We start from the raw sequence: 144,179 nt of genomic DNA, 5'->3' as shown, positions 1-144,179 counted from the left end.
AAGAAAGTGCTCAACATCCTTAGCCATCAGGGAAATGTAAATCAAAACAACTCTGAGATACCATCTTGCTCCTATCAGAATGGCTAAAATAAAAAAAACACCAAGGACAGTTTATGTTGGAGAGGATGTGGAGAAAGTGGAACTCTCCTCCACTGCTGGTGGGAGTGCAAACTTGTACAGCCACTTTAGTAATCAGTATGGTGACTCCTCAAGAAAATGGGAATGAGTCTACCACAAGATCCAGCAATTCCACTCTTATGCATATACCCAAAGAATGCACATTCATACAACAAGGACATCTGTTCAACTATGTTCGTAACAGCATTATTTGTAATAGCCAGAAACTGGAAGCAGCCTAGATGCCCCTCAACGGAAGAATGGACACAGAAAATGTGGCACATTTACACAATGGAAATGTACCAGTGGGGGGAAAAAAAACAATGGGATCTTGAAATTTGCAGGCAAATGGATGGAACTAGAAGAAACCATCCTGAGGGAGGTAACTCAGTCACAAAAAAACAAACATGGTACGTACTCACTTGTATATGGATTTTAGACATAGAGCAAAGGATTACCAGCCTACAATCCACACTGCCAGAGAAGCTAGGAAAGAAGGAGGACCCTAAGAGAGACATACATGGAACCCCCAAGAGAAGGGGAAAGGGACAAGAGCTCCTGAACAAATTGGGAGCATGGGGTAGATGGGAGAGGGAGTTAGGAGAAAGAGAAGGGGAGAAGAGGGGGAAGAGGAGGACATGAGGGAGCAGGATGATTGAGTCAGGGGAAGAATAAAGGAGAGCAAGAAAACAGATATCATAATATATGGAGCCATTATAGGTTTAAAGAGAAATCAGGCACTAGGGAAATGTCCAGAGATCTACAAGGATGACCCCAACTAACTATTGGAGCAATAGTTGAAAGGCTACCTTAAATGCCCTTCTCCAATAATGAGATTGGTGACTACCTTATATGGCATCCTAAAGTCTTCATCTAGTAGCTGATGGAAGCAGAAGCAGACACCCACAACTAAACACTGAGCCAAATTCCTGTAGTCCAGTTTCAGAGAGGGAGGAGTGATAAGCAAAGGGGCCAAGACCATACTGGAGAAACCCATAGAAACAGCTGACCTGAACATGGACCCCAGACTGATAGCTGGGAAACCAGCACAGGACTGTTCCAGACCTCCTGAATGAGGATGTCAGTTTGAAGGTCTGGTTAATCTATGGGGCCTCTGGTAGTGGATCAGTATTTATCCTTAGTACACGAATGGACTTTGGGAGCCCACTACACATAGAGGGAAACTCTCTCAGCCTAGACACACATGGGAGGGTCTAGGCCCTACTCCAAATGATATGACAGACTTTTAAGATGCCCCTGGGGAGTTGAAAGAGGATGAGACAGGGGATTGGTGGGGGGCAGGGGAGGAGGGGAGGGAGAGGGAACTGGGATTGACGTGTAAAGCAAGCTTGTTTCTAATTTAAATAAAAAAAACTAAGAACCTCTAACTTTGCAGGTCCTAGAAAGGAAAAGACCCTATTCAGTGGATAGTAGAATTTGCTGGTCCCAATTTACTTATAAGGGAAATAATATGGTGGCTTTAACAAATTTTTGAACATTTTCAGACTGTCTAAAGGCTTAGGAGGTGTGTGTTTGTGTGTGTGTGTGTGTGTGTGTGTGTGTGTGAGTGTGTGTGTGTGTGTGTATGTGTGATATATCTCATCTAAGTGCTGCCCTTTTGTCAACATCTAGTAAATGCATTAGCATAGAAGATACCTGCTGGCCAATGTGGGTCTCACCCACTCTGCAGGAAAGGGAAGACTTCCATGACTGAACTGTTTCTGTTTAGACCACAGCCTTCCATTGTGGATATCAGTATCTCAGGAAGCATTCTCCCAACTCTGTCCTTTTTAGTACAGATACACACGTGAGTAATTACAGCTAGGCATGCGAAACATGTCTCAGAGTAGAGGTAGCTGTCTATAGCACCATGCACAATGCTACCTGCAATTGTCTCCAAACTGCAGTGGCTGTTCACACGTGTGTGTACATATGTGCATACAGGAAAAAGACAAGGTCATTTTTACAGAGACGTCTGTGATAAGAGAGATTTACACGTGTCTGTATGTCAAAAAATAAAACAAAAAACAAAATGTAAAATCCCCAACCAATACTACTTTGTATCAATACAGAACCTACTGTGTTCTCTTCAGGGTCTTCCCATAAATCCACCTTCTTAGGACACTTTTAGGCCCATCTCCCACCCTTCACATCCAAAGCATTCACTCTCTTCACTAAGCCCCTCATCATCTGTCATCAGGAAGTCCAACCGACTGCTAATTTTTTGGAGTCCTAGCTGCCAGTCACAGCCCAACTAATCTGTCATTTACTCAGATGAATACTATTTCCCATCATTTTCTCCCCTGCACACAATCTCCTATTTTGTGGCTTCATATTACAAACAGAGCTCTGGCACAAGCTTGCTGCCCTGGTCAGCTGGGATGCTTTGTAGAAATACATAGTACACATTTCCCATCCCTAGGAGCCCTGGCTGTGTTTTGTGATTGTAACACAGAAATATGAGAAGTGCGGGTTAACCAAACTGTTAAGTGTTGAAATGTTCTCCAGCTTGGGTGCCATCCTGGCCTCCCAAGGACAACTCCTTGCCAGTACCTCCTCCTCCACACATCACTCTGCCCTCTCAACATGCTGACTTGCCCCAGCTTCTGGATCCCGTCTTGCTAGCCAAGATTTCATGTCTTTGCTCTGTCCATATAAAATGCTACTTTTTTTCTCATTTGACTGTTTTTTGAACACCCATATATATTTGTCTTGAATATATATATATATATATATATATATATATATATATATATATAATATCTCTATAATCCTGAGGTAGAATCAACTGTTCCATCCTTTCTGTTTTCATTTTTATCCTCATGATCTCCTTTCATTACTCCTATAATACCCAATCCCACCTCTTTGTTTTCTGAAAAGATTAGAAGTTCCTTGAATTCAGTGATGATATCTTATCCCTGGTGTTTCCAGGCATCCAGAATTGTTCCTGGTGCACAACCGGTGCCCAGTAAATGTGTGTGTTGAAAAATGAATGTGAAATTGGTGCCATTTAAGAAATGTCTGCATTCTTTCACACTGGATTAAAGCAGGTAATGAATTTCCCCCAGACAATATATTATCCAGAAAAACAAATACTTAGTTTTACAACATGGTTATGTTTACTCCCCTTTCCACAACTGGGCACAACTAAGTTCAGGGAGCTTGTCAAATCCAGGTTGTTGAACCATTCTCTTGGAGCCAAAGTCTGAATTTCTGTAATGGGGTTGAAGAAAGCTACATTTAATCAAGTGGCTCCAGTGATTCACACAGAACTCAAGAGGGTCGCCACCTAGGGTTACTTCTCTGCTGGAATTAAAAGTTACAGTGCCTTATACATGTCTTAAATCCTGCAGCCCACACCCCAGGGCCTGTTGCTGTAAACTAACATATGCTTCGCCATAGCAAACACCACTCATGGCTTTTGGAGTTTGCAAACACTGCACAGAGCTTTCAAGTCAAAGTTGGGAGAAGAGCATTGTTGATAAGATTCTAGTCACTGACTGCAACCTGGACATTATAAACACTTCAGGAATGAATTGCCTGCTTTAGCTCTATGCTCAGGGCCATCTTAAGGCACTGGTTGTTGGGGTGGACAAGTTTCATTCTGCTCTTCCAAAGAGGGGGAGCCTGGGGCCAAGTCCTGGGTCTGAATTTAGTCTGAAGCTCTTCCCTATCCTATAGCCCATCTTCCATGACCTATGGAAGCAATAAGTCTTAACAGAGCAAATCTGCTGGGAGATCTGCCATGCTATTGCTAATCACAATAGGAAACTGTACAGGCCCAACCCGTGCTGACATTATCTCAGACCTTCTGCTTCCGGCCTCCACATTAAAAAGTAATCTAATCAAACCAGGCACATGGAAGAAGAAAGCAGGAAGGCCTCTGGGAGGTGCCAATGCAGGAAGTAAGGTGAGGTAAGGTGAGGTAAAGGGGTCTTCAGGTCCAATTGGGCCCAAGGCTCATGCACTGGACTCTCCTCAGAAGCCCCGGTCAAACATGTTTGCACTTTCCCCAAGCCTAAGAAATATCTGATCTTCGTTCAACACGTTGGAACTTGCCTAGCTGCCTTATGCAGAAACGAGATGGGTTTGCTGGGGAGGGAGTAAAAATTTACACTCTCCTTTTAGAATACATTCTGCTAATTTTTACTCATATTTACACACACACACACACACACACACACACATACACACACACACAAATTAGCTGCTATTTATGGGGCATATTTTGTGTGGTACACTTTACGGTTTGTTGTTCCCTTCAAAAAAATGTAGATGCTTTTTAAAACATTTTATACCTAAAGAAATGGAGGCTCTAGAGTAACGGGCTGCTTAATTATGTTTCAGATCATGCTTGCCTGTGTCAGTCTGGGGAATAAAGAGACACAAATGTCTGAAAGTCTGTAATACAAACAGCATGGAACTCCGATTATAACAAAATTTGTTTTCAGAAACGAACGGGCCACATGAGAGGCAAAGTTGGAAATACTGTTAAATTCAGAAGGAGAACCACGGTTAGAGGACTCACAGGAAAGGCCTACTTGGTCTGGCACTTGAAGAATGGGCAGAGTCAGGTGTAGTTTAGAAGAGAGTTGGTGGCATTGGAGTGGGCAGGGATGATGGATGGCAGCAGAGGAGCAGGGCTCTGGGGCCCAAGGAGCTGCTGGGGATGCCAAATACAGTTTGCATTAAAAACATTGTGGGAAAATCTACAGGAGTTAGTGTGTTTAGTTTAAAAAGACAGAGCTTTTGAGTGTTAGGCTAAAATTCTTGGATTTTCTTCTTAAAAATTGTAAATCTTCAAGGTTTTCTTTTAATTTTGTGTACATGAGTGTTTTGCCTGTGTATGTGCATGCCTGATGCCCTCAGGGGCCAGAAGAGGACACTGAATTCTCAGAACTGTTTGTAAGCCACCATGTAGGTTCTTCCAGTCAAACACAGGTCCTCTAGAAGAGAAGCAAGAGCTCTTAACTGCTGAGCCTACTCGCCCACTCCCACTTTAAGTTTTTCTAAGGAAAGCTTACATTAGGAATGGGGTACCACTGAATTAAATACTGGAATCTACTTAGAAAGCCACTTGGATGGCTCAGAGAGAAGAATATTTATGGATCAGAGGAGAGAAAAGCATGAGTAAGAAAAGTCACAACTCTAAGGAAGACCTGGCCTTGCTCTTGGGTTGAAGAAGGTCTAGCTTGGAATCTACCTTCTATTATTCACTTGGACATTACTAATAATAGCCATACCTGTTGAGTACATGTCACGTAAAATGTATAGTACAAATAATCCATGAATGATCCAGCTGCTTATGGAGTATTACATCCCCAGCAATCATTACAGGTACTAGAGATAGAGCTAAATAAGACCATCTTAATATTTTAAGATATATATGATCTTCATCTACCTTTTACATTTGAGAAAACCAAGTTTTAAGAAATTGAATAACTACTCATGGGCATGTAAGTGGCAACGGGTAGACCCATGTCTCTGGATTCCAAAATCTATGAATCAAATCACTTGGTTCATGTAGTAGTTTGTAAACAAGTAATCTTTCTTGAGATTCAGCTGTCTCTTCTGTCAAATGTGGCTATTGAGCCATCTCTTAAGACAAGTTATCTGTGTGTACTTAATTTGTTGATACATATTGATGGATTTCTTGACAAGAGACCCTTGAAATGCTTTACAACATTTCTTTAAATACATTGTGCCCCTGAGCTGTTGTTGGAGGAGAACAGAGCCTCACTTACATTCCAAATGAGTTAATCTCTTGTGTTTATCAAGCAAAAACCAGGTAAACAAACCCACTTCTATTCCAAATTCAAAACCCCCTGGATTTCCCCAGGGGTTCAAAGAAAAGGTATTTTTGTTCTTTGCATTTGTTTTATTCTGAAATTTTGAAAACAGGGCCAATGGATTCAAGGAAATTTGCTATATAATTGAGGGGTTTAAAGTTTAGAAGAAGCAGTTTTCTTCAGCTAAAGTCTAGGAAAAAAATAGGTAAGTGGTTTCTTGTCTTGGTGGAGCACATTGAAGTTGGCATCCTGTGTGGGTAATACTACCTTCTTAGTCAGATTATATTCATCTGAGGGCGGCAGCAAAGGGTCCGGAAATGGCAGAACCCTTACACAGGGCTTGCTGCTGGGCCACCTTTTGTTAGAGAAAATATATTAAGAAAGGAAAGACACGTCAATATGTCACGTTGTTGAGAATACCACCCACCATGTCTTTCCACCAGAGAGAGTTGCTAGAATACTGAAACCAGCTTCTCTTTATTTTTAAACTCAAAAGAAGAAATATGCTGGATGTAAAAGGAAACACCTTATAAGTAATACATCAATCAATGAGATGGGTGACAGGTGTCTATCTGGAGCAAAGGTGAGCAATGCTTCATGTTGTTTTCATTGTTTAATTCTAAATTATGAAACAGTTTTAAATGTACTGGTTTTAATGTTAAAAAATCTAAGGATGGAGACTACACCTCCCTTCTCTGCACTCCACACTAGGGTCCACAGTCCCAGTAAGACCTGAACAATCCAAAACAGCTAAAGCACCTAAAAATGACTTTATGAGAAGTTAGTGGTCCTTAAAGGGGATATGGAAAAATCCCCTAAAGTAATTTTGGAAAAGACAAAAAAATGGAAGAAAACAATAACCACCACCACCCAAAAAAAAAAAAAAAAATGCCAAGAAAGCTAAGAAAAAAATAAGTAAACTGTTCAAGACCTGAAAATGGAAATAGAAGCAATAAAGAAAACACAAATGGAAGGAATTCTGGAAATGGAAAATCTGGGTGAGCTAACAGGAACTCTAGGTGCAAGCATCCCCGACAGAATACAGGAGATGGGAGAGAAATCTCAGGCATTAAAGATACAATGAGGAAATAGATTGATTAGTCAAAATGCTAAATCTAAAAAATTCCTAACACAAAACATCCAGGAAACCTGGGACACAATGGAAAGACCACACATAAGAATGATAAGAACAGAAGAAGGAAAAGAAACCCAGATCAAAATCCCAGACCATATTTTTTTTTTTACGAAATTATAGAAAAAAATTTTACAACCTAAAGAAGGACATACCTATAAAGGTACAGGAAGTTTATAGAACACAGAATAGATTGGATTAGGAAAGAAAATCCCCATGCCATGTAAGAATCAAAACACTAAACATACAGAAAAGAGAAAGAATATTAAAAATGGAAAGGGAAAAATGTCAAGTATCATATATAGGTAGACCAATTAGAATCATGCCATCTTTTCAAAGATAGACATTACCTCAAAGTAAAGGGTTAGAAAAAGATTTTCTAATCAAATGAACCTAAAAACAAAGCTGGCATAGCTATCCTATTATCTAGCAAAATCAAACTTCCAGCCAGGCGGTGGTGGTGTATGCCTTTAATCCCAGCACTCGGGAGGCAAAGGTAGAAGCAGAGGCAGGCGGATCTCTGTGAGTTCAAGACCAGCCTGGTCTACAAAACAACCTCCAAAGCCACAGAGAAACCCTGTCTCAACCCCTCCAAAACAAAACAAAACAAAATAAACTTCCAACCAAAATTAACCAAAAGAGACAGAGAAGGGTACTTCATACTCATCAAAGCAATAATACACCATAATGATACAATTGTCAACATCTACGCTCCAACTATAAAGGAACCCTCATTTGTAAAAGAAACATTGTTAAAGCTTAACTCACTCATAGAACCCCACACAATAAGAGTGGGAAACTTTAACACCCGACTCTCACCAATGGACAGGTCATCCAGACAGAAACTAAACAGAGAAACAATGGAACTAACAGATGTTATGACTCAACTGGGCCTAACAGACATCTATAGAACATTTCACCCCAACACAAAAGAATATACCTTCTTTTCAGCACCTTATGGAACCTACTCCAATGCTGATCTTATACTTGGCCACAAAGAAAGTCTCAACAGATACAAAACAATTGAAATAAACCCCACTATCTTGTCAGACAATAGTGGATTAAAGCTGGATTTCAACAACAAAAAAGCCTACAAAGTCATGGAAACTGAGCAACTCTACTGAGTTACCAATGGGTCAAGGAACCAAATAAATTAAAATTTTTAAATTAAAATTAGTTAAAAAATGAGGTACACATCTAAATAGAAAATTCTCAAGAGAAAAATCTCAAATGTCCAAGAAACACTTAAGGAGATGTTCAACACCCTTAGCCATCAGGAAAATGAAAATAAAAATGATTCTGAGAGTCCATCTTACACCTGTCAGTATAGCTAAGATCAAAAACACAAGTAAGGGCTTATGATGGAGAGGATACAGAGCAAGGGGAACACTCCTTCATTGATAGTGGGGCTGCAAACTTGTACAGCCACTTTGGAAGTCAGTGTGGCAGTTTCTGCCATAAAACCCCAGCAATACCACTCTCAGACTTATATCCAAAGGATACTCAATCATTCCACAAGGACATTTGCTTAACTATGTTCATAGCAGCTTTATTTGTAATAGCCAGAAACTAGAAACAACCTTAATGTCCCTCTACCAAGGGATGGAGAAAAAAATGTGGTACATTTACACAATGGAGTATTGCTCAGCTGTTAGAAATAAGGACACCAGGGAATTTGAAGGCAAATGTATGAAAATAGAAAAAAATCATCCCAAGTGAGGTAACCCAGACTAAAGAAGACAAGCACGGTATGTACTCATTCATAAATGGATATTAGCTGTAAAATAAAAGGTAACAATGCTACATTCCATAGACCCAGAGAAACTAGGTAACAAGGAGGATTCAAGGGGGACATCTGGATCTGCCTGGAAAGGAGGAATAGAAGAGATTTTGTTAGTGGTCTGAGGGTGGGTGGGGATGGGAATAAGAGTGATTTGGTTGTAGTGGGGGCAGAGGGGCAGAATACTGAAAAAGAGTACTGGAAAGGGGGGCATTTGGAGGTCAGGTAAAAACCTGCTGCAAGGAAAACTCAAGTATAACCCTAGGTAAGTCTCCTGTCCCACGCAATCGCCTCGCCAGCAAGGACCACACAGGACATTCGGATCCTTCTGCAGTAAAGCTTTTAATGCGTCTTGAGAGGAGAGCATAAGCTTACCAGAGCGGAGACCCCGAGCCAAGAATCCCGTCCCCTAATAAAGGCTGGCAACCGCCGCCTCGGACGTGTCACCCCATGATTGGCTGCAGCTCATCGGCCATATGACGCCACGGAATAGGCAGAGATCAAGGAATGGAAAATTACCCAGCGCCTGCGCAATAATCTTGTTTACATTCGGTGCCTGCCGGATGCAGGCGCCATCTTGTAATGGAGAATGCAGGGACGGCTCCCTACAGTCTCCTAGCAATAGCAGATGGGTAGCCTGAACTGGCCATCTCCTGTGACTAGGCAAGACCAGTAGAGAGTTTGGGACACCAACCCAACTACATAACTTTTGACCTGTCTGTCCTGCCTATGGGATGTGCTGACAAGGATGGTCTAGAGATTGAGGAAGTAGTCAACCAGGAGCAGGTCTGGCCTGAAACCCATGCCAAAAGAGTAAGCCCTGGTACTGTGTAGAGTCCAGGACCCACAGATTGGATAACCCAGAGACCTAGGATAGAACCAAACATGGTTGGAGGAAAAACATGTCAGTGTTCTGTTGTTCACACAGATTGGTGCCTAGCCCAACTGTCATCAGACAGGTTTCATCCAGCAACTGATGGAAACAGATACAGACCCACAGCCAAACATTAGGCAGAACTTGGTGAATCCTGCAGAAGAAAGAGAGAAAGAATGGTAGGAGCCAGAGGGGTCAAGGATAGCTCAAGAAAACTCATAGAATCAACTGGTTCATTGGTATTCACTGAACCAAAAACCAGGGAGCCTACATGGAACTGACCTAGGCCCTCTGCATAAATGTTACAGTTGTGTAGCTTGATCCTCTTACAGGACTCCTAGCAGTGGGAACAGGGCTGTCTCCAAGTCCTTTTCTAGTTTTTAGGACCATACTGGGTCATCTTGCCCACCCTTAATACATAGGGAGGTACCTGGTCTTACTGCAACTTGATATGCCATATTTTGTTGATACTCATGTGAGACCTGCCTTTTCCTGAACAGAAACAGAGGAGGAGTGGATTCTGGGTGGAAAGAGAGGGGGAGAGGGGAAGGGTGTTGGTGAATATTTTTATCCCACCTGGTCCTACCATCCTTTAGTCTCAAATAAACACAGAGAGGCTACTATATATTATAAACTGCTTGGCTGATGGACTCAGGCTTTCATTTGGCTGCATCTCTCAATTATTACCCATTACTATTAATCTATATCTCCACTTCGTCTTGGCTTACTGGTAATGTCTGGCCCTCTTGCTCCCTCAGCAGCTACATGGCTTTTTCATGGAAGCTCCTTTCTGCCTTCCTCTCCCCAGAATTCTCCTAGTCTGGTAGCTCCACCTATACTTCCTGCCTGGCTACTGGCCAGTCAGAATTTTATTAAACCAATAAGAGAAACATATATTCACAGCATACAGAAGAACATCCCCATCATGAAGGACTGGGAGGAGACTGCAGCTAGGATGCTAGACAGACAGACAGACAGACAGACAGGGGCTGAACACTTTTTTTTGTTAGCTGGTGTTTTTAGAGGAATGGTTCTGACTTCAAATTCAACCATCTTGACCCCAACTTTCTCATTTACAGTGTGTGAGTAAGGGCTGTTATGAGACCAAATTAAGTAATCTATGCTGCCCCACAGTCAAGGTGGCTGGCAGACAGTAAGTGGTGAGTAAACAATGCTGCTCTTTCTGGTTGGGCAGAGTGATACATCACACTCACAAACTTAAAAATCTGTCAGGTTAGCTAATTTCCCAAAGAAGGTACAGCATGTATATCACCAAAGGGAACACACTGATTATTTGAGAACCCAAAAAGCCTTCATGAGAGAGGCAGAGTGTGACAGGGGTCAATGAAAATGTGAAAGAGTATTTCAGGGAGGTGATTTGTGTGTGAAAGAGCATATATAAGGCCTGTTTAGGGTAGGGTAGCTCTCACTCCCGAGTCAGAGCACAGGGATGTAGGGTAGGGTAACTCTCACTCCAAGTCAGAGCACAGGGTGTAGGGTAGGGATGTAGGGTAGGGTAGCCCTCACTCCAAGTCAGAGCACAGGGATGTAGGGTAGGGTAACTCTCACTCCTAGTCAGAGCACAGGGATGGAGGCTGCAAAGGTAGAAGAGGTGGATAGGAGCCAATCCCAGAGAATTTTGATGTTGTTTAGTTCTTGCTACTGTTTGGCATGTGTTCTTCTAAAAGTTCATTGCTGAAACCTCATCACCAAGATTATGATAACAGAATATGGAGCCTTTGGGAAGCCTCTAGGTCATGAAGGAGTCACCTTTATTAATGCCTTACAAAAAGCGGCTGGAAAGAGCTAGCTATGTCCTTGGCCTTCCTGCCATCTGTCAAATAAGGACATACCAACTATGAGTCAATGTAAAAGCACATAGTAGCCCTCACTACACACCAAACCCACTGGCCACTTGACCTTGGACTTCTGAACATTCAGAACTGTGAGAAATAAGCATCTACCATTTACAAAGCTCCTAGTCTATTCTCTTTTGTTGTAACAACATGAACAGACAGAGGCAGTCCTTTAATAAATGTTGTTAGGTGCATGCCACCTGCTACATTTTACCTGAAGCACTGTAGGAGAGAAAAAAATGAGGAGCTCCTGACTGAAAAGCCTTTTGCAAATAACTCTCACCCAGAGTGCAGAGGTCTTAAAGCATTTCGACAAAAAAAAAAAAAAAAAAAAAAAAAAAAAAAAAAACTACGAAGTACCCTGCTTCTGTCTCAGACTCTCACTGCAAGTCAGTTGACGGATTAATTTCCTCATCTGTGGACAAAGAACAATGGTTTTTACATGGTTACCTCACTTGAGAACAAGGGTCAAGGGTCAGAGAAAATAATGAGGAGAGGCTCAGTGGGAACTTCGTAGCACCCACAATGTGTGAGAGACGGTGAGAAGATGAGGGTGATGCTGACTGATGTCAGTAGCACAGAGAAGATGGCTGTGATGACCGAAATGGAAAACATCATGGTAATGTGTGGCAAATGCAAGGAAAACAATAAGGATCACTGTGACTCACTCAGTCATTCAACAAGTGCGGTTTTATACCGGATACTATTTCAGCTCCTAGCATGCAGAACTAAGCAAAAGAATGTACTTGTCTTGCTTTTTCACTGGGTAACAAGTATAAATACAAGGATGCTCAGCTGACTACTTTTTTAAGAAAAAAGAAAAACAGGAGTGTAAAGAGCTGGGTGATGGGGTATGCAATGATAGCAGTGAAGATGGCCCTGCTAAGCCAAAATTCCTCAGCAGAGTTTAAGAAACAGAGATTGTCTCGTGAATCCACGGATCTTGGAGGGGAGTCTACAATCACCACTTTACCCCACCACCATAATTCCTAACTACATTTTAAATATTTCTTATACCCACAGATATTTGCAGTACTCACCTCCCAACGAAGAGACTTCTCTTTAAAACAGAAGCCAATACGGGAAACCCCAACCAATCAAAATGCAGAGTTCTGTGGGTCCCAGTCCTAATGGATACATCTACAAAGCAACGAAACAACTCCCCCTGCAATAAGGCTTGAGGAACATTGCAGAAGAGGGCCTAGAAATACTGCAAGAGCCAGAGGATCTATGAGACTGAGTCTCCTCTTAATGTCCCATAAAGCCTCACTAATGTAACCACCTAAGCATTAGCTAAATAAGGACACCAAAAGACATGCCAAAGTGGACAAGGGGAAAGCCTATGAGGCCTCAACCCTACACAACCCTACAGACAACTTGGAATGCCAAGGGGGAGAAATAGTCTTTCCCAAGGAAGAACACACCAATTGGTTATCCAATACCAAATGATCAACCTTGAAAACATATAGATGTAAGTAACATTATGCAGACTAAGCAGGTTATGGTGGTGGTGGTGGTGGTGGTGGTAGTGGTGGTGGTGGTGTGTGTGTGTGTGTGTGTGTAACAACAATTAATGAAAAAAACCATGAATTTGAAAGAGAACAAGGAGGGATGTATTTGGGGGTTTGGAAGGAGGAGAAAGAAAGAGGGAAATGATGTAATTATAATCTCAAAAATAAAAGAAATGAAAAACAGAGCTCTCTAGTCAGGATGATGGATCCTGATGGGTTCTGGCTCCACTTTCATTCTCTGGGCTCTGTAGGGTACACGGTGGGAGGTATCCGGTGCTATGGTGTTGGTGTGGACTGAAGCTGGTGTAAGCTGGTCAAGATGTAGGGGGAAGAAAGCTTAAAGGTGAAATTTCAAGAGGTTTATTCTGAGCCCAAATGACCAAGCAGTCCAGGAGATACACTCTGGTTATGTCTTTCACAAAACCAAACCAAACACAACCAAAAGGCAGCACTCAGGCTTTTGAAGTTTGTGCCCTGTCCAGGAAGGACTTCTGGGTGAGTTCCAGGAGCCTGGCATATTTTGAGGGTTAGCCACACCAATTTTCCTGGTAAGAAATAACAACCTGATCCTAATTGACTTTGGCTTTAAGTTTGTGTTTTTGTCCTTCAGGAAACAAGGTTGAGGCTGGGTGGAGAGAGGCCATTAAAACCCTGGGTTCTCTCTGCACAGACAAAGAACACACAGTGACTTCACCCATCTTAGTGTTGGCAGCTAGTATACAAGTCAGCTTGGGCAAACCCTGAGGTAAACACCTAAATACCTCAGGAGCTGAGAAAGACAAGCTAGTGGCCAGCAGGGAGCCTGGATACAATTAGCACACTCTGCAAAACGTTTAAATTTGGTGTAAGTAGAAGAAAAAGGCCACAGGGGTCTCTGGAGGACCACCAAAAGCAGGGTCCATTGAATTCATGTTTCTTACTTCTCATCTTTTAGGACTGTGTTTAGTTGATTGAATTTAGGACCAAATGAAAGAGGAAATGAGTAGGTGAGCAGAAGCACAAATTAGCATACTGATGTGGAACAGAAAAGGAAACAGGTGTGGACCTAAGCTAGGCTTTCTTGCCATCCGAAACCCCGGGCAGGGGGCCGGCCTTGAGCTCTGGTTTCTTTAATCTGTGAAATGAAGATAACGAGCACATATACATCAAAGAGCAGCGGCAAGGATTATGAAAGCATACATGGTTTACAATGTCCTAAAGCAGTGCCTGGTGTCCCAGTGTGCTCAACAAATCACACACACACATACACACACACACACACACACACACACAAGGTTATTGGCAAGAAGAGATGCCATTTCTCGGGGCTAGAAGACTAAGACACACGAGCATATTTTCATCAGACAGCTAGTCACATCATTGCTTAGGAAAGCCTTGGTCCCTGAACTTTTGTTTCTGCCTCACTACACCCCAAACAGAAAGCAATACACATTCATTTATCAGTTACTTAATAGACTTGCGGTATTAGTTGCTATGGACGCCACACACACAAATGTAAAACACGGGTCCACCTTTCAGAGTTTTTCTTATTTAATGAAGTGGACGCATACAAAGCAAACAAGGGCCGGAGTGATGGCTCTGTGTTAAGAGGGTTACTGCATGGCGGCGCATAACTATTAAAAGCTGTAAACAATTGTAATGTCAGGGGTGCAAGGGGTGGAAACAGGAAGATCACCAAGGCTTGATGATGCTGACCAGACAGCCTAGAGTCAAAGTAGCAAGCTCCTCGGGGTTCAGTAAGATGGTCTGACTCAAGGAGAGAAGGAGAAGAGCGGTGTAACAGGACACACGTGTCCTCCTCTGGTACGTCCACTGCATACATACATCCTCAGACCTCCATACCTACACCGTGGCCAGCAGCCCACCTCCACATACATGGACATGCACACACATGAATAAATTTTAAAAACAAACAAATGGGAGTGAAATGAATGAAGTAGAAAGAATGAATAAAAGAAAGAAAGAAAGAAAGAAAGAAAGATTATTAGTAAGCCAAAGAGGTGTTTCTGTGCAACAGCTAGACATTTAGGGTTAATGTGTACATCTTGGGGATTAAAAATCATTTGAGTGTGGCTTTAAGTAAACTCAACTTTTACTTATAGTAAAATTTTAAAAAAAAGAATCCATGAGGTCAAAGTGTCTAAAACTATTTTAAAATTACATCTAGACCTGATGAAAGCTGTAATTTCTCTCAGAAGATGTAAATAATCGAAATTGCCTCCAGAACTAGACAGTGTGATTTTGACAGTAGTCAAGGCTTCCATCTCCCTGTTTCCATCCCAGGTGGGACATGAGCGCTGTTGTGCTGAATGAGATCAACTGAGTACTTTCTCCACAAGACCAATCATGAGCCTGGATCCATTCAGCGAGGGAAGCGCTACAGAGACAAAGGAGATCCCAAAGCCCCTCCCACAGAGATCTACATGGTGAGCAGTTGCTGGGTGGACAAGATCCCTTAGCGCTGTGGCTGACTGCAGACTGCCTAGGTTGCTATAGGTGACCCTTGCTGTTGCTTTTGTATGTAATCCAGTAGTCATTTGTTCACCAAACTAGACTCAGGTGGAACCATTCCTGTGGTCTTCCTGCCTAGATTACATAGAAACAGATTTCCTAGACAAGCCATGAAACAAAACAATTTTAAAAGCAGTGTTTATAGTGCCAGATGAACTTTACTCATGAACTCTACAGGCAGTAGAAAATACCTATACTGTTTTAACTCTTCCGTGAAAATACTGAAAAATGTCCAATTTGATTTTGAAGCACACATAAGCCTGAAAAACAAAAATCTGATAAATGTAACACAAAAAATCTCAAGCATGCTATTTCTATTACTTCTCTATCCAATAATAAATCCAATTTAGTTAGCTCTCCTGGCATCTGGGCAGTCTGATTTGGTCACCACAACTTCTGGAAGACGTGAGATAATGGGGGGGGGGGCACAGACCAAGAATCAAGGTTTTTGTGAAACAAGAATGTGGGTTAGGCACCTTGCTTCCTTCCACCTGTCTTATCTAATGGGAGAATTCAAGAGAACAAATAAGGCTGTAGGAAACTCATTATCAGAAAGCAAACACACACACAAAACTATTAATTTTTCTAACCAATTAAAGAGCATAATAGAAGAAATTCCAAATAAAAACATGAAATATCTGAGAAAAATGAAGAATTTGTGGAACCTGTGTGAGAGAGACTATAAATTTTTTCAAAGGGCATGGAAAAATGCTTGAATACATGAAAATTTACCTTAGTTCTTTAGTAAGAAGACTAAATATTAGCATGTAAATTGTACATGGTAATTAGTTAATTCTAATGCATTTCTATCAAAATCCATATGGGGTAGTTTTGAATTAACAGAATGATCATAGATTTAATCTGGAAAATGCTAAAAATTTAAAATGGCAAGCAAACTTTGCCATTTGCTACATTTAAAATGACAATGTAGCATTTGAATTGTTGATTTTAACATAATGATTTTAATTGTATTGCATTGGCATATAAATATACAGAATCTTAAAGACAGAAGATGCTGCAAATGCCTGGAAAAATATGAAATAGACATAGTAACTAAAGCTGTTATAACTAAAGGTTGAGGAAGCCAATTGCTTTTGTATTCTTCTCTATGTTTTCTCTATAGCTTCTGAACTTTTGATAACACGTGTATCATTCTCAGGAGAACAAAAGTGGTATAACTTTAGAACTACTTACAGGATACCGATGGGCATTTCAACTCCACAAAGAAGCAAGTGGGATACAATAAATATTGGCTTTATAATCTCCCATGTTCTGTGTATGTCTATGAGAAAAGGGGGGGGGTGGAGAACTTTGTGATTGAGACAAGACACAGTTGTCATGAGGTGAAGAGCTAACTCCAGGGAACTGTTCACCATAGCAACAGCTAACTTGAAGGTGGATGAAGGGCTGGACTTGGGCTCTAGAGATATCTGCCTGTCAATTACTTACTGATGCTCTATTTGAAAGGTCTTGAATCTTGTGGCAAGCTAGATTAGCCCTATCTCCCCTTGTTGCAAAAAAAAGGACTTTGTATTTCCTTAGGAACTGAAGACTCTGAGATCTACAGACTCATTAGTATTTCAGTGTTATTCGTTTAAGAAACCAGGAAAACGAAAACAGACAAATAGGAGTTTATGCTTTCCCCTGGTACAGATGGTCACCTGCAACCCTGGCTGCAAGGTCATGTGGCCTAAGTCTGAATGGTAGGATTGAAAAGCCACATTGAAGAGTTCATGCCCTATAAAATCATCAGGGAACAAATTTAATTAATAACAAATCTAATAAAAATAGCAGACCTGCTGTGTAAACTTTAAACCTAATTCTTCATCTTCTTTCCAACCAGATTAGTATCCTAAGCCTGCTCATGTAGACATTCTGGGTCTGATGACATGTATCATTTTATTTTCTCAATATAGAAAATTTCTACATGTAATAAATATGAATATGTTACTAAGTATAACCATAAAGATAGCATGTAATAATATATATATATATATATATATATATATATATATATATGTCACTGACTCTATTATTGTAGCACTTTCTTAGTACTATATATAGAACCATATTATAAAGTACTGTGTAGTACTTCATTTTGCATTTTTATTATGTATCATCCCTAAGAAGTTCTCTAAACCTTTTCAGAAGTTAGTTTTTTAAGACTTATTGTATTTTCAATTGTGTGTCTGTGGATACGTGTCTGTGTGTAGGTCTATGGAAGTGAATGCTAGTACCAATGCAGGCCAGAGACATCAGGTACCTGTGGAACTAAAGTTACAGGTTGTAAGCCACCTTCCACGGGTGCTGGGAATTGAACTTGGGTTCTATGTAAAAGCGGTGCATGCCTTTAACTGCTGAGCCATTTCTTCAGTGCCAAAGAAGTTGTTTCAATGGGACTATTTAAAGGCTTATTCTGTCGAAGTTAACAATCCAACTCTAACAGATACAGGAGGCAAACCATTTGGTCTAATAGACCTTTCAGTAATAAAAGTATAAAGTAATGTTTAAATGTTAATACTGAAAGTAGGGTGGGTTTGGTATGTAAAAGACCCTTAAGAAATGAGAATGCCACTGGAGCCATGTTCCTCACTGCTGCTTCCCCTGGTGTCTCAGTCTGCTCTTAGTCTGATGCTTTACCAGTGACTCGATATATATATATATATAATATATATATATATATATATATATATTTTCTCCCTCTTGTGAGAAGTTTTATTTATACACAGAGCAGGCCAAATTTGTTGAGCCCTCTCCGTGTACCATTCCCTAATAAGTAAAAATTCTGTTCTGGAGACGTTCTTTGAACAAAGATTTATCCATCCATGTTCAGGTTGATTTTCCTCCAAGGTTTCTGGTACCATCTATTGGATCAGGACTGACCTTTCTCTAGCTCAACCTGGACCACTTTGATGAGAAGAGTTTATGAATGACAACCCGAAGTCTTCTTTTGGAATGCCACCACCGCCGGGTGAGCAGTCCTCATATAAATAAGCAGTCTGCCCCTCTGCATTGAAGAACCTCCTAACTTCAATGTCTTTTCCACTTTTCCATCTTTGGTTGAGTCTTCTTACCCTGCTTTGTCTCACTACTCAGGACTCTTCTGAATAATGTGGGAACAATACTCCAGAGTCTAGTTTGCTCTCCTATTAGCATCAGACCAACTACTTTTTAATTTAATTTCAGTGAAGTGACCCCTCTGGAGAATTTGGGCTAGATAAAAAGCTCAACTCATGATACATACAACTGAGTGGCTTAAAGTTTCCACATAAGGATTGTGTATTTTGTTCTGTGGGTATGAATGAGAACCCACAAGACATGAAAATCTGAAATGACTTCAGCCAAGACTAAGAAAAAGTACAGAGTTTTAAGGACCCAGTGCTACCTATGGTCTAACTACTAGGGAGGTTGAAGTGGGAGGATTAGAAGTTCAAGGACAACCTGAGCAACTTACTAAGGCATCTCTCAAACCGAAACAGAAAGCAGAGCAAAGAGGGTTGAGAGAATATCTCACTGGCAGAGCCTTTTCCCAAGCCCAGGAAATAAAAAGGGAAAAAGAATCATAGTCCAAGAAATCTAAACGTACTTAGAGTTTTCCTTCTGGTCTGGCCCAAGTACAGGCTAGACTCCCACCTGTCACTCTGATACCAGACCCTCATCTCCCCCTTTCTGAGCCTTTAATTATTGTAGAATCCTCAACACCATTCCCACTGGTAATATACACTCATACTATTTATTTTCAAATGTTGGTCGCTATGAAGAACCAGCCTTTTTTTTACTCTTACAGCCTTTAACATTGATTAAGGTCAGACTTGCAAAGCACATTCAGGGGAGTCTCCAAACTAAACAAAAAACAAGTTTAATGAAGAATTTGGAAATGTCTGATTTTCTTATAATCCTACACTCTCTGAATTCTGCCAGTTGTTACATTTCTATGGATGACCTAAAGATACTAAAGCTTGATGAGAAAGTACTTTCTGTGTTAATTGTAGAGGGATTGGTGGCTTTCCCCTGAGTTCTTTCCTGAAAATCCTGACTGCTCAATACTCCAGTCTTCTTAACAGAGTGGAAAAATCAATCACCAATTTTAGAAACTGTATAGGGGTCAGCTAACAGGACTAGTGCAGGCTCCATAAAAGCAAAGGCATCACTATTTCTTTGTCACTTTGTTCGATCATGTTCTTAAATTAGAGGCAGCATACTTAATTAGAGAGCAGAAGGCCAGATAGAAAACCCCTCCCTCATGAATTAATAGGGCTTGCTGAACAATTCCATAAGACACGGACTCAGGGAAAACAAAAATTATGGGCCAAAGCAAATGTTGTTTAGAACAAGCATATACTTAAAGCCAATAACCAGAGCACCTGTCTGGTAGAGACCAAGACCCAGGTCAACAGCCAAAGGAAAGGAAGTATCAGTGGGGCAATTGGCCTTCCTTAACTTGAAAGATGAGTACATCAAAACTCGGGTGTGGGGAGATAGCTCAGGGTATCCTGAGTATGTTAGTTCAAATCCTCAGCACACATGTAGCAGCCACAAAACTAGGTGTGTAAGACGAAGCCCTTGTACGCACTGACAGGGTAGAGACAAGTTCATCCTGGGACCTCCCCAGTGAGCCAGTCTGCTGAAATAGTGAGCTTCAGCTTCTTTCCAGGGCCATGTCTCAAAAGTGAGAGAGAAACAGACATGCTAATGTGGACCATGGAAAACTCATGAGACCTCAATCCTACACAAAGAGCTACAGGCCAGGAAGGAATTCTGAGAGCAGGAGAAACAGTTTTCCCCAGAGAAGAACACACCAACTGATTATCGAATACCAAATGATGGACCTGGAAAACATCCATACAAGTAACATCATACAGACTGAGCAGTTGTACTTATGGAATTAGGAAATCAATATATCGCATTTATCTGTAGCAACAATTAATGAAAAAGCAGGTCATGAATTTGAAAGAGAGCATGGAGGGGTATGTGGAAGAGTTGGAGGGTGGAAATGGAAGAAGAAAATTCTGATTATAGTCTCAAAATAATTTTACAAAATGAAAACCTAACAGGGCAAGTATTAGAGGAAGACATCTGAGGGTAGCCTCGGGGCTCCACACACTCATGCACAGACAAGTGTACCCATACAAAAATGACCACACCTACATATATCATTCATAAAAACAAACAAAAGTCTTGAAACTGATGGAACAACAAGCCTTTGACAGGTGGACTATGTACAATCACACAAAACATAGGAGTGGTGAACCAAGCTTTTTTCCTCTTCCTTCCTTCCTTCCTTCCTTCCTTCCTTCCTTCCTTCCTTCCTTCCTTCCTTCCTTTCTTCCTCCCTTTATCCCCCCCACCACCTTTCATGCTCAGCCTAGCTTACACACATTTCTGGCTAGCTTTTTAATTTAAATTAAACTCTTTCTCCTTATCTACCTTTGGCCTTGGGGCTTTTTACCTTTCTTTATTTTCTTGCTGTCTCTATGTCTGTCTGACTGATGGCTGCCTGGCTTCCAGCCCTGGACTTGTCTCTCCTTCTCCCCTCCTTCCTCTCTCACGACCCTCTCATTCTTCTTTTTCACCTTTCAGCCCACATTTCTCCCTCTATTTATTGTCTCTCCCTGCCAGTCATGCCTCTCCTTTCTCCTGCCTACCTATCGGCCATTTAGCTTTTAATTAGACCAATCAGGAGGCAAGCAAGGTGAAACAAATGTAACATATCTTTACATAATTAAATATACATCCTTACATTGTTAATCAAATGCAACATAAACAAAATCCACACACCTTTACATAATTAAAGTAATAGTCGGCAGCACAAACAGATGTAATACATCTCACATAAATAAAATAATATTCTACAACAGAGTGGATTTCTATGTAATTGTAAGCACAGAAATTTCATTTATTGTTCGTTCGAAAAATAAAAACTTCCTAACATTTGTCATTTTAAAAAATCAGAATAGCAAAAATATTTCGATGATTAGAATCTCAAGAACAGACAACCACCTTTGTCCCAACCACTGTATTCCTCTGCCCCGTCTTTTCCCACTCAACCAAACGTGTTGCTTAGTGATGGTACTCCCGTGAGTCAACTGAAAATAGACCCACTTTCTAAATGGGATGCCATTATTAAATGTGAGCCAGAGCCTCTTTCTGGAATACGGAGGAATAGGATGATACTCAACACACAATTTAAGCATTGTGCAAATTGATTAGTGTAGTTGTCCCAACCCTCGGGACAGCAACCTAGGGCAAGATATCCAGGGAGGGGAATGGGGACAACATACATGAGAGAATGACCACAAGACAGGATTCTGACCAAGTGGCAAATTTTATTTTTTCCAGCCTAGCTTATATAGTCAGTAGTATGGGGTAAAGGGGTAGGGGAGAAGAGGCCAAGAGCCAGGTGTTGCTTTAAGCAGGATGTTAGAAAACTATAGAAAGAGGATATTGGCAGGGTAAAAGTTCCTGGGTGGTGGGATGAGGAAGGGTTGCTTAGGTAAGTGGGCCTGTGGTTGGAACAAAGGATTGACATCTGGGTCATGTTGTTCCTTCTGGGTGCTCATGCTTCTAGAAGCCATTTATAATCAAAAGACAGTTCTATAACAGTGGGGCTTGCCAAGTTTGGCCTAAAGTTTCATGCCAAGCTGTATGGCTCCCAACATATTGCCCCCTCCTTGTATTAAAGGAAAAGGCCAAGTTTTGCAGCAGAGTGGGAGAGAGGCCTGGTCCCCTAGCAGATTGGGCAGGGTAGACTCTTGTGCCCCTTAGGACAGATACTTGGATCCATCCTGGGGGCTTGATAGCCCGATATTCTTTTGTGGGGGTGGGGAGATGGAACATCGACCCGTTGCACGCAGGCATTTTCCTCGAAAGCTGTGATCTTAATCTTTCTGCAGTACCATCCGGGTCTGCACCTCTGAAGCTAGCCATGGGGGTCATGAGGCTAGTTCCATTTGGGGGGGGGGCAGCCCAAGGCGAGTGGTGTTGGGATAGCCAAGGTCATCCTCCTTGGAGGAGAGTTTATGGTAATTAACTTGAATAGGCCTAGTGGCAGACTCTATCTGCTGTTTCTTAAAGGCCACTAGTCAGTTGAAGGCCCAAGGGCCAAAGAAAACCAAAAGCAGAAGTCCCACAAGGGGTCCAAGGAGGGAAGGTAGGAGGGTGCTAAGCCATGGGGAAGTGGAGAACCAGTTTTGGTACCAGGCTTCCTATTGTTCTCTTGCCTTTTGGCGTTTTTTCTAAGCCCTCTCTGACTCTAGCCATGCTATCTTTAATGACTCCTGAACGGTTAACCGGATTAACAGTTAACGTAAAAACAACATTCCTCTCTAAGGGCAGTGCAGAGGCCCCCTTGTTGGAGGAAGAGTAGATCTAGGCTTCTTCTGTTTTGTAGGCTTCTTCTAAGAAGGCTATCTTCTTCTAAGTAGACATTCTTCTAAGTAGGCTATCTGGTTTTGGAGTTCCTTAACATCTCTGTCTATAGTGGCACTGAGCTCAGTATAGCTACTAATAATCGGGACAGGGAACAAGATGCACAAGAATGCAGAAAAGGCAGGGACTGAGGCCATCAAGGCAGGCCCACCAGGCATTAGGAGGACCATATGGAGTCCAGAAGCCAAGAGCTGGCTAAGGGTGAGTTTGGAGGTGGGGTTTTCAGGAGGAGGAGAGGGGTGGCTTTTTTATCTCAGCATGCCAGTTTTCCTCTTCTCCATTCATATCTCCAAACAGTCCAGTAGCCATCTTGTTTTATTGTTTTCCTGTAAAAAGCACAAACATTTCCTCCAACCCAAATTGGGTCTTTTTTACTGTTTAGTGTATAGGTTGTTTTTATTACTTTTGGAATTCCCATGTAAGGAAAACATTATTAAATAGTTACTTGTCACATGTTTAGAAACTTAAATATCTATCAATTGTCGTGTGTATATATTTTAGTATGTCAACTTTTGTAATATGAGTAACATCCATTTGCCATGTATGATTAGGAAGTGGACCTCTAGGGTTTATTTCTAAATTAGTTACAGATAAACGCTGTGGGTATACCTTATTGTTTGGCAATTTTGACAAGCAGTCTCTCTAGTTAAACCAAATTGTTTTCTTAGAGCTTTTGTTATTTTAGTGATGAAACTGATGAGACTGTAGAGTTCTATCTAAGACAAATCAACCAATTTTATTAATTGGTCTGTTGATTCGTTCCCTTTAGCCAGTAGGTAGGGAAAGGCCTGAATGGGCTCCTAATGTGACTCTCGAAACATGGCAATTTTTGTAGGTGAATAGTATTTGAATTTGTTTAAATAACCTTTTTAACCTGATTATTATAGTTTTATGTATAGAATTGTCTATATTACTTAAAGAGCCTCAAAAATATGATTATTAGTATACAAATTAAATGAATCATTTTATTAGATGCTGAAAGACCATTGCAACAGCTTGTAACTTGATGACCTGAGCTATGGTTGGAGCAATCTGTTCTCTCTCTCTCTCTATATATATATATATTTACAATATAAGCTGTTCTCATATTAGAAGAACCATCAGTAAAAATTGACATAGTATTTTATGAGATTGTTTCTTTCTATTTTGGGGGAAAATGTATTAGTATAAACTGTAACAGCCTATGAACTGTAATTGGTTATCAATGTTCCCTGAAAATTTAGCAAAAACAATTGCCCAATGAATCACTATTTAGAAATAACCAACTTGTTGCTTGATATGAGTAACATAATTTTTTATCTTTAAGCCTTAAATTCTTTAGAACTTAGCATATGTCCCAAACAATTTTTGAAAATTTACTTAAAGGTTCTTGAGAAGCCTTTTTCTAATCCATCCTGTTAAACTTTTCATTAGCTGACATTAAAAATTTAGGAGGACTTTTGTATCCTCTCCTCTGCCAAATTTCATAGAATTGTCCATTTAGATCCCTCTTTGCCTCTAAGTCAATGGGGATGATTGGATGCTCTTTTTAATTATATTTAAGGCAATTTAGGTAGCTTTTTAAACTATATCTGAAGTAATTTAAGTATAGATATATACACATACATACATACACACATATATATGTACACATATATACACATTTGTAAATCATATCCAAGGCAATTTAAGCAGTTTTTTTGTGTGTGAGAGCATTCATGCATTCACAATCACATATCATGCATTCAGGTGTGGCCACACCATACACATAGAACAAGCACACGTTTTTCACTTCTCCTTTTGCCCAGGTTATGACCAGTCTGTTGAAATGAAAACTCCCTGATTGAAATCTCTTGTAACATAGCAGTTATAGCCAATTCTTGAATTATGAGCATCCAAAATTTGAACAGATCTAAATTTTTCTATGCTGTCTTTCTTTTTCCATAAGGTCTTAAAACAGTTTTCTGACTGGCTGCATTAATAGTAACTTCTATATATTTGATCAGGCGTCAGTGAGACAGAGAAGGGAGCAGCTCCCAAAGGCTGCAAGTGTTTTGGTTTTGGCCCTGGCCTCCCTTGCCTTTTGCCCTCTGGGCTTGGGCTGACCTGTTGAAAATGATCTCTGGCTGTAAATTTCTTATCTTCTGTGAGAGTGATTTGGCTAAATCCTTAAAGTCTCCTGGCCCTTGCTGAACTCCACATTAGCTCATTGCCTCTCTGTATTCCCAGTTAAAAATGAGGGAGGTGTGTAGTTTAATCTGTGGGGTTAGCATCTGTTGATGGTGTAGTTTGACCACAGATACATATATGGTTTAGCAGTTTGAATTTGATAAGGTATTATTTGGAGCTCTTTTTGAGTTAGGCTGGAAGTTAAATCTTGCAATCACAGGGAAAGCTGCTTGTGCTGGGCAGTAGCCAAAGAATGTAAACAGAAGGCCACTTTTTTTCTAGTAGGACTAACAGCAACAAATTTTTAGCATAAGGTGGGGCTGTTGGCCATGCCCTGAAGGCAAAACCTTCCACTGGTATTGAGGCATAGAGCCCTAGAAATTAACCTGGGGGCCAGTAAAGGCAAAGTGAGGCTTATCCTCAGGGTGTACAGGAATGGTGAAACAGGTGAAAAAGCAGTCTTGAAGATCTTGGGGCCCAGGGCTGGCTCCATTGGAGGTTTCCCTGCTGTCGTGGGGATAAGGGTTAGTTTTAGATCTGCATTGTGCAGCCTAATGTTTGCCATTATGGCAACACAGGCATGCAGTAGGGGGAGGCAGCGACCAAAGCTGTAATTGTAGTTTAGGGAACAGGGCATTCTCTAAAGAAGTGAACAGGTTATTTGTAATTAAAGTAAGTTTTTGGTTGTTGATAAAGCATGGTGCCGTTAAAGGCCAAATGTTTAACAAATGGACACGTTTTAGAAGACACTTTCTTTTGATTGCAGTGAGCAAGTCCTCATTTATGAGCTCAGATAAAGTCATTTAGTTTTACCACTGAGTAGAATGCCATACACTGCTTTTTAATAGTGACAAGAGTTTCGCTGTGACATTCCCATCGCCTACGACGCACTTGATCATATTCTCTCCCCTTGGTCCCTCTTTCTTGTCCTTGTTCTCCCCCTTTTCTTAGCTGATGACTTCAGAAGAACCCAGTACATGGTTCTGTGCTGCCTTCACCACCATTCTGGTGACGCACGTGACATGAGGAAGCAGATTTCCTACTCTGCTTCTCCATGCAGGAAGAGATGTGGGAGATGCTTGGCCTGGGGAGAACCCGCAGTTGCCTATTTCCTAGCAGTGAGTTTTAGAGTGTGAGTTTCAGAACATTCATCTGCAACTTGTCCTGGGTGTTTCTTGTGCTGTCTTCCTCTGGCTGATGATGTCTAGCAGTCCGTTGTCAGCTAATGCATTCCTATGTGGGCAGGTGAGAGGATGCCATGTGGAGCCCCAAGCCCCAGGTTAGGACTGTCAGAATGCTAAGCTCCAGAGAAATGGCATTTGAAGAACACCAAAGGCATCTGCGTATTAAGCAGGGAAAATGCTGTAACCAGTGAAGCCAGTCCTTGCTGAAAGACTTAGCCTTCTCTCTCTTCATGTACTTTGAATGACATATCAATTTCTTCCATGTTAAAAGATAGAGAACTAGTTTGTCTAAATAAGCTAAGCAGAAGAGAAGCTGATGTTGGATGTGTACAGAGAAAAGGAAAGGGAGATGGGTATTTTATCTTGGATGATGGATGCAAGTGATCTAACATGACAGGTTAGATAGGTCTCTATAAATAATACTGGAGAGCCTTCCTTAGATAGCCAAGGATTTTAACAACCCATGGCCCACAGAGTGCTGTGGCTCTACTAGGTTTTGACATATACAAGAGGTGCAATTGTAATCAAAGTTTTCCAATGATTGAAGGCCATCACATAAAAGAATTAGATTTTTTCTGAAGCATTCAAAAGGCAGATTGGAAATAGATGGCTAAACTTAACAGTCCATGTAGAAAAGCAGCAAGTATGCAGTGCTGCTTAAAAGTTCTGCAAAAGGAATTTAAACAACATGATAGAAAGAGTGACATTCCTTCTGGGACTAGATATTCACTCCTAGAGCACATAGCAGTGGGAAATTCCTCCATGAGTTTCAGACCCAAACAAACTTTGCATAAGGTTCCTTCAAATTCTGATGTTGTAGGATTCCAGAAAACACCAGCTTGGTGCCTCTACCTTACTGTAAGCAGAAGACTTGAGGTTAAGGCTCAGTTCTTCTAGTAACTAGCTATGCTGGCTTGAATGAATTCCACTGGTTATTGGCTATAGTACTCTTATCTGTAGAAAAGTATAGTTACTCTTACCTGTAACTATTGTTTAAGCTTTTGATGTTGCCTAAAAGTCTGAGATTGAAATGAAGACTTGGAGAAACCAAAGCACTTAGAGTAGCGGTGTGTCCAGTTGGCATAGATGAAGACTTCTCAGAGTGTAGAGCATTGTTATATTGTAGACTCTGCTAACATGGATCAGAAAAGTCAGTGAAGAATGATCTTCACATTCTGCTGTTCAGGGAGGTCAGAGCAGAATCATGGGAATATTTAGGCTATGGACCGAAACAAAGACTTCATCACATCTTCAAGTTTTTGTCTCAAGTGTACATTGATCATGCAAGCATAGTTTTTATTGGAATCAATCTCAGGTCTCTGAGATACTGTTGGGATGTCTGTTTCTCCAACCTCACAAAAGACAAGCACATCATTACCTTCCCAATTCTTACTAGAAGCATTGCTTTAGTGTGCAGAAATCTACAGGGCTCTAAACAAACGTACCTGTTTGAAATCCCAGTATTGATCCTGAGCAAGTGGATGACTACTGACTTTGAGATCAATCGCTTTGCAAGACAGACAGTTTCTAGTGTGTTTTCAATATAGTGAAAGGCAACTCAATCTAAGCTGTCAATAAACAAACCATTAACAATAATTTATATGATAAACCACTGATACAATTTTCTGCATGTAGAATTTGGAAGCATTTTTGTAACAGATGTTCACTATGTTCTGTTATTAATTAGCATTTAAAGAAAATAAACAGAAGTAGAGTTGATGTTAAATTCTGAACTGATGTCCTTTGAAAAATTAATTTAACAGGAGCAACAAAAAATATTTCCCATATATTTTTATTTTTAGTTATGTAATTTAGTTAAATTACATTTTAAATATATTTCTTTTTATACTAATATATAAGATAATTATTTAGTGACAATAAATCTAATGTTCATAGTTAATTCTCACAGACATTGAAAAATTAAATATCACTTTTTATATTCCATTTTGATGCAGAGAAATATACTTGGTCTTTCTGAGAAATAGTCTCACATACAAAATTAATTACAGTAGGATAAACATCTATGTGGGAAAAGAATATGACTTTATGTTCAAAGATTAAAAAAAACTTATGAGAAATTTCTTACCATTAAAGAATCGTGTGTGTGTGTGTGTGTGTGTGTGTGTGTGTGTATGCGTGCGCACATGTATATTTACAATGAGAGTAATGGCTATCAAATTCCTATATTATTTTGATGCCTCTGTAGATACTTAAACCCTAGTTGTGTTTGTGATATACATTTCTCATACACTGTACAATGTAGTGAGTGAAATGGGGTGTGTATGCTTTCTTGTTCCCCTCACTGAAAGTAGGCATGTACGTCTTGCTCCAGAGGAGCCTCTCAAATCCTGGATTGATTGATCAATTTAGCTAAGGACCAGAGATGATGTCCTTAATTCAATGAACAATCAGAATAGTCAGTGGCTGAAGCCAAAAATTTATGTCAAGAAACTAAGGAGGTCTTGTCTTCATTCTGTACTGAAACATAACAGGAGAAGAGCCAAACAATCTCTAAAACAGAAAATTGGATGGTTTTAAGTTCAAGAAAGCTTCAACCCAAGAGCCTGACAGCACAAGAAGCTTGGAGCAGCTATGGCTACTCAGCCAGCCCAAATGATTTTACTCTGGGGACCTAGGACAAGACACATGGGTCTTTCAAAGTGAATTTTATTGAATAGGGAGTGGGTTTAGATGTTGAGATGAGGAAACATCCTTGGCTTTATTCTCTCTGTTCTCACTCCCTTCTCTAAAAACAGATGAGATTGTGGACAGGAAAGAGTGATTTCTTAGTTTATCTTTATCTCTTCTTTATTTTGGAAAAAAAAAAGAGTACTATTCTCTCCTTTCTGTCTATAACTTTTGGGAAAAGTCACATGAGAAGATGACTGTGCTTGGGCAGTACAGTTTGTGACCCATCAGAAACTGAAGCTAGATGTCCAATATCATTAGCCTGTGTAACTGCAAATTTAGAACCTATCTTCCAACACAGCTTTATTGACAATATATGCCTATTCGACCTCTTAATCTCACAGGGAGAATGGTAGGAGTATCTCTAAACTTTCAAATGAAAATTAATCTGTGGGATTGAGCAAAGTGGTAATTATTGCTGGAGAGGACACAACACACATAAACAACATACAAACACACACACACACACACACACACACACACACACATACACTCAGCACACACACACACACCACACATACACATACACATACTCACACATACACATCATATGCACACAGACACACACACACACACACACACACACACACACACACACACACACACAAACACACACACCATACTATTGTGCAATATTCCTTTACACTGTGTGAAGATATGTCACTGTGATTATTTCAAAAAAAAGCTAAATTGCCAATAGCTAGGCAGGATTTTCAGGGCAGAGAGAACTCTGGAAAGAAGAAGGTGGAGTTTTGAGGAGATGCAGAGGAGCATGACATGGATGGCTTGTAGGGCCTGCTAATGACTTCCTGCCAGATTCCAGTTTTCCCAACCTGAAAAACACATGGCCTCTGTTCAGCTAGTACAAAAGAGTAGGAAAGACATAATGTACAGCTTACAGGAGGAACTCTTAATATCTTTGTTCAGAGTTGGCACATTAGGTGTTGGCACATGGGGAATTTTCCACTTGACACCCGTGTCTTAGCTGGAGAATAAAGTTTTTAAAGTGTGTCTGACAGAGACAGAGAAATACCCTGTGGAGAAAGAAAGAAAGATGCTGCAGAGATCATGAGAACCATGGTTCAGAATAGCTTTTAACCAAAGTTTATTTCCTAGTTCCATGGCATGAAGGATTTCAACTGATTGCTAATTCTCTACCACTTCTTTCCTTGGTGCTCAGGCTTCCTTATGAAGTCTGTGACCACAGATTTTTTTTTTTAGTTCAAATTAGGAACAAGCTTGTTTCACATGTCAATCCCTTCTCCCTCTCCCTCCCCACACCCTTACCCCTCCTACCCCACCCTGACCTACCCCCCACCCCATCCACCCTCCACTCCCCAGGCAGGGTGGGACCCTCCACAGGGGCTCCCCAAAGTCCACCACATCATCCTGGGCTGTGACCACAGATTTAATGGGAAGGTTTTAAAAGGAAGGAAAGGTATACAGGAAAAACAGAAGTACAATTTAGGAGCATGAGATGGCCTGTCCATTCTACAGTTCAGTGTGGGAGAGCCTGTTAGATAGTTCTACAGTGAGCATGAAAGAGCCTCTCAGATAGTTCTACAATGAGTGTCAGATCACCTACCAGACTTTTCCCTTGTTAAGAACAATGAAAGAGGGCAAGAGAGAGAGAGAGAGAGAGAGAGAGAGAGAGAGAGAGAGAGAGAGAGAGAGGAAACTTATTCTGGAAAAGCAAAAACAATATGTATTAGGGACAGCAGAGACGCTCAGTGGCTAGGGTTGCTGCTATTCCAGAGAACTCAGTTCAGTTTCCAGCGCCCACATGGCATGGCTCATGGCTCCTCAACTCTCATCTTCAGAGGCCCCAATTCCTTATTCTGACCTCCTTAAGTGCCAACACACATGGCAAGTATTTACATGATTTGCTCCTTTATTATTTATTACATGGTAATAAAAATAAATCTTTAAATGAATCTTAGATAACCAACATGTGTGCTCTTCCCTGGTGAAGACCCTTTCTCCTACTCGAAGCAATCCTTAATTGTCTGTAATTCTTTATACAGAGTTGAGGCTCTGTGAGTTTTTTCCCATTAACGACTTGTCTATTCACACAAGTAACATTATACAGACTGAATAGGTTATATTTATGTAGTTAGAAATATACATAGACATATACACATACACATATATGTAACAACAATGAAAGCAAAAAGGTGCCATGAATCTGAAGGACAGCAAGAGGTGAGGTATATGGAAGGGTCTGAAGGAAGCAAAAGGAAAAGGAAATTTGTATAATTATATTATAATCTCAAAAAATAAAAATAATAAAAAGAGTATCCAAAGTAATTGTGTCAGCATAATAGAATACAAATCAAAGGTTACTCAGTACATCAATACTTTTGTGTACCTTTAATAAAAAGACAGAATCAGATGAAATAGTGATGGAAAATACCAGAAAAACAACATCAAATATGTGTATTGATACATTATATGAAATGAAAACCTTAGTAGAATCAACCGTTGGGCTTTTAAGATCTTTGCTGAAGAGTAGAACTAATTTAAAATAAAATTTGTCATGATAAGAAGGAAGGAAATAGTGAGGGAGGAAAGGAGGGAAAGGAAAGGAAGGAACAAAGAGAATGAAAGAGAAGAAATAAGAAGGTAAGAGAACACAACAACCAAAGACAGAAGTGTTAAGTGTATAGTAAAATTATACAGATAACAAACAAAACAAAGAAAGTCACCTTCGTGCAAACTATAAGGTGTATTGGAGACAAACTGTAGCACCTTTCTGGGCTGGAAGATCTATGTGTGTTAGCACATGGGGATGCTCTGGAGGGATGCTTGTGTTTCAATGCTGCTATCATCTCCAACTTTTTATTCCTGTCCATTTATAAATGTCCAGAGCTTATTCTAGAGAAGAAAAACAGTACTATTTTTACTATTTGTTGGTAGGTTCTTTTTCCTAATGTTATTTAGAGTTAAGTTTGCATTATTTTTAGAGGTTAAAATTTCATTTGGCATTGAGATAGACTCTGGCTGTCTTAGTCATTAGTTGGGAAGGCCTGCCAGATTCAATTTATTTTTTCAAAACAAGTCATTCCTGTCAATGTGAGAATCCAAACACAAACGAGGCACAGATTCTAATCTTACTGGGAAATCTTTTAAAACTGCCCTAGGGTTTTGGCTGAGATATGCTGCCAGATGGAATTTGCACAAGGAAATAACCTGAGAATAGGTAAAATGCTTCTTCCTGCAGTTAGTTTTGAAGGCTCGGAGAGGACTCGGGAACTCAGCAGAGAAGTAAGAAACAGTTGGTTGGAGGTTGGCAGCAGCTGAGAGGTGAGGCTAACCCTAAGCCAGCTGCTGGCCTGGAGACCCCCACACCATCACCAGCAGGAACTGCTCTCTAATCCAAGCGCTCAGGAAGAAAACCACAGAACATGCATTGAAGGTGAGCCAGTCTTCTCTAAGGGTGCCGTTTCATGTGGCCACATGGCGCTTCCCCTTAGGTGATACTGCTCCACACTAGCACAAGTGTCCACATGGTGGTTTTCTCTGCCAAGATATTATTTATACTGGCCACTTGTTTGTCCAGGACTATTTAGTGACCGCATTTGCTGTTAGGTTCATAAAACCACCATCACCATGCCAACTTCCAAATGAGCTAACAGCATCCCCTCTCTCTATATTCACTACATTTTGATTATCTGTTGTCCAAAATAAAGGAGATGGCTGGCCCAGGAGGGTTTGGAGACTATAGAATCTATTAAAGAGCCCTAGGAAGAGGCTGTGCTGGAAGGTTCTAAAGTGGCCAGCCCCCAAACATATGGAAGGTTTTGTCTGGAGAAATGTACCAGCTACTCACTTCAAAGAGAACTATTTTCTCAACTGCAAAATAGGAAAACTAATGGCCACCATCCATGGGATTTTTGTAATGTAAATATGAGAGAGAGGATAGATGTGCAAATCTCTCCAGTATTCAGCACACTGTGGACAAAAATCTCCAACTTTGCAGTTGCACGCCTCAGTTTAGGGAAGTGAGCTGGGTTCCCCACGCTCGTGTGGCTAGTGAGAGTTTGCCTCCAGCTGGAATCAAGTTGTCTGAGCTCATCTCCCTCTCCCCTCAGTCTTATTGCCTCCATCGAGCTGAAAAGAGGAACCACCAGACATGTTCAGTGTGCTTGCTCGCTCTCATTTGTGACTAGACATAGAAACGAGGTCATTTGCAGTCCATGGGTTTTCAAGGGGACGATCCATCCAAATGTTCTCTAATGAGAGGAACTGAGATGGGGTCCAGTGCAGAGGGGACAAGGACAAGGTCCAGGGTTTGACTTGTGGACTCAGAGTCTCTACCAGTTAGCTATGGGATAACAGTTGACGTCTCTACGGCTCATCTTTAAAATGCCTTTCGGTAAAGCAGGGGTGATAACAAAGTACGTGATTTATGGGTTTGAAGACTGGAGTCTGTGTGGGGCACTTAGCAAAATGCCTGGTATTTAGGACTAGCTCAGTGGATGCTATTTTCCTCTTAGTGTTTGAGAGCTTCATACATGCCTGTCATGCGTTTTGATCACATCCCCCCCCTTTTCCTTCCCTTCCCTATCATTTTCCTATCACTATTGCCTCCAAACCTCGTGTGCTCTTATTTTAAACCAACAACGTTCACTGTATGTTCATGTGAGCCTACTAGAGCATAGGTAATAGGAGCCACCTTCCCTGCAAAGAGAAAAATAAAAAAAAAAAAAACTGATTCCCATCCACAAGCCGTTATCTGGTGCCAATATTTCCTCAGCTAGCAGTGGACATCCATGGGCCCCTACACCATCGATGCTGAGATCTGGGGCAGGCTTGCCTTGTGCAAGCAGTCACAGCTGCTGTGAGTTCATGTGTGCAATGGAGCTGCCGTGTCTGGATAATAACGATTCTCTGCCTACATGCCCTGACTCCAGCTATTCCAGTCTTCCTGTCATTTCTCCTGTTACGATTCCTCTCCTCAGGACAGGATGAACGATAGAGCGGTCCCATTTGCATTCAGGAATTCCACAGTCTCTGTTTTTTGCACACTGAGCAGTTGTGGGTCTGTGCACCATCCACAGTAAAAAGAAGCTTCTCTGACGAGGGTTGAGAAATGCGTTAGTCTATGTGCACGAAGTCAAGAACTCAGGGATGGTTTATTACTATGTCTATTTAGTAGAGTAATAGCATTATACCCTGCCCTAGGATCTAGGACCTAACCAGCCTGTTTTATGTTTTTCTTTTTCTGTAACATTATCAGGTATGAAGTTTATTTTTGGAGTAGGCTGGGTTTTAAATCCAACCAGAAAGTGATTTATTTACCCTCATGATATGTGTTCCACTAATAGAGTGGTGACCGAGTAGACTTATCTTGCCAGAACCCTCATAATTATAGCTAACAGAGTCCACAGATGGGTAAGAGCATCGATTCCTTCTCTTCTCAGGATTGCACATAGCTCTTCCCAGAACTGTGAAGGTCGACTAGCAGAGATGGAGCTTCCAGGCAGAGCTAGTCTGATTTCACTATGTCTGGGATTCAGATGTGTGGTTTCTTTGGAAATAGGGTTTACCATCATGTTCTAGTGAGTAACCAAAGCAATGGCAACGCCCCATAATATTTGGGGTGTCTACTGGCTCTGGAGTTTATGTCTGGATGCCCATGGTGTCAGGGGAGACACTGCCTGCCTGTTCTGAAGCAGCTCCATCTAACCCCATCTGTAGAGGTGGCTGCTTTAGGGAGCTTCTGTGGCACTAGGTTTCCACGCACATCTCCAGAGGTCTTCAGTGTCCATCCACACATCGTTTCCCCTTCCTTTCCCTTCCACCCCAACTCACTTAACCCTTTCTGTTCCATTCTCCCTTTCCCCCCTCATCCCACCTGTGTTCTATGCCCCCTCACTTGAAATCTCTCCCATCACCCTTTACTAGTCTCCTGCTTTCCACGGATGGATACTCCAATTTAAACCCATATCTAAAGATCCAAATGTACAATCCACATATGAAAGAAAACACGTAGACTTTGTCTTCCTGGGTCTCAGTTACCTCACTCAGAATGCTTCAACATACAGGCACAGGGAGAGACCTTGTGGTAATACAGACATTATGACCAACAGCTGCTACCTGGTACCTTGCCAAACTAAAAGGCTTCTGTTCAGCAAAGGATGCTGTTATTCAAGTGAGGGTTCAGGGTACAGAATAGGAAAAATATTTGCTGGCATACCTCTGACAGAGGGTTGGTTCTGGAATATATAAACAACAACAACAACCATAAAACCCTAAACATTAAGAAAACAGGCATTCCAATTAAAAATTGTAATTAAATGGGGCATGTAATTAAATGGAATTCGCAAAAGAAGAAATACAAATGGCTAAGGAGTTTTTTAAATGTTAATACTTTAGTCATCAAAAAATGCAAATTAAATTACTTGGAGATTTCATCTTACCTTAGTCACAAAATTTGTAGCTAAAATCTACAAAACATGTTCTGATAAATGCCAGCCCTAATGTGGAGAAATGGGAACACTTAGTGCATTGTAGGTAGGGTTACAAACTGATGCACCCACTATCGAAGTTAGTGTGGTAGTTCATCAAAAAGCTAGAAAATGATCTGCCAGATGATTCAGGTAAACCACTTCTAGGCATGTACCCAAAAGATTCTACTCCAGTGATACTTGGTCATCAAGTTCATCACTGCTCTATTCACAATTTACAGAACACAGAAACAACTTAGATGCCCATCAACTGATGGATGGATAATGAAAGTGTGGTAATATACACAATGGAGTATTATTCAGCTATGAAAAATGAAATTAAGAAGATTTTGTGTAAATGCGTGGAGCTAGAAGTAATCATTCCGAATGAGGTAGCCCAGAGCCAGGATGCTCTTCTGTTTATGTCAATGTTCTAGTTCTGGAATGAGTCTGGTGTTTGAACTCAATCATAAGAGAAAAACCAAGGTTTGGGATTTGGAGCCGCCTTATGTCTGTGTGCCAGCCCTCCATTTAGGCCATATTCATGATTGCTTCTGATTAATTAAACCAATTTCCAATCCCAGGACTATCTCCACTCATCTCTGTGACTGAGGAGAATAGGTGAAGGACAGCTCTATTGTCTGGAAGTCCTGCTGGCGCTTCTCTACCCACACACAGAGGGAAAGGATGTAAGCAGATGTCTGAGTGAGGGGACACAGCAGGTCCTGGCAGGAGTCCTGGAAGAAGGAGGAATCATCACAACTGCGGTGTCTTGAATGAGAATGGCCCCATACTTGAATGCTTTGTCCCTGGGTGATGGAGCTGTTAGGGAAGGATTAGCAGGTGTTGTTACTTGGAGGAGGCAAAAATTGAGATTTTAAAGCCCAGCCCACTCCCAATTAGTCCTCATCTACCTTCTGCCATGGTTCCGTCATAACGGGATTTAACCCTCGGGAACTGTAAGCCCCAAATAAACTTTTTCTTCTAAAAGTTTCTTTGGTCATGGTGTTTTGTCACAGAGTATAAAAGTAACAAGCACACACAAACAGACACACACACACACACATAAACACACACACACAAACACACACACACACAAACACACACACACACACACACACACACACACACACACACACTGAAATATAAACCACAGACACAGACACATGCACACACAGGAGCCTGTCTCCACACAAACACATATATACATTCATACACACATTTAAACATGCATACACACTCATACACTAACATGCACACACACATAAGCACACATTCAGACACATGTGCAAATACACTCATATGCATATGAACGCTCATGCAAAAACAATAACTATGCATATATATATATATATGTGTATATATATATATATATACAAGTTCACATATAATACAGTCACACACATACAATCACCTTTACAAAATGAACACCTAAAATTGAATGCACACACTCACTCTAGCATATACTCACACTCATACAGACGTGCATCCTTGTGAGCACACTCAAACACTCTCACATGCATACACATTCACACACTTGCACGTACACATACAATCACCACCACATACGCAATTCACAAACATAGCAACACTCATAAAACAGTAACGTACAAATACACACAATACACTGTGCACACATATACACACAAAGTCAAACACATACACATATGTTTATATACCCATATGCATATTCACATACTCATACATAACCAGAAAAACACACACTCCTACATATACATACTACAGAGCATGCACTCCATAAATACAAAGAATTGTATACACACATAAACACATTTACAAACTAACACACACACACACATGCTTCCACACATGCTGAACCATACTTACAAATACACATTCACACACTCAAGGACATTTCCAAACACAAATGCACAAATTCACACACAACTACACAAAATGTACATATAAATCCAGATACACACATGAACACGTAAAACTTCATGCTCATGCTCACACAAATACAAATAAACATACATGAATACAGAAGCACAGTAACTCACATGTAACACACACGCACACACTGACATAGTTACACATATGCACAACTTCACACACATACAGATATGCTCGCATGCAACTCTACACATATGTGCATGCTTCCATTAACACATAAATACACATATGCACATGAACACTCACACACACACACACACTTGTATGCAAATGCATTAAACATTTGTTCAGGCATATATATTATTACACAGAGATATACATATACATACATGTGCACACTCTCACAAAATGCAGAGACATGCTAGCATACACGTGCAAAAAGTCACACACATACAAACATGCATGCACATTTCCACATGAATAAATTTATATACACAAATACACTCCCATACACAACACTTGTATGCACATTCATGAACACAAATATTTATAGAGGCACAGTTCCACCTGAAGATACCCAGTTACACATATACACACAAAATAACATGCATGCACACTCTCACACATGCTTTTCACACATATTCACACATGTAAACACACATGTGCATATTCTTGCCCACTTATACATATATGTACACACATGTGCCCACTTTAATGCATTCGTGCATCCACACACAAACTTGTATGCCCACATACATACGTGCATACATTTACACATATGCCTGAGAAGAGCATGGTCTGACAAGGCAAAGAACTGTGGGAACCAAGGTGAGAATCAATTGTGATACACAGCCAAGGGTGGAGCACGCTCTGCGTGTGCTCCAGCTCTCATCCCATATGTACCTATCTCCATCTGTTCCTCATAGCCAACATTCTCAAAAACCCTGACTATATTCACTGAATTTCTTCTGTCCTCTCCAGACACCCATTCCACTCGGTCCTGGCATGTATCCCCACGACTCCCCAAACAGCTCCTCTGGTGAGACTTTTTCACAGCTATTATATTTGGCCATTTGACACACCCTTCACAGTTAACTTCTTCCTCCTCATCAGCTTTTCTTCTTGTTTTCATGGCATCTTGGTCTCCTGAGTTACCCAAGACTTTCTCACTTCCTTGTTGTCTCCTTTGAAAATGTTTCAATCTTTGGAATTATCAAATATTTAAGCTCCATCCTTTAGAGTCAGTTCCTTAAGATTCAATCCTAGACTCTCTTCCCTCACTTTGCATTCTCACCCTGGTAATCTTATTTTATGGTCTTAATTATCATCTCTGCCCACTGACCCTCACAACTGTTTCTGATACAGCCTTCTCTTCTAAGACATACATACACACATACGTACATATTAAACATTTTCATTTCAGACTCAAAAGTGCTCACAATTTTAAAATGGCTTGAAAATTATTTTCATGACAACATCTGCTATTCCCCGTGCCATTAAATGCCTTGGAATTAAGCCAACTATGCAAACAGAAACTGGAAACTGGTCTACACCATCCCATCATCAACCGCTACTGGACTCATTTCCTAATATCTGTTGAATCAATCATTTTGCCTCTATCTCTGCTATTAATAATCTAGTGTCAGTCATTTTGCCTAAACATGTCCAAATAGCTGCTGCATTAATTTCTCTGCTTTCTCTTGCTCTTTGTATTAATCTGCTCCCGACACATTCAGCTAAAATACTCCTTTTCAGATTATAACCTGATTGCATGAGATCTACAGCCTTTCTCCCTCTACTTGTCCACTGTCTGTGCCATGTGGATCCAGAAGACTCTGCACTATAGTGTACAAGTTCATAGCTTCATATTTTACCTATTTGTGATTCCTACAGCTTCTTATCCATTGTGTCCCATGCCATTCCCTTTGTCTGAAACAGTTCACTGTTCATCGATTTTCATCCAACCTTCCATAGCCAGTTCTGTACATTTTACAACAGCAAAAACAAGGTGCTCCTGCAAAATGCTTTCAAACAATCACCACACACAACTTCTTCAGAGCACTCACACACTTTAGCGTCCTATGTTTTCAACAGTTATTAACTCTATCTGCCCCCCCCCCCAGGAACTGAGACTATATTTGCTTTAACTACTGCTTTAGCCCCAGTCTGTGGCCCATGATTTGGCACATGACAGAGACGGAAATGAATGCTGTTGAGTGAAAATAATTCAAAAGAGAGTGACCAGAAGCCCTGTGACTAGAGCTAAGCCAGTCAGCTTGGTGTGCTGTGGTGGAGTCCCAGACACCCCCACGATTAACTGGACAGTTAGTAAAGAATATAATCCTCTCTGAGATGTGGATCAAAGCAGTAGTGCTGCCCGTGTTTCCAGAGAGCAAGCCGGCTATCCTTGCTGACATAGCCAGGAAAGATGGCTAAGCATCTGGTGGGGAATTCGGAAGAGGGATTAGAAGGCAATTCAGGCAGAAATGCAGACAGACGGATGAAGCACAGGACAAAAGCAAGAAGCAATAGACACAGCATCTGGGGAATCTCTCCCCAGAAGGCTTTCCCACTGGGATGCTTTCCTCCTCATAGATAACAAATGCAACACCCTCAACTGTCCTGTCTGACCTTGTCTGTGCCGGTTCCAGAATCCTAAGATGTAGCTCCCTGCAGTATATCAGGCCCAGTGTCTTTGTCTTACTTTGATTTTTTTTGGGGGGGGGTTTCATACAGATGAAGCCTCACTCTTAAAGAAAGGAGATAATTGAAAATAGCCTAAGAGCTCTTGTGTCCTTTCCCTGCCTGGAGATGCAGAGAACAAGAAGTACACTGTCTTGTGATTCACAAATCACAGTTTTTGCTTCTGGCACAGTAGCTCCTGGGGAAGGAGGCACAGGAACTCAAGCAGCAAATAGTTGCTAAGAATGGGAAGGAACTCACAGAGAGGAGCCAGAACTCATGCTCTGCTGCACAGGTCCCACTCCCACCCCCATCTCCTTATGACCTTGGGCAGCTGAGTTGTCTCTTCTGTAGTTCCACATTGTCCTTTGAAGATGGAGTTGATGATAATTTTTATAAATAAACATGAGCTCTTGATATCCTAAGATATTATATAGAAAGGAACATTGTTGAAGATAGCATTCCTTAATGGGACAGAATGAAATTTCAGTATCTTTGGGGATAAGAAGTGTCAAGGGATACTGGATAAGTCTGAAAGTGCTTTTATCGTTTCCAGGGACAGATTTGGAGAATCAGCACCATTCCCTGTGTGATGTCCAGCCCCATGCTTCTATGATCATGAATATGTATTTGAATGCTAAGAGAATGAATGGTAGTTTGGCTTAGGCAGATGTCACAGAATAAATACTGGAAGTCTTCCTGTAGCATCAATTATAGCTAATGAAATATAGTTTGAAGTATGCTTTTCTTTAAACTGCATGCATAGGTTGAAGAATAGAATATGAAACTCCCATTTCTTCTTGGAACAAAGACTTCAAAAAGAAAATTCAAGAGAATTGGGGAATGGCTGAGTGGTATTCCAGCCCTCCACATATGTGAATTTATTCTCTTTCCTTATTGAGATGTTTAGTGGGAACACTTAGTGGTAAGAATCTGAAGAATATAAAGGAGCTCATTAAAGATGAGAAATCCACCATCTGAGAAGGGAGTGAAGCATGTTTAATCATTAACCTTCTATATCACTGTTCTCTTGGTGTTTCTTCCAAAGGAATTGAGAAAGTACTAAAGCAAGACAATCAATTGCTTTAAGTGATCTAAAAGCTAAGGTCTAATGTTTCTGGACAACTTCATGGCAAATAATCAAAAATGTTTTCCTGGCCCCTAGATCAACATTGATGAGAACAGAAAGTACAGAGGAGAAGCCTGGGACCTTTTCTCTTGCCCTGTAGCACTTAGATACAAGTCATGTGATTAATCTACTTAAGAAACATTGAAGACAACAGATTATCCACTGTTTGAGAAACCCTTAAGACAGAACATGCAGAGAAAGGACACAGGGATGGATGACCCAGTTCTGTATCCAAACCCTGGGACCAACATGGTACAGCCAATTTACTTAACCTCTCCTACTTGCTGCATCTTTAAACAGAGGGATTGGATTCAGTATTTCTGACTCTCAGAATCTGAAAGGACCTAATGCAATTTGGTCCAGTCCTTCCCCGATACAATTGCTTGTCTTTTGTTTGAACGATTCCAGAACTCAAAAGACTTTGCTATGTCTCCATGTCATTATTGAGTGAAGAATGACATTGTTCATCATGACAATGAATAATACCATGGATTTCCTGCTTAGAAGTGGGAGTCAGGAGACTTGAGTTTGGGCTCCAGATTATATAACCAACTTTGTACAACTTTTATGGACCCGGATGCTTTGGTCCATCTCTGCTTTTATAGTTTATTGTGTTAAAGTAAATGTATTTCACTCAATGAGACACAAATTCACAATCTGAAATGTTATGGCATGCTAGCACGAAAGCAAGCCACTGCTAGTGGGTGGAAGATCTTACAGCCCCATCTCTGAAAACTTGCAGTTGAAGGGCAGAAGTCTCTAAAACTCACACTGTAACCCAATCTCCTTGATCTCCAAGTAGATTCCCTGGTCCTGTGGGCTTCCATGTACATCCCTCCCCTTTGAGATGTTCACCAGGAAAGAAAAGACTCTGGATTTGAACTTTGACCACACAGTGTCTCTGTTCCACTGGTCACAGGCAACTTGAGGATTCAGCACCAATTAGAGTCAGATCAGGAAGAAACAGGGGGCAAGAAATAGAGCCTCTTTCAGGAACTCAGCTTTTTCCATGTTCAACACAGAGGAGACATGAGCACCCACAGGTGCAGCTAGAGTGTCATCAATGTTCTAAAACAAGCAAGGATTAGGTAGTGATACCATGGGTCGACTTAAAGCTTTTTAGCATGATTTAGAACGGCTGCATTGGTGTCTACTGTTGAGCCACCCTGTATCCTGATTTTGAGAGTGCCCTTGCACATGGACTCTGAGTTTGGCCACTTCAATTGCTTTTACCATTTAAAAAAGTAACAAAGAATTTATGAAGCATTTTATGAGTTTCTTTTGTTTATTTGTTATTTATTTGTTTGATTGGGTTTCTCCCTTGCTTCTCTACACGTGCCACGAGAGAATACTTGAGCCAGATTTCTGGGTGTGGGTGAGAGTCACATGGTGTGTGGACTGGATCATCGCAGCCATCCCTGCTGAGGCTATTGTCTTCAAACCCAATGACAGATGAAGCCCCATTGGAATCTGAAGAAATACCCATTGGAGCACCGGCCAGATGGCTGTGCTGTGGACCGCATTGTCATTCATAGTTCACAAGTAACAGATGATTATTTTGGACTCCTAACTCTGAGAGTGGCTTACTGTATAGCATTCTTGAGGAAAATCATGAATTTGGAGATACTGTCTTTTATGGGATATATGGGAAATAAAACTGATTACTTCATGAGTCTGCATCTGGTAGAACATTTCCTGGGACACATCATCAGATACCGTTAGCCAGATTCAACTCTCAGAATCTCTGCCTGTATCCACTCCATGGCAAACCCTGAGCTCTTTTTGAATTTGTTCTGTCCTTTTCCTAAGGACAGAAAGCCACTCTGATAGGCAGCCGCTGAGAAGCGACTGGTCTTTGCTTGCTCATTGTTCCATTTCCAGGTCCTCCTGTGGCCACTTCCAAATTGAGATAGTCCCTTGAAGCATATGGACTTTCAGAGCCTGTCAAGGTGAGACTTGTAGTTCTTAGCATTGAGCAAACAATAGCAATAGCTCTCCCGAATAGATGGTGTTTCCTGTAAGCATGAAACCAATCAACCTCATCTAGAAACAAGGAAATTGATGCACATTGGAGGAAATGTCTCGGGGGTATAGTTCTCACTCTGTTCAAGCTTGGGGACTTGAGTTTGGATCCCCAGCACCCATGTAAAAAGCTAGGCATAGTCATAAGCACCTATACTTTTGTACTAAAGTGGCAGACACAGGAGGATCCTTGGAGCTTGTTGGCTAATTCATCTTGCTTAATCAGGGAGTTCTAAATTCAATGACAGAGCCTGTCTCAAAAACTAGCATGCAGAGTGATAGAGGAAGATGGTTGATGTTGGCTTCTGCCATTCACACATATGCTCGCCTACAATCACCTAAGTACATCCAGGTAATAACAACCACAATAATAATAATAACAACAGGTTTCCAAAGAATGACTAAGCTATAACCAAGTGGTGAAGACTGGTTTCAGACGTTGTTTCCTTGTTTCTTACCAACACTTTGAAACATGGATTATAAAAACCCAGAGACTGATATTGGGGTTCAAGCCTCAAGCTGAAAATCAGAAAAGCAAAGTAGCCAAGCCACTAGCTCTTACCTCTACCTCAGGCTGAAAGGGCTGATCCATCCACGAGCTCTCTACCAAGCCTCAGACTGCTGCCTCTCCTCAGTGTGGCTGCAGAATTCATCTCTACATGAGACCCTTTGCTTTTTATACCTCCCTAGGGCTGGGATTAAAGGTGTGTGATCCCAAGGCTGGGATCAAAGGCATGAGCTCTGTTATTCTTCTCTCTTGTATAGGCCAGGGTGGCCTGAGTCCTAGGATTAAAGGTATATGCCACCACTGCTTAGCTAGCAGGGGGATTAAAGGTGTGTATTACCACTGCCTGACCTCTATAGCTTGTGGCTGGCTTTGCTATCTGAATCTTCAAGCAAACTTTAATAAGTCCTAAATAATATATCACCACAACACTTCCTACATGGGAAACCAGTGGCATCTCAGTGGAGAAGGATAGTTAGACTAGCCCCGTAACTTTCTGGTTAATGACTATCTCTGGGTTCATTTCCATCAGAGGATATCTCAAAGATTTATTTGCCTATGCTAGTCACTGCATAAGCCCTGTGTTTCTTGGATCTGAAAATCCAAGGGCATATGGTCTTAAAAATCTCTGTCCTCACCCCAGCATGAGGTTTCCTGTCTGCTCAGTTGCTGTCTCCTCTGACTTACTTCACCTCAGCCAGATGTCTTTCAAGCTGTGGGCAGATTGGGCCAAGGGGATAGGCTTGTCCATTCTGAGACACAGAATACTCTACAGAAGGAAACCCTGGGAGAGGTAAAGGCCCAAGTCAGTAGATAGAGAATGACCAGAATCCTTTAGACAGTTAGATTCAGACATAGCACTGTTTCCACTCACTGGGTTTGGGACTTGGTCATCATGAAAATCTGTAAACTGAGGAACTAATCTGGTTAGGCTCTAAAGGTGCTGGACTTCTAGGTCCTTTATAAATGTTCCTCATCAATAACAAGGCTAATCCCAATGCAGGTCAGGCTAGATATGGAAGAAAACAGAACCAGAAACAGGAAATCACTTAACTTATGGAAGCACTACAGACAAATCAAACCAAAATAAAATCCATAATCAAATACGATAGGACTGAGTTGGCCAAAAATCTTAACTGCGCAAAGTGGAGGAGATAGCAAAGTGGCAGACTTGGGTACATGGCTTCCTGAGTTCAGTTCAGTCATTTGGCACAGAACTTGGAGTTCTGGAGATTATACATTTCAGCAGAAGTTAGAGAGGTGTCAGATTGTGGCTTTGGCTGAGCTCTCATTGGTAATTAATTTCCCAGGTAGATGAATTCTTTATTAATTGCTAAAATAGAAGGACAAGCCATCCAAGTTTGCTTTCTCTCAAGAATCCTTTACTTTTTAACAAGTCATTCATGGAGATGTTTATCTCTGTCCCAAAGAACTCCTATCAAGGACCAGAGGACAGAAGTCAGTGTCCTGAGCAGTATGGTGTGTAGACCTTTGTTTTGTCCTCTCTTAGAATGATTGTGTACCCCAGGGTTGATGCAACATTTCTTGTTGGTATCTTGGGAATGTAGGTCACTCTTCAGGAGTCCATTCAGGAACACTCCTCTCCCTTGGTATCTGTTGTTCTCATTCTTTCCTAATTTAGTTAGTTCTGTAGATGAGACATTGTGTGGAACTATACGTGCTCAGCTGGCCAGTGGGATCTTTCTGTCAGACAGAGTTCTCTCAAGACTTAGGAAAAATCCAGTGAAGTCAGCTTACTCCTGAGTATAAAAGCTCTGACATCAGAGTAACCAGGAAAGAATACTGAAGTGTAAAGGATGCTTGAGAAGTAAACCCAGCTTGCTTGACAAGTAGATGTGTTGTTTTGTTTGGCAAGGATCAATAGCACAAAACATGAAGTAGAAGCTCAAAATGAAAACTATCCCCACCCTTTATCTTCATGTATAGCTGTCTATTTTATCAAATATACATCAATATGAGCACTTACCTGGTAACTTTATTAATAACAAGTGGCAAGCAGGACATTCACTGTTCACCCTAGAGGAGCAAGCTTAGTCCCAAAGAAGCTGTTTGCCCAGGGGAAGCATTGGCAATGATTATTATTTTGGTGATTTGGTGTGATAAGCACTATTATCTGAGGGCAAGTAGCAGGCAAAAGCCTTTCAAGAGAGTAACAAAACTAATCTTTACTGGATTTGTCACAAACAAAGCATTCCCCATTCATGCGAGGAGTGAAGATCCATTCTGGGCAATCAGCCACCATTCCCCCTCCCAGCCTGCAGAGGAAACTCAGTGCAATCAAACCCATCAGCAAACAGACCTAAGGCACTGGGATTGATTAAATCTACAGCATGGATGTATTTATTGTGCTTCGAGTGGGTTAGCAGCCAGCATCTCCAAAAGGGAAGGCAAGAAAAACAGCTGAACAAAGACTTACTAAGTAAATGTGCTGATCTCCGCTTCTGTCTTCCATGGATTGCAATAACCTATCATGGATCAATGATTTTGCCTCAAGGAGAGTCAGTTAGGAAGGTGGTGGTCCTCTTTGCACAAATAAATGTGCATGAGGCTTGACTAGGAGCAAAGGGTCACTGAGTTCTAGCTCACAGGGTCCCTAAAAGTTAGAATCCATCTTCAAAAATTGTCTTTTTCAACTCTAGCTTCCTAGTTGTAAAGGGCCCAATCCTTGTGACTAAGACAAACGCCAGTCTTAGCTCCAGAGAATGCTCCCCCAAGTCAATGAATGCCTATTTCCTGGCTTTGGGCTCATCTTTTCTGTAAGTTGTAACATTGTTGTAGGCAAGAACAAGACAGAGAGAGGATTTCTTTGCCCAGTTTTGGCCAAAACAAACAAACAAATCAAATCACATTTTCATTTTATGTATGTTGCATTCCATCTTGTGAACCTATACAAGCATTTGGATCTAGTGACAGGTTTTATGGCTGAGGATCGTGGTAAATGATGTGAACACTTAACTGCATTCCTATTTAAGATTGGTTCAGCCACAACATGTGAACTCATGCATGCACACACATACACACTCACACTCACACTCATATTCACACGCATAGTCACACACACTCACACATGTGTACACTTGGAAATCTTTCATTGAATACAGCCAGTGATGTCAATAAACATACTATAGAAATAGAACATTGTAAAGCTCAGTGTAACAGTGCTCAAAACTCTACACAAAGCACAGAGCAGACGTTATGGGTGTGTCCACTCTAAAAAAACACCCTCAATGTCGTGAGTGGTGTTCCAAGGCTGCTGTCTGGATTCATGTCTCTGATCTATTCCTAGCACCATCTATTCCTACACTGTCACCCATCTTCAGACCTCTACTCCAGTGAAATTGTTTCCTTCCCCTCCCTGGAAACGTGTTCACATGCTCCTGAGGAGGAAGCATATCTCAGGAGGGTTCTTGCTATCCTGCTGCATCAGACCTTCCCACATTCTACCTGACCACAGCCAGTGAAGGATGGCTTTTGAAATACAATCACCTTCATTGAAAGCACTCAGTCTTGCTTTAGGTTCTGCTATTTTGTGTTGGCTAGACTTCTACAAGGACAGTCAGCATTTTGACGGTTAGACTGGACTTGCATTTGGGTGAGAAACAAAGGCAGAGTGTAGGGCACAGAGCAGAATGATGGTTATGCTTGGAAGAAGTAGCTGTTCAACCCTACGACTATGGAGGAGGAGTACACTCAGAAATATTTCCACGTTCAGTAGGGTTCTATGCTGTGTCCTTTCTGGTTATGAAATAGCTAAATAGTCAATAAAAACTCAAAATTTGAAACAGTGGTTTTGATCCCAACTGGGCCATAAAGCATTAGATAAAGGAAAAAGTGGATCCTCCTACCATGGTGTGGGGCCCAGCAGGTCATCCATCAGAGGAGAGATACTTTACCCTATTGCAGAGCATCGCTGCCAAATCCTTCTCTGGGCACAGACTACAATTCATGTCTCCATCACAGCCATGGCTGTTAAATTGAGTAAGCAGACTTTCTGTCCTTCCAAAATCATGAACAAGGAGCTGTTCTGCCCAGCCACCTGGGCATTTTCAAGCCCGAGTTATCCTTCATCTTTGGCATCTTACAAGCTGGTGTTAATCCTTAATTTGGAATGCAGATGTCCTAGATAAAATTTTCAGTGGAGATTTCTACAAGCATCAGCCTTTAGAAGAGCAGCGCTCTCCACCACTCTTGTTTTCTAATCTTTCTCCAAGGCACCAGTGAGCAAGTGCTCCCCTTGCATTAGCCGTGACTGCATCTCCTTCCCAGTGAGAAGAGTAACCTTGAGACTGGACCAGATGCTTAAAAGATGTTACCAATTACTTCTCAGAACTGCTCTCCATTCACACATGTTCTCGTTTTCACATTTGCACAGAAACAAAACAACAAAGAGAAAGGCCCAGGAGGCAGAAAGAAGGGAAGAGCTAGGAAGAAAGAGCACACAAACATTTTTAGATTTGTGGCTGGCACACTCTCAAAAGGCTTGCTTCAGTTACCCTGTCCTTTAGAAGCACCCCCACACACACCTTTCTTGGCAGTAGTAAGTGAGCTCATGAAATTGTAACACTATACAAATTCATCCTAACAGGACATCTGAACCTAAATAGGTAGCCTCGGGTGGAATTTACGAACTGGGATTCTGCTTTTAGCTATGTCAGGCATTTCTAGCTGCTCTGGAAGATGCTAGAATCCTAGAGTGAGGGTAACAGAGAACAAACTTGAGCCCCTTGAACTGTTGCTCAGAACAAAAATAAGTTTGCACCCATAGTCTTAAGCCTGCTAGACATACAATCAGTGAACAGAGTGATACAAGGAAGTTGTGCATTGATGACAGCATGTTTAATACTGGCACACTGGAATACCATGGCAATTTGATGAGTCTTCTCCCCTTGGAGGAATGTGTTCAAAGTGAAATTGGCAAGGTTACTTACTCTTTCCATAAAAAAGTCACTGGAACCATGCCTGTGTTACTTCAACTGTGTAACAAGCACTGAAGAAAGAAAGCCACCTCTGACCGAGGACAAAGACTCGCAGAAGAGAGCTCGCAGAAGACTAAAGAAGCTCTGTCAACAGCAAAGAGAGGTCTTGGCCTGGTGACAAGTGGAACGTGTAGGGTTTTATATATTGAAGAAGCTGTTGGGAAGGTATGAGGGCCTTATATATGCTAGAAAGTCTATCACTGAGCTATAACCCAGGTGCAATGTTTTTGTAAAGCATATTGCTAGGGAACACAATGATCTAGACTGGCTGGCAGTAAGCTCCCATGATCTGCCTGTCTCCTCTGCCCAATGCTGGGGTTTCAGCCATGCGTGGCCATGCATGGCTTTTATGTGGATCCTGGGAATTCAAATTCAAATTCAGGCTGGGCCCTCCTGCTTGGGCAGTGGGTCCCCTTATCCACTGAACCACTTCTCTAGTATAATCAGGGCTCTAAGCAGAGTCAAGGCTTTCTTGGAGTAGCTGTGCTGTTTTCATCTTGAGCTACAGTGTACCATGTTCTCCACAGTTGAAGCTTGTTAGGGGTATTTCTATTTCATCTATTCTGATCAGCCTTTGTTGATATTGTGGTTTTAAATCTTCATTTCCCTAACATATAATACTGTTAAGTATTATCTTATGTGTTTGATTACGTCCAGTACATCTTCTGTGGGGTATGATGTTCAAATATCTTGCCCATTTTAATTGTAAACTTCGGTAGTTAGAAGTTTTTTGTCGTGTAGTCTCAGAATAAGTTATGTGCAGATACACAACTCACACTGTCTCCCTGTCTATAGATTCTTGTCCTTTGTGCTCTGGTACAAAGACAAACCTTCAATGTTTAACGATGTCCAATTTGTCTTTTTCTTTTATACATCTTATAATTGGTAGTACGTTAAAGAACTCTTGGCTTAACCTCTTGTCTGATTTCTGCCATTAAATCTATGATTCATTTTGTGGTAAACTTTGCTGAAGAGGTGAGGTCTGAGTAGAGATGACTTTAGCTGGCATGGAATAGCAATGTAACTATTGGAAAGACTGCTTTCTCTATTAAATTAAGCTTCAGCTTTACAAAAAATCAATTTCCCATGTATATTGGTATCACAGGTCTATGTTTTGTCCCATAGGTATAATTTCCATATATCAATCAAAAATGAAATAAATACCTTTAAAATATTTGACTATATTTCATGGGTTTATCTTTGGACTCTGTTCTATTTCACTAATTGTGTTTTTATCCCTACGTTTGATTACTACAGCTTTATAGCAGGTCTCTAAAAACACATCTGTAGGGGAAGCTGTAGCCACGCCTTCTTAGGGGCTGGCTACAGGAGTACCTGACCTGGCTTGTGAGGGCGTGGTCAGAGTGAGAAGGGGGACTGCGTTTCGGTTTCGGTTTCTCTTTGCTTCTTGCTGTACAGACTGCTACCACCGGCTGGCTGGTTCGCTCTGTAAGTAAGGCTTTTCCCTATTAAATACCCTTATATTTCTACCTGACTCCGTATTGGTAATTTCCCACTATACACATCAGTGAGATTTTTTTTCTAACTTTATTCCTTCTTTCCAATGTAATTTTATCTCATTTGTCTGTAAATCTGAATTTTAGAATCATCTATAAATTCTACAAGAAACCGTATTAACATTTTGTGATGTTGGCTAGTGTCTCTGTGCATTTAGACATTGATCTTTTTTCTTCTGTATTTTCTCACAAATCAGATGAAAACACTCAATTAAAAAACACTTCTGCATTGGTGGCACATGCCTTTAATCCCAGCACTCAGGAGGCAGAGGAAGGTGAATCTCTGTGAGTTTGAGGCCAGCCTGGTCTCCAGAGCAAGTGCCAGGATAGGGTCCAAAGCTACACAGAGAAACCCTGTCTCGAAAAACCAAACCAAACCAAACCAAACCAAACAAAACAAACAAACAAAAACCACTTCCAAGTGGTTCATCATCAGTATACATTGCTAAACTCACATCGAAGTGCTGGTTCTAAAATCTTTCTTGTTTTGTTTTCATGTCTGCCACATGGATATTCATGCCATAGCTACTGGGTGGCAGTTTTTTCTCCCTACCTAATTCCCAGTCTTCTTTACTTATTGCATTGGCAAGGATGTCTAGTGTGATGTTCGTATCAAAATTCCTTCTCTTCATAGGCTGCATCTGAAGCTCACGAAATGGAGCTGGATATTTACACCGCTGTCTCACTGACTTCCTCCTATTCAACGCATGGGAGCTCCTGGCCCCGTAAAAGTTGTCTTGGCCATTCTAGGTGATTCCATGATGGTGAACTGCTACCTTGTAAAGGCCACCATTTTCTCTTCTCACACAAGGTCATTTCTACTTGTCTCCAACACTCTGTGCCTAGAGCACAGACGTCAGGTGAACCAGCTCACTCTCTGAGGCCACTGTCCATTAACTACTCCACTCTGCCCAAAAGTCTCCTTGAGAGGGAGAGTTTCCAAAGGAAAGGGGTGGCCAAAGGAAAGCAGGGGAGCTGGCTCAGAGTTGCTGCTGTTTTCTTTCTGAGGCAGACAGTGAGATCCATTTGCCAGCCTGTCTTCCCATCTAAAAGGAAATAGCTCTCCTGAGTCGGGAGGCTCCAGTCAACTCCTGGAAGCTTCTCATCCTGCAGTCAGTGTGTATGCCTCCTTGTCATTCTCTGACTGAAAAATAATTAGAGAAGATGCTATCCCTGAAGGACTGCTCAAGTCTCTCTAACTAATGAGGTGATAAATCCCCTGCACCACACTGAAAGCAGAGTGGTGAAAGTCCTTTGCAGGCCCGTGTGAACAGAGACGGTAAATGTACAACCGCATCCTGCAGCAGGAAGAGATACACAACATGCCAGGGGCCATTGTGCAACTGAGGTGAGGAGCAGCGGGAACCCAAGTCCTCTTCCGGTTACATTTTATAACCCTGTAGGTCAAGGATGTCCTACATCCATTGGGAAAGCACGAGTGTCGTACTTCTTGTGCGCGTCTGTGTACGCGTTCTCTAGAACACAACTCAGTGAGTTACAGTTATGCACTTTATTCTAGGCTATGGTGCCAATGCCGGCGAATAAATGGGTAAAAAGAACGGAGAGTCCTTTTCATTGCTTGTAAGATAGAACCCAGGTCCTTGTATGTGTTCAGCTGACATTCTCCCCCTGAGCTATATATAGCCTTCAACTTAAAAAAAAAAGTTATTTAAATTAATTTTCATTAAGTTTATTATGGATAATTTTATAAATGTCTTTAATGTATTCTGATCGCTTCTGCTCCCACACCCGTGCACCCCCCTCTCATCCCTACCAACACCTCTCCTCCCTACCAGTCTTTTTGCCAGATTAGGGTTTTGTTTCATGATCCATTTTGCCAGCCAGAGCCAACTACGTGAGAGTTAAACTGGAGTTACTCATGGCAGCCTGGTGGGGTCACCAGTTTCACATGAGTCAGTCAGTAGCCAATAGCTCATCGGTGCTGGTGGGGCCCCACCCAGTCTCCCCTTCATCCACACCACACTGTTGAAGGGCACATTCTTGTGAAGAGCCAGAGAGAGATGCTGTCAGCTCAGAGTTCCCTTAACTTGGGTTTGTGATTCCCTCCTTCAGCTTTTTTTTTTTTTTTCATTTCCATTTTAAACTTTGAGACAAGGTCTTGCTAGGTGGCCCAGGCTGTTCTTGAACTAGAGTTGTAGACCAATCAGCCATTCAATTTGCAATCCTCTTGCCTCAACCTTCAGAGCAGCTGGGATCATAGGACTGCACCACTAGACCCAGCAAACAAGACTTGTAACCCTGAATTTGGATTCATAGCATTATATTAAGTCAGGGGTGCACCTTCGGCTCCAAAAACTTCATTCTGCAAATCAGTTCAACATAAAAAGGGTTATAATAATAACTACTGGGGTGTACCCCAGGGAACTTAGTGTTTAAAAGCTTACCTGTGTAATCAGACTTTGGGGTTCAAAACCTGCCTCTCCCTTACCAGCTCTGACCTTGGCAAATTTCTTATCGCCTATATTCTTGTACTCTTGTGAAATGGGAAATATAATAACAGTACCAATTTCTAAGTATTCTAAGACTTGGGCAAAATATGTTTCCAAAGCATTCTGAGGAATTGTGGTCACATGGCCCATTTCCAGTGTGCTGTTAATTTTGGCTGTAACAGACTGAGCCAGGGCAGGTCTCTCACCAATGGAAGTCCACTTTCTACTTGAAATTGTAAGGCAGAATCACAGAAATCTTGGAGCTGAGTCACATTCATGGTGGTTTCTCAGGGAAGATTCTTGAACTTCTGCTCTGGAGAGAGGTAGTTTCTACGCTTCTCAACCTACATACCCATTTGTTCCTTTCTGGGAAATGACCCAGCATTCATTTAATAAACAGAGACAAAGCTGAAAGGACACGAGGTGTCTCGGTCCTGCTGGCATCTGGCAACCTCGGGAGAGTGGGCTGAGAAAGGGGAAGAAAGATGAACACTGAGGGACGGGGCTTCCAGTTCTGTGTCAGAATATCTCATTCCCCGTGCCGGACCGTTGCACTTACTTGTCTTTCCTTATTCTCCAACCCCCTCACTCCCTTCTGTCCTCACACCGACACGTGGTTTCCCTGGGGAGCCTCTCTAAGTACCGCACTGTGATAGATCAGCTCCTTCCTTGAATCTCCAGTGGACACCGAAGTGACCTGGATTCTTAGAAGTTATGTTCATTCTTGTTCTTTGTCACATTCCCAGCACTAAGTAGACTGCTTGAAACTTAACTAAGGCTGAAAGTGATTTGTTGAGTAAATAAATGAGTGAACAGAGGAACATTCAATGCAAAACGCTCTGCTTCCTGGGCAAAAGGCAGCATCCTTTCATCCATGCTTCCAGCTAAATCAATTGTTCTTTCCACATTGTTTCCTGTTGACCTCCAAACTAGGCTATGAGCTCTCCGTGGCTCCCCATGCACTAACCTGTCATCTATCCCTTCTTCCACTGTGCCTGGAACATAGCAAGTACTTAATTCTAATTTGTTAAGACTTTAAAAAAATTGAGTTGCCTTTCAGGCCAAAATGTTGAGCAAAATCAATTCATAGCTTAATCCATAAAAGAAGAATGAACAGGGAAGTCGGTTGTTTCTCTGTCTTATCTATTCCATTTTGTCACGATGATCAGTTCCTATATTCTTACAGCAGCCCCATGCTTCTTGGTGTTTCTAAGAACCTACAAGATTTCTGTTCTGTGTGGCAGTGAGTCAGGTGTTGTTGTGCATGTCACTCAGGAGAACTAGGCAGGATCCCAACCTGGGTTCCAGAAACTTGAGACGTGTGTGTGTGTGTGTGTGTGTGTGTGTGTGTGTGTGTGTGTGTGTGTATGTGTGCATATATAAATGCTTGTGCATGCGAACATGTACATTAGAGAAATCACCATGCAAGAGAGGTTGAGTCGTGTCTCCAGACTCCTGAGCCACCAAGAACAGCATCAAAATCCATTCCCATGCCCTGAAGCAATCTCACCAGTCTCAGAGAGAAGAATACCAAGTTCTAAGTGTAGGTAAGGGTTTGTGTAAATAACCTGTGCCTCAAAACTCACCCAGGTCGTTAAGGCATTGACAACACTTATTCATTAATTATTTCCTCAATCAGTTTTGCCAAGGACGTGGATGCTTTATATAACAATGCATTATCATTAGAATACCAATAGGCCTCATGAGAGATAATGCATGCCTAGATTAAAGCAAACTTCAAAGAGAAAAATTTTTCAAATGAATTTCTGTAAAAAGTTATGGAAATGATCTTTGATTTATGTGAAAACTTAAGATTTTATGATTAAACAAAAAAAGACAAATTAGAGAAATCAACTACTTTCTGTTTTATTAAAAATGCAGAGATCAGCACCTCACAGATACAAGTTAAAATTATAAATCATCTGTGTTGTGTGGAAATATATGCATATTTAAATGTGTAAAAATTACACAAAGTGATTTATGAAGGTATAAAGTGCATATAATACTTAAGCATAAACAAAAGCATGCTGCTTTATGAACCAAGAGATGGCAAAGAGCATTGTCATCGAATAGACACCCACAACACTTAAGAGGATCTGGAAATTGGTCCAGCATCACCACATGAGAGACATATGGCCTCTCCTTCCGTCTCTGTTCCTCCCATAGGGTTCACACCGTCACAGCAGGTATGACACATGACCTCACAAGAAAATAAATGAGATTGTGCTGTCTAAATAAAACCTTGTCTTTGGGATTCACTTTAAGTATTTCTGAAGTGAACATTCAGGATAAAATTAGAATACATATGATGTGCACATAAGCACATGTATACAAGCATTTACATATGCATCCATATATGTATACACACAAATACTCACATGTCTCAAGTTTCTGGAACCCAGGTTGGGATCCAACCTAGATCACCCCCTCGGGTGGTCATTTTTCATCTGTAACACTCTATTCTCACCTCTTGTGGTGTGTGTTAATATACTGGTGATTGGCCACGAGGCCCACACTTGAGAGGAGAAGGAACCACAGAGAATGGGCACACTGAGGGACTGTCCAGCTGTGGTCCTTGAATCAGGAAGCAGCCAGCCAAAGGGTCCTAGTTTCATGGAATTTAATATTATGAAAACAGTTTTCTGAGTTCTAGCTTGGGAAGACTAGAAAGAAAGATGGGACTCTCTGTAACTGGGACATGATATATCCTTGAAGAGGACAAAGTAGAGTTTTTCTGGAGCCCAGTGGATACTGAAGCTATGGAATGTAATCCTAAGGGATCTGTCACCAAATGAGTGTAATTATCCAAGCCACAGCAAGGGTGCAACCAGAGAAGGCATTAATAACCCATCTTTTCCATGGTTGCGAGGAAACCATAGGACATAAACTTCAGACAGATAACACAACATTTTTACACATACATACATTCTAAACACTTTATGCAGCATGTTGGTACTTATATTAGAAAATACTTCATGGTCTATCTCCATATTAAGTTTTATTGAGGTTCTGACTGTATATTTGATAGATCTAGAAAAACAAATCCTGTTTTGTACATCAGTTATTAGAATTCTAGTATCTAGTAGATTTGCACATGTGTAGGAGACGGTTTTGGTGGTTTGATGCTAACTGAATGGGACTGCACATGTAGATTAATTACCCAATAGACTTCAGGGTCTCTTTCCACATGGACACTAAAGAGCATATTATGGAGCCTTGATCGGAGGAGTCCCATTAGATTAGTTAAGTTGTATGTAGTTAAAGGTTTGAGCATGCATTTCCATCTAAAAGTAATTAAAAGCAAAATGCACTTCCCCTAGAATCAGGGCATAGGCACAGATGTCCAAGTCCCCTTCTTTGGCTTTCATAATGATGCCAAGGCTGTCACCCCAATTCTACAGTGCCCACAAGGCTCTCTAACTTGAGACCCACACTGGGTGACTTATAATTAAAATGACTGCAATTCTGTCTTTAAAGCTTAATTCCAAACACAATTTCTCATTTTCCTCACAAGGGCCTAGCATGCACAGTGGTCCATCTGTGGGGAAATTAAGGATAAATGGGCAGATACACACCATGCAGAACTGATATTAAAATAATCACTCACACTTCTGGCAACACTTTTTAATAAGTGTCAAATCTTTATGACTTTCCTTGGCATTTGCATCCTCATCCATCACGTAGAATTCTTTCCATATTTCTTTCTAAAAGTTGTAAAAATCAATGCAGGGGCTTCCCCAAGATGATCAATTGGTCTAAATCTACCCCTGGGCTTCTGACCTACAGGAGCTCAGGTGGCTCAGATAGCAGGAAGAAAGCAGACTGATAACTTTGTGATAGTCTTAGGGACAAGTGACAGACAAAGTTCCAGCCCTGGCCATTTGCCCTATCCTTTTGCTACAGCCTAGACCTGGGCCAAGCTTGGTGACAGAGGGGACACAAACATCCTCAGTTCTCCACAGACACAATCTGGGACTGGGTGAGTGGGACAGAGTATGGTGAGTTTCAGTTTAGGGTACAGGGTTAGCATCAAAACAAGGTGCCTAGATGCCTGCTGGTTCTTGTGAGGTCAACTCCACTTTATTCATTATTTAATTAAGTTACTTAGTTCTATGTGTATGAATGTTTTGCCTACTTGTATAAATGTTCACCACATGCACCTAGCTCCTGTGGAGATCAGAAAAGTGCAATGGATCCCCTGGTCCTGGAGTTAGGATGGTTTCGAGCCATTATGTAGATTTTAGGAACTGAGCCTAGGTCCTCTGTAAGAGCAACAAGTGTTCTAAACTACTAAACTACTAAACAAGTGTTCTAAACTACTAGTTGTTTAGAACTAGTTGTTGTAAACAACTAGTGTTCTAAACTATTGACTAGAAGGACAGAAACCATCAAGGTAGCAGAGCACATGAGCCTATGAGTCTTGAATTCTAGTCTCAGCTTTCCCAGAGAGAGCTATGAAGTTCTCTTCTGTGGTTCTATTTCCAGGCCTTTCTAAGTGGTTTCTTAGACCAGCAGTTCCCAAGATGATGAGGGTTGCCATTCAGTATTTTTAATTTCAGAATGAGACTCTTAGAAGAGAATTTAGAGGACTTTTAATATTGTCTAAGAAAGAAGTGATATCAGAGACAGAACTGTTTCCAACATCTTCACTTCTAGGATAGAAACATACAGTTCAGACACTTCTTCAGAAACACTCAAGAAGACCATAGAACCACAAATTCTTTTAGGTTTCACTCAAGAGGGATGAAAACCAAGCCATAGTAAACCCTGGTAGCTCAGAGGTAGGCCGCACTACACTGTAACTCTTTTTTTTTTTTTTTTTTTTTTTGATGCAAACAGCACTAGGCTTTATTGCAGTTGTTTAACGAGCTAACCCCGAGTTAGCTTGGGTCTTTCATCTATCCACCATGGTGGATGGCTAGGAAAGACGCTGTGAAGCCACTACATAGAGATCTTACAGGGCAGTGTAAGGGGAGTGTCTAGGGGTACGCACAGGCTCAGGATTGGTGTGCCTCCAGGCTTGGAGGGTTTGTCCTGTGTTGATTGGTCAACTGGTTGTTATGGCCCATAGGTCCTCCCAGGGCGGTTGCTATGCTCTGCACATCATTGCTGTGCACTTGTCCGTAAAGCACACCCAGAGCTGTAAAGCATCACACCACCAGCTAACTTCTGATTGGTTCATTGCCACGAGGCAGGCATCTGACCTCCTAGTGACCAAGGTCTGGGTAATTAACATAGGGAATGGAAATCTCATTCCTTTTAGTAGACACAGAGAGTAATTTAGTTGACATGATTGTTATACTATTGTGTATTCTACAAATCACAGAGGTCAAAGATTTTGATGTACATAGGTAGAGTTGTCTACTTGTCAGCCTAAATCTGTTATTTTTTAAAGTCAAAGAATCCATACAAGTAGAAGCTCAACAAGTGAGGACAAAGCTAGTAACTCAGAATAAAAAAAAAAAAACTTGCTATTGACATTGCATATCTGGCCACAGCCAATGGCATCAATTCTGTAAATGCTCCATGGGGAATTTGAATTAAGACTCAGTAGTGGGTACTGAAGTTTGGGTAAATTTCTTGGGGTGAATGTATTATAGTAGGAAGTTTTGTGGGTGACTTGAAGCACACATCATTAAAGGAAGGCTTTCCCCTCTCCCATTTTCTTCTCTTGGTTCTTGGCACATGCCATAGAAGTGAACCATCTTGAACCAGGACATAGGGGAAAAATCCCTTCTGGATAGCAGAGCAAGAGCCAGGGAAGCCAATAGCTAGCCAGAGAGTGTCTTCTAGGTACCTCATATCAAAAAGCATGCTTCTTAAGCCCATAGTTTCATCCTTATCAGACTTCACTAAACCTTTATGACTTAAAGTGAGGGAAAAATGTTAGTTACAGATATGACAATGTTCTCTCACAATTCCTAGGTTGAGCTCTAAACCCATCATTGACCACCTGTGGGACAATTGATCTATGACAATTGGCTTCTCTTCCTTCAAACTTATTTACTCCAGACCCTTGTTCAGTAGGTATAAAGTTTCATAATACAATGAATGCATTCAACTACTTACAACACTGTGCCCCAATATTGAAGGGTATATCTCATGTTAGATTTTCCACTCTAATGCTAATAGTAACTTGCATTCTTCCAGTTCAAAAACTCATTATGAGAAACAAACTCAGTGCTTATTAAAAGTAGTTTGCATAGTCTAAGGCCCAACAGATACCTAGATAGTGGTCTATGTCAGTGGCACAGAAACCTACTTGATGGGGGAAGTACTTCTGTGTATGTTTATCTTTTTTATTGTTAAATAAAATACTGTTTGGCCAATGAGACAGCAAGTAGACGGGACTAGGAGTCAAAGAGGATTCTGGGAAATGTAGTAGAGAAGTGCTGATCCAGGCAGGAAGTGACATAGCAAGAAGACTCATATTTAAGCGAAGGAAAAACAGGAAGGGCCCTCTTTCCCCTCTGCTCCTGCTCCTGTGGCACAATGTGATCCACCAACAAGGAGGGACGTCATTAAGGTGTCTGATAAGATAAGTCTTATAACATATATAGATTTATGATAATTAAGACTGAGCTAACAGATGAAAAGTCCTAGTCATTGGCCAAGCAGCTTTGAACCTAATACAAGTTTCTGTGTATTCATTTGGGCCTAACTCGGGCAGGCGGCTGGCAGTGGGGCTCAGGCAGCTTTTGGCAGAAAGATTTATTGTAACACCTACTCACATTAACTCAGTGAGCAGCTTATTGTAGACACACAGGTAACAATCAGTGCTAAGGACTTAATTGTGTTCTTCTAGGTCCATATGTTGACGTCCCGACCACCAATGTTAATAGCATCTGGAAATGGGGCATTTGAGTGATAATAGGGTTAGATGAGGTCCTGATTGATGGTGGTGCTTCAAGATGGGATTATTACTTTTATAAGAAGAGAAGGGCACAGCAAAATGTTTAGTTCTTCCCTCTCCCTGCCGTGTGAGTATAAGTGCATAAGTGGAAGCCAGGAAGACAGCACTTCCCAATACTAATGGAGTCAACATTCAGCCCCCAGACATGGATAAGACAAATGATTGCTGGGAGTCTGTGGAATTTTGTTATCTGTAGTAGTATTTTCTTGTGCGACTGTCAGCCTTCAAACAATGACATGGAGACTTGTTACTACTTATGAAAGCTTGTCCTTACCTTAGGCTTTTTCCCACCTAGCTCTTATAACTTAAATTACCTTGTTTTTATTAATCTACATTCTGTCACATGGCTCAGTTAGCTCCTCTGTACCATATGACCAACTTCTTCAGTTGGCATCTTTCACATGCCTAAATTCATCTTGAGTTCCTCTCTCTGCCCAGAAGTCTTGCCTACTCTCTGTTGACTAGCTATTGGCCATTCATCTCTTTATTAAACCAATCACAGTAATGCATCTTCACACAGTTTAAAAAAATATTTCACAACAGTTATGGCAGCCTGAGTAGCCTAAAACACAAAGTAACCAAGAAAGGCCCACAAAGGCCCTTTGGGGAGGGAGGGTAAAAACTGGCAAATCAGAAAGATTCTAAATTCAACATCTGTATCTGCCAGTGGCCATATGAGCTTTTTCTACAGCTCTAATAGAGTATGACCATCTCTAAACTTTAAATCAGATTTCTTATAGAGATTCAATGGGTCAATGTTGTTGCCTATAGCCAGCTGTGCAAGATATGTGCAATGGGGAAGGCGCCCTTTCCTGGAGCTTCAGAAATTAATTTCTCGGTAAGGGTATCAGGGAAGTGGGTCAATGTCCCTTTTGAAACACAATGAGGAAAACAGTTTAAATTCTGTCAGAAGGAAGTTCCAAGCACTTCTGATGGTCCACCTTTCTTTGTAGTGCAGTGGGTCTTATAATATTAGTTTCCCATGACCAATCTAGTGTATTCTTAGCAGTCAACAAACCCAGTTGACCACATTGCAAAGAATCGGTTGGACAGTCACTGTTCTGTCCCACATTACTTTATGACTGAAATGAAGGTCCCATGTAGGGAGACACTCTAGCTCTGCCCCAGGTAACCTGGACAGGTGTGCAGGAACAAGCCCGTGAGGGCGGGGTGAGGGGAAGTCTAAGGTGACATAAAGTAGGCTTCTTAAGGGGTCCGAGGATGCGTGGGCGCTCTCTTCTGCTCCACTTTCTTCTGCTGGCCCTGGTCGGCTTCCTCCTCCTCACTTTGGCCTGCCTTTGGCTGGTGTATCCGAATAAAGAAAACCTTGCCCTATTGACTGCTGGTTGTTCACTTACACATGGCGCCCAATGTGGTGCACGAACCCACGACCCTGGGTTATTAAGAGTCTCATGCTCTACCGAAAGCAGGTGAGGTAAGTAAAGTAGCTCAAAGTCCGTACACATCTGTACAGAAAGCAGAATTATATGCAATTCTCACGGTGCTTATGGGTTTTACAGAACCTCTTAATATAGTCACTGATTCCCAGTATGTAGAGAGAGTCGTCTTGACCGCAGAATTCGTCCCTGATAATACTGAACTAACCTCGTTGTTCTTACAATTACAGGAAAAAATCAGAAACAGAAGTAATCCCTGTACATTAAGCATATCAGATCCCATACTGGTCTGCCAGGCCCACTGGCACAAGGCAATGATGAGATTGATTGTTCATTGATTGGCACTATGCTAGAAGCCTCAGAATTTCATAAAAAGCATCATGCAAATAGCAAGGGTTTAAAGAAGGATTCTCCATCACTTGGCAACAAGTCAAGGAGATAGTGAGAAACTGTCCTACTTGTTCCTTTTATAACCAAACTCCACTGCCAGCAGGCTGTAATCCTAAAGGCATTCAGAGGAATGAGATCTGGCAAATGGATGTCTTTCACTTTACAGACTTTGGAAATTTGAAATATGTGCATCATACCATTGACACATTCTCAGGTTTCCAATGGGCTACTGCTCTCAACTCTGAAAAAGCTGATTCCATTATTACATACCTACTAGAGGTGATGGCAGTTATGAGTATACCTGCACATATAAAAACTGACAATGCTCCAACATATGTCTCCACAAAAATGGAACAGTTCTTCAAATATTATAACATTAAGCATGTCACAGGTATACCACACAATCCTACAGGACAAGCAGTTGTTGAAAGGTCTAACAGGACACTTAAGGAGCTGCTCCATAGGCAAGCTGGTAAGTCGAAACCACCCAAACATAGATTGCATAATGCTTTATTAACACTAAACTTTCTTAATGACAATGACAATGGACAAACAGCTGTGGAAAGACACTGGACTATGGAAAAAAACTGCTGAACTGAATCAACCAGTGTACTTCAAAGATGTACTGACCTCGGTATAGAAACCCAGACATGTGTTATGTTGGGGTAGGGGTTTTGCATTTGTTTCCACAGGAAAAGAAAATCTTTGGATACCATCAAAATTGATCAAGATTCGAGTTGAAAAAGACAACCCTCTCAACAAGGACAAGGATGACTGACGGGTATTTACTAGGTATATTTCATGGACTAAATAAAAGCCTCCCAAAGGATGGGAAGTGCTCTGTTTTCATCCTCACAGGAAAAACCACCTCCGGAAGTCAAAGGACACAGCATGGATAGATACTTAAGGAAAGAACGTAGCTATAACCATCGAACAAAAGTAACGTGCCATATGGTAAAATTTACAGCTGTCTCTCAAATAACTCTATTTCTCTTCATTTCCTAGTCCCTATTCAATTAAATTGATGCAGGATTTAGGGCTGGATTTGGCTTTCCTCCCCTAAAATCCAAGCATGTTATTTAAAAAAATTTTAAAGTTTCTGTGTTATATCAAGAAGCCAATTGCTGTAATACAGAATAAATGAAGAATTAGAGGACTACCTTTGTCTTTTCTTGGCTCTTTCTTTCAAGGCCTACACCCTCTCATAATTGTCGTTTTTCAAGGATTGCCTTTCCCAGTACACATACATGTACAAGCAAACATTTCTCTGATGACACTTATGTTTGAGTCCCATACAGCCGATGAAGACCCGCCTGACAACAATCCCTGCATGCTCCAGAAAAAGAATTGGACCACACCTCTCCGACTGCACTGGATTCAACTCACTCAGTTTCGACTGACACTCCAACCAGAACCTCGAGTACTGACTTCAATCAAGTTGATGATTTCAACCTAGATCTTCAATCAAGCAAATCTCATCTAACATGGACTAGAGATAAATCATTAGAGACTTTCCCTGTACTAGCATTTTTTTCCCACAGGACTCCACATGGCTACCATCATCCCATTTCAGCAGGAAGTAACTTAGAAGATGCTACGCCCCCATTTCCCATTATTGTTTATTAGGGTAGTGTAAGCTTAGTTAGGAATGACCTTCTTATTGTTTAGAGTTGGGATTGGAAGGAGGTGTTTGAGTTAGACACCCTTTCAACATTATTTTAGGGCCTAGCCAGAATAGACATAGTTAGGATGTGCAATAGCAGATTATTGTATCTTCTTATATTTCACCTTTATGATTGTTCATTTTAGATGTTTTACACTATTAAGTTTTAATACTCTTTTAGACTAAAAGGGGAATTGTAGGGAGACACTCTAGCTCTGCCCCAGGTAACCCGGACAGGTGTGCCGGAACACCTGTGAGGGCGGGGTGAGGGGAAGTCTAAGGTGACGTAAAGAAGGCTTCTTAAGGGATCTGAGGACATGTGGGCGCTCTCTTCTGCTCCCCCTTCTTCTGCTGGCCCTGCTTACCATGAGCAAATGAACAGTGAAGAACCACAACTCTTCCAAAGTAATAAGACAAGGGCAAAAATGATTCCTTTCTGTGTGCCCCTCCTGCTGGAGGAGGAAGAGTGCTCTCTCTCCCAGCTGTTGAACTTTGTGGAAAAAAAATTTTTAGAAAGTAAATATATACATAGAAGCCTATTTATTTCTGGTTATACCAATGGAAAAGAAGAGTTTAAAAGACATATTTCTAGGCATTAGCTCTCCTTATTCCACTTTTATTCTATCTAGTGAGACCAGTACATCTTAGAAGACTTAGATTCACCTATGCTGATCTTCAGCTCTGAGTGTATGTATCTTTTTGTGTGTTGTGTGCCATGTGTCATGTGTATATGTGCATGTATATGTGTGTCTCGTGTGTGGGTGTGTATATAATATATGTATGTATTCAGGAATAGTGGAAACTTTTTCTGGTGATGGTTCATGGCCAAATGGAAGATGTCTTCTTCACTGGGCGCCAGGAACAAACAATGAACACAAATCCTCTCTCCCACTGATAGACCATCAGTTAATATAAAATACCACCTAGCAGCTGTTATGCTCTTTCTTGAGTTCACTCTTTAATCTCTACAAAGTTTGCTTTCTTGCAATCAATAATCTTAACAAGCTGAACATCAAAGTTAGTTTAGAATTAAAAGATTGTTTACTTTTTTGCCTATCAAAATTATGTTTCAATTTTGCAATAAAGTAAGTGTTTCTATGTCTAACACACACTAGATTACATTTTTATATGAAGGCATGCATTGTCTAAAATAGTGTCAGGATAGCTCTAACTACTGATACGTGCCCATCAACTTTTGCCTGGATAATACTCTATTGGTAGTTTAGGGTGCAACTGGGGATTATTGTTGTAGTGATATTTTGGTAGAAAATGTATTTGTGTGTTTTATTGTGTTTGGTTTGGGGTTTATGATCTGCAGCTCTCTGTGTCATGTGGAACCATTCCCTATTTCTCTTGTAAGTCTCATTTCTACACTTGCATTGGTTGTGTGTTGAGTGCACTCCACCTCCTGAGATAGTGACATTACTTCCCCTGGTCTAGTTAATCAGAGACAGTGCTTGTAACTGACAGATTTACAATAAGATTTAAAATATCTTTTCTAGACTTCATAAAGATTCAAACTCTTTCTGCTACGATTAAACCTAAGATACTATGAATAGTTATTCCTGCCACCATCTTGGTCTCCATAAGAAAAAGTAAATCTGTCTGGGAATATATTTCACAGAGAAGCAAAGGCAAGAGATGTAAATAGTGAGACACTGGATCCTAGATCAAAAACATATCGAATCATTGCCAGTATTTGAGCAACTTCAGTTTCAATCCATGTGTGAGAATTCTAGTTTTTCTACAACCACACCAATATTTGGAATTTTCTTTTCAAGTTTAGACAATTTCAGACATGTGTAACACTTCCTTTATGCCTAATTACATTGAGAATCTTTACGTATATCTGGTTTTCAACGTTTCGTCTCTTAAGATGAGGTAGCTGCTCAATTTTTGTCTATTTTTAGTTACACTTTTTTCTTATCATTGGGATTTAAGGATTCTTTATGCATTGTGCATGTAAGTTTCTTTAAAAATTGGATTTTTCAAACATTTTTCTCTGTGTCAATAAGTGACTTTCAGAGAATAGAAGTTCCTAATTCTAAAACAGTCCAAATTATTAAACCGAAATTATATTTCTGTTTCATTGATCACTCTATTGGTGATATATCTGAGGCATCTTTGCCCAATCAACTTCATAAAGAATTTGTCCCTACACATTATTCTAGAAGTTTCATAGCTTCATGTCTTACATTGAGGTCCATGATCCACTTTGAGTTTACTTGTAAAGTTTCTTTAGTCTTTTTCTTCGATGTAGTTAATGTTTGCAAACAGATTCTCTTAAGTCCTGGTCTTAAGATTCCAAAGCTGGAATTATAACAACATTTACTCTAGGGCTTGCTGCACTTTACCACTGAGGCAAACACTTCTGGATCCTGCACCCAAGACTCTGTAAATGATGCAGCTCCTATTGTGACTGTTGAGAGTAGGAGCTATGTCAACCCTAGAGAGAGATTTGACAGCAGTTCCCTCTCACTTGCTTTGAGGTGGTTCATTCTTCAGCCTGAAGTCTTGTCCCTAAGACACCCTGATGAATATTCAAGGGATGCACCTTCTGGGTCTAGAGTTCCCTTTCCACAAGAACTCTCTCCTCTACAGGGCTCTGGCCAGAAACATCCTGCATCCTCCCCAGGTGGCTAGCCCTGCACACTCACTCTAGAGTACTGGACTCAGCCAAAAAACAAACTAACAAACAACAACAACAACAACAACAAAACACCTTCTCTACACTGCAGTCTAAAAATTCTCCAGTCTGCAAGTTAGAAACTCACAGAACCATGTTTCTGTTTGTTGCTCATTGCCTTTCATCCGATAACAGCAAAGACAGTGGTCCATACATCTTGTCTATCTTATTGTTTGGTCTGATTCTAAGCTATTTCATAAGAGAGGGTAAATACAATATTTGCAATCCCATGTTTATTTCTATAGTATTTTGAGAAAGTGAACAATTTTTTTCTATTTTAGGTCAACTAATCATAAAAAACCCTACATACAAACAAACATACCTGCCAGCATATGCACAGAAAGGAGGTATATTTGTTTATATTTTAATTTCTTTTATGAAAGTTTATCTCTGATGGTCATTAATGCAATGACTATTGAGTAAATATTTATCATTGATGAATTTACCACAAATTTTGAAGCAGCTATAGGCACTAAGAAGAAGTATAGGGGGAATAAATTTGTGAACACATTGCCAAAATCCTTGACCTCTGTAAATAACTTGTATATGTAACAGCCAAACACAGCCCCTTATATGCACTGACTCCATATAACATCCCTGCTAGGTGGAAAAAGTAGTGCTCTCTCCACTTAAATACGGGGTAACTGGGCTGGGGTGGAGCTCAAGTGTAGCACTTGCCTAGAATGTACTAAAGCTCTTAGTTTGAGTCTAGCACTGAAAAGAAAAAGGAAAAAGGAAACAGGGAAAGAGAATTCCATTAACTTATTCAAAGTGCACAGTTATTTCATTTTAACTGTGAGAAAGTGAGAGTTATGATTCAATGGCGGTGGTCAGTTCTAGAACCTTTCTTCTGGGTGACTGTGTGGTGCTGCTGGGAAAGATGTCAACAAAATGGTGTGTTGAAACACACCGGAATTGATATGCATCACAATCGCAAATTAGGCCTGGAGGAATGTAGGATAGAATATGTTCTTACACAGTGGCCCAGACACTGATTTTTTCAAAGGTGACCTAAGAGGCATGGAGCTAAATAAAGCAAGGGAGAAGATATAGGCAAACTGGGGGAAAACATTCCAGCAAGAGAGAATAAAAAGCAAAGACAACAAAGACCAAAATACCAAGGAATATCAGGAATAGGAAGGAAGGCTATAAGACTGGAACAAGCAGTATGAGGGGAAGGATGGGAGCTGACAGGAGGAATTAATGTGACCTGTGTGACAGGTACACAGTGGCTCTCCCTAAAGAGTTCTCAGCTTGTGGGTTGCAACCATGGTGGGGGTCACATATCAGATATTTACATTATGATTCATAATAGTAACAAAATTACTGATAGGTAATTTTTAAATACATTTTTATACTAAAGTTATGAAGTAGCAATGAACTAATTTCATGATTGGGGTCAAAACAACACAAGGAAATGGATCAAAGAGTTACAGCATTAGGAAGGTTGAGAACCATTGCCTTAAAGGATAGACAACATTGTCATTATCGTTCTCCTTATCGCTATTATCATATGACAGCTCTGAGATTAAAACAACCTGAGAGCCTGGAAATATTTTCTATATAATCTTCTTAGAACTAGGATACAAGATGAGCTGCTAAGAAGACAGACCTTCTACCCTCTTCCAAGGGACACCTGGAGTCCTCTTGCAGCAGCCTGTGACTTGATGACTCAAAGCTGACCACTAAGACGTGAACAGCTCACTGAAGAGAAAGTAAAAGACTAACTTTCCTTCTGGAAGAGTGTCTACTTTGCAGATGAGCATCTGATGAGCTAGGTGATCTCCGAATCTCTCCATTCCCTGCTCTTCACCATTGTTTAGACTGTGAAAATAAGATGCCCACCAGGCCTTTAAGCCACTCACAACAAACTAAAGTCAGAAAGGGCCTGTGTCCTTTATATTGATCAGTTTCTATCTGCATGACTTTACAATGACAGGGACAGCTTTTCTGAAATCCCCAATGGCACCAAATGCACAGTAATGCAAGAGTCAGCCCTGGCCCAGATGTGTTCCTTGCTCACGTCAGAGACATGGCAGCTCATCACAGGGAGACCAGATGTTTGCAGAAGTCACTTGAAACATGGAGGAGGCCATGAACAGGTCTTTTCAAACACCAAGCAGGATTTCCAAAACCAAAGCCTACTGAGTATTCTCTGGCATCAGTGGATACTTCTAACTTTGACGCCCTTTCTTTGGAACCCCAGGTGGCTGAATTTCCTGGGCTTGCCTTTCTTCCCACTCTATGGAGAAGAAGCACAGGAGAACGTTCTGAACAAGTAGCCCACTCTGGTCTGCCTGCTTCCAAATGACTTATTGGATTTCAATAAGAAAGTCCTGGCTCTACCCCAAACCATGTGAGCAGAATTCTCAGGGCTGGTTACCAGATGATCCTTAACCAAGACCAAGTGCTCGGGCCCCCGAGAGCATATCTGCTCTAGGATTCTCTATTGAGCTACCTTCTGGAAAGTTCATCAAGCTAGAGGGAAACCTCATGAACAACTTAGCAAGCATGGGCACTTCACCACTGGGGTGCTACACCTCCCAAATTAGGCACAGCCTTACTTTTATTCTTTTTTCTTATGTTCCCTTTTCCTTGTCTTTCCTTGTCCTTCCTCTTCTCCTTCCCTACCCCTTGGCTTTTTCCTCTTCTCTATATTTCTCCCCTTCCCTCACCTCTCCTCCCATATTCTCTACCTTCTAGTCTTTTCCCATCCCCTCCTCTCCTCTCTTCTTCCTTCCAGACTCCCCTCTCCTCTCCTCTCCTCTCCTCTCCTCTCCTCTCCTCTCCTCTCCTCTCCTCTCCTCTCCTCTCCTCTGCTCTCTCTCTCCAGCTCTCCTCTCCTCAGCTCTCCTCTCCTCTCCTCTCCTCTCCTCTCCTCTCCTCTCCTCTCCTCTCTTCTCCTCTCCCCTCCTTTATCTCCTAGAATCATCCCTATGTACAGCCAAGTTTGGAACTTCCAGGTCTCATGGGAGAAACGCCATGATCAGTGACGATGGGGCCAGACAGACTGTGAGAAATAATAAAGCCAACTGTCTGGGTAGTGTCATAGAAACTCGGGTCATTCCAAAAATGAGGGACCACTCCTTAGCTGTCAACTCCTGCCTAGCAGCAACAAAATCCTTTCTTGCTAGTCCCTCTGAGTTTTCAAAAGAAGACAGAAAAGTGACTTTTAACTTTAATCATGAAATCCCTTAGTTTTGAAAATCCTGCAAGTAACACAAAATGTACACATCTCTTCACAGAATAGAATGAACATACCCATGGCCCAGAGATGGTCAGATTCTGTTTTCTGCTTCCAACTCTGAAGGTCGTAGATGATGCTAGGGGTCCATGGATGGTGACCTATCCTTGGGCACTCTCCAGAAACGGCTCATGGATTTGTATGCAGTCCCTCCCACCTGTCCTCATGGAATTTCTCTTCTTCTGTGATGATTTGCTCATCTCCGAGAAGTTGGCCTAATAATACCATCTGAAGAAGCATATTTTGCATGGTTTCCTCTGCAGAGTCCTTCTGATGTTTCTAAGAACTGTTTTGGTAAAGAGCAGCAGAAAGTGCTTCTTGCCCTTACCAAATTCATCATCACTAAGTCTTCTCCCATTCACCCAACCTAAATTGTACAGTCAACTGTTTGCCAATTTTAACATGTGTAAGCACCAACAGATGCATGTGGTAAAATGTGGTGTCTGCCTTAAAGCACATGTCCCACTCTTCATTATTCAAACTATAATACAGGATCGGGAGACATCTCAGTGGGTAAGTCTGGATCCCCAGCAGCAATGCAGAAAATCCAGGCAGGGCTGCACATCCTTACTTTAGAGTGCAGAGACAGATTCTGGATCCTCTGGGGGCCAATTGGTCTACCTGGAATTGTAATATCCCGAGAGACCCTGGCTCAAAAACCAAGGTAGGGAAGCAGTACAGGAATACAGCCCAAAGTCAGCCTCTGGCTTCCATGCATACCTGCACACTCAGGTATACTACTACCCACGAGAGGCACAGACAGATACATTATAACACACACAATACACATGCACACACACACACAAACACACATATACAGAAGAACAAACACACATACATATATTATAACACAAATGCACATACATATATTATAATACACACAGAAGAATGCACACACATACAGAAGTGTGCACACATACACACACAGAACCATAATATTTTTGCGAATGCAAGTGACTCTGAGTTGATGGGTGAAAACCCATCCATCCAGCTAGTTTATCCTGGCATCTCCTGTACAAATTATAATTCAGTGGCCTGTGCTGGAGCTGGGGTGTCCTGCTTTCAATAAGGTGTTCCCAGTTAAACCAGACAGAGATAGTCTACACTTCTGACTTAATGAAACAGAAGATAGTAGAAAACTACCCATTTGGAGGGGGGAAGCAAGGAGCCTAGGGAGTGGTCTCCATGAGCTGTTCACTGCATTTCCATACCCCTGCATTATAAATGAGTGGTCAGTCAGCAGGGAAAGTGGGAAACACATTCTAATTGCTAATCTCACACGTTCCATTTTCCAGACTCCTCACAGAAGTAATTTGTTAGCTCTACTTGAGCACATAGTACTTGTCAGTCTTCAAATAAATGCCCGAAGTCACTAGTAATTAATGATGTGCATATACACATTGTGATGAGCAATAAATATATGCTGAAAATATGCATATTTTATGAAAATATGCTAATGTTATCTAGCACCCCAAACTGAAAGCACATGTCCAGAGGGTTTCCTTTTTGTTTATTATTTTACAATCAGGCGATGGGTAATGATTTTATTCAGGGCTGGCTTTCTATGCTTTGAGCTCTGGGGTCTCTGTTGTACTTATTTCAATCTTTGCAGAGACCTTATTGAGGGAGGCCATTTCCAGGAGCAAAATTAGCTGGTGGGATTTACATTGTATTTCTTTAGTCACAATCACAAGATGACCGTGTGTGTCTGTGTCTGTGTGTGTGTGTGTGTGTGTGTGTGTGTGTGTGTGTGTGTGTGTATGCATAGAACAATCTGTTCAAGAAGTGAATTTCTTGTTTGATATTTGTCTTTAGTTGGCCACTGTATGATGAGTACAAGGCAGAGTGCCCGGGTATAAGTGGCCCCACATATCTATAAAGGTAACACATATTCCGTGCCTTCTCCTACAAGGTAGCAACTTCAGTGTTTACTGCCTTCATGGTGAAGCTGGATACCTAGATTTGAATCCTGGATCTACCACCTCTCTGTGTCCTAGAGCTTTGCATCTGTGTGCCTCTGTTTCTGCATTTGTAAAATGGGGTGACAAGCAATCTGTGTCACAAGGTTTCCAAAGTAATAAGATAATGCTCATGAAGTGCTTAGGAGGTGCCTGCTGTGTAGTAAGAACAAAGAATGTGAACATGTGGTTTATTTGTCCCAGTCTCCTAGGAAGTTGGGTTAGGGGACCCTGTGGTTTAACTTTGCTCTCTCCGTTTTCCTCTATGAACCACTTGCTATGTTTCCATTGTGCTATCAAAACTGCATGTCAGCTTCTTCACACACACACACACACACACACACACACACACACACACACACACACACACACACACACACACCCCTCTGTAGCACAGCATGAAGCTTTGATATAACCTCTCCCATGAGATTACCTGTTAGCTGGCATTTGATTAGAAACAAAGGCAACAGCTAAAACAGAAAGAGGCTTTACCCCAGGAGTTTCAGAGTCCCAGGACAGAGGGAATCAGAACTAGAGGCCTGCCAGCTCCTGTTGACACTTACCACAAGAGCAGAGCACGCTGTTGGCAATTGCACCCTGGCTCTCCAGGGTCTGTGAGCCAGCTGTCCTTGCCAAAGTCTGACCTTTTGCTCTCTTCCTTGTCATTCACCTTTGTCTTCAGAAGGGATGGAGACTGCAAGATCTTGGCTTTTCCACTGCAGACGTTCTGTGCTGAGACTCGGAGACTCACAGGCACCTTTATTTTGGGCTCCATCAGCTGCTCCAGGCAGAAAATGCCAAGTGTTCCAGATTGCACACAGGCAGTTGAAGCTCGCTCTTTGCTGAACCAAAGCCTGGGCTGACATTCTAGAGAAGAGTTAACACTTTGGGGCAGCAGCATGGCATCTCCTTCCATGTGGAAAGGGTTTTCCCAAGGGAGATTAGAGCCTTCGTAGTAATTATAGTCTCCTCTACTTGGCATAACTTTCAGGTTTCTAAGTTCTTACAAGTGCGTGATTTAATTTGCATCTTTTAGCAATCCCAAGAGGCAGTCATGACAAGGATTAGAGTGTAGTTTTACAGATGACAGTGCTGCAGATGAGTGAGATGCAAGCATCTGAGATTCATGCTAGAAGTTGTCTCTTGATTTTCAGATTTATCAGCTTTTCAAAAAATAATGCACTACATGTGTACATTGCTTCAGTGCACAGTTAGAAAGTAGTAATGGAAGCAGAGTGCCATCTTTAATCCCATGAAAGTCCCATGAGTTAGATGGGAAAGTGTTTCAGTTGGCACCAAATCAGTGGCACTATAGTAACAAACATGCCCTGGATGCCCAGAAGTTTCATCACTCCATGTTTTCTTATTCTCTTAGTTATCTGAGTCAGATTATTCTCTGTGATGGCTTTTCTTCCATATGGTAATTTGGAAATTCAATTCTCTTCCACATCATAATTCTGTTTCATATTTATAATTCTTCCATTAAAAAACATGGTTTTGGTCCCAATAGCACCGTAGATAATTAGATGGCTTCTGGGAAGAGAGGATAAGTTTCTGGATGTCACTCTGATAGGCTACCTATGCTTCAGTAGATAACCTGAAATCTATGCACGCACTGACACATTAAGTGGTGTCAATGACATCAGTGTCCTTGAAAGTTTATGGCTGGGCCTGGGAATAGAACATGTCTCTTCCCCTCTGGTGAAATTGGTCAGAACCCAAGCATTACCTCAGCCTAAATAAAATGAAATACACACAGGAATAATAAACAAAACAAATCTTAGTAAAATATAAAGCATTCTTTCTACAGCCTTAAATTCCATCAATACTTGTTCCCAGTTGCCTATGGAGAGTTGGAGAATTAAATTAAATGTTTGAGTATTTTCACTTCTCTAGTATCAGCAACATGTCTGCAGGAAAGCAGAGCTTGCCACATGCTAAATGAGACTGTTGTAAATCATAATGGTTGAGCAGACCAGCACGAAGGCAGAAGGGCAGGATCCCATGGACATTCCAGAGACCACTTACTCATTTTCTGTAGTCTCATCTATAATTGTAAATGATCTGGGGAGACTTCCAATACTGAAGTATACTCAAAAATAAATTGTTATGAACAGTAGCAGATAGTCACACAAAGATAGATAAATCAAGCTGAGAATTAGCTGTGCTGGATACTGAAGATAAATTAACCATCACAGCTGAGCTAGGTGCTCACTGGAAACTAAAATAGAAAGGAGATTTTGAGCTCTTTCATGTACTCAGTTAGATGAACTGAGCTGGTGTATGGAGCAAATAGGTTGATGTGTGTAAGACCTTTATAGTCATTTTCACTCATTAATCATAAGTTATTGATTAATAGTGCCCATATAGTAGAGATTTCACATAGGCCCAGGCAGAGACAGATTCTAGACATATATTACATATATGGCTATTTTAACCAAGCTAATCTACGCATTTACGATGAGAAGAGTGGAGGTGTGGGCTGAAATGTCCCAAAAACCATCAGTGGCCAAACCTAGCCTGTAACTCAGCCATGTCCAACTGGCAGATCTGTGCTCTTTTTTTATAAAATGGTATCTCCTTTTGTCACATAAAAAGAAGCATGTAATTAAACAGACACAAGAGAAAAGAAGATGGCTATACTCTATTTTTATTAAAGGAAAAAAGTTGCTACCTAAATGAACTTCAAAGTTAGCAAGCCCACAACTTCCTTTGCTAACTCAAACCACTTGGGAGTCAAGACTCAGTTCACCTCTGGGGTTGCTAAGAAAGCTCACCCTGCCCTTGGCAGGGAGGAGGGGTGCAAAGACAATGGAAGAAAAGGATTGGGGCGAACAAACTGAGAGCCTGTGGGGAGCCTGCAGGGAAAGGTGGCAACTGAGGTGAGCTGCTGTCTCCAGGATACTATTATCAGAGTGGCCTGTAGTGAAACTCAAGGCTAAAGCAGTAGAAAATCAGTTTATGAAAACTAACCTTTATTATAAAAGCACCAAAAACCACGAGGAGAGGAAAATGTGTAGTGTGCACATTTATTCCCTTCTCCATCACTGCTTGCCACACAGTTCAACCCTGGACCCTATTACATTTGCCAATGGCACCGCCACCTCTCAGCATTGCTATATCAAACTGCATCTCAGTAATTAATGGCTGTTTCTAGTCTGTCCCACTGCATAGACTCAAGGCTGATGGTATGTAGCCTTTGCTAAAGCTAGAGACAGACATAATGGCCAGGGATGGGCATTTGATGAATCTCTGCACCACACCTTCCTCACAGATACCTGGAAATGCCCCACAGGTGGAGAGCAGATTGAAGAAAAGAAATCCAAGCAGACTTCACTCAGTCAATTGGTGAGCTGCAGAGATCTCAGCTATTCCAACACCAATGCCCTAATAATACAGTTCCATTTGTAGTAAACTGAGCAACTGAACAAAGTACAGACTTCAGTCTTGAAACCACGATTTAAATAAAATGCACCTTCCTGCAAGAGAACAAGCAAGTAATGACAATCTTCCAAAGTCTGTGGTGATGGGTCACTTCACATCTGCTATTCAACTTATGTACAACCACCTTCATTTGCAATGATAAAGCCACAAGCACTTTATAAAAATGCATAATCAAAAGAGTTGTCAAAGAGCAAAAGCACAGCAAAGGAACAAAACAGTGAAAATACAGGTGATCTTTGAATCTGTGTAAACCAAATACAAGAGCTGACCATGGGCGTGGCCATTGGTTGCTATGTAACACACTCATCATGCAGAGAGTAACGTCCTAAAGATCCACTTTGGAAATATGCAGGAAAGACTTGTGATAAAAAGAGGACATTTTCCTGGGGAAAATGGCACTTTAAAAACTTCCACAGTAAAACCATTCTCAAAACTACATCTCAAAGTTGTAAATACAAAGGACAAAACGTCAGAAAGAATCCAAACTCAGAAATATGGAAGAATCTAAAACTAACAAGGATGGACAACAATCTACACAGGGCGCTGAGAAGAGCAGTGTCTTTTATAAAATACACAGTCTCTTTTAGTGCCAGAAATCTCAGTTTTGTTCAACATCACACTCAGTGTGATTAGGTTTCCAGAGTGAGCTCTCTTCCCAAGCATAAGCCCTGCATATTTTAGTGTAAGAAAATTATTTTAAGTGCCCTGCACAGCTTAGGAAAGGGTCTGCATTGGTACTCTGGCCACTGAGAAGGGAATAGTCAAGACTAGTTAAACTTGTACTGTTAGACCCCCGAAAACTCAAGTATTCGGGGTCCCAGGCCAGGTTCGCAGTCACCCCAATCACCAGGCGGATTCGAGAGCTTACTGCAAACTGCACGAGGCTTTATTGTAATTTAACGAGCTAACCCCATGTTAGCTCGGGTCTTTCACCCACCCGCCATGGCAGACGGCTAGAAAAGACGGCTCCTACGGGCTCCCAAAAGATCTTATAGGGCAGCGTAAGGGGAGTGTCTAGGGGTACGCACAGGCTCACGATTGGTGTGCTTCCAGGCTTGGAGGGCTTGCCCTGTGTTGATTGGTCAACTGGTTGTTATGGCCCATAGGCCCTCCCAGGGTGGTTGCTATGCTCTCTACGTCATTGTCGTGCGCTTGTCCGTAAAGCACACCCAGGGTCGTAAAGCATAGCGCCACCAGCTAACTTCCGATTGGCTCCTTGTCACGAGACAGGCATCTGACTTTCTAGTGACTAACTTCTGATGGGTTCCTTGTCACGAGACAGGCATCTGACCTCTACGTGACCAAGGTAGGTTTATGGCAAGCACGTGTTCGGCTGTTATGGCTGCCAGAAGGAAGCTGGTTCCTTCAGTACATAGACGAAGCATTACCAATGTTGAGCAAACTGAGTGACTTTAATATTTGGGGAATATCCCTCACAGTGAAAAGAAATACTAGCATGGAAATGACCACCAGTGTCAGCCATATTTCCTCCTAGGAAAGTTGCCTATGATACCCAGTACTCTGAGAGCCTCCAAAGCAGGACAAAAGAGGCAATAACCTGAGCTACTGAACTCATCAACCAACAATGTGCAATGTGTGCAGATCTCTATGTGGAAGCTGTCCCTTGGAGCTGAAATACCCTAATATGTTTAATGAGAATCTGAGAATTGGCAGTGGGTAGGAGAACAAGGAAGGGCAGAAGAAACCTGTGGGGATACAGGATGGAGAGCCCTGGCTTGTGTAACTTTCTGGACTTCTTGCTAGTGCAAACACCTTCCTAAACCTACATCTATCTCAGTGAGAATTAAGACTCTGCAAAAGAAAGGAAGAAAAATCTCCATGTTGTCTTCTTCCAAGGGAATTCCTTGTTTTGCTCATTTCTTTTTAAAAGTCTTGCTGTGTCCCTCAAAGCATTCAAGCTGGTCCTCACACAAATAAAGATGAGCATCTTGGTGGGTGGTAGAGAAGAGCAAGCACAGACAACAAGCAACATTGCAAACCAAGTGACCCGGCCCTCCTCTAATACTGAGATTATCTGCAACCCAGGAGGGGGTGATTGTTAACAGAGAGCCACCAATAAAGGACTTAATGGAGCTGCAGGAAACAAGCCCAATCCTGTGCAATTTTTTTCTTTCAAATTAAACAGGAGATGACATCTGTATGTAAGAAGAAATTTCTGTGGGGAGATATCCTATGGCATTGGGTTGTAATGTCAAACTTACACCCTACCCCCACCATTCTAAGAGCCAAAAATAAGGTCCGTTCACAATGGATGCTTTATAACCAGGATGGGGTCATCCCTGAAGGCAGGCAGTGTGATGTGTTACAGAGATGGAACTGGGGTTGCATCATAAAGGTATTTTTCCCATCTCAATTCTAACTACCAGAGCTTGAATAAGCCAAGTCAGGCGTTAAGAGCTTAGATTGGGATTGGATAAGCCTAATGCCAAGAGGTTTGAGGCCAGATTATTAAAAATCATTTAAGGAAAAAAGTATAGGAACCTTAGGGAGATGATCCAAAACAGAGCTAGGCCTTAGAACCCTGAGAGGCATTCCCAGTCCTACTACCTTCAAAGAGGTTCTACCTCCTAATGTTTCCACAACTTTCCAAATCAACACCACCAGTTGGGAAATAAACGTTCAAACATCATTATCTGTGATGGCTCGTCTTGGTTGTCAACTCTACACACCTGGAAAGACATAACCTCAGTTGAAGATTCCTTCTATCACATTGGCCTGAAAGCATCTCTGTAGGGTATTTTTCTTGATTTGTAATTGATATATGAGGGCCCACCATTGTCAGGGACTTACCCTCAGAGGGTGAGCAGAGGCTATATAAGAAAGGCAACTGAACATGAACCTGAGGTGTTTTAGTCAGAGATGCCATGACCATGGCAATTTTCATAGAGGAAAATAATTTCATCGGGGCTGCTTACATTTTCAGAGGTTTACTCCATTGTCATCACGGTGAGACATGGCAGCATGCAGGCAGATGTATTGCTGGAGAAGGAGCTGAGATTCCTATATCTTGACCCACAGGCATCAAGAAGTGGTTTGAACTAGGGGTAGCTGGAGCATAGGAGACCTCAAAGACCTCTCCCACAGTAACACGCTTCCTCCAATAAGGCCACATCTGCTTCAACAAGGCCACACTTTCTAATAGGGCCATTCCCTTTGGGGGCTATCTTGCTTCCTGGGGGGCCAGCCTCCATCAGTTCAGGGCTCAAGGGGAAGTCAAGGAGTCAGCAACTGTACTATAACTTTTTTATCTGAGAGAAACATAGCTGCAGCAAACATGTAAAGTTCAGCAGAAGCAAAAGACAATTTGGAGTCTGGGGCTTTGCCTACCCAAGATTCACTCCTCAGAAATTTGCCTCTGGTGGGCTGACACTTCAGTTGTCAACTGCAGCACCTCTGACATGGCCACTGGCAGTCTATGTTCTTTCAAACCACAAGAGGTCAGCACAGGAAGCAGCATTCATCCATGGTCTTTGGCCCAGGTTCCTGCCTTGACTTCCTTCCCTGACTTTCCTAAATTATGTGACCAAGGAGATTTAAGCACAAATAAACCCTTTTCTCTCCAAGTTGTTTTTGATTTTTGGTGTTTAATATAGCAACAGAAAGCAAACTAGAGCAGTAATTCGGGATTTGAAGATGCAAGGAAGTAGCCTACGGCTAACTTACGACTACCCAGGGAAAAAATGCCTACAGGAAATAAAAAAAAAAATGATGAAGAGAATCAGAAGGGACATCACAGGACTCAGGGACAGGGGCCCCAAGAAGATTGTTTAGTCAGAGATTCAGTCACACTCAAGTCGGCATCTTCTGTCCCTCTCAGCTGTGGAAATAAATTCTCTAATATTGCTTATATTACTTTTGTTCAGGTTCTGTGGCTTTTAATCAAAAGAATCCTGATTACTACAGAACTAACCTAAAGCAAGTGCATAATCATTTAACTAAAAGAAAAATAGAAAAGTGTTAGTAGAGTATGAAGAGATAGCTCAGTCAGTTAAGTGTTTGCTGCACATGCAGGCAGACTTTAGTCTAATCCCTCAGAATGCACATGAAATGAAAAGCTGGATGCGGTGGCATGTGCCTGTCTTCCTAGCTCTGGAGAAGCCGAGTGGGGAGGATTCCTGGGACTTGGTGACAAACTAGATTAGAGTCAGCTTCATATTCAAATAGAGATTCTGCCTCAAAAACAAAACAACAAAAAAATGAGTGGAGAGAATTAAGAACGAAACTGTATTTCAACCTCTGGCCTCTATGTACATACATATGTGCATGCGCATAGATCTGCAATGTACACATTAATTTTGAGTAGAGAAATATCATAATATAATAAAACTGTTTATAATGCACTAGTACATGCATTCTTCTTCCTCCTTATACCTTCCTGTGGTTCCTTACGATCCCATGGACACATCATCCTTTGTGTCCCCATTGCTGTCCTTGAGTTCATTGATTTGAGTTCATTGATCATCTGAAGACCATTTGCTAGAGTCCCAGTACTCCCAGGCTTCCCGGACACCCAGACTACTTATAGACCCGAGATTGAAAGAGATTTAAGAGGAAAGATATTTTATAGTGGGAAACTACCAATAAGGAGTCAGGTAGAAATACAAGGGTATTTAATACAGAAAAGCCTTATTTACAGAGCAACTTAGCCAGCTGGTGTGACAGCAGTCTGTCCAGCAAGTATAAAAGTGAAACCGAAAGAGAAATGCAGTCCCCTGAAAGTCTCACTCTACCTCACCCCGACCACACCCTCGCAAGCATGGTCAGGCACACCTGTAGCCAGCCCCTAAGTAGGCATGGCTACAGCTTCCCCTACAATTCCCCTTTTAGTCTAAAAGAGGATTAAAACTTAACAGTGTAAAGTATCCAAAATTAACAATCATAATGGTAAAATATAAGAAGATACAACAATCTGCTTATGTCACATCCTAACTATCTATTTTAACTAAATCCTAAAGTCATCTGAAAGAGGTGTCCAAGCCTGAACACCTCCTTCCAATCCCAACCATAAACAATAGGAAGCTATCCCTAACTAGGTATAGATACTATCCTAAGTGACAACAATGGGGGAAAGGGGCATACATCCTCCAAGTTACTTCCTGCTGAAATGAGACGATGATAGTCATGTGGGGTCCTGTAGGAAGAAAATGTTAGTGTAGTAAAAGTCTTGAATGAATTGTATCCAGTCCATGTTAGATGGGATTCTCTTGATAGAAGATCTAGCTTGAAATCCTCAACTTGATTGAAGTCAGTATCTGAAGTTTTGGCCAGAGTGTCCGTTGAAATGGAGCAAGTTGGATCCAGTGCAGTCAAGGAGGTGTGGCCCATTTTCTTTCCAGGGTGACCAGGGATTGCTGTCAGGCAGGTCTTCATTGGGTGTGTGGGACTCAAACATAAACAGTTAGCAGAGAAATGTTTGCTTGTGTATGTACACATGCTGGGGCATGCAACCATGGGAGAATAACAGTTATGAGAGGGTGTACACCTTGAAAGAAAGATCCAAGAAAAGACAACGACAGTCCCCAAATTCTTCTTTTATTCTGTATTACATCAATTGGCTTCTTGATACAATACAGAAACACTAAAGTTTAGTTAAATAACGTGCTTGGATTTTAGAGGAGGAAAGCCAAATCCACCTCTAAATCCAGCATTGGTTTAATTGAATAGGGACTAGGAAATAGAAAAGAAATAGAGTTCTCTGAGAGACAGCTGTAAAGTTTACCATATGGCAAGTTCCTTTTGTTTGATGGTTATAGCTACCTTTTCTTCTTAAGTATCTACCCATGCAGTGTCCTTTGCCTTCTGGAGATGAGTTTTCCTGTGAAGATAAAATCAAAACACTTCCCTTTCCTTTGGGAGGTTTCTATTTAGTTTATGAGATATACCTTAGTAGAATACCTGTCATTTGTCCTCGTCGAGAGGTTTTTCCTTTTCCACTTGAATCTTGATCAACTTTGATGGTATCCAAAGTTTTTCTTCTCCTGTAGAAACCAATGCAAAACCCCTACCCCAACATAACATATGTCCTGGTTTCCATACAGAGGTTAGTACATCTTTGAAGTATACTGGCTGATTCAGTTCAGCAATTTTCTCTGTAATCCAGTGTCTTTCTACAGCTGTTTGTCCTTTTCTCATTGGCATTAAGAAAGTTTAGTGCTAATAAAGCATTATGCAACCTATGTTTGGGGGGTTTAGTCTTCCAAGCTTGTTTGTTGAGCATCTCCTTAAGTGTTCTATTAGATCTTTCAACCACTGCTTGTCCTGTAGGATTGTGTGGTATACTGGTAACATGCTTTATGTTATAATATTTGAAAAATTGTTCCAATTTTGTAGAGACATGATGGAGCATTGTCAGTTTTAATTTATGCAGGTATACCCATAACTGCATCACCTCTAGCAGGTGTGTAATAACAGAATCAGCTTTTCCTGAGTTGAGAGCAGTAGCCCATTGGAACCCTGAGAATGTGTCTATAGTATGATGCACATATTTCAAATTTCCAAACTCTGCAAAGTGAAAGATATCTATCTGCCAAACCTCATTTCTCCAAATGCCCTTAGGATTACAACCTGCTAGCAATGGAGTTTGGTTATAAAAGGAACAAGTAGGACAGTTTTTCACTCTCTCCTTGGCTTGTTGCCAAGTGATGGAGAAGTCCTTTTCAAACCTTCGCTATTTACATGATGTTTCTTATGAAATTCTGAGGCTTCTAGCACACTTCCAATTAATAAACGATCAGTCTCATCATTGCCTTGTGCTAGTGGGCCTCACAGACCCGTATGGGATCTGATGTGTAATATATATAGGATTACTTCTGTTTCTGATAGTTTCCTGTAATTGTAACAACAGAGAAGTTAATTCTGTATTATCAGGAACAAATTCTGCAGTCTCAATGTTGTAACACGACTCTCTCTGCATATCGGGAATCAGTAACTATATTAAGAGGTTCTGTAAAATCCATAAGCACCATGAGAATTGCATATAATTCTGCCTTCTGTACAGATGTATATGGACTTTGAACTACTTTACTTACCTCACCTGCTTTATAACCTGCCTTACCTGATTTGTTGGCATCAGTGTAGAAGGTAAGAACTCCAGAAATGGGAGTTTGTCTTACAATACGTGGAAGAATCCAGACTGTCTTTTTTATGAATTTAATTCTGTCAGTTTGGGGATAATAGTTGCTAATCGTTCCCAAAAAGTCAGTAAGAGCTATTTGCCAATATTCATTATCCTTCCATAGCATCTTACCAGATCTTTTCCACTATCTAAAGATTGAACATAATTTGTATCTGACATTGGAGGAATATTAATCTGAGTATTCCATTGCTGTAAGAGATCACGACCCCAGAGATTTATAGCTATATCTGCCACGTATGGTTTCAGTATCCCTTTCTGTCCTTCTGGTCCAATGCAGACCACCGAGTTAACTCTCTGTTGACTATAGATAGAGTTCCAATTCCTAAAAATTGTACATTTGCCTCTCTAAGAGGCCATTTCTGAGGCCAAGACTTTTGAGTAATAATAGTTACATCTGCCCCAGTGTCTACTAAGCCAGAAATAACTTTATTATTAATTTTCACTTTCAACTGAGGCCCTTTATCATTAATAGAAGCTTGCCAAAATATGCGTTTCTCATTTTGTCCATTCACATTTGATTCTTCATCACTATTCAAACTACCATCTAGAGCAGTATCATTTTTCACAATAGGCAAAGAACTATCTATTGGTCCTGTGAGAGATTGTCTCCCACTGCTACTGAGAATGACCCGACCTTTCTCGAAGTGGGGGACTTCTTGAGTTCCCCCCTCGGGGTTTCCCAACCTTAAGGGGTTTCCTTGTATGTCCCTGGTTGATCTACATTCATTGGTCCAGTGTCTGCCCTTACCACATCTTCTACACAATCCAGAAGGCAGTGGCCTTCCCTATGAGGCATTGTTAGAATTCGTTTGTGTACAATTTCTCCTAGTATGTCCCATTTTACCACAGTTGAAACAACTAGGTTCCTGGTGCCTTTGTGGTCGCCAGGGGAAGGCTCTTCCTACCCAAGGTTCTGGTTCATAGTAGTAGTAACTTCTAGCCTCTTGGTACCTATGTTGACCTCTGTAAGGTGCTTCTCCTTGCCAAGCCCTTACATCCTCACCTCTAGAACTTTTAATTTCCTGTTGCCGTTTTAAACCTTTGGAGATGGCTTCTCCTACCCAAGCTCCAGTATCTTGCACATTATAGTCAATGTTGTCTGTACACAAACCCATTCTTCTAGCGAAGCTGACCTGATCTTTAAAGGCAAAAGTATTCTTTTGCATATTGGGTTTGCATTTTCATAAGCTATTGTATATATAATTGATTGTCTTGTTTCTGGATCTGTTACCTGTAATACTACTGCCCTAGTTAACCTTTGTAAGAAGTCCTGGAACTGTTCTGTAGGTCCCTGTTCTATTCTGGTATAAGCTTCTAGGCGTTCTCCTGGCTCACAAACCTTATCCCAGGCATTTATTGCTGCTTTCCTGCATAGAGACAGTATATCATCATCATATTCAGCCTGAACCTGTGGGTCTGCATAAATACCCTGACCAAGAATCTTATCTAGGGGGGCTTCAAAACCTTCCTTTATGCCCTGATGCTCAAGGAGCTTTGCCTCTTCCCTTATTAATGCCTTCCACTGGATTTGGCATGAATTCTCAAGTACAGCTGCTACCAATCGTTCCCAATCTGTGGGTGTCACCCTGTTGAAGGTTGCCCATGAATGTAATAGCTGTTTTACATATGGGCTATGGAGACCATATGAGACAACTGATTCTTTAATATTCTTAAGATCCTTCAACTGTATAGGTTGCCATTCATAAGCCATTCGTCCATGAGGTTGTTTCTTAGAAGCTGGCTTTTCTACCATGGTAGCTGGGTAGACTAATGGTGTATGAGTAACAACCTTAGAGGAATAGTCAAAAGTGAAACTGAAAGAGAAACACAGTCCCCTGAAAGTCTCACTCTATGTCACCCTGACCACACACCAGTAGCCAGCCCCTAAGTAGGCGTAGCTACAGCTTCCCCTACAATATTTGGATCTTGGACAGACAGGCCTGTAGACAGTTCGTGTAACAACGACCTATGCTCAAGAAAGGCGTGCCAAGAGACAGATACATCAGAAATAAGACATCAGAACAGTCCTGAGCCTGCTGGTGCCAGGAAAGCTAGTCCCAAGGTGAAATCTGCCTTAGGCTGGTTTCCATGCATTTACTAAGCAAAGTGTTTGATGGCCTTGGAGATTCAAAAATAAATGATCTCTGATCCCAAAGAGCCAGAATCATGGCGTGTGTAGGGCATGAATTCTTCTGTCCCCTGGAGCACAGTCAGCTTAATAAACTGATTTGACAATGGAATCCTGAGCTTCCTGAATACACACTGCTGTTGTTTCAGGCAGTGGGGTGAGCGTCCTACTGAGTTAGCAACATCCTCTCTAACTAATAGTGAGTACCAGGCATGATTCTAAGCATGTAACCTGACAAATCCCAATGCATTCTAGACGCGGCCTTATGACTGAGTAGGGATCATTGTCCCCATGTTGGTGATGAGGAAACTAAGCCTCTGAATGGCTACATGGATTTTTGGCTTAGGTTAGTACAACTCATAGTAGTACTCATGATCTCTGCTATGAGCTGAGGAATAAGACACACTAAAATGTCAACACACCACTTCCTTCACTAAAAAAATTTTTAAACAAAAATCAGCAGATCTAATAATGTGATTGGTGATGTAACAGATGTGCCTGCTAGTCCAAGACCCTTAGCATGCTATATGGTACCTGTAGTGAGTGGACTAGGATGTGGTGATACATTGTTTATGATCTAATAAAGCTTGCCTGGAGATCAGAATGCAAAGCTAGCCACAGCCATAGAGTCTAGACAGGGGTGGCACACACCTTTAATCTCAGGACTCAGGAGACAGAGGCAGATGCATCTCTCTGAGTTCAACACCACCCTGGGCTACAGAAGAGTGAATCAGTCTAAAAGAGTAACAGAGTTCACACCTTTAATCCCAGCACTAGAGATGTATACAAGACAGGAGCAGTGTCTCAAACCTGGCATTCAGTCTTGGGCATTTCATCTCTGGCCACATTAAGGACAGGTAGCAGTTGGCTGCTTTGCTTTCTCATCTTCAGTTTGAACCCAATATCTGTCTCTGGGTTTTTATTATTCATTTACAATGGGAGAATTAAACTAGATACAACCCAGACCCAGATCTTAGACTTTAACAAGGAAAAAATCTGGAATTCAAACTCATACACATCTGGCTTCAAAATCACAACTCTTAAAAACCACTGTCACCCTCTGAGCATTGGTGGCACACACCTTTAATCCCAGCACTCAGGAGTCAGAGACAGGTGGATCTCTGTGAGTTCAAGGCCAGTCTGGTTTACAGAGAGAGTGCCAGGATAGGCTCCAAGGCTCCACAGAGAAACCCTGTCTCAAAAAAGCAAAACAAAACAAACAAACAAACAAAAAAACTGTCATGTACTGTATCCTAGCCCCCATTTCTGTCACCACCAAGCATTCATCCAATTTCTGTTCTATAAAAGTTGGGTTTATCAAGACCTTGGAAAGTAGTTCAAATGTGGATGTTATAGGACTTTAAGGATATCAGTCAACATTCAGGCAACAGGAGCTCTTCTGGTAGGCTAAGCACATCTCAGTTTCAGCTAATTTTCTTCCTTGCCCAGGTCTAGATAAAAGTTGAAATTCAAATTTTGGGGAAGTTTGGGATGAGGAGTTCCCTCCAATGATGACATGAGAAAAAGCAGAAGAAAAGTGGGACAGTGGGGTCCTTGGGAACCATGAGCTCCAATAGATAGATCTGCCATCTTGGAAACTGAGGCAGGAGGAAGTTATGTTACTTGCCTGGAATCACAGTTATCAAACTCAAGAGCCATGATTTGAGCACAGGAATTGAGTCCCGGTCTGTGTGCTCTTAATCAGAGCCTGTTCATGACAGAGATGATGGCTCACTCTCCCTATTCACTCCTTCTCAGTGGCCTGCTATTGAGCAGGCGTACTCTGATGCCCTGCTGATCTGCTATTGAGCAGGTATACTCCCATCCACTGCTAATAACTACTCTGAGATGGGCTCATCACCATCCCACACATTCTGTGCAATGTAAGACCAACTCTTAAACATCTTTATCTGATGATACTTGTGCTTTGGTTAAGACAAATGTCAGGTTACTCCTACAGTTAAATGGTGTGGGAGACACAGCAGGCAGTGGAGAAATGTTTGAGGCAGCCCTTGTGAGACTGAGGTGCCAAAGCAAGCCTCTTGAGAGGGCATGCAAGGAGACCCTGTATGTGGTAATCAGCAGCATTTGCTGAGGATGGGGGTCTTGAAGAAGATGCCATCCATGGTGATGAGGGTGATTTTGCCTTGGTATTACAAGTAAGGTATCTGCCTGAGTTCTGGAGAACTTGGGTTCATCCACTTATTCAGTAAATTTTTGTCAATCTTTTCTATGACCCAGTTGCTGTTGGAATTTGAAGTTTGTTGTAACCTTAAGAGTCAAAGGGTGTGTTCATTTTAAAGAACATGTACCCGGCAATGCCCAGGTGACAAGTACCTACTACAGCAGATCCTCAGAACCAAGAGACCTTTGTAAAGTGTGCTTCCTTGAGTCTTCCCATCATTTATGCTCTTAGCTCTCGCTTTTTTCCTTTGTGCTACTTCACGTCTACAGAGGAAACAGGGGAAGATAACAACAGAACCACAAGAAACACTCCCTGTCCATGAGCATCAGATGCTCCTGGTGCCTTTAATCCAGTTTCCTAAAAACCGTCCTATAATTGACAACAACTTGGTGCTCCAGAGAGCGGGTGAGGACATGCTGTCTTGTTCTTCATTCCTACTCCCTAACTCCTGCTCTCCAGAGGGACCTGGCAGATGATCAACAAGTCATCCGATAAATATGCAACATGATTCTGGCTTAATAAGTCCCGCAGCTGCTGGGAACCTAACAAGAAAGACAAAGCCATAGAAATACGTGATATTGGAAAACTACAAGCCATCTTCACAGGCAGCCCTCTCCCTGACCTACTCACCTGCTGTGTGCCAAACACAGATAGACCTGGGATAGCCCAGAGACACAAGATTGCTTGTCAAGGGGCATACTGCTCCAAACAGAGTGCCTACTCAGGAGACATCCTCTTTCCTTTGTAATTTGTCTCTTTATCTATCCAGTTCTCAGATCTAAACACATGCACATGTGCACACAACATGCATATACACATGTACACACACACACACACACACATACACACACATACACACACACACACACACACACACACACACACACACACACTTTTCCCTATCAAGTTAGAATGCTTGCTCAGAGACAGCTACAGCTACATTGGAAAGTTCTATGATCCTCACATAGATACGGGTTAAAATCCGGCCTCACTGCTCACCACCTGTGCAGTCTTGCCAATTCACTTAGCCTCTGTGAACTTCCATTTCATCTTTAGTAAATAGGCTTAATAACATCTACTATGATGTAGTGAGATGGCTTTCAATAGGGCACCAAAAAAGTATCTGGTGCTTAGTAAGTTGTCATTACTCTATTCTTAATATTATTGTCAGAGCAACATACAGGGAGAGATTATAGTCTCCTTCCAAGGTGTGTGTGTGTGTGTGTGTGTGTGTGTGTGTGTGTGTGTGTATCTTTGTGTGTGAAAATGTGTGTATGTTCTCATGTGTGTGTATTTCTTGGTGTGTGTCTGTGTATGTCTTTGTGTGTTTGTGTGTGAATGTGCCTACATGTGTGTTCATATGTATGTATGTCTTTATGTGTATGTATGTGTGTAAGAATGTTTGTGTATGTGTCTTTGTGTGTGTGTTCACATGTGTGTACATCTTTGTGTATGTCCATGTGTATATGTGCATATGTGTGTGTGTGTGTGTGTGTGTGTGTGTATGTGTATCGTGTGTGCCCTTATGTGTCTGTGTCTGTGTTCATGGAGGTGTGGAGGTCCAAAGACAACCTCGGGCATCAGTCTTTACCCTCTACCTTAGTGAAGACAGGAGGGTCTCTTTGTTTTTCGTCACTGTGTAAATCAAGATGGCTGGCCTAAGAGATTCCAGAGAAGCTCCTGCCTCTGTCTTCCACTTGACTGCAGGACTATAGCTGTGAGCTATAGCTGGGGCTATAGCTGTGAGCCCTTTACCCACTGAGCCTCCCCCTTGCAAAGGTTTATGAACATTTAACTTATTTTCTTGTCCTGCCTGCATGCTCCTCTCCCTGGTGTTGGCCTCGTAATTCTCCCCTTCCACTGCACATAGTGGAGATGAATCTACCTCTATGGAGGGCGCGTAGCTGTTCTTAGACAGACATATGAGCTAATACCCACGTGAGATGACCCTATGGCCTTGGCTGGAACTATTAGAGAAAAAGAGGTTTCATGCTGAATGATCTTAAAATCAAGAAAAGTGAGTGTGGAGCTGAGGAGAATGCATCCTGTCCATCAGGCAGCAGAGCCCAGCAAAGAACGAAACAGAGCAGTTTCGAGGACAGCGGAGCTCCGTGTCCAGCATCCCTTGAAGCCCTAGGAACGAAACAGCACTTTCGAGGATGGCGGAGCTCCAGCATCCCTTGAAGCCCTAGGACATTCAGCCTACCCAAGCCCATGTGATGTTCAAGACATTTTGACCTAAGGTTTTGGCAGATTTAGGAGCATGTAAATTAAAGAGGCCTGGTGCTATACACCTATACACTATTCAAATTTTAACAATAACAAGACTTAGTTTTATACTAGCATCTTCTCAACACTCCTTCCCAGGAATAATCATCATTGCCACTTACATAATGGCAACTCTATGCAACTCATTTATTTTTGCCCGTAAATGTAGACCAAGTGTTAAAAGCAGCAGGTTTGCACCACCTCCTACACAGTGTCTGAGACTTGACACAGTCTTGCATATTCAACAATGTTAATGGATGCATTTTGCTCTAACAAAGCTACATGGTTTTTGGTGTCTAGAGATATATAGATTATGATTCATAGCATTTGTAGGCTCTTAGGTTTAGTGTCTATCATCATGATTTTTATTTTGAAATGTGGAGATTTTCCGGGATCATTAAGGTCTTGTTTACATGCAAACTACAACTTAAATCTGTAAATCAAAGTTCCATGGGACTCACTGAAGGAATGTGTTGGAGGCTGAGCAGTCAGCCTCTTCCCCCTAAGCTTTCTAACATGGGGCCACACATGGACCTTTACATGTCAAGTGCTAATCGTGACTCACCTATCTTATTACTAACTTGATTTATTTCCAATTTGCTCACGCCAACAGAAAAAGCCCACTGTCCAATAGGAATCTCCCTACCTGAAGGTTTGACAGCTGCGTATGCCATCTCTTATCCATGTTTGAGAAAATCTAAACTCAGAGCAGTACAGATGCCTTGTCCTGCGTGCTCATTGCAACCTGGCTGCCTGTGGGTCCCTAGTCACAGCCTCCACTCCCTCCTTGGGATGGTGAAATTCTTAGCCCTGTTTCTTCTTTGGCTTATGCAGTTTTCCTGAATCATTCAACATTTATTGAATAGTTTCTAACTATAAAGCTTTAAAGGAAAACAAGCAAAAATGTAGAGAAAATTTAGATCATTGATGCTATCATTTTTATAGGAATAATGATTATATTAATGTGTGTATATGTATGTGCATATGTGTGTATGTATGCATATATGTCTATATGTATATGTGTGTGCATGTATGTGTGTATATATGCTACGTATTTGTATGTGTGTATGTGTATATATTATGTGTGTATGTGTGTGTATGTTATATATGTGAATGGGTGTATATATTATGTGTGTATGTGTGTGTATGTTATGTATGTGAATGTGTGTATATATTACGTGTGTATGGGTGTGTATATGTTGTGTGTATGTATGTGTGTTGTGTGCGCGTGTGTGTGCATGTGTGTGTGTATATGCTATGTGTTTGTATGTGTGTATGTGTATATATTACGTGTGTATGTGTGTGTTATGTATGTGAATGTGTGTATATATTACGTGTGTATGTGTGTGTATATGTTGTGTGTATGTATGTGTGTTGTGTGCATGTATGTGTGTGTATATATACATGTGTGTGTAAATACCCTCTTTATTCCACAAATTTTATTCCTCGTGCACTTGAAATGTTTATGATTTCCTTTGCCCCTCTGCTAAGAGTTCATTGTGAATGTTCATACCTGACACATCGTCTCTGTGTTTTCAAAGCTGAAAAATATTCCATGATCTGAAATAATTGGCACAATAAATCTCATATCGTTGGACATGAGGCCATTTCCTATATTTCCTGATTATAAATGGGAATGTCTTAATAATAAATTCTTAGAATGAAATTACTTGGTCAAAGGCTATACATTTTTTAATATCTGTGACATGTTAACAAATTGCCCTGTGGAAACGGCAGCTCCCATCTCCCTAGCTGCCCTTACCAGCACTGCTTTATTAGACTTTAAAAAATGCTATTTCCTCATCTGGATTGTCCTTACTTTAGATGGTGGGCCGCAAGTTTAGTTATTCAACAAACCAATTAGTTACTTGCTATCCATTTGCTATTCCAGTAACCACTTCAACAAATCTCTTACTTGATCTGAGTTACTACTTTAAACATTTTAACTTGAGGCCTGGTGGTGGTGCACACCTTTAATCCCAGCACATGGGAGGCAGAGTCAGGAGGATCTCTGTGAGTTCGAGGCCAGCCTGGTCTACAAAAATACACAGAGAAACCCTGTCTTGGAAAAAAATAATAACTCGAAAAAATGTTTTTTGCTAACTATATAAAACATGGAAATTTTTATAAATATATTCATTTCTTAATGGTTTATAAGCTACCTGAACATCCCTTGCAGGACAATACTTTGATAGTTACCAAATTAGCAGTGCTACAGTTTCATGTATCTAAACCTTTTATCCTTGGGTCTGTCTCACCGATGGTCAATTGATACATCCTTTTTTAGTATATTGTAGAATAGACATACTCTATAATTTCCCTTTCCTTTCCCTTTTCCATGCTACCTAAAGACCCCACTGGCCTGATGTGGTGGCATACTTCCTTAACCCCAGAACTCGAGAGTCAGAAGCAAAAAGATCTCTGGGAGTTGAAGCTCAGCCTGATCATACAGAGAGTCCCAGTGCAGCCAGGACTTCACTCTGAGATCCCATAGCAACTATGACAAATACCAACGGAATTGATTTTGATACTCATTGAATAAATTAATAGTCTTCACACATTACAACTTTTCATTTAGTAATTGTTAATTTCATTTTAAATCATTTAAATTTAAATGAATTTAAAATATTTCTGTCATCTCAATTTTTAATATTTTCCTTCATATGAATGTGTATGTATGTGCATGTGTTTTTGGTTAAACACTTAGAATCACGTTTCTAATTTTAGTGACCATGGAGCATGAATTCCTTAATATGGTGATTTTATTTTTACCAAGTTGAAGTTTTCATGTGATGCTCTAACCTTTACTATAATATGATAAAGAGATTTCTATGTAATTATTTTATAACCAGATGACATTTACACCCACATGTTTGATAAGAACATTTTCACTATTTACAAAGGACAATTTGGAATCCTTATTTCCATATGTTGACTTCTTAATTGAATTAAGAATTAATTTCTAGAAACATTATACACAAATGATAAGAGCGGCTTTGTTCACAATCTTGGAATGAATAAAGAGATCCTTCAATAAACAACTTTGGTTTATTCATTTTTGAATATTACTTGGCAATCAAGTAGTAAAATTCTATGTATCAGTTTTGGTTTTATCTGTAAGTTGAGAGGAGACTTTAATTTGAAGAACATGGTTAGGTTCATGGAAAAAGAAAAGAAAAACTGAATTGAAAGTAAGGAGAATGCCTCCACGCATATCTGCCCCCGCATCCTGTGCCAGTGTACCTGTTTGTAAGCATCAGTGAGCCAACGCCAGCTTAGCTTTATCACCCCTGGTCCATGTCTTACCTGAGAGTTCAATGCTTTCTGATTCTGTATATCGCACAATTGCAATTCCATGCAGAATAATATTCTTGTCCTCTGCACTCCTTCTGCCCTCCTCCTGAAGTCTACATGCTCATCATATGCTCCACAGTTGTGCCTTTTCAGATCACCGTGTAGTTGGAATTGTCAGTGCAGAGCAATATCTGTCCCTGAAATTTTCCTGAAGGATTCTGTATATCTTTTCCTGGATCGTCAGCTCATTTCTTTTGATTGCCAAGTAATATTCCAAAATAAATAAACCAAAGGTGTTAACTAGCCAATTGAAGGACCTCTTCATTGGTTCCAAGTTTGAGTGATTGTAAACAAAGCTGCTCTAATCATTTGCCTATAATGTTGTCTAGAAATTAATCTTTAACTCATTTAAGTAAGTGTTGTGGGTGCAAATTGGTGGATTAGCAGTAAAATTCTGTTTCTTTTTATAAGATGTCTTCCAAGGTGAGTGTGCTATTTTGGGCTCCAATGAGAAATGAATGACAATTTCTGATTCCCCACATTGGTTATCACCTGTGCTTTGGATCTTGGCCATTCTAATAGGTATATAGTGGTAATAATTTACACATCTCTGATGATGTATGATGGTGAATATATATTCATATGAAAGCTATGTATCATCTCTGATGAGGTGTTTGTTCAGATATCTTGCCCATTTTTAATTGCATGATTCATTTTTATTGTTTTAATTTTGGATAATGGTTCTCTATAAATTATTCTCCCAAATATTTTCCTCCTCCAGAAATCATCCTTCAAATAAATGTGACGTCAAAGGGACCTTTCTTGCCCTTCTAACATGGTGAGCGATATAGGCTCCAAATGAATAGCTTTAGAAGTGTAAAAGGCAAAACACAGTCTAGTTCCCCAATTAGTAGACACTTTTAAGGATGATTTGTTTTGGACCACATGTTTTATTAAATCAATTTTCTCCTTGAATCTGTTAATGTGTGCACTAGTCAAGGTTTCCCCAAGAGTACATTAGGGAGTTGTATGAGGGACTTAGGATAAACCCCTGTGGTGTCTTTCAATGGGAATTTGAGGACACAGGAGTCCCAGGTCAGAGCCAGAGACATTGACAGTGTAGCATGAAGTCCAAGTAGGAAGCCTGAGATTCTGAGCTCAGCTGGTGGACATCTTGGCATTTGAAGGGCAATGTCCTGGTACTTTGATGTGAGGCTGAATGTCTCTCCAGGAGAGAACAAACTTGCTTTCCTATGGTTCTTCCTTCTCTAGGGATCTCTACAGGGTAGGTGACACCCTTCCACACTGGTGAAGACAGATTTTCTTTATCCTGCCTATGGAATCTAATACTAGTCTCTTCTGCAAATCCCCCCATGGACACACCAAGATGATATGTTTTATCAGTTTTCTGAGTACCTTTTAACCTAGTCAGACTGACACATAAAGTTAATCCTCATCTGCAGCTGACTTGGTTACCAGGATCTAACTAGTAGCACTTGTAGAAGAAAAGTTTACTTAATAGACACCCATTGTCAATACATGGCCTAGTCATGCCCTATTGTCTGGGGTTTCATAGCAAGTTAAGCACATAACACAAACTAAAGAAATGTTTTATATTTTCCTGCAACAGTTCGCATAGGGTGAACTCATCATTTGCTTTGCCAACTAAAAATAATCTGACTTGTAAAATATTTATTTTCTGCTCATTTATATTAATATCCATTTCTGGTTTCCTAGTCTTGTTGTTTTTGTTATATAATCCTGCACCTCACGTTTAGCTTATTTGTCTCAGAGTTTAGTATTAGTAATATTTTGCATATTTTTTATTCTTACTGTTGACTTTTAAATTCTTTCTAACTTGCCTTTGTTTTGGGTTAAAATTAGGAGAATTACACTTTTCTAAGTAATTATATTTATAACATACATACTTGTCATTACTTTTTCATGCTATTACATTTTAGTTAAAAATTTAATTGCCTTGAAGGTAAAAGATGTAAGCTACTCAATTTATGACTTCTGGTAAAATAATTTAGAACATACTTTGTGACTTAAAATAAATATTAATTTTATTTTTCACCATTTTTATTTAAATTAGAAACATTATTGTTTTATATGGCAATCCCAGTTCCCCCACCCTCCCCTCCTTTCCTGTCCCCCCCAACTAACATCCTACCTATCCCATATCATTTCTGCTCCCCAGGGAGGGTGAGGCCTTCCATAGGGGTTCTTCAGAGTCTGTCATATCGTTTGGGATACGGCCTAGGCCCACCCCTTGTGTCTAGGCTCAGGGAGTATCCCTCTATGTGAAATGGGCTCCCAAAGTTCATTCCTATGCTAGGGATAAATACTGATCTACTACAAGAGGCCACATAGATTTCTGAAGCCTCCTCACTGACAACCACATTCATTGGGTCTGAATCAGTCCCATGCTTGTTTTCCAGCTATCAGTCTAGGGACCATGAGCTCCTCCTTGTTCAGGTCAGCTGTTTCACCAGCCTGGTCTGGACCCCTTTGCTCATCACTCCTCCCTCTCTGCAACTGGATTCCGGTTCAGTTCAGAATTTAGCTGTGGGTGTCTGCTTCTACTTCCACCAGCTGCTGGATGAAGGCTATAGGATGGCATATAAGTCAGTCATCAGTCTCATTATCAGGGAACAGCATTTAAGGTAGCCTCTCCTCTGTTGCTTAGATGGTTAGTTGGTGTCATCCTTGTAGATCTCCAGACATTTCCCTAGTGCCTAATTTCTCTTCAAACCTATAATGGCTCCCTCTATTATGGTATCTCTTGTCTTGCTCTCCTCTATTCTTCCCACAACTCAACCTTCCTGCTCTCTCATGTCCTCCTCACCCCTCCTCTTCTCCCCTTCTCATTCTCCTAGCTCCCTCTCCCCTCCCCCCACATTCCCAATTTGCTCTTGTTCATTTCCCCTTCTTCAGGGGACCATGCATTTCTCTCCTAGAGTCCTCCTTGTTTCCCAGCTTCTCTGGTGGTGTGGATTGTAGGCTGGTAATCCTTTGCTCTATGTCTAAAATCCATATATGAGTGAGTGCATACCATGTTTGTCTTTTTGTGACTGGGTTACCTCACTCAGAATGGTTTCTTCTAGTTCTGTCCATTTGCCTTCGAATTTCAAGATTCCATTGTATTTTTTCAGGTGAGTAGTACTCCATTGTGTAAATGTACATTTTCTCTATCCATTCTTCAGTTGCAGGGCATCTAGATTGCTTCTAGGTTCTGGCTATTACATGTAATGCTGCTATGAACATCTCTGAACAGATGTCCTTGTATGAATGTGCTTCTTTTGTGTATATGCCTAAGAGTGGAATTGCTGGATCTTGTATTAGACTGATTCCCATTTAGTAAAAGTGGCAATCTTGCCAAAAGCTATCTACAGATTCAATGCAATCCCCATCAAAATCCCAGCACAATTCTTCACAGACCTTGAAAGAACAATATAGTGGGAAATTACAATATGGAGCCAAGTAGAAATATAAGGGTATTTAATAGGGAAAAGCCTTACTTACAGAGCAATCTAGCCAGCCAGTGTGGCAGCAGTCAGTACGCAAGCCGAAAGGGAAACTCAAAGCGAAACTCAGCCCTGACCCTCTCACTCCATGTCACCCTGACCACGCCCTCACAGGCGTGGTCAGGCAGACCTGTAGCCAGCCCCTAAGCAGGCGTTGGCTACAGGTTCCCCTACAGAACAATTCTCAACTTTATATGGAAAAACAAAAGACCCAAGATAGCCCAAACAACCCGTACAATAAAGGAACTTCTGAAGGCATCACCGTTCCTGACTTCAAGCTCTATTATAGAGCTATAGTACCAAAAACATCTTGATATTGGCACAGAATTAGACAAGTAGACCAATGGAATAGAGTTGAAAATCCTGATTATTAACCCACACACCTACGGACACCTGATTTTTGACAAAGAAGTTAAAGTTATACAATGGAATAAAGAAACCATCCTCATCAAATGGTGCTGGGCATAACTGGCTGCAGACATGTAGAAGACTGCAGATAGATCCATGTCTATCACCATGCACAAAACTTAAGTCCAAATGGATCAACGACCTCAACATAAATCCAGCCACAAAGTGGGAAATACCCTTGAATGAATTGGCACAGGAGACCACATCCTGAACATAACACCAGTATCACAGACACTGAGATCAACAATTAATAAATGGAACCTCCTGAAACTGATAAGCTTCTGTAAGGCAAAGGACACAGTCAGCAAGACAAAATGACAGCCCACAGAATGGGAAAAGATATTCACCAACCCCACATCTGACAGAGGGCTGATTTCCAAAATATATAAAGAACTCAAGAAGCTAGCCTCCAAAACACCAAACAATCCAATTAAAAAGTGGGGGTACAGAACTAAATAGAGAATTCTCAATGGAGGAATCCAAAATGGCTGAAAGACACATGAGAAAGTGCTCAACATCCTTAGCCATCAGGGAAACGCAAATCAAAACAACTCTGAGATACCATCTTACTCCTGTCAGAATGGCTAATCAAAAACACCAATGACAATTTATGCTGGAGAGGATGTGGAGAAAGAGGATCACTCCTCCACTGCTGGTGGGAGTGCAAACTTGTACAACCACTTTGGAAATCAGTATGGTGATTCCTCAGGTAAATGCTAATTTTATAAATGCTTCATTAGAACTTAAAATTTAAAGAATTATTCTTTTTATAACATAAAGTTCAGTATATATTTATCAAATCATCTTAAATTTTATTTTCCATACATCTACCTATCTACATTTGTTCTGCAATCCCATTTATTTATTTAAATTGACTAGAATTTATTTTATATTTAAATTTTTTATTTGTGTTTGTGTGCATGTGTGGGTTTGTGTTGCCATGTGACTGTAGCTGCCATGTGACAGATGCACAAAACAGGTGTCACATTCCCTGTAATTGGAGCTTCAGGCAGTTGTGAACTGCCCAATGAAGGTGCTAGGAACTGAACTCAGTTCTTGTCTGTTGGTCAGTGAGGTGCCAAGAAACAGTGCCAGTTGATTGCCCCCTTCCCCCCTGTCATTTCCTCCTTGTACCTTAACTGGCTTTTGCTTTATGTGTTTTGACATCATAGTGCTTAACAATTGTCAGCTTATTTGACTTTTACATGCATTTTAAAAAAAAAACTATATTCTCTGGTGTGCCAAGAATTTGATTTTCCCCCAAGGTTTCAAATTAGCCCTTTGGAATTTTAAGTATGGATTCAAATTTTGCCATTGCAATTATACTTTCAATTTTAATTCATTTAAATTCATTTTGTTCTCTTTGAGTTCTAATATTCTGTCTAAATGAGAAAATACACGTTGAATGTTTTGAATAGTGCCTGCCAGATAAGTCCTCCACAAATGCTGGCTATTATTGTTATTAGTAGCACGCATGCTTACAAAGAACACTTTAATGCTCATTGAAGCACAACAGCCCTGAAATGGTCTTATTGCCGAGTTGTTTCAGAAGCCTGTGCTTCCTGAACTCCTAGAGAACAAGCGTGTCAGAGGTCCTCCAAAGGCCTCCAACTCTGTCTGTACGCCATGCATCACTTTGTCCTCACAGAAGCTGAAGGCTTTTCCATTGCTTCTGCCATTGGACCCCTTTTTGCCTCTGGAATCCTTCATTTCAATCTTAGGGTAGCATCACCAGCCCTGGAGTCTGGAAGCCCTGGAAGCCCTGGTAAGAGGAGCTAGTGGCCATTAGGGAAGAAATTCTAAATCTTTTGTGCATCCAGCCCCTCTTTCTTGTTCAACTCTGTTGGCTGGACATCTTGGCCAGTGGTAAGCTCTGCTCTGCTCAAATGCTCAGTTCCTCGTCTGCTGTAGTCTGCTCATCAGATGCTGTGGAAGCATTGCAGCTGCCTGTGGTGTAGACTTGGAAGACTACTGATGTATGTAATAGCAACAAGTGCCTTATGTCCTGTGTGTTTTAGGGGAGCATGCTTCTGAAGCCCTTTGAGGACAGTGCTGCCCCTATACTCAAGACTGGAAATGGAGGATTCTAGAGGCAAATAGGAATCTGGTGAGAAAAGCCAAGGGTTTTAAAAGCACCCAACTTGTGTCATTATACTGTTTAAACTTAGGGACTATGAGCTGGATTTCCTTTTACTTGTTATTGAGAGGACATATGGGTATGTTCATTGGAACCTGACATTAAGTAATATTCCTAGTTTGCCCAGAGGAGTCTGAATTTATAACTGTTACAAACATCCTCCCATTTTTTATCACAGTGTTTTCATTCACCCTCAAGAAGCATCCTAGTTTGGGACTTAAATTATGTAATTTGCATATGGATGATCTTTTGAGAGTTGCCTTCATGGCAGGTGGGTATGTTATGAGGCAGCTGACTCCTTGGGAAGGGGCTATAGCTCAAGCCATGAAGGACTGAATTTAGCAGTCAATAGGCAAAATCCACTGAGGCCATGTGCAAGATTGCCAACATTGGAGTCATGGAGACAGCCCCTTTCTTCCATTGTTCAAACTCGTTTCTCAGAAGCAATACGCTCTGCATCTACTTAGGAAACTAGACCAGACCGCACTTGGTGAATGTGTTTCTCACACAGCCAGCTTCATAACCAGAGGCTGGGTGTCTGCTCAACCTTGCTTATATTTTGCTCATTGCTGAGTTCTTTAGATCTAGGAGGCCATGACTGACACGCATCTTATAGTAATGAAGAAAGGCTAATGCAACAGTAATAAGTTATCAGCCTGCTCAACCCTGAACAGTGGGGACAACAACAACAATTAGTTCCTGCAATGTAAACCTGAGTGTAATGTGGTTCCTCATTCCACCTGCTTACCAGGCAGCCTGGGCTACAATAGTTCTGTGTAAGCAGCCACTTTGCATATACGCCAACCAATGGGATGTAGTAGTCAGTGTGCTTTCTAAATAATGACTAGGCACAGTTGGCAACAGAGTGAGTCTGCTGCTCTTCGGATAGATCCTCTCTTTCAGTGAATTCCTCAACGTTACTGTGTACCCCTTCCCCTCCCCATATTTGCAGGCATCGGCATCACCAGGCAGCCCAAGTGGCAACTGAAAGAATCTGCAGGCATCCTCTGCCCTCTGTGTTAGAGAAAGAAGTGGGGGTATGGGGCATTCTTATTCTTCTGCTCCACTCACCTTCAAATCCATAAGTGGGGACAGAAGCCATAGTGCACACTTGACTGGCAGCCACCCAGTAGAGGAGAGGGGACAGCTTCTGGTGGCAGGTTAGTGCTTCTCTACCGCGATGCTGTGACTTCGCTCTTCCTTGTAAGAACAGTGCTCACGAATGTGGCGTGTGAATCCAGACATGGCTGTGGTCTTACCTCTTTGCTCTGGTCTTGATTTCTGTACAGCCTATGAAAATCAGCTTGCTTTCTCTATAGCTGGGATCTCCCCTCTAGAAAAGGAGGTGAATTCCTTCTTCAGAGTGTTATCATGAGGCATTAGTGAAGTGACATTTATATGTCTAGCTTGAGCCTGCTACTTAATGGGGCTAATGAATATTATTAGCCTTTATCATGATTAATGCCAGTTGAGTGAATGAATGGAGATTGTATTTGAGGGTAGGCTAAATTAATCAGAAATGAATGTATACCCTGGCCAGGTCAGGCGTTATGGTAGGGGTTGCAGGGAAAATGGCGACAGCCTTTAGATGTCATGCCTCCTGTCATGACTATCCTCATCAGTGAGGCCGGCCCTTAGTTTTGAAGTGAGTGATGAGAAAGAATGTTCATAACTGTGGACTAAAGTCATTAAAAGCTCTGGCAGAACGACAGACAAGGGAGCCTTGTCTCAGGGACGGCCTCTCGGAAGATGCTACCTCAAGGCATTATCTCAGGTCAAAAGGACGAGAAGGAGCTAAGCAAAGGAGCAGAGCAAACAACACACTTGGAAGCTCTGTGAGCCAGGGAATCAAAGAAGGGCAGTGGTGTGCCACTGAGGTTCTCAGCGGACCAAGAACTGGAGGTCAGAGGGCAGTACATGTGTCCTGTGACCGTTCCTGCACTATCTGTATGGAGTTTGGAAAAGCTGAAGTAGAGTCACATTTTGGGTCCAAAACAAAAGAATTTACTATATGAATTTACTACCAGCACATTTCTCCTCTGTATAACTAATAGACTGGTAATACAGGTGCTTAAAACAATCATTTCCCTTTGTTCATGATTTTGTGGGTTGGGAACTTTGAGGCCTCACAAGAGGTCTCTTATATGTTCACAAACAGAGGTCAGCCAAGGTTACAGCCATCTGAAAAATGAGCATCCAAGATGGCCACTGATGATAGCTTGAAGCTCAGCTGAGGCTGTCAACTATCATGTATGCACAGGGTCTCTGCATATGAGAACTCAAGGTGACTGAACTGAAATATTGGCTCATTTTCTATAGGGAAAGCATGCCCCCAGATATACAATCTCAGAGTTTCCATAGTAACATCTCTGTTACCCATTGTTGGTGGAAGTAGTCACAAGAGCATTGAGATTCAAAAGGAAGCTATACCAACCCAGCCTCTTCATTAGGAGTATGAATAAAAGTTGAGGTTGTGTTTTAAAACCATTACACAAGAGAGAAGGAACAAGGCCCATACTGATTGCAGCAAGTACAAGGAGAAATAAACAATATGATGGGACATATGGATATTGAAATTGAGCTTAGAGGGAATAGTTTTGTGGGAGGAGGGGGTTGACATTGCCCAAGGCATTGCTGAAGAAATGTGACTGAAATGAGAAGGAATAGATGGTACAGTAAGGAGGGTGAGGAGATATCTCTCTGGATTCCCCATCCCATCTTGTCCCAATTGAGTTCCTAGTGGGGTAGCTTTAGTGTGTATAAGCACTGATGTGAAAATCAGTTTCAAGGAAGCGACTACATGCCCAGGAGAGGAAGGGCATAACTAAGAATGCAAGGTATGAGAGAAGGCAGCAGTAAGGATATCAAAGACTAAAGGAGATACAATCACTCTTAGAAAGAAGGAAGTACCACAGTTTGTGGTGTTTGCCTTTGTGTGTCGTCCCTGTCCCTTTCTGCTCTGAAGTTCTCCAGAACCCACAGCTCATCCCCTTCAACACACAGACTATGCCAGCAGTAAATTGGCCCTTGTTCTTCATGCGGTCTTCATGCTTTGTAACCTCAGCTAATTTTAAGTGCTTGCTTCTCCCTGGAATCCTCGTGGTGCTGAGTACAGAAAAACTGAGCTCAAGAAAAGCCTCAGTCACTATGCTCCTCATCAGAATGTCTGAGTCATGAGCTCAGAGATCCTTAGAACAGAGAGCTGTGCTTCCAAACATCTAAAGGCACTCCTGGGTGAAGAGTGGACCAACAATGATCACACTAAGTTCTCCTGTGTTCTCATATTGAGGGCTTTTCAGATGTATCTGCTAAATCCTGAGGCAAACCCCTCCCTGGCCAATAGTGAATTCCTCCAGAGATTGTGATGATACCCAGGTTTTGTTCAGTATTTATTGAGGATCTACTACAACATACCAGACACTTTGGCTTGAGGACCCTCAGTGCCTCAGACTCAACAGTCTCCCCAGGCAGTAGCTGTTGGCTTTTATAGTCTGCATCCTAAACGCCAAGTTTCCAGGTGCCTTAGAGCAAGCTGCTTTATTTAGACAGCAAACAAAACTTCTGGTGAGAGGCTTCAAAAATAATATAATCTATTTTTCCTTCCTCCTAGCTATTTTCCATCCTTACATAATGTTTTCTCTTCCAAAGCTCTATCCAAAAATTAGAAAGCAGCAGGCAGCACACATCTAATATACTCAGAAACTAGAGGCCAAAGTCCCCTCTCCCTCCTGCCAGGCAGCTCTGGACTTGCCAGTCGACTTTGGACTTGCTGAATGCTTTAGCCAAAAAAGTTTGCAGCAAAACCAGGAGCTCCGGTGAATTCAGAATCCACCATACCACTAAACAGTTGGAGTTTATGTAGAAGCCTAAGCCAAGGACAAGGCTGAGTATTTCGAGAAGGAATTCTATTGGCTCATGATTCCTGGAAGAGGGATATTTGTGTCAAGGAGAGCTGATGTCAGTTGAAACACTCTCACTCAGGTCTTCCTTTTGGAGTCCCTCAGACTCAGACAAATAACAGGTGACTTTCAGCTAAGTAGATGATAGACATTGTCTGGAAATTCATTGACTAGTTAAGGAAGATGTTTAATTATTTTGGAATATTTGTTTAACTATGCAAAGATGTGTTGCATTTGTTTAAGTATGTAAAGCCATGTTGAATTTGTTTATGTTGTGGAATATGTGTTTAACTATATAAAGATGTGTTGCTGTTTTACCTTGCCTGTGTAAGGCACCCATTTGGTCTAATAAAAAGAAGCTGAGCAGCCAACAGCAAGGGAGGAGGGATGTGTGGGACTTCCAGGCAGGGAGAGTAAGTGGGAGGAGGAATTCAGGCTCTGGGGAGAGGGGAGAAAGGAAAGATAGCAGGGAGGAGACACCAGGGCCAGCCAGACAGACAAAGAAGAAGCAGGAAAGTAAGACAAACAGAATGAAAGAAAGGTAAAAGTCCTGAAGCAAATGTAGATGAATGGAAACAGATCAAATACAGTTAAAAAGCTAGTGGGACACACCTAAGCTAAGGTCTAGCATTCATAAGCAATAATGTCTCTCTGTCTTTACTTTGGAGATGATTGGTGGACCAAAGGAAAAAGCAAACTACATTCAATACACAGGGGCCTGTATCTTTGACCAGTGTGGTTTCCCCTGCCAGGGAACTGTATCAGTTTCTATTCTCATTGCTATGACCAAGTATCTGATAGTAGCATGTAGTCCTCCACAAACTACAACTCACAAAGAAGGATTTATTTAGGTTTGAAGTTTGTGGAGGACTACAGTACACTCTGGCAGGGAAGGCAGGACTGCAGAAGCTAAGGCACTGGTCACAGTCCAGAAACAGAGAAGACAGAGTGTGAGGATAAGTAGCATGAAAAATAAAAGACCCAGAGACAGATATTGGGGTTCAAGCTTCAAGCTGAAGGTCAGAGAAGCAAAGCAGCCAGCCACTAGTTCTTACTCTACCTCAGGCTGAAAGGGCTGATCCTGTCTCCACGAGCTCTCACCAAGCCATCAGACTGCTGCCTCTCCTCATTGTATCTGGAAAATCAACCCCAGAATACCAGCACCGAGACCCTGTTCCTATCTTAAAATACCTCTAAAGAGTCATGGGATTAAAGACATAAGTTTTGTTTTTTAGACTGGTTCAATCTCCTGTAGGCCTGGGTGGCCTTGAATTCAGAGATATCCATCTGCCTTTGTCTCCTGAGTCCTGGGGATTAAAGGTGTATGCCACCACTGCCTGGCTTCTATGGCTAACTAGTATGGCAGCTTTGTTATTGTTTATCTCCAGTGGCTTTAATAAATCATAAACAATATATCACCACAAGGATAAGCTATCATATGTCAAGGCCAGATGCAGTTACCTTATTCCTCCACCAAGGATCTACCTCTTGAAATGTCTACACCTTCTAAAGTAACACCACCAACTGGGAACCAAGAGCTCAAACATAGGAACCCTTGAGGGTAGGGGGCAAGTTTGCATTCAAACTACAATGTGTTGCTGGATTTTCTTGTCCCGCCAGGTCCTGCCGCTCTTTTCAGCCCCAAATAAGTACACAAAGACATATATTAATTATAAAACTGTTGGCTGATAACTAGGGCTTCTCACTGGCTAACTCTGTCTTAATTATTAACCCATTTCTATTACTCTATGTATTTCCACATAGTCTTGGCTAACAGAGAATGCCTGGATCTTCTACTCCTTTGTTGACTACATGGTGGCTGTCTTTGGTGGGCTCTCCCTGCTTACATTTCCCAGAATTCTCCTCGTCTTAGTTCCACCTATCTTCCTGCCTCATTGGCCAGTGTTTTTTTTTTTTTTTCATCAACCAATAAGGGAAACATGCATACAGAAGGACATCCCCTATCAACAATGGATATAGAGAGTCAGAGCAAGCCTGATTTTTCTGGACCCATCCTGATGGTTTGTCTCTACTTCCTGCCTGCCCCTTGCCAAATGTCACATAAATACAGGATGCTGTAGCAGTAAGAATTAGTGCACCCGTTTGAACTGCTAATACTTTGCCTGTATGTCCAACTTCTGGAGATGGATGCAGATTCCTATGTTTAATTGAGTAATATATTTTAATAATTGTTTTTTTCTGAGCCTTGAAACACCCAGTGCAATAGTTTTTAATTCAATATAAAGTGTCTCTTGATACTTTTATGAATCTTTCAATACAAATGGGACTACAATTAGCATAAATGGCTGGAGAATACACAGTAAGCTTAATCCCTCACATAGTGCCAACTTGAATATTAATCTCCCCAACTGAAATAAGAATGGATAAATGGCAGCCTTTGATACTGAAGTGTGGTTTCAAATGAAAGTTTTTTTTTCTTTCACTTATTGGTAAGGAACTAGAAAACCTTGCCTAAACTTGTCTGCTAAGGAGAAAAACAAAAGTGAATATTCTCAAATCTGCATCTCCCCCAAAGTACTGAACCTTCAGTGGGTACTAGCTGTAACCTGATACTTGAAAGGAGGTAAGAGCCTCTGTGTCATTGGCATAACAGGTACCAGATAAGCAGCTGGAAGGGGGCAGGGGTGAAATGCTTAAAAATAATCAAATGTGAGGCTGGAGACATGACTCAACTGTCAAAAGCTTGTACTGCTCTTGCAGAGTGCCTGAGTTCATTCAGTTTCAGCACCCACATTGGGAGGCTCACAACTGTCTATAACTTTTGCTCTAGGGGATTGAGCACCCTCTTCTGGGGTGCATGCGTACCTGCAGTCATATATGCACTTACACACAGACACATTCACATACACGTAATTCAAAATAAAAAACAATAATCAAAGGTATTACAATGACTAGCTACTACTGTTTGGTGCTGCCTCTCTCATGAGACCTATGTACTGGTAAATACTAGCTCTCCACCATCTTGGGCCATTTGCTTCCTAGAAGACTCCAGTACATCTATGGTTAACTGCGACAGAGGAGAAATGACAGCATGAAATGGGTCACACAGCTGTTAGCCTGTTTTCTAATTTATTCGTTGTTCATCGTTGTTGCTTTATAAGCCAACTTGTTCCTTCCCTTCCAGTCCACATCAAAACCCATCTCTCATCAAGATCTTTGTACTTTATGTCTCACGCTGTGGTTTCTCTCCACCCATCCATTCTACTGTGTCTACATTTCATTGTACAATTCTGTTTTGGGCATGGAGAGCTTGACCTAAAAGGAAACACAAATGTTTGAATGAGACAGCTACAGATTTGAATCTGAGGAACAAATCAAGCTGTGTGAACTCAGACAAGACGTCCCATGTCTTTACAGCCCCTTTTGACTAACGTGCAAGTTAAGAATAATGATGCTTCCTTCAGGGAGTTACTGTAAGACTTGAATGATATATGCTCGTAAAGTCCAAGCTAAACACCTTTATGATTAATTCCTCATGAATACCAATATGGTTCTGAAGGATATCCCAAACTGTTAGTTCTTGGGTTCCAATTTTGTCTTCTAAATGTGCTGAAGTCTGAAAAGAGAAGAAGGAAGGAAGGGAGAGGGGAGAGAGAGAGGGAGGGAGGGAGGGAAGGAGGGAAGGAGGGAGGGAGGGAAGGAGGGAAGAAGGAGTCTTGGGAGCCCATTCTCTTCTTTGTTCAACTCATAAGTATGATTCTTAACACAGCTGGGACTTAAGCATCAGTATTTGAGGCCAGTGATGGCTGCTCCCTGATATTACTGAAGAGCAACAACAACCCTCTCAAGCCCCTTCTTAATTCTCCCCTCAATGTCCATGGTTGCCCTTTGCTCCTCTCAGTCTCTCCCCGATTCCCCTATCACTGTAATGGAGTCTAGTGAGTTCACTGGATGAACCCTGATGTCCTCTACAGTCTGTGTCTCGTCACTCTATGTCTGAACGTATTCCCATGTTACCAGGACTCAGACGTGGATACTTTTGAGGTTCGAATTCTGCCTACCAAGGTTGCTATTTTCTTCTCTCGCACTTTAAGTAGTGTCACCAAAGGCCCTCTTCTGTCAACCTTACTTCAAGAAACTTCACGTCTCATAAAAGTTCATCCCTGAAGCCCTAGGAAAAGGTAGAGGCAAAGCTTCCCAATAGAATAGGTACAATGCATTTTCACCCCAGAAATTATCACATGACCCAGACATATCGACCATAAGCAGGTCTATAAATCAAACATTTAAGTGAAAGTAAATCATAAAGAAATTGGTTTTAGAAGAATCCTCTTTCTTCATACAATCTTTCCGATTTTGAAAGCTGAAGAGATTTTGCATACTAATGAAAAGGATGTGCTTGCTAGCTTCACATAAAGAACTAAATACTGGCTGGATATTTGATACCATGTGACACAAGACATCTTCAAAATCCTTCCGAGTTGATCAATGTTTTGATTTTAGAATCATCGGTGTTGAGAACACCGCTTTGCAGAAATATGTAGCACAAAATGGCAGGAATATGATTGAGCCGTTTCAGAAGCAATTGAAAATTCTTCCCCTAATACCAAGCCAAAATGCACAGAGTGGTTTATTTTATTGTGACTCTCAAGTCAGCATCTCCAACAGCAATTTTTAAAACCAAATCTTCTAGCATAATACTATCTAATTATACACAAATTTGATACATGTTGAAGAAAGATGGTAGGAAAAAAATTAAGTCTCTATTTTCTGCAATGAAGCCATTAGCTTCTATAAGACTAAAACCATTGTATATGCGTAAAAGCATTACAGTTCAGAGCATGCAGGAGTCTAGGATCTCAGCCATACTGTTTCTAATAACAGTCATTGGCTTTGTGTGGTATGAAGACAGGCATCCATGTGCCATGCAAAGTGAGCATACTGTGTGCTCAGATCCAAGGTTTGGTGACATCTCCCATGCAAAGTGAGCAAGTGCTGTCACAGACCCTGCATATTCATTAAGCATTTGGTTTTGAATTAATTTTTATCACTCCAAGCTCAGAGACACCTCACTGTTGATGATTTGTTTTTTTGTGACCCCACACTCAGTAATGCACACTCATATTAGGGTCACAACCTGAAGCTTCAGAAGCTGTGCTGTCTGCAAAGAGTCAATCAATGTTAATCTTCTCTTGTGTGACTGGAAAGCCAGTGCCCTATTTACTGCTGGATACGAGCTAACCACCCAGGCTAAGCATTTTGAGTAACTGGAGTATGGCTCAACCTGCCCATTACTGTGGGATAACCCTTGTCTCCAAATGTCATTAAGTCTATGTAATTATTTGAGAACACCTCCTTTGGGCTGGACATGGTCCAAATGCAGGTAAAGTATATTTAGTTCAACTTCAGCAAAGGCTCTTCAATCCTGGTGTTGCCAGTGGCAGCTTCTCAAGTCATTTCCTTCTCCCTAATCTTTTGTGAAGGTTGCAGCTAAGAAACTACCCCTGCCCAGCCTAGTGGAAATTCCCCTCTGAGAATTCAGTGCAGGAATTACATCGTACTCAACGTTTGATGTAGGGTTTTAAACAACCTTCACTTAGTTCCTGATGATTAAGTCATTTTTCCAACCAAAATAGAGGCTCCTGTAAGACAGGATCTTGCCTTCAACCTACAACCCACAGATCAGGGAGTAGGGAACTGAGAACTGGAAGGTGAAGACTGTTTATAGTAAGGAGGAGTTCAAATCTTACCCTGGGAAAGATAGAGGAGTTGTATGGTTATTATTGTTCGTCATTTGTCACTCTCCTTCTGGGAAAATGAGAAATTACACTCCCAGGTCCTTACCATCAGGGGTGGTCATGTGATTAAGTCTATCCAATGAAATGTGATGAGAAATGACGATTCACTTTCTAGAATTTATAACTGAGTAATGGTCCTCCCTGTGTAGTTTCCATAATAATTCTTCAGATGCTGACATTCCAAAACAGAGGGGGAAATGAGCTGGAATAAAGAAGAGATCTGCTTAAAGTAAAATATTGTGTTTTTCACAACCCTCACACCTAAGGCACAGGGAACATCATGGGGAAAGAGTAGACAACAGGGTAAGAGCCGGAAGTGTAGAGTGTCTTTGGCCAGACTGTCTCCTAGAAATGACAGAGATGGTCACTCACAGCGTATGGCTGCCTAATAAAACCTGAAAAATGACAACATTGTAGACACGCAAATATAGGAGAGGGAGATCTCATGAGGCCCCGCCTAGAGGCAATTATCTGCTGCTAAGAGGAGAATTAGTCTGGAGACGAGCCCCCAAATTGATTATCCAATGCTAAGTAGTCAGTCCTGAAAACATATACACACAATTAGCACTGAACAGACTCAGTAGGTTGTATTGATATACTTATGTATTACATATGTAACAACAATAATTGGAGAAAAAGGGGACCGTGAATTTTGGAGGGCATGGAGGGATGGGTGGGTTGGGGAAGGGAGAAATAATTATATTTTAAGATAAAAATAGCAAATTAAGAAAAGACTTATGCCTTTAAGAAATTAGTTTTAGAAGAAATACATATAAAAAAACTGAGAAGTTAGTGTACCCATATTCTAACCTACTTAGAATTTCCCCTATTGCTAAAATCTTACATTAGTAGAATTCATTTGTTGTAATTAATGATCTATCGTTACAGCAGCAAATAGACTTAAGCCAATGTTCTATTCATACTTCTTTGGTTTTATCCTAATGCATTTTTTTCCTGCTTCATGATTTTACCCAGAATGTTCTATTAGTTTTCGTAGCCATCCTCCCTCATGTTCTTCTTGGTTTAACAGTTTCAAAGAGTTTCATCATCATGATGGCTTCCATAATTTAGAGCACGGCGAGTGAGGCGTGCAGTGAGCCAGCTCTGCTGAGTCTGTCCGGGGTATTTCCTAGGTTGGAGGAGGAACACCGAGATACAGAGGAGGGTGCATTCCTCACGCCATTTCAAGGGTCCTGGGTTAGTTATTTTTCCCATTACTGTGAGCCAATTGCTGAAATTCCCTGTTTAGGAGGAAAGATTTGAATCACAGAAAATCCAGTCAATGTGGAGAGCATGGCCTAGCAGAGAGGTTTGTGTGATGGTGGCCCCAGAAGTGGAGGAAAAAGGAAAAGCGGAGGAAGGGGAGCATCAGTACCCCGGGCTCTCTGTGTTCCCTGGCATTCTGCCCAAGCCCTGAGCCAATAGGATGAGTGGGGCTTCTCACATTCTGGGTGAATCATATATAGTTTTTTTTTCACCACTCATCTTTTCCTGTAATGTTTTGTCATACATTTATTGACACTAGATTCTTTGGTATATCATCAGTATTCCTCAGATCTCAAGGTTTGTTTGTTTGTTTTTTCTCCAAAGTTACACAGAACTTATATATATATATATATATATATATATATATATATATATATATATATATCAGCTCACAGGAGTGCTCACTATGTATCCACTTAAAAATAGGTTTAAGAGTTAGCTTAGAAGGCATACATAGTGTTTTCCACCTTAGCCGTCAGTTTAAGATCAGAGGAAAAATTCAAGCTAATGCCAGAAATGTTTTCTCTCTTCTATCATAAACCCATACCCTAAAAAGCATGGCGTCTTATATGGACTTAGAGTAGGAATTCCCAGCACGTTTCCACAGACTCCTTGGAGCACTAAGGAGCAGATAAACCCCTGCCCTGCTCGTTCTGCTCTCACACACAAGCTGCTTTGGTGAGACTGCAGGGGAACTGGGCCTTGAATGTATGTATCCCTGAGGTTTGGAGACCGGCAAGTTTGAACTCAGTAGGGTAGCAAAGAGGAAGCCATATTTCCCATCTTCTACTGCATCTGTGTCCTAGCCCCGGTTGTCCCTCAGCTGCCAAGCCCTGCCTCACGGCAGACAGTATTCATAGAGACTGGACCGTGCAATTCAACCTTACAGTTCCTGTAGCAGAGGGCCTTAATAAGCTCTGACTGTGATCTTGGAGAGCCTATGTTAAAGAGGAGGGGATTGAAAACCGGCTCCTCAAACAGATTCAAATACTGAACGCCAAGCTTTAATGAATGGCAGAGGACATAAAGTCTGCCCGGTGCTGGGCATTTCAGGGGTGTAACTTGGAACATGCTGTACCAGGGCCGCAGTTCTCCATGTCACATGTGACAAGGTCTGGCCACCCTGCCAGCAGGAACTGATCTGAACAGTAAAAGCATTGCAGCTTCCGGTTAGCTTGTTAAATAATGGGGGGCATAGTATGTTTCTAAAGAGAAGCACATCTCTTATCAGAAAATATTGTTTTCAGACTACAGGGAAAATAGAGAAATGCTTGAAATTTAACAGAAATAGACAAATGCCAAGATCACCTGATACAAACACATGCAGAAATAGGCACACACAGGATTTTTATACTATCAGGAGGACTTTCTCAAAGTATCATCTCTTACTAGAGTATACAATTCAGAAGCGATTTAAATTTTTAGGAAGCATTTATAATACTTTACTCAGTGTTCATAAAAACTCACATCTGGGAAGCTTCAGTAAACAGGAGCTGTTACTAAAATTGCTTATTAGATGCTTTGTTTATTTTCAACTACTTTTGCTCAAAAATCAGTGCAGGCTGGCACGCTCCAGTCCCACACGCTATTTCCAGAGTTCTGACCTATGAGATAAAATGTGAGCTCCCACTAGCCCAGAGTTGCAAGCCCTTTCTTCTAACCAGAGCACCAGTGCTGGGCTACATCCCAGGCAGGACATGATAAGTCAAATGCCATTCTGAAAATGTAATGTGTCAATTTAAAACTACTGTTTCCAGAGTGGTTAGAAAACCAATTTTTGAGAGGAGCAGCTTGGAAGTGGGAAACAAATTCCCCCAGCTAAGCAGTTGCTGATGTAAATTGTCTGAAATGAGAGATATTTATTCATGACCACAGTGGGCTCAAAAAATTAATTCAAAGAAGTTTTTTTCGAGTTCCCTGGAGTACACAACTCTTAAATAAATGATCAATAGCTGACTTGAACCAAACAGAAGGACTTGTCCAAGATCAGGTAAGTAATTACTTACAGTGATGAGCTGAGGAAATAAAGCAGGCAAGGTTGGGAGCATTAATCATGGCTTTAAGCCATCTCTCCGTTCCTAGCTGAAAACAAAATCACTGACCAGTTCAGTTCAATAGAAAACTCATCCGGGTGGGTCTATAGGACACTGTCACCGTTCAGAAGTCCCTGGAGTAAGTTGGAAGAATTTTTAATAGGAAGCAATATGATTTTGTGCCCTTTAAAAAATGCTGGAGTCACTGGTAAGTTGGGTGAGCTTGAATGACTGTGGGCTGGGGGAGGTGAATACGACATGAAAAATTTGGGCCTGTAAATATCTGTTTAATTTCCCCGGTGGGAACTGAGGCTAGAACATTTGCTTTACTTAGCCCTCAGAAGGAAACATCCATGGCTGGTGCCAGAACTTTCTGCCTCTATAAGCTGGGCCAAGATAAGAAGCTACTATGGAATCAGTCTAGCACTTCAGCCGGGGGAGGTTCTTTAAGTATTTCCCAAGTCTGGTAACCTAACAACAAGCCTGAAGACGGGAATGGAGATTCAATGTGGCCAACAAAAGGAATCCTGGAATGTACATAGAGGTTGAGCCCACAAACTCTACCCACAGGAACAAAGCAACAGTTGCTCAAATGTGTCAATGGTGCACTATGTAATGGCCATTGCCAGTAAGATTTGCAAAAAAAAAAAAAAAACAAAACAAAACAAAAAAAAAAAACAATACTTCATGACCATAGAACAACAATAAATATAGTTATATACACTTGAAAATATATTAATGATTTTCAAGACTAGTAAAGGGAAAAGCCTGAAGCAGGAAGGCATACAGTTCATACCTTTGTAGGAAAGGATATGTACTTTAAAATATGTTTATGTTACCATTATAGGTACATAGCAAACATTTTACAAACATCCAAAAGATTACATATTCTGAGAAGTGAGGAATAGAAGTCACAAAAAATGAAGAGATACCTTATATTTTCTTTGGTGTTTCAAATTTTTTCTCACAGCAAGCATGTATTAATTATAAAATTAAAACTCAGTTAATTATCCTTCCCCCTTTTCACAGGGGAATATGGTTCTAACAGTCTGAAATGATCTACAAATGTCACGCAGACTCTGCCATTGAGCACTTTCATGGCCCTGGCTAAGTAGCATTACAGACCTTTAAATAAATGAAGAGGATGGAATATACTTGAAATAGTCAATGTGAGGTTAAACTGTGGGTAAGAATGTAAAATTCTGGTGGTGGGGGGGGTGAGGCGGGCATAGATCCAGATGTTGCATTCATTTCTCTGCATGCAGTGCAGCGGATACAGCCATTTCTAGTCTACATACATGAATCTTCTGTGTGTAACGGGGAAGAGAGAATACAATGGTTGCTTATATTAGAAGGCTTTAAAATGCTGTGGATGGTATAGTGAATATCTAACATGGGTGCTGGTTATTGAAGTGTTGGTGGCATGTCAAGCCCTGGAGTGACAGCCTTATTTATATGCAGCACTACACCCACTCCTTTAGTCGGTCCACAAAGAATGCACTTTTCACCTCCATTGTAGTTTAAGGAGACATTAGTGACCTCTTGTGACATGGTCTATGTCCTGCAGTAGGAAAAGTTCTGAAGCAAGAATGGAGAACAAAGCTAAGGACTCCCAAGTCCATGAACTGAAGGCTGAGGGATGCCCGTCAGGAAAGCGTCCTAAACTTTGGGAGTTCTGTAACATTTCCTAAGTGGTTTCGGTATGCAGCCAGTTAAGAATGACTCTGAATATGGATGGCCCCACAACAGCCTTGTTTTTTATTCTACTCCCATATCAAAGCAGAGACTTAAGGCCTATGGCCAACACATTTACACGCCTTTCAATGAATGAAAAGGATGGAGTAGACTTGAATACTCAGGGGTTGGGGGAACCAGCCTGCTGCTGTAGGTAAACATATAGAAGCCTGGGGGAAGAGTTTCTAGACGTTGTGTCCATTTCTCTGTATCCATTCTCATCCACAACTGGGCTGTTGATGAGTGAACTCCCGGGATATGGGTCTCTGAGACACTTTCTTGTCACCATGATAGCCATGGAAAAGTTTTGCTGCATGACTTTACTTCCTGTTGCCTCCTCTCAACCCTCACGTCAGTAAAAACGAATATAGATACTGCAGTCTGTTAGCTTGACACTTATTAATCTGTAACCTGAAAAGCCTGAATCATTATCCCCTGGGAAGAGATGAAATTGTAGCCCGTTGGTGAGAAGCGGAAAGGAAATAAACTGAGACCCAAGTACTCCTGAGAAAATCATGCCTTTCGGGGAAGAATGATGTGGGGTCCCTTTTAATGAACAGGATATATTCACTTGGGTCTCCTCTTAATTTAGAGCTCATGTTAATCTCAGCCGAGGAGTCAAAATTTGCATTTATATAGAGGCCACATACTCTATCAAAAAAAGTCTGTTCTAAAATTTTGTTTTCTTCTTAGTGAGGTCAAAATGACATCACTACTGATTGGTAAGGATACAGGACAGAGAGTAAGCTTTTAAATCAGAGAGATTTGAGTGTAGGCCTAGAGTGTACTTTTTACTTCAGTAACCTATTATCTCTCTGGGGTAACACTCTAACCTATAAGAATAGTATTTTTTGATAGGTTGGTTGATAATCACCAGATATGTCGCTGCTAACAACAGTGGTTCAGTTGCTATAGACACCAAATTAATGTCTACCTCCATGTCTTTACTCACCTTATTTTTATCCCAAACCAATAGGAGATTAAATAGACTTACTACAAGTAATTTGAATCCATTCTGATACCATAACATGGAGCTACTGAATGCCACCTAGACAAATACAACATTTCTACCTTTGGGAAGCCTTATGTGTTCTACAAGAATTATGATAAATCTTTCCACCAAAAGCTGCCTGAGCCCCACCGCCACATGTGTGCTTTACACCAGCTGCCCGCCTGAGTTAGGCCCAAATGAATACACAGAAACTTGTATTAGGTTCAAAGCTGCTTGGCCAATGACTAGGAATCTCATCTGTTAGCTCAGTCTCAATTATCATACATCTATATATTTTATAAGACTTATCAGCTGCCTTATTGGCGTCCCTCCTTGCTGGTGGATCACATCCTGATACTGGAGGAGGCGAAGGAGAAAGAGGGACCCTTCCTGTTTCATCTTTGCTTAAATATGAGTCTCCTTGCTATGTCACTTCCTGCCTGAATCAGCACTTCTCTACTACATTTCCCAGAATCCCCTTTGACTCCTAGTCCCATCTCCTTGCTGTCTCATTGGCCAAACAGTATTTTATTTAACAATCAATAAGATAAACATATATAGTACATTCCTCATCATACAAGTTCTTCATCAAGCAAAAAGAATCCATGAAAATAAGCATCAGAAACTGAAGACCCTCAGGGAATTAGGGGCTGCCCAAGAAGGAGACAAAGACTAAGGAATCAGAAAGAGGAGTAAAAACAATACATTTATTCACATACTTGACCAGCCCACGTAGACAGAGAAACTAAACCATCTCATGTTTACTTCTCAGCCCCGGGCCCCAGTGGTCACCAGGTACCTGCTCACTCTCACCTATCACACCCATGCCCAAGACTACTCAGGACACACTTTTCTGAATTTGCCTTTGGAAAGAACTAGCACAGCCCCTTGTGGTATTAGAAACATATCTGGTGACATTTCCAATAGTTTCTCTTCCTCAGCTATGTATACCTGATTTCTAACCCTAACTAAGCAGTGCCAATCTTACCCATGTCTGGATTTTATCTGCATATTCAAATATGTAAAAATACATTCTGGTTATGGGATTCATATAACTAAGTTACTTTCCAAGCAAATTTTCTCTTTGAGCCAAAATCCAAAGCGTGAGTTGAAAGCATATGATTCTTTAATCACAAAGGTGATTGGCTATAAACAGAAAAACCATGAGATTTGGGTAGGGGAGGACAAAATAAACCCTGCCCCATCAAGAAGGCTTCTATTGAACAAAGGTATGTCACTTGCAGGAAAAAGCATACAACTGGGGATTATAATAGAAAATAAATAAATCACCCTTAGAAAATCAAATTCCTTATGTTTTAATCTCATTTGCCACATCTAAATTTTACATATATTCACAAAATCAAGTCTGTATATATAATAGGAAAGTAGATATAAAACTGTTGAGAGCAGAGGTTCTTCACATGTGGGTCACGGCCCTTTTGGAAGTCTAACGACCCTTTCACAGGGATCACCTAAGACCATCTGCATGTCAGATACTTACATTATGATTTATGACAGTAGCAAAATTACAGTTATGAAGTAGCAGTGAAAATAATTTTATGGTTGGTGATCACCACAGTATGAGGACCTGTGTTAAGGGTTTCAGCATTAGGAAGGCTGAGAACTATTGGTTTAGAGGAACAAAGATGACTAAAGGGTAAAAAAGGAGGCTCAGGAGGTATGGGGTTGTTCTAGTTTGCTTTCTACTACTGAGATAAACACCATGGGCCAAAAGAAGCTTGGAAAGAAAGGGTTTATTTCAGCTTGCAAATAATAGGTCATTATTGAGGGTTGCCAAGGCAGAAACTCAAGTTGGGAACTTGAAGCAGAAACCACAGAGGAATGCGGGTTGGCATAATTGTTCACCCCAGTTTGTCCACAGTCAGCTCTGCTATACAGCCCAGGTCCACCAGCTAGGGGTTTGCATTACCACAGTGGACTGGAACCTCCCACATCAATTAGCACTCAAGAAAAGGCACCCACAGGCATACCCACAGTCTGAGAGAGGCAATTCTTCCATTGAGGGTCCCTCTTCCCAGATGTGTCAGGCTGACAAACAGGCTTAACCATCATGTGATCTGCATACTCAATGTGCAAAATAAGCTTGTATGAAAATGGCATTATATAAAACAGTTCTGCTAGTAACGAATATGCATGAGGTAAATTTAAATAATGATAATAATAAAAGAACCTAGTAAACAAGAAGGAAAAAAAGAGGACTTCTGTTGACACAGAACCATAAATTCTCCCACGTCACCTACTTGGTGCCTAACTCTCTGAAGCGATGGAAAGCAGGGGCCTCCCTCACATAGTCCACTCCAAGGTTTTCCTCCTTGACTTCTCTGACACTACTCATTTCTGGACATCCTCATGGGTGTCTGTCATCTCCTCTCAGTCTGTGTTTTATGTTCTCTTTCTGCAGGCTACTCCTTAGCTGTTGTGTTCTCCTGGGAAGAAGTGGAAACAGATGCAAACCTACCACAGCATCCTCAACCATGACTTCAAGACATCACTCATGGGATCACTCCCAAAGCCATCTTGACACCTGCTGTTTGCACAATATCCAAGTCTCAATATTCAGCTGCTGTAATTTGCAGAGATGAACTGTTGTCTGTGGTCACACAATTAGTAAAGAGCAGAAGAAGCTGAGACTCAATTGCATTCTTTTTGCTGCTCTCCCATTTAAGAAAGAATGACATTTCTAAGACAGAAGGTAAATCTGACAAGAATGCCACTGAAGATGCATTCTCTAATCTGATGGTCCCTAGTACGTGGTGTGGCTTCGGTGCACTTGGTAGCAAGTCCAAACTGGAAAACAGAGACCTCAGATGTAAAACAGTTCACATTTTGAAGATGTCATATAAACAGAAGTGCACAGTATCCCTAATTTTACAGATTGGGAAATGATAACATCTGAGATATATTGGGTGAAGTAAAACATGTTATTGAAAGTGCATGCCACTCCCTTTATGCCCGTGTGTCTGCTAGAGAATGGTAAGTTACGTATTGCACATTCGCTGTGCCTAGTGCTGCATTTTTTATGGAAATAATGGGCTAGAGGTTATAACAGGGTGATGAATCACAGTGAATCACATGAGAGAATACCTTAAGAACTTTTGTGGGGCCCCTAGCAGTGGGTCCATGACCTGTTCCTGATGCATGGCTCTTTGGAACCTATTCCCTATGGTGGGATGCCTTGTTCAACCTTGATGCAATGGGGAGGAGCTTGATCCTGTCCAGCTTGATGTGCCATGCTTTGTTGATTCCCACGGGAGCCCTTACTCTATCTAAGTGGAGGCAAAGTGGATGGGGCCTAGGGAGGAGGTGAGGGAAGGGAGCAGAGAAGAGACGGGAGAGGAAACTATGGTTGGTATATAAAATAAATCTTAAAAATGATAAAAAAAAAAGAAGACCTGAGTCAAGATCAAAAGATGATTTGATGGGTAGCAAAAACAGCATTTTTTTTAAGTGAGAAGGACAGCTAAAGAAAGCAATTTGTCTTGAGATCTTCTCAGGGTAGAGCAAAGGACAGCAGATGCTGAACCACAGGGATTGCTCGGTACACCTGCATGTAAATTAAAAGTCTGGTTAGACTGATTTCAGCAACCAGGAAACAGCTTTTATTGAATTCTTCATTATGGATTATTGCAATTCTATTGCAAAAGGAAGTAAACTGTAGGTTTAAGTTACTGCCACTTAAAGACCTATTATTCTGTGAAAATATTGGGTGAGGCAGTCCTCAGAAATGAGAGATTGTAATTTGCTCATCCCGGGAGTTTTCAAGGGCATTACCTCTAACTTAAAAGTGGCACTCTAGGAAATTAAAAGATATTTTATCTCAGATGAGAGACTGTACTTCTGACTATAAATTCTGAACACTAACCCTAAATATGTGCTGAGATTTCTTTTAAATATTCATTCAGAATTGCCTGCAGGAGAGATCCAGCTTGCATATGAATACAAAGTGGAGGCAATACTCGAGGAAGTTCATGGACACTGGAGTCAGACAGATCTGAGCTGCCATTCTCATTCTGGCTGTTGCTTTACTCCTCATCCTAGAAATGGCCCTGACAATCTCTACCTCTTCTCCCTGTTTGGGACTTCACTGTGGTGGCTGAACAGCACAGTGTCTGCAATGTGACAGAAGGCCAGGGAATGGCAGAAACTCTCATCCACGCCCATCTGCAAATGATGTGCCTGGTGAGAGAGGAGCAGACTGGACGATGTCAAGTGTGGAAGGAGCGGCAGCCCAAGGGGCTCCTAAAATGCCAGAAGGAACCCCCACCACCTCTCCACTCTGACTGCCTTGAGCTGTCTTTGGAATGCTTCAAAATCAACAAAGGTTTGTACCATGACATTTCCTTAATAAACAAACTGGCAAACAGTGCTCCACTCCAACATGTGTTTCAAGAGACTGAACATATGCTAATAGGATTTCAAGCCCAGTCTTAGAGAGGGATGCAGAATCTGATCATTCCACCCTTCATACACATAACAATAAACAAGGCATTTCTAAATTAATTATATACGCATCTCTGGAAGAGAATGGATACACCTTTTTATGTTGTGATTTTAATTCTAAAGATACACAGTAGGGCTTTAGAGTCCATTTGAACCTTGAGGATAAAAAAAAAAAAAAAACCTTAACTTACTTGAATCTCCCAACAATAATTTGCTCTAGTGACAACCAAGTATTTCACTGAATGAATGAGCCCATAGATAAATGACCTAGCTGAGAAAAATAAGACATTGCAGCAGCCTTTCATGGGGAGTATAAACCTACTGTAGTGGAGAAGAAATGTGTAGACCTGTTCAGAGATTCCTGAGACCACATTGTCCAAACTTGGCTGTAACTAAGGGCCTAGAAGACACATTTTAGAAGTACACATCCCCCTACTCCTGATTCTAGCACTGTGTTTCTAAGAGGGTAAAGAAAAACAGCCCTCCTAGGAACGGCAGAAGATGCAAGATATGAGACTCTCAGGCTCAGGGATGATGAGAGAATCCAAAGCCTGGGGTTAGGTAAAATACTCCGAGGCTCTAATCAGAATGCTAACATTCTCTCACGCTGGGAATTAAATGGTTAACTGGGCATTCTGACTTAAATAAAGCAGTGCATGTCAAATATTTTGAAAGGGTGATAAATAACTGGTCTTAGCCCCAAGAGACAGGTTGAGTTCTGTAAATTCATTAGTCATCATTAGGCGGACTTATTTCAAGCAAAACAGCAGTGACGAATGATGTCATGGAGGCATGGCTGAGGTAGACTCTCTCTAGTGACTTCTGTTGCTGGGATAATGAACAGAAAGTGGCATGCGCGCAGGTGTTTAGAAGGCAGACTGACATCTGAAATTAACCAGGAAGGAAGGAATAGGACCAATATGGAAGAATGTCAAAAAAAAAAAAAAGCCAAGGGCTGTAGCCAACACTTCCCTATCAACTTCTAGGGAAGGTTAGAGAGGTCCCAGTGTGCCTGTGGAGATGCATTATGCCACAATCTGAGTAGCAAGGCGAATGAGCCTCATGTGATCCTCTGAAGCTGCAGGGTCAGTGTGCAGTATCTGCATGGATAATCTTTCCTCACCTTTACACAAGACTCAGAGTGAATTCTTGTAGTCCCGCCACGTCATCCCTCACTTCAGCATCACAGTGCTCATCAGAAGCCTGGTGAAAGACCTCGCCATCTCACAAGATTCCACATCCACTGGAAAAGTGTTAAGTCGGCTGCTGTGGCTTGGCTCAGGGTTATAGGGCAACCAGTTCACTCTGTAAGCATTCATTTGCGAAGGCCTCATGGCAGTCTAGAAATGGCCAGGAAGACTTGTGTGATAACTGTGAGGGTGGCTGTGGTTATAGCCAATGGGCCCAGAATCAGAAGGCACCAGACAGTGTTGGCTGCCTGGGGAGCCAGTGTAGAACAACAGGGTAGTCAGCTGACCCACTTAGATTCTGTATGACTCCATGGCTTTTGATACGTGACATATGACATTTCTTCTCCTCTTCACTGTTATTACAAGGTTGACGACATTAACTCCTTGAGCTTGTTCTCCATCTGCTCAGGGAATTAAAAGAGCATCTGAAGGGCTCATGGCAGAAATTCTGGGAGGTAGTTACTGTCAATCTCACAGTTGAGTGGCTCCTGCCCGTTCTCTGGGATGTCTGGTGAAGAGACGCTCACCATCTGCAGGAAGCATGGCTAAATTACGAGGTCTGTTTTGAATAGGTAAATAAGCATCTCATTCAGGATCCAATGTCCTGTTCCCCCTCCTTCTTTAGAGGTTTAAGGGGAAAAGAAGTTGAAGGGGGTGGCTTCCTAGAGACCAACTGGTCACTTTTTCTTATCTAGATTTGAGCACCCTTCGGTGTGTGTGCCATGGAGCCTTCAGAAGGGTGTCCTCAATCAATACCTAGTTTGTGTCAGATATGCAACAAGTTAACAAAAAGAAAGCAATGCTGTTTCTTTTGGCACTCATAGTCCCGCTGTCTGCTAATTTACAAGCTAAATTGAATGATCACCAACCAATTAAATTCTTCCTGCTTCATGGCACAAAATGCTCATTTTTTATTTTCTTGATGATGGAAGGTAAGTAGGAGGGCAAAAGAGAATCATTGCTGTCTCAACCATGTATTTCCTTGAATTAGATTATGTTTCTCCCTTGAATTAATCTAGCTTCCAAAGTCCAGAGATATAAGGAACTATTATATTTCCTGCTTCCCAATGTATTTATTGCCTTTGCTATAATCTCAGCTACTTGTTAAACTCCCACTGAGTCTATCCAGGTTAAAAAAATTTATCTGCATGGATTTTGATATCCGCTCTAGTCCCCAGGCAGCCATGAGAAAGCAGCTTTTGCAATGGACCTCATCCAGAGAAGAGTTCATCAATTCTTCTCTGGATAGGACCAGCCAATGAAATATTAAAGTTTTTGCTGTCTCTCAACAGCCACCACTAGAAATTAACTGTTCTGTCTATCTGGGAGAAAAAAGTATACTTACTGCTCTTGGAAAGAAATTAGCCAGCTAAAGGGCCTTACCATGTAGCTGTAGGCTCTAAAGTCCTACAGCGAACACCACTGTGTACCTATTGCAACCCTGCCTGTCCTAGCCAAGCAATAGAGACAGGATGAGAAGACCTAACCCTGCTCAGTATTCACTGTCTTTTCTGTCTGTCTTCTAATTCGTAGTCACAGATCTTGTGTACAACAAGCATGTCCTTTAGACTTGATATCTGCTCGACAGCTTTGCAAACATCACTAAAGCCCTTCCTTTAAAGACAATGGCTCAATACTATCCTGTGGTTTTTCCCATCTAGTCTACTTAGGAATGGCAAGACTCTTCAAATCAGCCCCTGAATCAAGGATTTGGGTATCCAGTTAGGTTAGAAAGCATACTGAGGGCAGAGAAGGAACCAAACAAGAGTGTGTATTAACAAATAGATTATACAATTATAGGCAAGCTGTACTCAGCCCTCCTAGATACAGTATGGGAGATGAAGTGGAGACAAGCTGGAGTTGTCCAATGGCTGATTAGAAAGGTAGGAGCTTTATCCATCAATTCCCATCTCTCCTTAAGGTTGCTTCTGCAGCACCTTCACCACCTCTGCCTCAGGGTATCCGGGTTCCCTTGCAGGCAGAGCGTACTCCTGGCTGAAGAGTCTTCATGCTGAAGAGATGGAACTGGGCACCAATGGCTTGATAAAGTATCACCCTCTGGGACCAAGGAAATAGCCCCTGGGTAGGGTGCTTGCTATGCATGCATCAGAACTAAGTTTTGATTCCTAGCACCCACATAGAAAAGTACAGGTGTGGAAACAAGCAGATCCTCAAACTCCTTGAGCAAGCAGTGTAGCTGAAATCATGACATGTAGGTCAGTGAGGGACACTGTCTCAAAGAAATGGAAGAAAACAAGATGAAGAGTGATAGAGGAAGATAACTAATGTCAACCACTGGCCCCCACATACATGGGTACACATGTAACTGGCCTGGCTGGCAGGAATGGATATATTCTAATGAGACATCAGCTCTCTCTTTGGCTGTCAGACTATGGAAAGAATGGATCTAAATACATTAGAATACCCTCAGATACCTCCTTCTGGGAAAGTAAATTGCTAAAGTCCTGGGGGATATCTGGATTTGGAACATATCTCCTGGAGATAATGTTACAACTTGGCAGATGACCTTGCGAGAGAAGCTGAGACAATGACGGGCAGGATGTCACGCTTTGGAGATAAAGTTGGAGAGTCATTGGTTCTCTTACCCCCCCCTTTGCAATGTAGCTACATTAAATGTCTTGTCTTTGCTTTTTACTACTAAAGATTTGACTTCTTTAATTGACCTGTTGAGGATGGGTGACAGAGCCTGGTTTATTGAGGGCCATTCTGTGACCCCTAGATTCCAGTGAGAGTAGTACTCAATGGGGAAAAAATAGAGTAATTTCTGAATATTTGCCAAATATTTCCAAATGTATTGCTTTCTGTCCTTCCTGAATATGAAGATTAACCAAAAATGAATTCTGCAGGCTATTCAGTGGAGTCCCCATGGTAGAAAGTGGGGACAGGAAATGTTAGAGATTTTGCTATCTACACAATAACATAGAACAAGAGAGTGATCATAATTCCTTTGAGGATATGAAGTTGTATAAATACATTTCAGTGGGTGGTTAAAAGAGACTGAAGAGAGTACTGAGGAAGACTCGGGGAAGTATGATTATGCAGTAGAGCTAGATATGGAAAGATCTAGAATCATCCAGGTCACAGAAGTTGGGGAGATAGCAGTCTTGTGCTGGAGAATAACTCTGAATTGGCTCATAGAAACTTCCATTAATCTTTCTGGCTTCTCATGCCTTGACTGAAGAACAAAAGCTTGGTCATCCTTTAACCTTCAGTGTTCCTGTGGATACATGTTGGCCACTGCAGAGGCTGGCTAGCAGGATTCATGGTGTCCTGGCAATGTGAAAATAGTTGCATAGTGGGTGACCAAAAGGACCCCAGAGAAGCATCTGTTATAAATCTGAAAGTCAGAGAAGTCCAAAATGATACTATCTGGATGATAGACAATATATGAAATCTTTGATCCAGGGTCTGGCACTTGTGAAGCCATCAGTAATTGCTAGCTAGAAGCTCTCTGTCTTTCTGACTCTCTCGGTGCCTTTCATAGTCTGGAAGCCTCTCTAAATTTATTCAGTGTTTATCAGAGCAATCATGAGACTTCAGTCATTTGTTGTGTAGACCTCACCATCTCTCTTTACCATCAAAAGCAAGAAGGAAAAGGCCCTCATTAGTAAGATTAAATGTTTCCCTTAAATACTCATTTTCTTCCATCCCGAAGGTCACCAGTGCTGATTTTTATATTGAAAACCATTATAGATGTTCCCACTAATGAGGTGTTTAGTTTTGTTTTTGTTTTTTTAAATAGCAGCTCTGTGAGTCCTGCAGTGTTTCACAGAGAACTTTTATGTGACTATTGGCTTTCCAGTATTAAACACTTTAATGTTGTATTCTAAGTGTGACAGTAAACAGCAAGGCTGTTTAATGTTAACAACACCTGAGTGAAGAAGGAAGGCTAGAAGTGGGCCGGCCTCTCTTAAGAGAAAATGAAGATTAAGAAATGGAAGAGGCCTGATAATTAGACAGTAGTTAGAGAGAAAGTAGCCAGGTGGTTGAAAAAGATCATTTCGGATCTATTAGTCCTCCAATCTCCAACCTCAAAATTTAATCTTGAAGGGACCAGCTCCCCATTTCGGCAGCCATAACAGTCGAACACATGCTTGTCTGACCTTGCCTTGGTCACTAGGAGGTTAGGTGCCTGCCTCGTGGCAAGGAACCAATCAGAAGTTAGCTGGTGGTGCTATGCTTTATGGCTCTGGGTATGCTTTATGGACAGGTGCACAGCAATGACGTGAAGAGCATAGCAACCACCCTGAGAGGGCCTATGGGCCATAACAACCAGTTGACCAATCAACACAGGGTAAGCCCTCCAAGCCTGGAGGCACACCAATCCTGAGCCTGTGCGTACCCCTAGACCTCCCCTTATGCTGCCCTACAAGATCTCTATGCAGATGGTTCGAGCTGTCCTTTCTCGCCATCCCCCATGGTAAGTGGATGAAAGACCCTAGCTAAAATGGGGTTAGCTCATTAAACAACTATAATAAAGCCTCCTGCAGTTTACATCAAGCTTTCGACTCTGCCTGGTGATTGGGGTGACCTCGGTCCTGGGCTGAGATCCTGGAGGACTGAGCTTCCGGGGGTGGGCCGGGGGGGGGGGTCTTACAATCTCTCTTATGCTAAGATTTGAGGATCCTGGTCAGTGCCTCTCAAGTAAGAGTTAGAGAGTGTTCAGCACAGAAGCCATCACGAATGTGTCTATTGTCAACATGACCCGTCATATAGGGGCCATGCATCCCGGAGCCAGAGGCTGCATGGTAGGAAGGCCACAGGGACAAGGCACAGAAAATCCTGTTCTTGGAGAATGGATGTAGACCCAAGCCATGCTGAAAGCCACTGTGTTCTCTGAAGAAAAAGCAAGGATCCTTCTTGAGCACAAATTGAGAAGTAAGAATTTTTTCCAGCATTATATGCAGGTCTTTTGTTTCAGGTCTGTTTACTGGAGGATTTTGCAAATGAGATCCATAGCAGGGAGTTGAGGTGTGAGTCCCCACCCAAACTCTTTCCCCAGCTTGTTTCCCGGTATTCTATCTAGAGTGGAGTTGGGAAATTTCCATTACGCCACCTGGAATCTGTTTTGCCACAGGGAAAAGAAAGCATGGAGCATATTTGAGATAACAGTGTACAGTCCATTCTTTTTTTAATCAGACAGGTTTCAGGAGTGAGTACAACAAAGAAACGCATTTCTCAAAAATGCCCCTTTCCAGAATAGGTACCTGAATTTACACAGATGCAGACCCCTTAGGGAGTGGGGGTGGGAGCCTTCCTTAAAGCATAGTTCAGATGTTAATCAAAGTGGTGTTTGAGAAAATAAACCTCTTTAAAATGAGATGATTCTCGTTCCATCTACAGTTCAAAGTAAATTCCCAGGCAAATGCATCATTCTTCAAAGGTATGTTTCAAAGATCTGTAATGCGTTTCACATGGAATCCCAAACAGATCAATCGGGAATCTTATGAGGGCTTTGTAGTCAGCTCCCATCCAACAATTGGAGATTTATGTCCTGCTAATGAACTTTTGAATATCAGCTTTAGCATTGTAGGCATTCTCAAGCTGGTCACACCCTCAGAACCCACTTATCCAATCCCCTCACTTAAAAATGAGGGACTAAATTCCTATCTGTAAGATATTAGTGATGGAAGACATCAGATCAGGTTAGACTAGTTTAAATCAGTAAGGAAACAGAGGGTAGCACCTTCCAGTATGACTATCTATCAAAGATGGTAGCCATGTCTCAACTCCACTCTCTTTCTCTTTGCTGCCTTAGTGTTAGATATTCTTTCTTTGATAAAACAAAGGTATCTGGTGTGACCTCTACCATACATCCAGACTGTTTTGGATTCCAACACAGAGTCCCTGAATTGCAGCAAAAACCATAGAACTTACATCTATTGGTCACTCTGACTTAAACAACAGTAGACTCATGCCCATAGAGTGGGGGTTGATGCTAGTGATCAGATCTATGTCAAATTCCCCCCAAACAAATCACAAGACAGAGGGGAGCAGGAAGGAAGTCCCCATTAGCAAGCAGAGCTGCTTCTCCCATAGAAAAGGGAAGAACAAACATGGGAACAAAGCAAGTGGCTGCTGGTCTGTGACTTTCCCTAACACCACACTCAGATAATGGGAGATGGTCTCCTGCAGCATCCTCTAGAATCAGGGGAAGTACCACACGGAGATGAGCAAACAGCCTCGACTGGATTCGCCAGCTTTTTGTCAGGTTACCAGACCAACGTTCTGTGAGCACATTGTCAACTGAGAAATCACCTAAGAAGAAAGGCTACTATGGATTAAACGACACCTTTAAAGTGATTATTAATCACAAAAGTGTGTACATAGACTCAAAAAATAGCTTCCAGCTATGTTCCAGTCATACTACTTATTTAGTCTTCAGACAGTTCTAGATACAGAAAGGATACTACAGTGCCTCTCTGGGTTCACTACTCAGAACCAAGAATTATTTTTTTCTGTTCATCTCCTAGAATTCCCAGAAAATAATAATAATAATAATGAGATGCCTCAAATAATATTTCTTCTCAGAAGCCACTCCATGGGCGGGGTATAACTAAAGGTAAACATTGTGGGAATTGAGGTATTGTGAAGGGAGGGTTGCTTCCATCCATTAATTGCAATATTATGATGGGGAGGTTTGTTTGCATTTAGTGGGCATTGCAGGAAGAGAGGCTATGAAGAGGCCAGCCTGGTGGAGAAGAGATAGGGGTGAGAGCAGTGATAGGCTAAGTTTTGCAGAGCCAGGAAATTGGTCTCTGCCTTCGCTTTCTTATGTCAACTGAAAATGTGGTTTGTCAATGTACTGTTAAGAAATGAATTCTCCTGACTCTTCAGTATTTCCAGGATTACAACAGATTCATTTCAGAGTATCAGGGTTAAAATGAAGATAAGCCATTTAAGGCTCCTCTGAGTCTAATCTGGACAGTGAACAGACAGTCATAGCTTATGCTAACATTTCACATGAAGAAAGAAATAGAAATGGAGAACAAGGGTAAGAAATGCCACCTGGAAGAGCAGGGTTCATGTTTCTTCTGGTCTAAAATTAATAAAAATTAGTAAGGGTGTCAAACTGTTAAAATGATTCCAGACTTCAAGTTCCGTCTGAGACATTGGTATCATGACTCTAGGAGTCACATGAGCAGAAATAGCTGGACTCTTCTCCCTTGCCTATTAAAAGAACCACTGAGTATGCAGTATGACCAGAAAGGTCTACACTCATTACTACAGGGAAGAGCAAAGGAGCAGAGAGGTGAATCAAGAACAGATATACACTGTGTTGGAGACACTACTCTCATCCATTTCGTCATTTAACTCTTCCAGATGCACTACACAATAAGTGTTGTCACCTTCATCTGCACCGTGAGGCTCAAGGGATTAAGAGACCAACTTGAAGACACACAGTTTACAGTGCCTGAGTTTGAAGTCAAATTAAGGTCAAAGTCCAAAGACTATGAACTTCCCCATTTGTTACACAAGTCAGAGCAAGGCACAGAAGGTTTAGTCTGTCATTACTTAGTGACTACTAAGTAAAACACACCAAAATCCTGGAATAATTGGAGTCTTACTGTGACTACTTGCCACTTTTTTTTTTTTTTAACTGAAGATAATCGACCATGAACTCATTTCTAGCCACAGGATTTTATTTTGAGTTCAGCCATATTTGAAAACCACACGTTTAATTTCATTTAATGTTCACACATACTCAATAAAGTATGTATCAATGCTTCTCATTTAGCATGTAGGAAAAATAAGCAACAAATAAGTGAAATAACTTCCTTAAGTTATATAACAAGTATTAAGGGTGGAATCCCAATCCAAACCTGGCCCTAAGTCTGTTGGAGCCTATAGAAATGGTTCCCTTCCATACTGACTTAAGGTCAGAGAGTTCAAAACTATCCTAAAGGTCTACTGAAGGATGTTTGGTCTAAGGTGTGGGTGTCTTACCTAGATAACAGAATATTTAATCTAAGGTTACTAGATGTCTTAGTCTTCAAGGCCAGATAACAAGAGGTTTAGAGATTTAAGGAAGTAATTAAGTCTGTTTGTTCCTTGTGTCATGGTAAAGAAATATTTTGCTTCCCCCCCCTTTTGGTTGGGATATATGAGAATTTTGAGCAATAAACTTAAGGCATATCTCAGTATTCACTGGGATGCCTTGCTGACTCTCTTTTCTGGCTTTTGTCTGTTTTTCTTTCCTCCATCCACACTTCCACACTCCCACTCTTGGGTACAGACTCGTTACAAGCATCTTTTCCCGCCATCCTGGTCTTTGCCGTATCAGCCCCAAATGAACACACGAGACTTATATTAGTTATGATACTGTTGGCCATTAGCTAGGGCTTCTTATTGGCTATCTCTGTCTTAATTATTAACACATATCTACTAATCTATATATTTCTACATGATCTTCTCTGACCAGAGAAAGCCTCACTTGCATCCTTTCTTCCCAGGAATCAAATGGCAACTGCTCTCTGCCTACATTTCCCAGAATCCTCCTTGTCACCTATCCCACCTGTTGTTCTGCTTCATTGTCCGAACAATGCTTTATTCATTAACCAATAAGATAAACATATTTATAGAATGACATCTCCCATCATGGACTGGACAAATTGGCTGGACCCCACAGATGTCCTTCAACATGGGGCACTGAATAAGTCCCTAAGTAGCCACAGCTACTACTTAAGGGTACTCTAGTCACTATTATCAGAAAACCATCTGCCATGGAGAATTTCAATTAAACTGTGATGCACACTGCTAGGTGAGCCTTAAGAGGGCATGAGAGTCAGAGAACTGTTTCCATCCACCCCTTGCTGCTTACTGCACTGGGTGAGCTAGCTAGGGTAGTGCTGGAAAACATGCCCTGGTGGTGGGGATGTAGGAGAGCTGGCAGGCTAACCAACTCAGCTACCACCCAGCTCCAGATCCAGGGCTATGTGTTGGCCCACCCCAACGTCCACACCATCTATGAACTACTGAAGCACGAGAAGGGGCCAGTGCTGCAGATCCAAAGGATCTCTACAACACAAGGCAACAATAGGATATCCAAGAGGAGTCCCAGGGAGGATCCAGCATGGATAATGTAGCGGAAGCCAGAGGCCTCAAACTGGACTGGTGACTCATTGCAATGAACTCTTGCAAGTAAAGATGTATGGACTAAAGGGTACTGTGTGACTCACTGCGACACACTACAGCTTCCACATGAGATTTTCATTTCATTTTGTGAGGAAGGTTGTAAGAGCAGAGGGTGGATAGGAAGGGATGGGGGATGGGTGGGAGTGGGGTACATGATGTGCAATCCACAAAGAATAGGAAGTTTTTTGGTTTTTTGCTTTGCTTTGCTTTGCTTTGTTTTTAAAAAGAAGCCTTCTTACTCAATTGTCAACATTCCTAGAAGAATGGAGACTCCCATAGGGTTCCTCCCTCCTCAAGGTACCAGCAGTCAAGCAGTAACTCCAAAGTTCCCTGACCACCTGAGTGGAGTTGGTGATGACAGGTTGCCATTACATTGTCAAATCCTTTTCCTGGAGCCCTCATCTCCTGACAAGCTGATTGTCAGCTGTTGAAATCAACAAGTTTCAAGGTTTCCTGCGGGGGCTCCCTCCTCCATTTCCATTGTTCAACGACTTTGAGAACTCTAGTGTGGCCATTACAGCACACAATCAGGAAGGTAATTAAACATATATGATATACATTTCCAAAACAAAGGTTAGTATAATGATCTTCTTCCTTATCTGCTGTGAAACTGTTAAAAAGTAGAAGAAAATGGAAACAAACTCTAACACGGAGTCACTAGTAGTATTTGAGTCTTGATGTCTCCCAAAGGCCAGTGTGCCTAAGGTTGAGTTGATATTGCATAGGGCTTTTGCAGAATCACTGGATTATAAGGACTTTGACATCATCAGTACATTAATCAAAAGATGTATTCATAATTTGACAACACTATTGGGAAATGGTGGTAACTAGGGGGTGGGACCTTGGTAGAGAATAAGCCACAGAGGGTATGCCCTAGTTCAAACCAGACAAAATCCCAGCACTCAGAAAAAGATGTGGACACAAAGTCCCTCTCCTAACCAAGAAGCTGTTTGCAATGGATACCTGCTGATAACTAGAAAGCATTTTCTCCAATGGAGTGTCACTGAAAATGTCAGCAACACTCCAGGGCAGGCACACACTTGAGCATGCATGAATCTTTTCTTCCCGATCTTCTTTAATTTAGTTTGTTTTCATTTTTCACAGTTGTTGTTGCAGTGGTGGTCTCTTCTTCATTGAGAGAGAGAGAGAGAGAGAGAGAGAGAGAGAGAGACAGAGACAGAGACAGAGACAGAGAGACAGAGAGAGAGAGACAGAGAGAGACAGAGAGAGACACACAGAGAGAAATAAGCAGTACAGAGGTGGGGAGGATCTGGAAGGCATTGGGAGAGGAAAATATGTGATCAAAATACATTATATGTGAAAAATTAAATAAAAACTTTTCAAAAGATTTCTTTTCTTTCCCCTCTCCTTTCTGTTTCATTTCCCTTCTTTCTTTCATTCTCCCCTCCTCTTCCTCTCTCCCCCTCCTTCTTTCTTGTCTTTTCAGCATCCATCAGGATCTTAGTGCCCTTGCTCCATCATAACAAGCCTCACCAAAGCCCCAGAACAATGCAGCGAGCATCCATGAACTGACGCAATGTAACCAGCATCCATGAACTGACACTACCCGAATCTACACCAGAACAAACCCTTTCTTGACTTGTTTTCCCAGACATTTTATCATAGTAACAAACCAGCCAACAAACACAGTCTCAAATACTGCAGTTGCTGAATAGTTAAATTTTCTTATTTCAACCTGAAAGAGTAAGAAATATTCTTTTTTTGTTGTTGTTAATCTAACTGATAGAGTTACAAACTGAACAATAGAGTTTGTTTAAATCATCTCCATTACAAACCAGCCTTGACAGAGGAGTGAGTGAGCTGGCAATTTCATTTAAAGACTACAACTCATGATATACACATGATGTGAAATATAGGAAGGTTTTCCTGACACCCATTTTAGTGTCCTTTCCTTTTGGCAACAATGCCCTTCACGTTCTCTGTAGAGAGTTGAGATTGGTTAATAGAAGTTCAGAAACCTGCGGCTTAGGCGATGAAAGTTGAACCAATAATCATCCAGAGAAAATTTCAACTTCCTACAGATCTACTCCACCTTTGAAATTTTAACAAATATTTTCTGAGGTGTCTACAATATCTGAGCAGTCCTAGATCCCACAAACAAGACATTTAAAAGAGCCTGTAGGTGTCACAAAGTAGTCAACAATGATCTAAAAGAAGTGTTCATTAGTAAGGAAACATGTCCAATTCCTATAGAAACACAAAGAAGGCAGGAAAGATGGCATCCCAGCAAAAGAAAAAGTACCTACACAGAGGAGGCACACATGGACCATGTGTCATAGACAGACTGGAAATATGACGCAATGAAGCTAGAAGTGTGGGGACAAGCAAGATACTGAAGGGTCCCGTACATCGTTGACAATCTTAACATTATTCTGACGGCATAGGAGATGAACAAGCAAACAGCAGCACTGAAAAGCTTTGAAATGAAGGCCACTCCAGCTGGGAAAGCAGGTAGGCGGCCTGTAGATCTTCAGCTCTCCCTCCATTCTCCCTGGTCCTATTCCTAGTCTCATCCCTTCTGCTATTACCTCTCCTTACTCTCTGTCCCCACATCCAGGGGTCATCCTTCCTGTGGACCTCTCAGCACCACCCCAGCCTATTCCCACTCCTAAGTGTCAGTCCCAATACCCAGAAACACAAATTTACTTGGAATCCCCAGTGACTCCAGAAGAAGAATTTCCTACCAGGCAACACACAGACATGACATTCTCTTAAGAACCAGAGGGGAAACAGAAACCAAGAAACAAAATACCCACCAAATGAAGAGAACAGATATCAACATTAGGATCTCTAATTTTCCCAATTCCATCTGCCTGAATGCCAGCATAAACCATAGTTAATAACAGCAAGAGCAAGACATCTCCACTAGAGTCTAGCAACTCTACTATAAGTCCTCAACATTACAACATAGCTGAAACACACATACACACACACACACACACACACACACACACACACACACACACACACACACACATCACCACCACCATCAAAAAACAACAACCAAAGGGGGAAAAGAAACAGGAATCAATAATAACTGCTTATTGATGTCTGTCAATATCAGTGGTCTCAATTTCCTTAATAAAAAGATACAGATTAACACAAAATAGATGTGTTAACAGGATCCATTATTCTGTTGCATTCAAGAAACACACCTAAACATAAAGGATATATATCATCTTAGGGTGAAAAAATGAAAAGAATTTATTCCAACCAAATAGACATAAAGAGGATGTTTATAGCCATTTTAATATCTGACAAAATAAACTTCAAACAAAACTAATCAGAGGAGAAAGGGAAGGACACTACAAACTCATGAAAGAAAAATCCACCAAGAGGACATTGCAATTCTTAACATCTATACATCAAAGGGGAACTCAAGTTTATAAAAGAAACACTATTACAGATTAAATAGCATATTGACACTCACACACTGATAGTGGATTTACCCTACTCTTGCAAATAGACAGATCATCCAGACAAAAACTAAACAGAGAAAGGCTGGAGCTAGCTGATCTTATAAACTAAATGGGTCTAACAAATATTTACAGAACCTTTCACAAAAACACAAAAGAATATACCTTCTTCTTGACACTTCATGGAATTTTCTTCAAAATAGACCACATACTCAGACACAAAGCAAGTCTCAACAGATACAAGAAAACTGAAATAACACCCTGCATCCTATGTGACCATCAAAGATTAAAACATACAAATGCATGGAAATGGAACAACTCACTACCAAATTAAAAAAAGAAAATAACTCATACTGAATGAGCAGGAGCTCTGAAACAGACTTCACACAGTCATGAGGTGGCTCTAAGAGGCAAGTTCATAATACTGTGTCTAAATAAATTACTTGGAGAGAACTAGTGCTGTTCACTAACAGCACACCTGAAAGCTCTTCCACAGTGGTTCTCAACCTTCCAAATGCTGCAACCCTCCAACACCTCATGTTGTGGTGATGACTCCCCCACCATAAAATTATTTTTGCTACTTCATAACTTTAATTATGTTACTGTTATGAACTGTAATATAAATATCTGATATACAGGATATCTGATATATGACCCCTATGAAAGGGTTGTTAGACCCTCAAAGGGGTCTTGATCAACAGGTTAAGAATTATTGCTCTAGAACAAAAAGAAGAAATTACACCCCAAAGGAGTAGACAACAATAATTAATCGAACTCAGGGCTGAAATCAATAAAATGGAAACAAACAAAAATAACACAAGGAATCAATGAAACAAAGTGTAACACAATAAATAAAATACCCAGAGACAGATATTGGGGTTCAAGCTTCAAGCTGAAGATCAGAAAAGCAAAGCAGCTGGCCACTGAAAGACAATCCTGGCTCCTCAGACTGCAGTCCCAAACTGTTAGGCTCTCCTCAACATAGCTGGAGAATCCTGAGATTTCAATGCCTTTCTATCCTCAATGTGGCTGGAGAAATGAATTCTGAGACTGAGCCAACTGAAGACTCTGCTTCTGTCTTTTATACCTCTCTAGTGCTGGGATCTAGGGCATGTGATCCTAGGTGCTGAGATCACCTTTGTTTGAGCTGTTTCTCTTAGCACTGGATCAATTTTGTGTAGTCAGTATGGCCTTGAACTAACAGAGATCCATCTTAATCCTGAGTCCAGGATTAAAGGTATGTACCACTATCACCTAGCTCTACAGCTGCCGAGATAAAAGGTGTGTATGATCTCTATAGCTTAAGGCTACCTTTGTTTTCTGAATCCCCAGGCAAGCTTTAATAAATCATAAACAATACATCACCACAACAAAGAGTTGGCTCTTTGAAAAAAATTAGTAAGATTGACAAACCTTTATCAAAAATAACTAAAAGATAGAGAGATGATCCAAATTAACAAAATTAGAAATGAAAAGGGGGACATAACAACAGATATCAAGGAAATCCAGATAATTATAAGGACATACTTATTGTCCTTATACTTGTACTCCACCAAGTTGGAAAACCTAAATTAAATGGACAATTTTCTTGATACATATCACATACCAAAGTTAAATCAAGATCAGATAAGCAATTTAGACACACTTATCACCCCCAGGGAAACAAAATCAGTCATTAAAAGTCTGCCAACCAAAAAAAACGCCCAAGGCCAGATGGTTTTAGCACAGACTTCTATCAGACTTCCAAAGAACAATTATTACTAATACTTTTCAAATCATTCCACAAAATAGAAAGAGAAGGAACATTTCCCAATTTACTTTACAAGGCCACAGCTACCCTGATATCCATTTAAAGACCCAACAAAAAAAGGGGATTACAGGCAAATTGCAAACTGAATCCAATAACACATCAAAGAAATCAACCACCATGATCAAGCATCCCTCATCCCAGAGATGTAAGGATGGTTCACCATATGAAAATCAGGAAATGTAATCCACCATATAAACAAACTGAAACACCAAAATGACATAATAATCTCATTAGATGTAGAAAAGGCCCTTGACAAAAATCCAATACCACTTCATGATAAAAGTCCTGGAGATCTTAGGGATACAAGAGACATATCTCAACATAATAAAGGCAATTTATAGAAAGCTCATAGCCAATATAAACTTAAATGGAGAGAAACTCAAAGCAATTCCACTAAAATCAGGAACAAGACAAGGTTTTCCACTTCCTTCATTCCACTTAATATAATACTGGAAGTCTCAGCTACAGCAATGAGACAACTAAAAGAGAGCAAGAGGATACAAATTGGAAAGGAAGAAGTCAATATATCTTTATTTGTCGATGATATGACAGTGACCCTAAATATTCTACTCAGAAACTCCTACAGCTAATAAACACTTTCAGTAAGGTGCTGGATATAAAATTAACTCACAAAATCTGTAGACCTCCTATATAAAATGACAAATGGAATAAAAAGAAATTAGGACAACACCTTTTACAATATTCTGAATAATATAAATAATATATTACTATTAATATAATTATTATATGATAATATAAATAAATCATACAAACTATCTTGGGTTAATTCTAATCAAGCAAGTGAAAGATTTATATGATAAAAAGTTCAAGGCATTGAAAAAAGAATTTGGGGGAGGGAGAGGGAACTGGGATTGACATGTAAAACAAGCTTGTTTCTAATTTAAATTTAAAAATTCTAAAAAAAAAAAAGAAATTGAAAAAGATAACAGAAGATGGAAAGATCTCTCATGTTCATGGATCTATGGGATCAACATAGTAAAAATGGTAATCCTACCAAAAGCCATTTACAGATTTAGTGCAATCACCATCAAAATTCCAACACAAATCTACACAGATAGTGAAAGGAAAATTTTCAGCTTTATAAGAAAACATGAAAAAAAAGCAGGATACCTTAAACAATCCTGAATAAAAAAAGTATGTCAGGGGTTATCATTATCCAATTTCAAGTTGTGCTTCAAAGCTATAGTAATAAAAAAGAAGATTTAGTATTGTCACAAAAAGACGTGTTGATCAATATAATTGAATTCAAAACCCAAGCATAAATCCACACACCTTTACACACTGTGAAGACAGCATCTTCAACAAATGGTGCTGCTCAAACTAGAATGTAGAATAATCCAAATAGATTCACACTTTTTACACTGCACAAAACTCATATGTCAGAGACCTCAGTACAAAATCAGATACATTGAACATGATAAAAGAGAAAGTGGAGAATAGCCTTCAACTCATTGGCACAGGAAAAGGCGCTCTGAACAGAGCACCATTAGCACAGACACTAAGATCAGCAATTAATAAGTGGGACCTCATGAAATTCAAAAGCTTCTGCACAGCAAAGGGTACTCACATTCAGTCAAAGCAGCATGCTACAGAATGGGCAAAGGTTTCTACTAGCTTTGCATCTAATAGAGGGCTAATATCCAAAATAGAAAAAAGAACTCAAGAAACAAGATTATCAAGAGAACTAACCTGATAAAAAGGAATAGGGTAAAGATTTAAACAGAGAATTCTCAAAAGAGGAAACTCAAATGGCTGACAAACACTTAATGAAATGTTCAACATCCTTTGCCATCAAGGAAAATGTAAATCAAAACTACTTTGAGATTCCATCTTACACCCACCAGAAAAGCTAAGATCAGGAAACAAATAACAGCTCATCCTGGTGAAATTGTAGAGTAAGGAGAACACTCCTCCATTGCTGGAAGGGGTACAAATTCATACAGCCACTATGGAAAAGTGTGGTTGTTCCTCAGGAAGACTGGGGTAGATATACCTCAAGATCCAGCTATAACACTCTTGGGCATATGCACAAAGAATGCTTCATCCTACCACAAAGACACTTGCTCAACCATGTTCATGGCTCCTATATTCATAATAGTCACAAATTGGAAACAACCTAGATATCCCTCCACAGAAAATTAGATGAATAAAATGTGGTACATTTATACATTAAAGTCTCAGCCAGTAAGAATACAACATCATGAAATTTCCAGATAAATGGATGAAACAAGGAAAAAATCTTCTGGAGTGAGGTATCGCAGAGCTATAAAGACAAATATGGTATGTTTTTAGTAGTTTGAGTAGGAATGACCCCCATAGGCTCTGATATTTGAATGCTTGGTCATTAGAGAGTGGAACTACTTACTTGACAGGCATGAAGAGGCATGGCCCTGTCTCTCTCTCTCTCTCTCTCTCTCTCTCTCTCTCTCTCTCTCTCTCTCTCTCTGTCTGTCTCCCTGCTGCCTGTCAATCTAGATGTAAAACTCTCATCTACTTGTCTGCTCCATGTCTGCCTGCATGCCTATGCTTCCATGTTTCCTGCTATAACAACGCAATAAACCTCTAAACTCTGAACAAGTCCAAATTAAATGATTTACTTTATAAAACTTGCCATGGTCATTGTGTCTCTTCACAGCAACTGGACACTGACTAAGACAGAAGTTGGTACCAAGAACTGGTACATTGCTGTGATGGGCCTTACAATGTTCCATGTTGGTGGAATTTGGACTTTGGGTCTATGGATTAGGAAAGCAGTTGAGTGCTTTAAGTGGGGCTTAATGGGCCATACTAATAGGAGCAGGGAAGACAGTGGTACCAAGAGCAAAATAGATTTTAATAGCCTGGCTTAAGAGTGTTCAAAAGAGAAGAATTAGTAAGTGGCCAAGAGACCTTACTCATGATATTTTGGTGAAGAATGTGGCTACTTTTTGCCCTTGTCTGAAAGTCTGCCTGAGGCTAGGTTGTAGAGTTTTGGATTAACTGCATTGGCAGAGGAGATTAAAAACAGCCTAGTATTGACTGTGTTGTGTGATTATTAGTGGCCAGTCTTATACAGATCTATAATGAAAAGAAGCAAGCTGAGCAAGTAAAAATACAAAATGTACAGTGTAATGGGGCTACATTCTCTGTCCAATGAGATAAACAGATTAAAGAAAAGCCTGAGGCTAAATGGAATAAGAGGAGTGGTGACCTCAGGGCAAGATCCCACCCAACTGAGCTTCTAATTTGTGAAAAGGAATTAAAGAAAAGCTTAAGCAGTGAGGGAAATCATTGAAAACAGAAATCCTGTGAAATGTATTTAACAAGAGGGTCATGCTCTGGCCCCAGCAAGCAGAAGAACTTGACAGCTTCAGCCACATTCTTCTGGTTTTAGAGTCAAGGATACAAAAAAAAGGGGGGTTGTGGAATCTCCCTCCACTGCTAAGGAAAGCTTCTGAGACCAGGCATGTGTCAGGGGTGTCCCTGAATGGAATCCCAGAGGGGTCTTTGCATAAAGGTGAAGCCCAGATTGCCTTGGAGAACCCAACATATTGGAGAATCCAGAACCTTGGGATACCTGCCAAGGAAAGCTGCAGACGCCATGTGGAACCAGCCCAAGAGACAGAAGTGTGCTGTGCCCAACAAAGCTGAATGCAATTGCACATCTAAAAAGCACTTTGCCATCAGACAGAGAGGTACAGTGTTTGGAGTTTGCCCAGCTGTTTTTCAGACTTTCTTTGGTCCCGTATTTCCTCACTAGGCTCCCTTCTTCCATTTTCTAATGGAAATGTATATTCTGTGTCATTGTATGTTGGGAGTATGTGATCTGCTTTTAATTTTGATTTTATAGGGGATTACAGTTAAAGAGATTACTTGAGACTTTGAACTTAGACTTTTAAACAATGTTGAGACTGTATAGACTCTGGGGATTTTTGAAGTTGGACTGAGTGCATTTTTGCATTATGATATGGCTACAAGCCTATGAGGACCAGGGGGTAGAATGTGGTGATTTGAATAGGAGTGGCTTCATAGGCCCATATATTTGAATGCTTGTTTATTAGCGAGTAGTGTTCCTTGACCAGGATTAGGAGGTGTGGCCTTGTTGAATAAGTGTGGCCTTATTAGAGGAGGTGTATCACTGGGAGTGGGCTTATTCAAGCCAAGCCCAGTGGCCCTCTCTTTCTTCCTTGTGTCTGTAGATCCAGATAAAGAAGTCTCAGCTACTTCTTCAGCACCGTGTCTGCCTACATACTGCCATGCTTCCATTATGACGACTAAACTGCTGAACTATAAGCAAGCCCCAGTTAAATGTTTTCCTTCATAAAAGTTGCTGAGGTCATTTTGTCTCTTCACAACAATTGAGCACTGACCAAGACATATGTATTTACTTCTATGTGGATGCTATCTGTTAAAGCAATGATTACCAAGCTACAACCCATAGAATCACAGCGGTTAGGTATAGAGTAAGTGACTAGGGGGTACAGAGAGATTTTGTTAGAAAAAAATAGGATAGATAGTTATGGGTGGATGGGGGCTGGAATGGGAGGAGTGGGGTGGCAAGGTTAGAGGGGGATGGGGCAAGAAACTCTAGGAGAGACAGCCAAAACTCAGGGTCATTTGAGGGGACAGTATGGAAACATACAATAGCAGAAGCTTCCTAAAGCATTGTACACATATGTTCTCAAGGAAATCGCCAAATAATGGGGGAGGCAGAGTTCCAGCTGGAACAATCATTCCTGAATGGGGTGTTTTCATCAAATCCCTCCCAGAGCTCAGGAAACCTCTTGGAAGTAGAGGTGGAAAAATTGTAAGAGCCAGAGGATGGGGGAAACCAAGATACAGGGCCTCTAAATCAACATGAGAAAAGCTGATATGAACTAACAGAGTGTGAAGCAGCTTGCCCAGGGCCTTCGCGGGTCTGCACCAGTTCCTCTGTGTATGTGCTATGGCTTCTGGTTTAGTGGTTGTATTGGATTCCTGAAATGTGAATGTGAGCTCTGATTCTGGCGCCTTCTCTTGGGTTCTTTTCCTTCTGTTGATTTGTCTTGTCCCTTATTGTCACTTCAGTATGATGGTTTTGTCTTATTACATTTTATTTTGTTATATTTTAAAGAAATGAATGAATGAAATTCTAGCCACCAGGGTAAAGGTTAACAATGGGACTGTCACTTATACCTGCCGGGAGAGGGAAATGTCAACTTTTTCTATAGATTGACACTGGGTCCATCAACCACTCCAGGACAGGCCTCATGTTCAGAAGTAATTAACCAACGTATAATGGACTCCACAGTTTTCCTTTTTGGGTATGGTTTTATTTTTCTTGGCTTTATTTTTGTGTTATGTTTTTAGTTTGTTTTAGAAAGAATTTAAAGTTAGGTTGGGGAGGAATATCTGGAAGGACTTGGGGAAAGAGAAGAATGTGATCAAAGTATATTTATATTAAAACTGTTCTAAGTAATAAAAAATATAGTTAAAAAGAAAATTAAGAGGCGACTTTAAGCGTTCTACACACACAGGGTCATAGATCAGTTAATTAATGAGATTCACCGCTCTACTATATACACATATGTGATATCATGTTGTACAATATAAGTATACACAATTTTTATTTTATAGTTAAAGAAGAAAAGTCTACAACAAAGTTCTTGGAATTTGGAATCTTCTTCATTTCATTATTGTGAGAAGAGCAAAGAACAGTGTGTTGAGAGGTAACCAGCAAGCTAAATTAATAGGAAATCATGACTGAGTAAATGTGGGGGGCTGGGAAGACCACAAGATAATGGGGGACTCCAAAGTTCCAAATTTTAGTTTTCAGGAGGAGCCATGCATTTACTAGTGAACAAACGCAAACGCAGCAGACATCTGATTTGTCAGTTTGCGACTCATCGTGGAGACGTTCGCAGCACGGACTGCACCTCTGCCGGAAGCTCATAGAGACGAGGATAGCAAATCGCCTGTGAGATCCTCAAGTGAAAACACAGAAGCAGCCCTGGAACACAGCGCCACCTGTGTCACACAGAAACCATAGAGATCAAAGTTAGCCGACTTCAGGAGGAAAGGGAAACAAGAGCTTCGTGCCACTGCGAAGTCACTGCTACGTGTCAACAAATTGCTCTTCAACTGGATCTTGTTAGGTGTGGGTGGAGATCACAAGAATAGCATATTCCCCCTTGGAAACAGATTGTTTCATTTGCGAAAAGGCAAATATCTTCAGCAGTTTACATATCTGAAAAACCTCACATCTCACTACACATGTCAGGGAGTCAACCCTGGGAATAAGACTTCTCTATCCATTTAAACCATCCTTCTGTTTCTCTGAGTCCTTCCCCCAGTTAACTCTCTTTTTGATGCTCGATTAGGAATGCTTCTTAAACAAATCATACACCAAATATGAGTTATTGCCCTGGGTGGTCCTGTTTAGAAATTATGTTTTAATCAAAGAAATCTAATTCAATGACCATAAATATTTTAAGAGTATTTCTAATTACTACTTAAAGAACATGAAAGGAAATTGAGTTTACAGTACATCAGAGATATCCTCGGTGATTTTCCAACCTTCTCCTTGTTTGCCCCAGCAGCTAATTCAGAGCCGTCCACACAAAAATATTTTGAATTATATTTGTTTATTTTGTGTGGGTGGAATCCATATGCAATTCACGGCCCAGAAGTGCAGGTCAGGTGACAACTTGCAGAAGTACGTTCTTGCCTTCTACCACATGGGTCCTAGGGATCGAACTCAGGTCTTTAGGCTTGGTAGCAGACATCTTTATTCACTGAGCCACCTCACAGGCTCAGAGTGAAATTTAACTCCACCACTATCCTTTGCTTTTCCAAAGTCAGGGAATTTTCACTGTCCTCCCCAATCCCTCAGCCTCTGAGTAAGCTACACAGAGAGACCACCATCACCAGGAGAGAATAAGAGTATAAAAGGGTGAGGCAACAAAGACAGGGCTCTCTCAGGCCCATAGCAGTGAGTCCAGGAATGGTTTGAAAAATGAATATTTTAGTAATTTTGCCCCGGTTCACATATCAGTAAACACACTTTCAATTTTTCTCTCACACAAGCCTTCTACTGCTGCTTCTGTGATATCTTCAGAGACCCAATCAGTCTCTTTTCTAGATGGGCTATGATTTGAATATGGTTTGGATGTATTCCCCCAGGTCCATGAGCTGCAGCCTAATCACCAAAGTTGGGCCATTGAAGTAATGGGGACATTCAGAGCAGGGTCAGAAGAGGGTGATTAGGTCATTGTTGACACTGCCCTCAGAAGGGCTGGGTAGTTTTCTTTAGAGCAAGTTTTTACAAAAAAAAAAGAGTGAGCCTGTGTCCTCCCTGTTATCTATTTGTGCATGTCCCCATGGTCTCTGTGTCATTTGCAACAAGGCTGTCACCAGAAACTGGGCAGATGGACATTCCCAATCTCGGGCTTTCAGCCTCCAACCCTGGGAGCTAAATATACAACTCTTCTTTATAAAGCACAGAAATTTAAAGATAGGCTAAGACATTGAGACACCAAATTTCTGATAAGCTCATCCATTCAGTAGCACCGAAGTCAAACTAGATGCTGGCCCAACAGTCTCACTACAGCTCAGCCTTAGTCAGTGCTCCTGGAACGGACAGTGTCTGATAAGGATGAATGGGGTGGGTTATACATCAGTTACAAACACTGGTGTCTTAAAAACACTCCTTGCATAAACAAAGGAACAGAACCCATGAAGATTTCAGTGGGGGACTGAGCAAGCCCTCATGCCCTTTTCTCCCATTCTGGGGACTTGGGCTGTGATCTTAAATATCGTATCAAGGAAATGATGCTTGAATTTGGTGTGGCTACAGCTTTTGTTGAGATAAAAGCATTTCATGCCTCTTGTCTGACAAACACTCTCCTGCTGAAGCCTCCTGGCCAGATGCACAAATAGGAAAGATATGCTAGAAACCTGAGGCACCTTGCCTCTAAAGGTAACTAACTATGAATTATTCAGAAATCCTTCATCACAAAGCAGTATTTGGGTGGTAACTTTCCCTGGCCCTCTCTTCCTCCACAGTAGGACACAAAACACAGTGCTCTATAGCCTGTCTTGATTCGGACCAATACCCCAAGTGCTTTCAACTCTCTGAATAGATGAGAATGTCAATAAGAGAAAAGGAATTAATATTTCTTGGGATAAAATCATGAATCTAACATCAGAGAGCCGTTTCTAAGTTTTGTGTTGAGATGAGAGGAGAGAATAGATTTTGCTAGTGGCAGTCCTTCACACGGGACTTGGGGAGCAACCCAGTTATTTCTCCTGCCAGCAAAAGCAGGGACTGCAATGGAATGTGCTTTGAAGCCTGGTTTCCTAGGCACCTCTTGGGGAAATGCTGCAGTGAAATTAAAAATACTATTGGCACCAGGTGCATGCTAAGAATGTAAGGAGTGCTGTTAATTTATTCTAATGAATTAATTACAGTGATGCCCTGGTCTATGGGGAATTTCCCTAGAAAGAGAAACAGCATGTGGAAAGGGCTCCGGGGGTGTTTCTCACACACATTGGAAGGAGGTCACTCCAGAAGGACTGCTCCTGGGAACTTCAGGGCAAGAGGAGAAGTGACAAGAAGTATGAGGAGGCCTGGTTCTTAGAATGCTTCCATCTTACAACTTGCACTAGACCCTACCCAGGCACGCTGGCTGAGTCTTTTAATGCACCTTGAAGCCACATCATGGTTGCTATAGGTCACCTAGTTACCACACTTGAAGAACTGTGGTCCTCTGCCTGCAGGACAGAAGGCAGAGTGGGCTCTGGAATCAACCAGTCCTGGGCCTAGCTGTCAAGACAGAGCCCCAGGAGCCCCAGGAAGAGGCTTTGCCAGGGTGAAACTAGAAACAGACCTGAATCAGCCCAGGTAGTTTGCCTTTTTGCAAGAGCGCCGCCCCCTGCACAAGTAAAGCCCACCACCACACACAGGGCAAAATTCAACACAGAATAATAATAAAACGATAATAACAAAACAAGTATTTCTAAGATAGCAGCTGCCATGTTGAGACTTACATGCTTGCATTTATACATCTTAATCACACCATATGAGGGGAGAAGCACCACTGCCATACCCGGGTAACAGAGTAGCAAGTAAGGAACTGATCCTCAGATAGCGTGAGGAGCCCATTCTGGGTTGGCCCACCAGTGGTGGGAGAACTGGAATTCCAAGGGAGATGTCCCAATCCCAGAGTTAATGTGCTAGCCACTCTGCAGTGGGCTTGCGTAAGATGGTGATGAGGTGATTATGACCATAGTTTGTACATTCTTGTTGCCTTCCAAGTCTGCAGTGGGCTTGCACAGGAAGGCGATGAGGTGATTATGAACATAGTTCACACATTCTCAGTGCCTGCCAACTCCCCTGTGCTTTCATCATCCCTGTCTGGGGTCTTGCATAAGAGGTACAAAGTCAGCATCACTTAGGTCACTGGACACACTCAACTGGACCTCGCCACTGGCTCTCACATACTGCCTTCTCATTACACACAGACATACCCTGTTGGCTTTGGTTTCTATGAATCTGCCCCTACTGGAAGAAGCAAACCGCTGTAACTCTAGGTGTAAGCTCTGGTCCCCATCTTCATACAGATAACAACTGGGGCCCAAAAGCAGCGCAGGCCACAGGAAACCTCATCTGGTTACAGAGGTACTTGGTTTAATTTCTGACTTTTCACATACTCCCCGGATACCCACAAATAATTTAACATTACTGAATAGCCTGATAAAAGCCCCAGCAACACTGTGATCCTTTGTGGGGGCAAGAAAAGCTACAATAGGAAAAGAAACAGAAAAGAGAACAAGATTAAACCCCACTAGAGCCTACTCCCTCACACCACTTCAAGGATTTGCTCATGCATATTAAAACAGAGGGTGGCATTTTCAAAACCCACAGATTGGGGAAAGATTAAAAAGTGATGAAGTTTGGAAACGGTAATAGTTGTGAAGAAAAGAAAGAGAAATTACATTTAGGGGGCTCTATTGTATACTGGACACTCTAATATGAGGATTTAAATAAATTTGCATGCTTAATTTCCTCTTTTTAATAATACCACAGGATTGGTATGAGTGTTCCAGTTCTACAGCTGATCTTAGAGAAAAGACAAGTTACCCAACTAGCCACAGAGGCAGAACTCTGTGCTTTCAAGATAAATTCCCTCAACATTACCCTGGGTCTCTCTACCGGTGATGCTGCAGCTGACTATACATTGGCAGCCGCATCCCTCTGACAGCCGGAAGCCAGCCATAGTGGGAATGCTCACAGCATGGAAGGCAGCCGGTGACAAACTCTGCCTCCCTCTCCTGCCCCCTCCCTTGCGACCCTGCAGATCTCACACTGCTGTTTCCACCCTCACACTGACATTCCGTCTCAAAGATTTATTTGCTTCTAGTTTTTATGCGCATAAGTGTTCTGCCTGCACACATGCATGTGTTTATATGTACTATGTGCATGCCTGGCATCAGAAAGGGAACGAAAAGACACCAGATCTCCTGGAACTGGAGTTGCAGACTATTGTGAGGCACTGAGTGGGTGCTGGGAACTGAACCTGGGTCCCCTGCAAGAACAACAAGCATTCTTAACCTCTGAGCCATCACTCCAGCCCCAGATTTAGATTGATTTTCCACCAAGGTTTTCTCCTAGGAGGCAATCAAGATATCACACAGTACTAAACTGACACTTAGTGTTTCAACGAGGAAGTCAAGGTTGCTGCCACCAAAAACAATGAGGACTTCAAAGGAGACTGTTCCTTTCTCTTCTTCGTTTTCTGGATGAGGTTAACTATCCTAGAGTCCCTGTATCCAGGTACACGCATCAGGCCTCTGAAAACACTGCAGTGAGAATTGACTAGCTGGCCCAGAATATGAATGTGTTGTCCTCTTCTCTATCCCAGCCTTAAAGCCAAAACAAGCAAGTGCATAACGGAATTGAGCCTTCAGGATTAGAAAGTTTTCACTTATAGCTCCAGGACACGCAGTCTAGGTGTAGACACTTGCTTTATGTCCCATTCTGAG

Source organism: Cricetulus griseus, chromosome 3 (genome assembly GCF_003668045.3).
Source record: "Cricetulus griseus strain 17A/GY chromosome 3, alternate assembly CriGri-PICRH-1.0, whole genome shotgun sequence".
Classification (NCBI taxonomy): domain Eukaryota; kingdom Metazoa; phylum Chordata; class Mammalia; order Rodentia; family Cricetidae; genus Cricetulus; species Cricetulus griseus.
Note: the sequence above shows the minus strand (reverse complement) of the source record.